Source organism: Bos grunniens, chromosome 7 (assembly GCF_055505025.1).
Source record: "Bos grunniens cultivar Pamir isolate PY7600 chromosome 7, Bosgru_T2T1.0, whole genome shotgun sequence".
NCBI classification, from domain to species: Eukaryota; Metazoa; Chordata; class Mammalia; order Artiodactyla; family Bovidae; genus Bos; species Bos grunniens.
Window position 1 is genome coordinate 40094972 of NC_141171.1, and position 144179 is coordinate 40239150.

Sequence of the window (144179 nt, forward strand, 5' to 3'; positions counted from 1 at the left end):
GAAAAATGGGGTAAGGGTGGGATAGTCATTGTTTCTCCTCTTTTTGAGCTTTGCTCCATTAGAGGAGTCCCAGCACAACACCCTGCTGCATTTCCAAGTTGTATGTGAACAGCTATTGCAGGTTTTACTCATGGCCAAGTTCCAAGATTATTTTTCTTACTGTCCTTAACCCTGTGGAGGTAAGAGTTGAGCACCAGAGTTAAGAGTTGAGCACCAGACCTTTCCTAATCCTCAGTGGATATTCCTGTCCAGTCTCTATATGTTTTGCTATGATGGTGAAGAGAAAGGGGCAGGCATGGCCATCCTGCCTCCCTGGAACCCCAGAGATCCTGGGCAGCCAGCTGGAGCGTCTTCTCCCTGCTCTGAGCTTCTGTAGTTTGCAGTCCCTACAAAACTCCCAGATACCTTTACCCTACTTCTAAGACCTTAGTGGGGGCACTTTCCATGGAAATTCAATTCAGGCAGGATGTGACAGAGACTTCCTCGTTTTGTTCTATCTATCTTGGTTTTTATAACAAGGGGCTGAGCAAGCAGCATGTATCTTAATGTGGAAGGTGAGTGAATAATTCTGTCACAGAAGAGCTGGTCCCCTTCTATTGTGTCAGCTCGTGTCTACAGGACCTTAGCATCTGGAGCCAGAATACTTCGTGATTGTCTGCCTTGCAGGGAACTTGAGATCACCTGTCATTTTGGACCCTTTGCTGCTATCTGCCAGGTATGTGACTCAATCCTGTCTAAACCTCCACCTTTCAGAAATGGGACACAGAAAATGAGGGCTGAGGAGATAGCACAGCATGGGTTGGTACCATCTTATCAGCTGAACCTGGCTGCAGGATAAGGATGTCAGTGTGACCGAGGGGAGATGCCTGTTCTGGCAGTTCCACCTGAATAGGAAGGATTCAGACACATCCCATTTCCCCCTCAAGCCATATGAAACCTCATTGAAGATCTCTCCTTGGGGCGATTCATCTCCCTTAGAGACCAGGGGTGTAAATACTGTTGTGGACCTATTGAAATAAAACCAAAGCAAGCCAGGGAGCATTAACTAACAGTTTGCGGAGGGCAAAGCATTGCCGTGGGTGCTGAAAGAGGAGAGGGTGCAAATGTGCCAAAGTCCTACCCCTGGGGGCTTAAGGCTTAGGACACAGGGAATGAGAGAGGGGCAAAGCACACACAGCCCAAGCCTACAAAACAGCAAAAGCAAAGTAAAATAATATTCAAAGAGAAACTCAAGAGTTGAAGGACTGGAAATCAAGAAAACATAAATGTTGTTCAGGAGTTGGACATGCAGGAGGAGAAAACTGGAGTGAAGTTGGAGTGTGGCCAGGGAAAAAATGAGAAGGAACACAGAAAGAAGAGGAAAGATAAACTTGGGTGGAGGGTAGCAGCATTTCTTTGGCATTGGTGTGCACGACCCTTATATCTCCCTGTGTCTTCAAAGGCTCCCTGGAGAGCAGGGAGCATGTTCCCCACCAGCAGAGCTTAACTCTAACCTGGGACCCCCTTTTGGGCCATCCTTCCCCTCCCTGGGTCTTCCATCTTCCTCAAATCTGCAACGTGTCCAGTCTCTCACCTTTCCCCAGCAAAACCTCACCATCAGAAAAGGAAGCTAAAATCCATTTCCACTGTGATGTGAATAGCTGAGATCAGAAGGGGTTTCCTCTCAGAGGGGTAAGGATCAGAGTGTTTCAACTGCTGAGGGAGGTTGGAAAAGGCAAACTTCTGGCAGCAAATGGGGAGGAATATGCTCTTTAGAACAGGAAGGGAGCATTCAGTTCAGTTCAGTTCAGTCACTCAGTTGTATCCAACTCTTTGAGACCCCATGAATCTCAGCACGCCAGACCTCCCTGTCCATCACCAACTCCTGGAGTTCACCCAGACTCACGTCCATCGAATCAGTGATGCCATCCAGCCATCTCATCCTCTGTCATCCCCTTCTCCTCTTGCCCCCAGTCCCTCCCAGCATCAGAGTCTTTTCCAATGAGTCAACTCTTTGCATGAGGTGGCCAAAGTACTGGACTTTCAGCTTTAGCATCATTCCTTCCAAAGAAATCCCAGGGCTGATCTCCTTCAGAATGGACTGGTTGGATCTCCTTGCAGTCCAAGGGACTCTCAAGAGTCTTCTCCAACACCACAGTTCAAAAGCATCAATTCTTTGGCACTCAGCTTTCTTCACAGTCCAACTCACATCCATACATGACCACTGGAAAAGCTATAGCCTTGACTAGATGAACCTTTGTTGGCAAAGTAACGTCTCTGCTTTTCAATATGCTATCTCAGCCCCTCTATTTTCCCTTCAAGAATTCACCAGACGGCTTCCCTCCAATTAAAGGCTTTAAAATCAGCTCCTTCGTGTTGGAAGCAAAAGTACTATGGAGCATGACCTCCTGCTGGAGAAGATGCTGTTGACAAGGTCTGAGGGAAACACTCATTTTAAGCTGTTTTATCACAAGTGGATTTGTTTATATTCATTTATTGGTTGGTTAGTCTTGCGGCTGACATCTGGGGACTCAAGCCACTTCTTCAATTGCCGTGACATGCTGTCAGGGCGAGTGCTGCAGTCTGTGACGAGGTGGTCCCTAACAGGGGTCGTGAATTGGGGGACAGGAGAACTGAGGTGCCCTTGACACGACACTGCTGGTGAGGAAGCTGTGTCCAGAGAAGTGCAGAGCTTGGGAGGAACTCCCCCAACTCCACCACCTTCCAGCCATGTGTGCAGGGCAAGTCACTTAGCCTCTCTCTGCTTCAGTTTCCTTGTCTGTACCTTGGTCCTATAATAATAGTAATAATACTTCTGATATAGGAAAGTTCTGGGTAGATAGTAAGCACTCAATTCATATTAGTTTTTATTATTGTGGACATATGCATGTATGTATGTGTGTTTATGACCTCTTCCACCTGCAGCCTCAGTGACTGAAATCGCAAGAGTGTATCACAACAGAGAACTGCAGTCCTGATAGTAATTCCGGGGTCTTGAACACACAGACTGACTGATAGATGGCAGCTTCCTCCTTCCCCAGGAATATGGGACCTTGAATACTGATCCTGCTGTGAGGTGCCCCTTCCCCCAGCTGCAGGCCCATCTAATGCCCTGTTGCTGCCTTGGGAACACTTAAGTTGTTCCTAGCACAAGTCTTGACTAATTCCTCACAGTCTGGCCAGTCCATATGGATCCATAAACACCCTCTGAGCTCCTCTTGTTTTGGAAGGCCTTAGCTGGTGCTGATGTATCCTTAGAGCTTCACACTCATAGGGCTCTGTGTCCTTTGCTCCCAGTTGGTGGGCCTGTCGCAGACACATTCCTGCTGTCAGCCAAAAGGGTGAAAGGCTAGACTGCCCAGCCTGAGCCTGGGCTCTGGCCCAGGGCCTCTGTTCTGCTGGTTATTGTGTGATCATATTCTAATAGCTGCTGGCTATCAAAACAGCCAGGCCCCCTTGAAAGGGGACTCCAGTCTCCTTCCTTAGGGGCCCCTTTTGATGCATGAATGAAGCCTCCCCAACTTAGCCTCTGCTTTCCATGAGGCAAGGCCCCTGACCCACTGACTCAAAGGCCATTGCCCCTCCCTCTGGCAGTGGTCCTGTCAGCCCAGGTCCTTCCAGCACAGAGGTCATTCATGTTGCCTGCCTTCCATCAACTTACCTACACACTTCCTCAGACCATCTTTTGCTACATGACCAACAGTTTTAAAGTCTTTCACATACTGTTAGCTTTTTTTTTCATTGTCAACTATTTTATTCTAAGGATTTTGACAGTTTAGGTAAATTAATCAATTGAAAGAGGAGGAAAAAAAAATATGACTACCTGAATAGTTGCAGAAAAATAATTTACTAAAAGCTAATACATTTTTCTCTCAGCTTTATGAAGTATGATTGACAAATAAAAATGGTATGTATTATTTATTTTTTTAAACATATTTATTTACTTGGCTGTGTTGGGTCTTAGTTGCGGCATACAGGATCTCTAGTTGTGGCATACAGGATCTCTAGTTGTGGCACGTGAACTCTTAGTGGCAGCGTGTGGGCTCTAGTCCCCTGACCAGGGATTGAACCTGGGCCCCCTGCATTGGCAGTGGGAAATCCTATATATAGGATCACCAGGGAAGCCCCCCAAATTGTATATATTTGTACCACATGATATCTTGATAAACACATTCATTGTGAAATAATAATCACAACCAAACTAATTAACATATCTACCATCTCACATAGTTATCTTTTTTGTTTGTTGTGAGAACACTAAAACTTTAATCTTAGCAAAATTTAAGTATACAATACAGTATTATTAACTATGATCCCATTCTATACGTTAGATCTTCAGAACTTATGCATCTTGTAACTGAAAGCTTGTACCGTTTGACCAACATGTACCACATTCCCCCATCCTCTTCCCCTGCTAACTGTCATTCAACTCTTGCAATTCAACTTTTTTTACTGTAAGCTTTCATATGTAGGATGGATACACAAAGTCTTACTGTATAGCATAGAGAACTATATTCAATATCCTATGATAAACCATAATGAAAATATTTTTAAAAAAGAAAGTGGATCGAACTTGGGTCTCCTGCATTTCAGGCAGATTCTTTACCGTCTGAGCCACCAGGGAAGTCTCTATAACCCAAACTGTGTGTGTGTTAGTCACTCAGTTGTGTCCGACTCTGTGATCTCAGGGACTGTAGCCCACGAGGTTTCTCTGTCCTTGGAATTCTCCAGGCAAGAATACTGGTGTGGGTAGCCATTCCTTTCTCCAGGGGATCTTCCCAACCCAGGGATCAAACCCAGGTCTCCTACATTGCAGGCAGATTCTTTACCATTTGAACAACCAGGGAAGCCCAACACAAACCATAATGGAAATAAATATTAAAAAAAAGAATAAATCACTTTACTGTACAGCAGTAATTAAGACATTGTAAATCAACCACACAATAAAAAAAGAACTAAAGTCCTTCATGTAAACCCTGCTGGTGATATTACTGATGGTGTGGCTGGGGCTCTGTAGCCACAGGACCCCAGGAACAGGTGCCATCTCGCAGGTCTGTGGGAAAAGGCAAACCAAATAGTAGAGTGGGGTGGCAGACAGAGGGAGAGGGGAGACTGGGGAAGCTGGAGAGTAGAAACTGCCATGGGCCTTTCTGCTCTGGGATGCTATGATGGAGTGAAAGGAGAGGGATGTAGCCTCTAGAAGAAGATGGGGAGAAGAAAGCAGTTGGAGGCAGAGGGAGGAGCTGATTTTTCTTTAAAGAGCATCCATCTCACTTTGAAGGCTTAACAACCCTCTGAGCTGGATTGGTTTCTTCTATTGTTCAAGTGAAAAAATTAATGTTCAACAAGTTACATAGTCTGCATAAAGTCCCACAACTAAATAGAGGAGAAATGTGGGGAGGCTTGTATATTTCCCAAGATGAATTGGCTGCCCAGGCTCACTGATTCTCATATTACATTACCACAGCTCCTCAAGGGGCATCAGGAGTGAAGAGGGAACAGCCCTTGCTTGCACTGGGGCTGGGTCTCTGGGGCCACAGATGGGTTTGGGGAGGGATCGATGAGACAGCCCCATCACTGTGGTCTTAAAGATGTTATTAACTCAGTGACAGTCATCAACTGACCTCCTGGGAACTCCACCTGAGGTCTCAGGGCTGGAAAAAGGTGTCCTAGGTGTGGCTGGAGTTAAAAGGCAGCCAGGCGTGCATGCCACTTAGGAAAGTGCACTGTGTTTGTTCCTCTGTTTTGTGGACCTGATGTTCCAGGTCAAAGGGAATCAGGAACAGGTTTGGGCAGAGAAAAGGAAAACGCATCTGGGAGTTCTTATAGATTTCCCTTTGTTTGGGCCAAGTCACTGAAACCTAACTCAGCTCCCACACAATGCATGGCTCTATTCCTGGCCCTAAACAATGTGAAGCTCAGAAGCTGCTTCCTCTGGGACCCTTTGGCCCTGTCCTGTTAAAGGACTGTGAGTCCAAGCAAGGGTCAACCCCACCACAAGCAATGCTGCCTGTTAAAATTAGAAGCAACTCTCACATCTGGCTATGACTGAAAGAAGCCAGGCCCTGGAGCTTGCAAGTCCCCCCCAAAAAAAGACTTGAGGCAATAACAGATGTCAGGCCTGATACATGGAGTTCTAACTCTACTGCATCACTCCAGTATGTCTTTATCCCTCTGCAGGTGGCCCCCACTTCTGTGGAAAAGTGATGGATTTTTCAGTCTTCCTGAACTCCTACCAGCGAGGACGTCTGCCCAGCAGTCTCTTCTTCCTCACTCACCTGCTCCTTCTCCTCCAGCCCAGGGTGCTGTGCTCAGGTAACATGTCTAAACTATATCCCAGACAGCCAGGACCTCAGCGAGCACATCAGCTTCTGCCCACCCCTTCTGCAGGTTATTCCAGGACTGAGATCTTGCAGCCTTTTACTAGGCTGTCTCAGGGGCTACAAAATAAGCCCTCCATCCCAGTTATTAAAGAGTCACTGACCCTGAGCACCATCCAGCCCCACAGTGCTTCTCCACCATCCCTTCAGGGCCCCCCTATCCCCAACAACTCCACAGCTCACAAACATGGCAGAAGGCATAGTGGGAGGGTGCCAGGAAAGTCTTATTGATCTATACTTAGGCTGAACCAGTTGGAAAATATTTTTAACTCCTCTGCTGCGATATAAGCCATAGCTTTTGAAGAACACAAAGGATCCTGGTCATACCATCTCTCATGAAAGAAGCAACTAACAGAGAATGTAAACTAATTATGCAAATAGAATTCCCCAACTCCCTGAGCTGGAAACCAGGGATGCTGAAGTGATTGACAAAGAACAGCCCAAATCCTCAGTCTGTTCAAGGACGGTGAACAGACATGATATACATGACTGTCCAGCTGTGTGACCAGAGCTGCAAGAGAAATGTACCCAAAGACCTGGGATCACAGCTAAGAGACCAATTTGTTTTTTCCAGAAAGCCAAGAAGGGCCATGACAGGAGGTACTGTATGAGTAGAACCTTGCAAGAGACAGTCTGAGGCAGGGTACGCCCAGGAAAAGAGCCAGGCATCAGGCATGGGAGCAGTGACAGCTGGAGAGAACCTGAAGAGGGAAGCTGGTAGGAGCACTGTCAAGGCAATAGGCAACAAGGGGTCTCATATGGAGAGAAGAAAGGTGCTCCCATGCTATATGGGCCAAGTGAAGGATGGGAGGAATTCATAAAGGAAGAATTGGGGGTGGGATTAAGCCGAGATTTGAAAGAAGGAAAGGAGGAACACAGAAGCCAGAAAAAAATGAATGAAGGCATGCAGGGTGGAAAGGCACTGCAGAAGGAACAGCGACTCTCATGGAAATTGCAGAAAACAGGGAGTAAAGCAGCCAGTGGAGACATCACTGCAGAGGACAATCAAATGAAAGATCCAGATGAATAAAAATCTCAACAGCAGGATTTGATTTTAGATAGGAAAACCCATGAGGCAAGAAGCACCCCTCCCAGATTATTTTAATATTCTTTGGTATTATAGAAGCTGTGCGTGTACATTATAAAATATTAGAAAATCAAAAAAGCAAAATAGGAAAACAAAAGCAAAAATAAGAAAACATCTATTCACACCATGCAGAAATGATCACCATCAGTAATTTGGTCTTTCTTCTTTCAGATCTTTTATTCTGCACATTTATGCAAATATGTCAATTTTTATTCACGTAAGAGGATAGTGTACTTTTTTTTTTTTTTTTTGCCAAAGATTCCATTTAATTTAATGCCCTGGCCATATTGACACAACCATCCCCTGAATAATATTGGCAGCTGATTGGTTCAAACCAGCTACCAGTACCCCACCACACATTTGTATCTGGTGGAGAGTAAAAAAGTTGGCTTAAAGCTCAACATTCAGAAAACGAAGATCATGGCATCCGGTCCCATCACTTCATGGGAAATAGATGGGGAAACAGTGTCAGACTTTATTTTTGGGGGCTCCAAAATCACTGCAGATGGTGACTGCGGCCATGAAATTAAAAGACGCTTATTCCTTGGAAAGAAAGTTATGACCAACCTAGATAGCATATTCAAAAGCAGAGACATTACTTTGCCAACAAAGGTTCGTGTAGTCAAGGCTATGGTTTTTCCTGTGGTCATGTATGGATGTGAGAGTTGGACTGTGAAGAAGGCTGAGCGCCGAAGAATTGATGCTTTTGAACTGTGGTGTTGGAGAAGACTCTTGAGAGTCTCTTGGACTGCAAGGAGATCCAACCAGTTCATTCTGAAAGAGGTCAGCCCTGGGATTTTTTTGGAAGGAATGATGCTAAAGCTGAAACTCCAGTACTTTGGCCACCTCATGCGAAGAGTTGACTCATTGGAAAAGACTGATGCTGGGAGGGATTGGGGGCAGGAGGAGAAGGGGATGACAGAGGATGAGATGGCTGGATGGCATCACTGACTCAATGGACGTGAGTCTGGGTGAACTCCGGGAGTTGGTGATGGACAGGGAGGCCTGGTGTGCTGCGATTCATGGAGTCTCAAAGAGTCGGACACGACTGAGTGACTGAACTGAACTGAACTGAACTGTAATGTGTCTTGTGTAGTTTTTAACATGGCGCATCCAGCGATTTCATGACAATTACTTGTTCAAGAAACAGGATTGGTTGTACTGTAGAGTGTTTCACCTTTGTCATTTGAATAGTTCACTGTGGATTTCTGAGCTGTAAAAAACAAACAAACAAACAAATAAACATTTTTGAGGCATTAAATTACATGGAATCTTTGGCAAAAAAAAAACCAACCCACAAAACATATGTACACTATCTTATTTGAGGAAAGTTAATCTGGGCCATTGTCTGGGATCTTGTCCTAGAGGAGATCAGGGTGGTAGGCCATGAGGAACCCATTCTGGCACATGTCGGGGATGAAGTGGAATTCTCCTGCCACCTGTCACCATACCGGGACGCCCAGCACATGGAGATCCTCTGGTTCTGGAGCCAGGCCTCGAACGTGGTGCACCTGTACCGGGAGCAGCAGGAGTTCTATGGCTGGCAGATGAAGCAGTTCCAGAACAGGACCCAACTCATCAGGGATGATATCATAGATGGCAGTGTGACTCTGCGGCTCCACCGCATGGTCCCCGCCGATCAGGGTCTGTATGGGTGCCGCTTCCTCTCCAGCGACTTCACTGGGGAGGCGACCTGGGAGCTGGAGGTAGCAGGTGAGTGATCTGGTCAATCCCCAACACAGAGGGAAGAAGGATCCATTTGGAAAGAGCTCAAGAGAAGATAGATTGAAAAGCACAGAGAAAGGGAAAATTCCTCTAATTAAAAAAAAAAAAAAAGAATATTAAAAAAATTCATTAGGAAATGAACCCCCAAAATGCACACAAAATGGCCCTTGAACAAAGGAAAAGACAATTATTTTACTCACAGTGAGAAGAAGGCAAATTAAAACTACAGAGAGGTAATTTTTTCCTATCAGACTGACAAACATTCAATAGTTGGACTACACACTCTTGTTGGAGGAAGCAGGACCCTTCTTACTGTGCAGGTGGAATTCAAAGTCCTGAGCTTCAGGGTAGGGGGATTTGGCAATAGCTAACTGGACTTCCTTTGTATCTGCCTTTGAACAGCAATTCCACCTCTGGGAGTTGACCCTGGATATATACCTCCCACAACTCCAACTGAAAGAAAGGCGTTTGTATAAATTTACATTGTTCAGCAGTGTTGCTGCTGTTCAGTCCCTAAAGTCATGTCTAACTCTTTGCGAACACATGGCCTACAGCACATCAGGCTCCTCTGTCCTCAAATTCATGTCCATTGATTCACTGATGCCATCTAACCATCTCATCCTGTACCACCCCCTTCTCCTCCTGCCTTCAATCTTTCCTGGCATCAGGGTCTTTTCCAATAAGTCGGCTCCTTACATCAGGTGGCCAAAGTATTGGAGCTTTAGCTTCAGCTTCAGTCCTTCCAATGAGTACTTAGGGTTGATGGAAACTCCCTAAATGTCCAAGCATAGGTGCTGAGTAAGGTCTATATCAAGCTATGTAGCTTAAAAAAAAAAAAAAAAAGAGGAAGAAATTGAGGACAAGTGCTAAGCTGATGTGGAGTGATTTCTAGGGTGTTTTTAAGAGAAAAAAGCAAGATGCAAAAGAAGCTCTATAGCATATTAATTTTTGTGTAAGAAAGAAGAAACATGGCACAAAAGAAGCACAGGAAGCTAATGAAATTGGTTACTTAAAGGAGAGGGAGCAGTGAGATGCAAAGGATGGAGAAAAGCCTGGGGCTTTTTTGATCTACCTTTTTTTATAGTATTGATGTTTAAACCATATTAATGTTTTGCATATTCAAAATATAAAGCTAGTTTACTTGGGTAGAGAGATTTTTAAAAGTATGCATAACAAAGATATTTTAGTTCTGGTGGGATTCAAGAGATAGAGAAGACAATCTATTGAAATTTTGGATGGGATTACTCTTCAACCAAGGGGATGGTCCCTTGCATTATATGGCTAAATACCAGCAGCCTTTCCCTATTTAAAAATGCCCTTCAGAGGTAGTGCTGTCCCCACATGCCATCTACAGTTTAGCCTGTCATTTATAATCCATGGTGGGCTGCAAGCCCACATATGTTGAGTAGTCACAGTCACCATGCCTTATGGTGACTGCAAATGGTGAATGGTGACATGAACTTCATGTACATCTGGGAAGGAGCCTGATCTTTCCTACTCTTCCTGCCTCTCCCAGGACTGGGCTCAGACCCTCATATCTCCATTGAGGGCTTCAAGGAGGGAGGCATTCAGCTAAGGTGCCACTCCAATGGTTGGTACCCCAAGCCACAGGCTCAGTGGAGAGACCATCATGGACGATGCCTGCCCCCGGAGACTGAAAACATCACTGAGGATGTCCAAGGCCTATTCAGTCTGGAAACGTCTGTGGTCGTCCAAGAGGGGGCCCACAGCAACGTGTCCTGCTCCATCCAGAACCACCTCCTAGGCCAAAAGAAAGAGTTTGTGGTCCACATAGCAGGTCAGTGGGTGCCAGCTCACCCTCATCTTCTTAGCCTTTAAGTTCTCCATGTCCATTATCCCTATGTGTGTGTGTGCTCAGTCACTTCAATCGCGTTTGACTCTTTACAACCCCATGGACTATAGCCTGCCAGGCTCTTCTGTCCCTGGGATTCTCCAGCAAGAATACTGGAGTGGGTTGCCATGTCCTCCTCCAGGCCATTATCCCCAAAACCATCTATTAGGACACAAGGGCTCTGGAGCTTGGTTGTGTACAGGGCAGGCTGAACTTGACACCTGAAGCCATAATATTTAAAACCTACTAAGAGTACAGTAATTGGGGGAGGTTCCAGAAAGCCAATATTATTAGACAGCATCATAAGAACCCACGTGTTCCTAATTTTATCCCTCAAACAATATTTATTGAGCACTCACAATGTTCCCCAAACCCCTGCCCTCAGGTGCACATTCCATGGGGGAAACAGATACACAAAAGAGTAAATTATAGCACATGTTCGAAGGTATTAGGTGATACAGAGAAACATGAAGCAGGGAATAGTGCTAAGTATGGTGGGTTGTATATATATACATGGATTTTAAAGTGGTGAATCAGGAAAGAAGACTGTTAGGCAATGAGTTGAAAGTGAGGCCATTATCTAGCATCAAAGTTTTGTTATGAGGCCCCCACTGATGGGTTTAATGTTCATAGGGATATATATGTGTGTGATACATAGTTCACCCAAAATTCACCTGGTAATTGGGTAACTTGTAACATCTGTGTTAGCTAATTGCTTTTATGCAAAGGAGAAAGATATCTCTTATCTCAATGACAAGCATGTAGCTACAACTTGGAGCCAGGTGCCTAAGGGAACCTCCCAGGAGGCCTGGAGATAGGAGTGCTTTCTTCTTGATGTTTCCATTTCAAAGAAATGGCTCTGAGCTCCTTAAGAAAATCATTCCTCCATTGTAAAGCTGGAAGGTCCTTATATAACTTTCAGAAACATTTATATACATCTTGAAGGAATGTGCATGCTAAGTCACTTCAGTCGTGTCCAATTCCTTTTGACCCCATGAACTGTAGTCTGCTGGGCTTCTCTGTCCATGGATTTTCCAAGCGAGAATACTGGAATGGGTTGCCATTTCCTCCTCCAGGAGATCTTCTTGACCCAGGGACTGAAGCCAGGTCTCTTGCATCTCCCGCACTGGCAGTCAGGTTCTTTTTTTTTTTAACCAGTTGTTTTTTTTTTCCTTTTTAAAAATTATTTATTTATTTTAATTGGGGGATAATCACTTTACAATATTGTGATGTTTTTGCCACACATCAACATGAATCAGCCACAGGTATACGTGTCCGCCCCATCCTGAACCCCCCTCCCACCTCCCTCCCACCCTATCCCTCTGGTTGTCCCAGAGCACCAGCATTGGATGCCCTGCTTCATGCATTGAACTTGTACTGGTCATCTATTTTACATATGGTAATGTGCATGTTTCGGTGCTATTCTCTCAAATTCCACCCTTGCCTTTTCCCACTGAGTCCAAAAGTTTGTTCTTTACATCTGTGTCTCCTGCATGTAGGATCACCAGTACCATCTTTGTAAATTTCATATGTATGCATTGATATACAGTATTTGTTTTTTGACTTAACTTCACTCTGTATAATAGGCTCCAGGTTCATCCACCTCATTAGAACCAACTCAAATGCATTCCTTTTTATAGCTGAGTAATGTGCGTTTGAGTGAACTCTGGGAGTTGGTGATGGACAGGGAGGCCTGGTGTGCTGCAATTCATGGGGTCGCAAAGAGTCAGACACGATTGAGCGACTGAACTGAACTGAACTAAACTGAATATTCCATTGTGTACATGTACCACAACTTCTATATGCATTCATTTACTGATGGACATCTAGGTTGCTTCCATGTCCTAGCTATTGTAAACAATGCTGCAGTGAACGCGTGCAGGGTACATGTGTCTCTTTCAATTCTGGTTTCCTCAGGGTGTATGCCCAGTAGTGGGATTGCTGGGTCATATGGCAGTTCTATTCCCGTTTTTTTTTTAAGGAATCTTCACACTGTTCTCCATAGTGACGGTACCAGTTTGCATTCCCACCAACAGTGCAAGAGGGTTCCCTTTTCTCCACACCCTCTCCAGCATATATTGCTTGCAGACTTTTTGATGATGGCCATTCTGACTGGTGTGAGATGATACCTCATCGTGGTTTTGATTTGGGTTTCTCTAACAATGAGTGATGTTGAGCATCTTTTCATGTGTTTATTAGTTATTGGTATGTCTTTGGAGAAATGTCTGTTTAGGTCTTTTGCCCACTTTTTGATTGGGTTGTTCGTTTTTCTGGTATTGAGATGCATGAGCTGCTTGTATAGTTTGGAGATTAATTATTTGTCAGTTATTTCATTTGTTATTATTTTCTCCCATTCTGAGGGTTATCTTTTCACCTTGCTTATAGTTTCCTTCTTTGTGCAAAAGCTTTTAGGTTTAATTAGGTCCCGTTTGTTTATTTTTGTTTTTATTTCCATTACTGTGGGAGATGGGTCATAGAGGATCTTGCTGTGATTTATGTCAGAGAGCGTTAGCAGTTGAGTTCTTTGCCACTAGTGCCACCTGAGAAGCACTTGAAGGGACAGAGAAATAATTTATAAATTTTCTAAAGGAAACAGTCTAAGAGAAGGGGAAGGGGAATCTCGCTCGCTTTTTTGCACAAACCTTTAAATTTGTGTTTAACCTTGACAAAGGGTGTTGGTCACATGGATTTCTGCAAGGAGACCATTTAGGTAGAGGGAACAGCAAGTGCAAAGGTCCTGAGGTGGAAATGTGCATAGCTATTGGAGGAGCTGGAAAGATGCAGGAAAGGCTGGAACAGAGAGCCAGATGTAGATCACAGGTCATCAAAGCATAGGACTCTGAGCTCTCAAAAACCATCTGTGGAGAAGGACCGGTCCTTTGTGGCTCAATACTTTTACCAAATAATAAAAACACACTGCTAAAAAAAGAAAATTAAAAACCAACCAAAACTACACATTATGTTAAGTGAAATAAAGACAAACACAAAAGGACAAATATTGTATGATTCTATTTATATGAGGTACCCAGCATCATCAATTCATAGAGAGGAAAAGCAGAATAGAAGTTACCAGAGGCTGGGGTGGGAAGATTGGGGAGTTAGTGTTTAATGGGTACAGACTCTCAGTTTGGGACAATTAAAAAAAGTTCTGCTGGTGTTGGTTGCACAATCATGTTGGTGTACTTTTTTTTTTTTTTTTTTTTAATCTTTTTGGCCATGCCACAATGGCTTGCAGGATCTTGGTTCCTCAACCAGGGATTGAACTCAGTGGACTGCCAGGGAATTTCCAGTGTTAATGTACTTATGCTACTGAGCTATAAACTTAAAATGGTTAAGATAGTAAATTTTGTGTTGTTTATTTTACTACAATAAAAAAGAAAAAATTAAAGACCATTGAGATAAAAGCACCAATTTCATTATCTTCAACAGACATAAAATTATTCTATCAAATTTCCACAAGAGTTTCTAGAGGATTGCTCTGTTTTGCATGTATTTCTTTACTGTCTGGCCACTGTCTCTATAAGCTCTGCACCACACTCTGCTTCTGGGCAGATCCTCCTTAGGATGTCTGGAGTGGGAAGAGGGGAACTGTCAGTCAGCCCTACATGGCTTTGCTAACAATTCTTGCAAAGGTGTGATGAGAAGTAGAAGCCAGGTGTTTGCACGAAGGGCAATATGACACATGGATTCATCAGAGCAATCAGTTCAGTTCAGTTTAGTCACTCAGTCGTGTCCAACTTTTTTTGACCCCATGGACTGCAGTATGCCAGGCTTCCCTGTCCATCACCAACTCCCAGAGCTTACTCAGACTCATGTCCACCAAGTCAGGGATGCCTTCCAACCATATCATCCTCTGTTGTCCCCTTCTGCTCCCTTCAATCTTTCCCAGCATCAGGGTCTTTTCCAGTGAGTCAGTTCTTTGCATCAGATGGCCAAAGTATTGGAGTTTCAACTTCAGCATCAGTCCTTCCAATGAATATTCAAGTCTGATTTCCCTTAGGATGGACTGGTTGGATCTCTTTGCAGTCCAAGGGACTCTCAAGAGTCTTCTTCAACACAACAGTTGAAGCATCAATTCTTCAGTGCTCAGCTTTCTTTATAGTCCAACTCTCACATTCATAATGACTACTGGAAAAACCATAGCCTTGACTAGATGGACCTTTGTTAGCAAAGTAATGTCTCTGCTTTTTAATATGCTATCTAGGTTGGTCATAACTTTTCTTCCAAGGAGCAAGTGTCTTTTAATTTCATGGCTGCAGTCACCATCTGCAGTGACTTTGGAGTCCAAAATGATAAAGTCTTTCACTGTTTCCATTGTTTCCCCATCCATTTGCCATGAAATGATGGGACTAGATGCCATGATCTTCGTTTTCTGAATGTTGAGTTTTAAGCCACCTGTTTCACTCTCCTCTTTCACTTTCATCAAGAGGTTCTTCAGTTCCTCTTCGCTTTCTGCCATAAGGGTGATGTCATCTGCATATCTGAGGTTATTGATATTTCTCCCGGCAATCTTGATTCCAGCCTGTGCTTCTTCCAGCCCGGCGTTTCTCATGATGTACTCTGCATATAAGTTAAATAAGCAGGGTGACAATATACAGCTTTGACATACTCCTTTCCCAATTTGGAACCAGTCTGTTCCATGTCCAGTTCTAACTGTTGCTTCTTGACCTGCATACAGATTTCTGAAGAGGCAGGTCAGGTGGTCTGGTATTCCCATCTCTTGAAGAATTTTCCATAATTTGTCAGAGCAATAGGTAGCAATTATTCACTGGGTTTCAGATATAAACACCTTGATTTCTAATTTTCTTAGATGTAAAGCAAGAGTGAGAAGAAGTAGAGGGAGGTCAGGGCTGTGGTCACATAAGTTCTAAGATGAAGGACTGGGCAGAGCCCATCAGCTCCTTCCTTTTACATCCCTCAGTTTGCAGTATTTTCCCCTCTGTGCTGAGCAAGTTCAAGTTTCTGCTCTTCCTCAGATGCTACTTCTCCTGAGCACCATGCAATAGCTTTCATGCCCATTTTACAGATGGCTGTGGTGGGGCCTGGGCTTCCCAGGTGGCTCAGTGGGAAAAGAATCTGCCTGCAATGCAGGAGACACATGAAATGTGGGTTCAATCGCTAGATACAAAGATCCCCTGGAGGAGGGCATGGCAACCCACTCCAATATTCTTGCCTGGAGAATCCCATGGACAGAAGAGCCTGGTGGGCTACAGGTGATGGGGTTACAAAGAGTTGAACACATGACTGAAGCAACTAAGCATGCACACACACACGGTAGGGCCCAGAAAGGGCCAACCAGTTGCTAGAAAGATTTTCTGGCATACAGTGTCTGGACCAGTCTTCTCACTTAGTGTTTAGTGATGAGTGGTTGTTTTCCAGATGTGTTTTTACCTGGAACCTCTCCCTGGAAGAGAGCTTTCCTTGGGACTCTGGTGGGTCTGCCGCTCCTTCTGGCTCTCCTCATGATGCTCGTGCTGTATTTCTTTCGGAAGCAACGGAAGTCCCAAGGTACCAGGCAGTCAGGGGGCTGCCCTCCTGGAATTGGCTTTGCCCAGGAGAAAAGTGGTGGAGGCGGCCGTGGTGGTGGGGTGGGGAAGGCCATTGCTGAAGGGCTATCTTGCCAGGCGGCAAGGCGGGAATGGGACCCAGAAAACAGGCAGAGGAGTGCACGCACTGACCTCTGCTCCCCTTTTTTCTTCCTTTCAGAAAAGCTGAAGAAGCAGGCAGAGAGAGACAAAGGTAAGCGGGAGGAAAGACGGGCTTTTCACTCACATCTCTGAGTAACAGAAGTCTGGGCACTGGGTCAAGAAGACAAGTAGGGCACATGGGGTTAGGGGAGTTTGGGAGGGGGCAGAGAGGGATTGCGGCAGACGTTTACTTTCACTTCTCTCGCCTTGGAGCCTGTTCCTCCCCCATGTCCAGCTCAAACTGGCTCTCCAGAGCATGTGGGTTCCAAGTCTGTGCACTTTGGAGAAGCAAGCCCTCAGTGATGGATGGAAATTTTTCTCTATTCTTTGTTTTTTTCTCCAGGGAAACTCACAGTGGAGCTGGGTAAGTTCTGGGTGCCATGCTCATTGTGCTGGCTGTGGGCTAGGGGGGTAACCCATGGCAGAAGCAAGGGTTCAGTGATTTTAGGCCCCCTTTGGAGAGCACTGAATCACAGTGATCTAATTCTATATCCAGCCTGCTGCACATCCTGCCTTTCCCCTCCCAAATGGACGTGTGCACACCTGCCAAGGAAGTATGACTTAAGATTTTCTGGATAGATTTTGCCAGGCCCTCTCCTGCAAATTATATGATTCAGTTACAGTTCCACGGTTAAAGGTCTCCTCCTTCTGGTTCATCTTCCTAGGATAGCCTTCTTTTTTTAAAGCAAATGTCACCGAGAAAGAAGGTATCTGTAATTTGCACCAAAGTGAAAGTAATTTATCAAATCCACTTTTCTCCCCAGGGAGATTCAGCACCTTGAAACCATGTTGGGGGAGGAGGAAAGAGTGAATTCAAAGGATGAGGGGATGGAGGAGAAGGCCACAATGGGTAGGGGAAGACCTTGAGAACCACTTTGTCTGCTCCAGAAAAACACCAGACAAAATAGTGAAGTAGAAGCTTGTCTTGCAGTCTACCTAGTCATGCAGGGAAAATAAACAAAAGGCAGTTGACCAAACAACAGCAAAACAGCACGATAAATCATTAACACCATAGTCTGAACTAGTGTATATTATTGCCTTTCCTACTCTTAACTTTTAAAAGATGGCATAGAGAACTCAGAAGAATGCATTTCTAGTGGCAAAATATCAGTCTTGGTATCTGGCCAGGGGAAATAATTGAGTGTGATATCCACCTGGTTTTTAAAATAATGTAACCAGTAAGTGACCTTGAGGTTCGTGCAGGATGTGCCCAGTGCCTGGACTTACCCAGGACTTCCTCCCTAGGAAGAGCTTGCAGTTTCAGGGCAAAGGTTTTCCCTTCCCAGCCCTGTGCAGATTTCTGCCGTAGAGCAAAGAATAGGATGAGGAGTAAGAAGCTTGCAGATGGGTGATGCAGCACCTAAAACAGGATTGGAATGAGTAATAGTTTAAGACTATGAAACGTCTCAGCGACCTAACTGCCTTGCAAAGGTGGTTTCACTCATCCAAAGGCTGATATTTTCTCTGTGGGTTCTGCTTACAGGGAAGCTTCAAGTAGAGCTGGGTAAGTGACTCTCCCCCACCCAGAACTATCTCTTCTTGTCTACCTTGTAGCACCTGGTTATCTGTAAATGTTCTTCTGATCTCCCAAGCAGGTATGATAGCCAGATTGGAACCCTGCTGGCTGTGTGGGTGGCAGGAGAAAGGGGAGTGGAGCAGGGGTGGGTGCAAAATTTGATGTGTGAACAAGAAGGCTGAAGGGACTTTGTTCTAATTCTGCTTTTCCTTGGCTACTTCAGACTGGAGAAGGGCCGAAGGCCAGGCTGGTGAGTGAATCCCATGTTTCTCCCACTGTCCACTTTATGCCTCAGCATCCTAGTCACCTGCTCTAACCAACTATGCTTCATTCTGATTTATTCCATTGCTGCACATACGTATTAATCTATGTCACTCAGTATAGGTTATGTTTGACTTTGACTTTTATATTTATGTTTACATTGTCCTGAGGTGGAGAAGGCAATGGCACCCCACTCCAGTACTCTTGCCTGGAAAGTCCCATGGATGGAGGAGCCTGGTGGGCTGCAGTCTATGGGGTTGCCAGGAGTCGGATATGACTGAGCAACTTCACTTTCACTTTTCACTTTCATGCATTGGAAAAAGAAATGGCAACCCACTCCAGTGTTCTTGCCTGGAAATCCCAGGGATGGGGGAGCCTGGTGGGCTGCCGTCTATGGGGTCACACAGAGTCGGACACGACTGAAGTGACTTAGCAGCAGCAGCAGAGGTGTAAGCATACAGTAAATCATTGGTGCCAATCCTGGTTGCACATCAGAATCACCTAGATTCCTCGTGCCTGCCCTCAAAAACTCTCACCTGTGGTTCTGGAATGGGCATGTTACCTTACATGTAAATATTTGTCCCTGTACCTTCTTCGATTTCCCCAGTAATGTGTATCTTTATTTTGTATGTATTCTTGAAAGAGGTGAAATTTCTGTTTTGTGCGCATACACTGTAGTTACTGTAAAGATATTTACAGTCTCATGCTGTTCCTTGCTTTTCTCACTCATCACTGTGCTTTAACATCCATCCCTGCTGCCACATGTAAATCTAGTCTGTATCCTCTTGCTGCAGAGCACTCCATTTGAGTCAGCCATCCTCCTGGAGTAGACATCCAGCCTTCTAACTCCATATCACTACAGACCACTAGTGCTGAATAAATTGTTTTCTAGCCCTGTGTGGAGATTTCTCTAAGAGGAGAAGTGCTGGCCCACTAGGGATAAAGGGATTCCTGAAAGTAGCACCATCATCCCATGCCAGCAGTGCATGGAAGCTCCATGAGCCCACATCCCGTGTGAGCCAGCTTTCTAAGCTTGCCAGTCAGTGGAGATGAGTAATTATTCTTTGGGTTTGCACTCATCTGAGCATCTCTTTACATGCTAGCTGGCTTTTGGGCTTCCTCTTCTGAAAATTGCCAGTTCATGTCCTTTGCCTATTTTCCATATGTTGTTGCTATCTTTTTCTTGTTGATTCACAGGACAGGGCTGGTGTCAGTGCTGGGGAATGGAGCCTTTGGGCTTGAAGGCATCCTTCATGCAATATTATTATTATATAATATATATGATAATAATCTCTCATTGTTATTACACATTGTGAATTCCTTCTTCTCTTCTGTCATCTGCTATTAGCTTTGTCCAATGGTGCCCCTTATTGAAAAGAATTAGTTCTGATAAAATATAATCTATCACACTTTTACTTTATGGTTTGTGTCTTTTAACTTTTGTTGAAGATCTTCTTCACATTTAGGTCACAAATATAGTCTCCTACGTTTTCTTCTATTCACTTTATATGTTATGTGTAAGTCTTTTTATCCATCTAAAATTCACCTTTTTATGTGGTGTTAGACAAGAATGCAGTGATTTTTCTCATATAAAGAGTTAGCTTTCCCAGTGCTACTTACTACACACGATCTGTGACTTACCCATCGATGTGGACATCACCTTTAGTGCATACTCAGTTGCCATGTCTTGATGGGTCTGCCTCTTGGTCACCTATCACCTTGGCTTTTAAAGTACCTGAAAGTACAAGTTCTCCTCCATTTCCCCTTCCTTTTTAAAGTTTGTGGACCTTTTTAAAATATAAATTTTAGGATAAATTTATGAAGTTCCCCCAAAACATCCAAAAGTAGTTTTAGCTGGGATTGGTTTGAATTTACAGCTAAATTTAGGGAGGATTGACCCAACCAGTCCATTCTGAAGGAGATCAGCCCTGAGATTTCTTTGGAAGGAATGATGCTAAAGCTGAAACTCCAGTACTTTGGCCACCTCATGCGAAGAGTTGACTCTTTGGAAAAGACTCTGATGCTGGGAGGGATTGGGGGCAAGAGGAGAAGGGGACAACAGAGGATGAGATGGCTGGATGGCATCACTGACTCGATGGACGTGATTCTCAGTGAACTCCGGGAGTTGGTGATGGACAGGGAGGCCTGGCGTGCTGCGATTCGTGGGGTCGCAAAGAGTCGGACACGACTGAGTGACTGATCTGATCTGATCTGACATCTGTATAGATTTGAGTTATTCTATGCAACAGCTGTAGATTTGTGAAGTTCTACTGGTTATTCTGATGCAAAATCATGGTTGAAAGGCCCTGCTATAAATTTATGGAGCTCTGAAGACATCTTCTACTGCTTCTGCATTTTGTGACTTTGGTGCTCTCTTCTATAATATAGGAAGAGATAAAACAAAACAGAAATCCACACAGTAAGAAAGAGAGCAAGTCAGGGTGTCCAGAGGATGTCTTAGGACAGGAGCCAAGCTCAGCTGGGCCTCCTGGGGACTAAGCCAGTCAGAAATAGAGGCTTTGTTTCCATCCTTCAAGGCATCCCAACTGCCTATATTGGTTCTCTTTGCTCACATACTCTAGCATCCCACTATCCAGCACCACCTCAGCCTGTACAAGCTTTGGCATAAGCCAGCACTGGTACCAGCCTCCCTGCCCAATCCCAAATTCCTGGGAAGATGCCATGGTGGACCCAGGCTAGTCTGGGTCCAAATAAGTTATCATGGTGGAAATGAGATTATTCAGTTTACAGGCATCCTTCATGCATCTTGAGGCTCCCTCAAGGTTCTGGAGTTACTGACTCAGATCTCTGAGTCCCTTTTTCTTCTCTGTTTGGTTTCAGAGTGGAGAGCAGCTCAACGACATGCAGGTAACTGAAGCCAAGGAACTGTATCTTGTGAATTAAGTTGGCTGGATCTTAATCAGAAGGGAGGTATCCAGAACTGAGATTAGAAGAAGGATCTGTCCAGCAGCCATGGATGGAGCCTGCATACAAACTCATAAGCTCACTTGCACACACATGCAGTATGACACATATGCCTGCACACATACATGCTCATATGCACAAATGTGATTGCACTTACACATGCACACATTTGTGTGCACTCTGACGCTCCCACATGCATATAACTTTCTGGGTTTTACTAGATTTGTATCCATCTGGCAGAACTTCCCACATTATCTGACAGAGGGATCCTTGGGGTCCCTGTCCATCAAATGAGTGTGATTTGGGGGGTGGTGGGAATGGCTTGCTGGAGTGCAGGATACTGGACTAGATGATCTCTGGGGTCCCCTTCAGTTTTAAAATCCTAACATTGCTGTACAACAGAGGCCCAGAGCTCACTGGTGATCTCAAGGTCACACTGAGTGATGAGAGCAGCCAGGAAGAACCAGTCCTAAGCTCCTTCCTATTGACTGTGCGTGTGTGCTAAGTCACTTCGTGTAGGACTCTTTGCCACCCTATAGGCTGTAGCTGGTCAGACTCCTCTGTCCATGGGATTCTCCAGGCAAGAATACTGGAGTGGATTGCCACGCCCTCCTCCAGGGGATCTTCCCGACCCAGGGATCAACCCCTCTCGCTTATGTCTCGGGCATTGGCAGACGGGTTCTTTACCACCATCGTTACCTGGGGAGCCCTCTTGCAGCCCAGGTCTTGGGGAAAGTGAGCCCGCCTCCATCCCCACAAACCTCCCTCATTTGCTATCTGTGCTCTGTATGGCATCATGGAATTCAAGAGTCTTCCGGTTAAGGAAGGAAATGAATTCCTCTTATCACTTTCAAAAGCTAGGGAGTGACTTCCATGCCTCTTCAGTCCCAGGGTGGTGGTAGGAGGGGCTTCAGGAGAGGGGTAACTATTCCACCGATTGCTCCATCTGGAGAACTAGAGGTTTGCCTATCAGGGGAGGGGACAGGGATGTCGGTGGGGGCAGAACCGTCCCTGGCGGGCACTGACCCTGTGCCTTTGCGCAGTGGATGTGACCCTGGATCCTGGCTCCGCCCACCCCAGCCTGGAGGTTTCCGAGGATGGCAAAAGCGTGTCCTCACTCAGGACTGCGCCGGGGTCAGAGAACCCTCAGTGGTTGTCTGAGCAGACGTGCGTCCTGAGCCGGGAGCGCTTCTCCACTGGCCGCCACTACTGGGAGGTGCACGTGGGCCGCCGCAGCCGCTGGTTCCTCGGTGTGTGTCTGGCAGCGGTGCCTAGGGCAGGGCATGCTCGCATGAGCCCGGCGACTGGCTACTGGGTGATGGGGCTGTGGAACAGCTGTGAGTACTTCGTCCTAGACCAGCACCGCGTCCCGCTCAGCGTGCGCGTGCCACCGCGCTGCGTGGGCATCTTTCTGGATATTGAGGCTGGAAAGCTGTCCTTCTTCAACGTATCCGACGGCTCCCACATTTTCACCTTCACCGACACCTTCCCGGGGATGCTCTGCGCATATTTCAGGCCTAGAGCCCACGATGGCAGCGAACACCCAGATCCGCTCACCATCTGCCCATTACCAGTTGGTGAGAAACACGTCCTCGAAGAGGAGGACAGTGACGCCTGGTTACAACCCTATGAGTCCTCAAACACTGACCTGGGCCTGTAGTGAAGTGCTTTCGTGGCCACTGGACTGGGTCCTGGGCGGCTTCCTGAATACCCAGCTGGCGCTATGCTCTCCTGCTTCCTGTAAAGCCAACAGATACACTAACCCCACTGTCTGCCACAGAATGCCGGCAAAGGCTAAAAGGCTCAGTGTAGCAGAAAGGGGGCAAAGAGAGACCTTTGCCTATGTAGATGTGAACGTGTACATGTATGAATATGATTTTTTCCTTCTTTTTTTTTTTTTTAAAGAAAGACAATTCCAAAGCTTATCTGTGTGTGTTGTAGGATTGAGCAGATGAATAAACATATGTTCATGTTGCTAGGAGTCACAGTGTTCACTGTGAAGACATGAAAGAAACTGGAATGGGGGAAAAACGAGGAGAAAATTTATCAGATAAGATTAGGAGTATCAGTTAACTTCTGTATTTTAATATTTTTGCATGTATTTTCTAGCTCTACAAAGGTCTGGAAACAATGACACTTCATAAGCAATAAGTTCACCTAAGGCTCAGATGCTAGTTTTCACTGCCAATTAGTACCAAAATGAACTTGGAGAAGTGGTGAAAGTAGAGAACATCTTTTGCTTTTATGTACAAGAATGCTCAAAAACGGATGGGAACATAGCAAAAAGACACTGGAACTAGGTGAAAGGGGCTCCATTGAGTCCAATTATAGGACAATTTGAACATTAAAATGAATAATGACAAGAATTGCCCAACAAGAGGTCAATTCACTAAGTGTGCTGAGAGGTTTCTTTAGCCAGAAACAAGAGATACAAAAAGAAAAAGAAAAGCTCACAAAACAAACAAAATATAAAAACATAAAACAAGACATAAGGGAAAGGAGAGAATGAAAGAATAATTGTAAACTCAAGGTTTTTACTATGAAATAGATGCATATTGTTGATAGACAGATGTGATATAGCTCCTAGCTCTGTCTACACTGAGGGCTTAGAAACAACAAAACCCCTGTACCAATGAGCACATCTAGCACTGAGATCTTAGTTTTTAGTTACTATTTACTACCGAAAGGAACCGAGGCTCCTTGGAGAAATGATGCACTTCAGGGCTGGGGCAGGGAAAATACATGGTGAGGTTCTGATCTACACTAGGAAATATTTATTTGGTTTCTGACATAGATTTTAGAACAAAGCTCTTAAACCCTTGAAATTTTCTAAAATATAAGAGTCGTAAGGATGTCTTTGGATATTCATAACAAGCCCTTTTAACCACACCTGAGTTTATATTACTGAGGTAATTTTTAGAAAGCCAGTAAGGATGGGGCTGGTTGCCATGGGAACCACATGTGTGACCAGAGGGTAGGGGTAGCCCTACCCTACCCACCTACCTCAAAGAGGGAAAAGTGGCTGGAGATTGAGTTCAACCACCAAGGGCCAATGATTTAACCAGTCATGCCTATGTGATGAAACCTTTCCATAAAACCCCGAAAGGACTTGGTTCAGAGAGCTTTCAGGTTGGTGAACACTGGAGATGAAGGGAGAGGTGCTCAGAGAGATCAAGGAAGAAGCTCTGTACCCCTCCCACATACCTTTTTCTATGCATCTATTCTACTTGGTTCCTGAGCTATATCACTTTATAATAAATCTGTAATCTAGTTAGTAAACTCTTCCTGACTTCTGTGAGCTGCTCTGGTAAATTAATGGAACTCAAGGTAGGGGTCTTGGGAATCTCCAATTTATAGTGAGTGGGTCAGAAGCACAGGCAACCTGGATTTGTAATTGGTATTGAAAGAGAGAGGGAAGTCTTGCAGGACTGAGCCCTTAACCTGTGGGATCTGACCCTATCTCTCGGGCTTCCCAGGTGCTGCTAGTGATAAAGAACCAGTCTGCCAATGCAGGAGATGTTAGAGATGCGGATTCAATCCCTGGGTCAGGAAGATTGCCTGGAGGAGGGCATGGCAGTCCACTCCAATATTCTTGCCTGGAGAATCCCATGGACAGAGGAGCCTGGTGGGCTACAGTCTATAGGGTCACAAAGAGTTGGACATGACTGAAGCGACTTAGCATGCACACTCTAGGTGGATAGTGCCAGAACTGAGTTAATAGATTGGGAGTGTTGAAATAAACATGTAGCAGAATGTGGAGAAGGTGATGGCACCCCACTCCAGTACTCTTGCCTGGAAAATCCCATGGATGGAGGAGCCTGATAGGCTGCAGTCCATGGGGTCGCTAGGAGTCGGACACGACTGAGCAACTTCACTTTCACTTTTCACTTTCATGCATTGGAGAAGGAAATGGCAACCCACTCCAGTGTTCTTGCCTGGAGAATCCCAGGGACGGGGGAGCCTGGTGGGCTGCCGTCTATGGGGTCACGCAGAGTCAGACACAACTGAAGCGACTTAGCAGCAGCAGCAGCAGCAGCAGCAGCAGCAGCAGCAGCAGCAGAATGAGTCTATCTTTTACCAGAATGCAAGAAGTCCTCAAACAATAGAGGTGGAAATGTCAACTGGGCAGAAAAGCCAGTTTGGAGGGACTCCCATTAGCCAAATTTGAACATCAAAGTAATTAACAGGAGTTATAGATTGAGAAAAAAGGAATCCAAGAATATGTGTATCTTTACTGATATACATAAATAAATGAACAAATAAATGGGGGAGAAGGGAAAGTTTTACCAATCACCCCCACCTCCTTCCAGTCTATGCCCAGTGACCCTCTGTCAAGTTTCTAAAACTAGGACCTGGTACATTCAGTTCTCCCCACTGTTCACATTTTCCATGCAGCTATTCCTCAAACCTGGGAAAGGATGAAAACAACACCTATGTATGGGTCCCAATCCAGTGTACAAAGCACACCTGTGATGTGAGGCTTACCCTACCTGAGGTGGCCTCTGTGGTTAACTCACAGAGACTGGCAGAGCTGAGCGCACCTAGACTTTGATGGCAACACACAAGTCATCCTTGTCTCCACAGGAATCTTTTGTGGAAAGACAAAGATTCCCATGGATTGGGCACATTTTTGGTGGGCTTATATATTGGTACAGCTACTTTGAGGTCAACTTTGATAACATCAACCCATGTGGAGGACACCACACCTCTGTCCCCCACACCATTCACATCTCCTCTGAGCCAGGCCACAGTGATGCAGGAGGCAGGACCAGGAGCTCTGTGTGGCTTTGGGCAAGCAGTGAATCTGCCTGGAACTCAGTTTTCCCAACTGTAAAATGGGGCCAGTCATCATGCTCTGCTGTCCCTATAGGACTGGTGAGAGGCTCTGAGGGGGCCAGTGTAAATCCCTGTAGAGGAGAGAGGTGCTGGGAGGTGGTGTCACAGTTTACCTCCCACACAAGACTCAGCAGCCCTCGCTGAGCCCCCTTGCCTGAGCTGGCCCCACCTGAACTTCCATATTCATTAAACATGGTCTCATTACATGAAAAAAATTTTTCTAAACATGAACATCCTCTGACAAGCAATTCCACATCCAGGAATCTGTTCTACAGAAATATTTACACCTAATGATGCAAGAGGATGCTCACTGCAGCAGTGAAAACAGAGGTTTGGAGCCATGTACTTGCTACTAGGAGAACAGATAAATATGGCTTATTCATACTGTGGGGTACCACGGTGCTATAAATTTTTATGGTGCACATATATATTTACAGGGAACATATATTGCTTCTGTAATTTAAAAAAAAGTTGATGAGTCTTTTCCTTCTGCCTCATCTCAATCAGAAAAAAGTCACAAGAAAATATTTTTTTGTTTTTTTTTTGTTTTTTGAAAATATTTTTTAAATGTATAATTGAATCCATCTGGTTGAAGAGTCAACACCATGGGGTAGTAACGTGACATGTTGTCATGTCTGTTACAGTTTTCAAATCACTGCCTTTGACTTCCTCTATGAAATCCTTCCTTATTGTTCCTCAGTAGCATCTTGAACAGAGCCCATCCTATTCATACAGCTTTACTTATACTGTTTAGTTTGCAAACTCTGACCTTGTATCCAATTCTGACCCCAGCAGGTTGGGGGCCTAATGTGGGGAGGGGGTCATTCTGCCTCTGAAAACTTCCTGTTGCTCCACTCTCACAGGCTCTTGCCTCAGTGCTGAGGCAAGAAGAGGAGACAAGAGAAATGGTGCAGCCACAACCTCTCTGAATCCTCCCTATTCCTCAGTTCCTCCAGCTTTGGCTGAGTCCTAATCTCTGCTCCATCCTGTTTATGCCAGGACAGCCCAATACTCCTTTGATTCTGGATCCCTTCACTTGGCAGACAGCATGCTTAGGAAGGATGCAGTAAAGTGATTTAATTTTGGGTAGCTTCCCAGATGTTCTTTTGACCCATAGTAAATTCATATGTGTGTGCATATTGAGTGCAGACTGGGCATGCTGTTTTCAGGGACCACATCTCCCTGTTTCCTCTTCCTCTGGGTGGATCAAACAAGATGCTATCCTCTCAAACAAGATGCTAAGCTCTTCCTGCAGTCATCACCGAAAATTGCATGATTCTTTGAGGGTTGGATTAGGGGAGTGGCAAGTATTCCACCAGAGAGGGTTATTGCCTCTCACTATATGCATTCAAACACCCAAAACCTTGGTGACTCCCTCCCCAGTTTCCTTCCCATCCTCTATCCCCCAAAGGAAATGATCCTTTTAAAGCTATAAATAAATAAATACCTTATTTCATACATTTCTTTTATTTACAGTTTATTGTCAACATGCATTTGTTACATGAAGTGAGAACTTATGAATAATCAAAGTATAATTATGCAGATTCAAAATAGATATTCAACACAAAAAATACAACCATAAAAACAGGTTAACTCATGCACACATAGCAGCATAGATACAGCAGGTATTTCAAAGGACAGCAAGTGCTTGCTTTTTCATTTGAAGATGGCGGCCATATCATACACTCAAATGCCTCAGTTTATCAGTGCCTGAGAGCCAAAATTCACTTGTAAAAATGTTTTTCACATTGACACTGTTGTAAAAGATATGTTTTCCAGAATTAAGCCTCCTCTCAGGCTTCTTGCCAGTTTCTAACACCTAAAAACTGATACAGAAAGTATTATAAACGTAACTACACTGATTCTTAAAGGTTAAAAAAGTATCTCTCAAAATAATTTAAAAGAATTGCAAACAGTAATGCCGGTGCTCTCCCAGATTTACTCCAGCATGAGCGTCTCTCTCTGGTTCTACTTCTGCAGCCTTCACCACACTGCCATCACTCTGCTTGCTTCCTTCCCTGGTTCTTCTACTGGTAGCTCCACCCTGGCTCCAGGCAGCTTTGTATCTTCTAACCATGCCTGCTCCCAAAGTCTTGGTCTGAAGCTCAGTCCCACATGGGCCAAGACTCAGGACACTCCCAACACTGATGAGGCTTGGGGGGCTCCTCCTCCAGCCAACAGACCCCTCTATACTGGTTGCCACAGTTCACATCAGGGTGAGCAACTCTTACCATCACCTTCTTTCCCAGGAACAATTTGGAGAAGATTTTGTAGACAAAGTTCCAAAACCACATTATTGCTGGCATTCCTGTGTATGTCACTGCTGCTGTGTCCCTGGATGTTCTCTAGACGTTCCCTGGAGGGGGCCTTTGGAAAAGAGCAGTCAGCAAGAGACCTGGGAGAACCCTAGGACTGAGAAACAGAGATGCAGCTGGTGAGCTGGGCAGCACGGGGTACTGGCTGGAGTCTTTGTGGGTCCTGAATCTGGATGTAGGACATAAACCCCACACAAGATGGGGCCCGCCTGTAATCTGTCTTCTACTAATCTGGAAGCCCACAACCTTATTGGAAGGCCAGGTACAGACCACCATTCTAGCTGTCACCTGTTGCTCTCAGTAGGTCAAAAGTAAGTGTAAGTAAGTGTTAGTCGCTCAATCGTGCCCGACTCTTTGAGACCCCATGGAATGTAACCCACCAGGATACTCTGTCCATGGAATTCTCCAGGCAAGAATGCCTGGAATGGGTTGCCATGTCCTTCTCCAGGGGATCTTTCCAACCCAGGGATCGAACCCGGGTCTCCCGCACTGCAGGCAGATTCTTTACTGACTGAGCTACACGGGCAAGGGAGCATTAAAAAAAAAAAAAAAAAAAATCAGTGAAAGGAAATGAGTCATTTAAATGGAATTAGGTCCCTCTGTTGGCAGCCAGGGTAGGGAACCTCAGACACAGTAACCTAGACTTCAGATTTCTTCTCTGCAATATAAAAAGCTTAGAAGCATGATTCTCATTCTTACAATAAGAATAACTGAAAACACTGAAAAAATATCTCAGATCTGTCAGAGTATTGAAGTCACAAGGCAAACTGTTACCCTGAAAACTAGAGAGATAGGCAGATACAGAAAATCACAGCTTCTAGGTAAAACTGCACAACTCAGAGGAGATTCACACCTAACCAAAACTGTTTTTTAGATAAGACCGCTCATCTGGTATCAGTTTACTCAAGCTCAGGTTCTTTACATCTCAATGCAGAAGTAATTCAGTGAGATAAAATGATAGGTAAGTAGATTTATTTAGAGACACACACATTACATAGACAGAATGCAGTCCATCTCAAAAGATGAGAGTGGCCCAGAAAAAAGAGGTGGTTAGTTTTTATGAATTGGGTAATTTCATAGGCTAATAAATGGGAGGATTATTCCAACTGTCTTGGAGAAGGGGTGGAGATTTCCAGAAATTGGGCCTTTCTGACCTTTTATGGTCTGCCTCAGAATTGTCATGGTTCCTATAAGTGTATCTTTTAGTATATGCTAATGTACTACAATAAGTGTATAATGAGGCTTGAGGTCTACTGGAAGTCTAAGCTTCTACCATCTTAGATCTAGTTAGTTCTAAACAGTTAATGTATCCTCAACAGTTCTGTCATTCTTTAAGGTCTGTGCCCTGATCCCTTCCCTCTTGTTTCACAGGGAGTCCAAGTGGAGAGTATAGGAACACAAACTGTAATTAACCAACTGCTAAAGACAGAGGAGGAGGGCATGGTAACCCACTCCAGTAGATAGAGACAGAAGTGGAATAGTTTGAGAGTTTAAAACTCAAGGGGACAGCAGTTTTAGTTACTCCATCCACTTTCTTGGGGCTTCCCTGGTGGCTCAGAGGTTAAAGCGTCTGCCTTCAATGTGGGAGACCCAGGTTCGATCTCTGGGTCGGGAAGATCCCCTGGAGAAGGAAATGGTAACCCACTCCAGTATTCTTGCCTGGAGAATCCCATGGACGGAGAAGCGTGGTAGGCTACAGTCCACGGGGTCGCTAAGAGTCGGACACGACTGAGCGACTTCACCTTCACCTTCATCCACTTTCTTGAGTTTTACCTTCAGGATCCCCACTAAGTTCTCACTGTGAGGACTGGAGGAAAATTCTCTCACGCTTCCAGCAGGAACAGTGTAAAAGCAACCATTTTGAAATCTTCCAGGGCACTCAGTTCTTCTTCCAATTCTATGTAACAAAGGCCAGGTTTTAAGGAAAACTACTTTTTCTGACCTGGGGAAGGGCAATTAGCCACTCCAGCCCCCTCTAGCCTTCCTATCATATAGAAGTAAGGAAGGGGGAAGCTGAGAAGTACTTGTGAAGATTATATTCCTGGGGCCCAGACCCATAGGAATACTGAGACATAATCATAACACTACAGAATGTTCTGTCTTCCCAACACCTTCTTCCAACACAGCCACAGAATCCCTGCATAATGACAGAGATTAAAGTTGGAAAGAAAATGAAAGGCTCATACTCTTAATAAAGGACTTTGCTAGGAGAAAACAAAAACAAGGACACTAGAGGAAACTGATATCTTGGACAGCTACAGCTAAACCAAACAGCAAACCCAGTGTAACTCCCAGCCTGGTCAACATATACCATCACACTAAAGCCAGTTTACCTAGTTCCTGTTACCTAATATATCACGTTGAGTTTAAGAAAATTTACAAAGCTAAAAACAAGAAAAAAATAGTCTGAAAAGAAATAGAAAATAACAGAACCAAATTCAGATATGGAAATTATTTTGGAATGATTGGACTAGGAATTTAAAATAACTATGATTGCTATGCTAAAGATTCTAATGGAAAATGTGGACCACATTGCAAATACAATTGATAATGCATATAGGGAGACTGAAACTCTGAGAAGGAATCAAAAAGAATTGCTAGCAATCTAAAACAGTATTACAGAATTCAGAATGCCGCCTATTGAATACAAGAAATATTTGCAAATCATGTATCTGGTAAGGAGTTTTAATCCAAAAAAATAGAAAGAATCCATACAACTCAGTAACAAAAAACTAAACAATACAATTTTAAAGTGCAAAAAGGATCTGAATATACATTTTCCAAAGAATACATGCAAATAGGTAACAGATATATGAAAAGATGTTTGACATCAATAATAAGGAAATGCCAATCAAAACCACAATGAGATATCACCTCATACCTGTCAGAATGGCTATAATCAAAAATATAAAAAATAACAAATATTGGTAAAGATGTGACGAAAAGGGAGTCCCTGTGCCTTGTTAGTGGAAATGTAAATTGGTGCAACCACTATGGAAAACAATCTGGTGGGTCCTCAAAAAATTAAAAATAGAGCTACCATATGATTCAGCAATTCCACTTCTGGTGTATTTATCCAAAGGAAATGAGAAGACTAACTCAAAAATATCTTTACAACCCCATCCCTATTCACTGCACTATTATTTACAATAGCCAAGATATGAAAACAACCTGTCCATTGATGAATGAATGAATTAAAAAAGTGCTATATCTACACAATAGAATATTATCCAGTCATAAAAAAATAAGGTAATCCTGCCATTTGTGACACCATGTATGGACTTTGAGTGCATTAAGCTAAGTAAAATAAGTCAGAGAGAGGAATACTGTATGATCTCACTTATATGTGAAATATATTTTTTTAAAAGGTAAAAGAAAGGAAAAGGTAGCCTAGATTTGGGGAAAGTAGGTTTCCAGAAAGGAGAGCTAGGACCTGTGGCCCCACACTCATGAAGTTATTAGCTCCAGAACCATGAAGGGAGAGAGTCACAGTAGAATTCCTAGAGAAATATGTCAGTGATCCTAATTGACAAGAGAAGGAATGAAGAACACTAGAGACCCATGTGGCAGGCCAAAGACCTCTGCAAAATCATGTAGGATAAACAGGCATGGAGTGCCACTGGCCATGCACAAGACCTCAGAGACAGGCACAGATGGACCAGGACTCAGGCCACTGTCGTCCTACTTTCAGAAAACTGGAAGCTTCACCTGCAGCAGGTGCCTGGTGAATCTATCCATCGATAGATCTGACTGTGGAGCTCAAAGCTCAGAGGATGTCAGGCCCTATGCTGAAGGGTTGAGGATCCAATGTGGGTCTTGTGGCCTAGCAGGAAGTGAAGGCATTGACCACTTATATGCAGCAGAACCATGTGCACTAGGAACTGGGAAACTGAGAAGCCAAGTGAGTGCATGATGGATTCTACCTGAGCAGGGGTAGGGGTGGGGACAAGGATGATCTCTGAAAGGAAGAGAGGCCTGAAAGATGTCTCATCAAGGCCTAGGAGAAAAGGCTAGGGTGGGTTGTCATTTCCTTCTCCAGGGGATCTTCCTGACCCCAGGGATCAAACCCGCGTCTCCTGAGTCTCCTGCATTAACAGATAGATTCTTTTACCACTGCACCACCTGGGAAGCCCAGGAGAAAAGGCTAGAGAGAAGGAAATGTCCAGTCCATGCCACTGAACCAAGGGAGCCCCCAAGAACCTGAAGATTACAGCAGAGTTGGAGTAAGATAAGTGACTGGAAGAGATGTAGGGGCAGGATGGAGAGGCCTTCAGTTCAGTTCACTCAGTCATGTCCAAGTCTTTGCAACCCCATGAACCACAGCATGCCATGCCTCCCTGTCCTCACCAACTCCCGAAGTCCACCCAAACCCATGTCCACTGTTTCGGCGACACCATCCAACCATCTCAGCCTCTGTCATCCCCTTCTCCTGCCCTCAATCTTTCCCAGCATCGGGGTCTTTTCAAATGAGTCAGCTCTCCGCATCAGGTGGCCAAAGTATTAGATTTCAGCTTCAACATCAGTCCCTCCAATGATCACCCAAGGATTGATTTCCTTCAGGATGGACTGGTTGTATCTCCTTGCAGTCCAAGGGACTCTCAAGTGTCTTCCCCAACACCACAGTTCAAAAGCATCAATTCTTTGGCACTCAGCTTTCTTTATAGTACAACTCTCACATCCAGACATGACTACTGGAAAAACCATAGCCTTGACTAGACAAACCTTTGTTGGCAAAGTAATGTCTCTGCTTTTTAATATGCTGTCTAGGTTGGTCATAACTTTCCTTCCAAGGAGTAAGTGTCTTTTAATTTCATGGCTGCAACCACCATCTGCAGTGATTTTGGAGCCCAGAAAAATAAAGTCAGCCACTGTTTTCCCATATATTTGCCATGAAGTGATGGGACCAGATACTGTGATCTTAGTTTTCTGAATGTTGAGTTTTAAGCCAATTTTTTCACTCTCCCCTCTTTCACTTTCATCAAGAAGCTCTTTAGTTCTTCTTCACTTTCTGCCATAAGAGTTGTATCATCTGCATATCTGAGGTTATTGATATTTCTCCTTGATTCCAGCTTGTGCTTCATCCAGCCCAGCATTTCTCATGATATACTCTGTATATAAGTTAAACAAGCAGGATGACAATATACAGCCTTGACGTACTCCTTTTCCTATTTGGAACCAGTCTGTTGTTCCATGTCCAGTTCTAACTGTTGCTTCCATACCTGCATACAGGTTTCTCAAGAGGCAGGTCAGGTGGTCTGGTATTCCCATCTCTTTCAGAACTTCCCACAGTTTATTGTGATCTACACAGTCAAAGGCTTTGGCATAGTCAATAAAGCAAAAGTAGATGTTTTTCTGGAACGCTCTTGCTTTTTCAATGATCCAGTGGATGTTGGCAATTTGATCTCCGGTTCCTCTGCCTTTTCTGAATCCAGGTTGAACATCTGGAAGTTCACAGTTCACATATAGCTGAAGCCTGGCTTGGAGAATTTTGAGCATTACTTTACTAGCATGTGAGATGAGTGCAATCGTGCAGTAGTTTGAGTATTCTTTGGCATTGCCTTTCTTTGGGATTGGCATGAAAACTGACCTTTTCCAGTCCTGTGGCCACTGCTGAGTTTTCCAAATTTGCTGGCATATTGAGTGCAGCACTTTCACAACATTATCTTTTAGGATTTGAAATAGCTCAACTGGAATTCCATCACCTCCACTAGCATTGTTCATAGTGATGCCTCTTAAGGCCCACTTGACTTCACATTCCAGGATGTCTGGCTCTAGGTGAGAGTGAGTGATCACACTTTTGTGATTATCTGGGTCATGAAGATCTTTTTTGTACAGTTCTTCTGTGTATTCTTGCCACCACTTTTTAATATCTTCTGCTCCTGTTAGGTCCATCCCATTTCTGTCCTTTATTGAGCCCATCTTTGTATGAAATGTTCCCTTAGCATCTCTAATTTCCTTGAAGAGATCTCTAGTCTTTCCCATTCTATTGTTTTCCTCTATTTCTTTGCACTGATCGCTGAGGAAGGCTTTCTTATCTCTCCTTGCTATTCTTTGGGACTCTGCATTCAAATGTCTATATCTTTCCTTTTCTCCTTTGCCTTTCGACTCTCTTCTTTTCACAGCTATGGACGGAGGTTGTGACATTGTACAGGAGAGGCCTTGGGGACACAAGAAGATAGCTAGGTGTTCCCCAAGAGGTAATAGAAGACCATGGCAGATAGGTCACACCCACAATGAAAATCAGATTGTCACTTTTAAGTATTCTTTCCAGGTTCAGAAGCTAGAAAATGAAAAGTGAGAGTAGGTCACAGAGATAAAAAACAAACTTATGGTTATCAAAGGGGAAAGGTGGGAGGGATAAATTAAAAGTTTGGGATTAACATATACACACTACTATATATAACACAGGTAACTAATAAGGACCTACTGTATAGCACAAGGAACTATATCCAAAATTTTGTAATAACCTATAAGGGAAAGGAATCTGAAAAAGAATATCAATACATGTGTATAACTGAATCACTGTGCTGCATAACTGAAAATAACACAGCATTGTAAATTAACTATACCTCAGAAAAATTTTTTTAAAGTCAGGGTAGGCTCTTGCACTGTTGGAGGGAATATAAATGATAGAGCCACCATGGAAGACAGTATGGAGTTTCCCTTAAAGACTAGGAATAAAACTACCATGTGTGTGTGCTAAGTTGCTTCAGTCCTATCTGGTTCTTTGTGACCCTTTGGACTGTAGCCCACCAGGCTCCTCTGTCCATGAGATTCTGGGAAGAATTCTGGAGTGGGTTGCCATGCCCTCCTCTAGGGATCTTCCCAACCCAGGAATAAAACCCATTTCTCTTATATCTCCTTAACTGGCAGGTGGGTTCTTCACCACCAGCATCGGTTCTAATGAGGTGGATGAACCTAGAGCCTATTAAACAGAGGGAAGTAAGTCAGAAAGAGAAATATAAATATTGTATATTAACACATATATATGGAATCTAGAAAGATGGTACTTATGAATTAATTTTCAGGGCAGCAATGGAGAAACTGTGGAAAATTCTTAAAGAGATGGGAATACCAGACCACCTGACCTACCTCCTGAGAAATCTGTATGCAGGTGAAGAAGCAACAGTTAGAACTGGACATGGAACAACAGACTGGTTCCAAATAGGAAAAGGAGTACGTCAAGGCTGTATATTGTCACCCTGCTTATTTAACTTCTATGCAGAGTACATCATGAGAAATGCTGGCCTGGATGAAGCACAAGCTGGAATCAAGATTGCCGGGAGAAATATCAATAACCTCAGATATGCAGATGATACCACCCTTATGGCAGAAAGTGAAGAACTAAAGAGCTTCTTGATGAAAGTGAAAGAGGAGAGTGAAAAAGTTGGCTTAAAGCTCAACATTCAGAAAACGAAGATCATGGCATCCAGTCCCATCACTTCATGGCAAATAGATGGGGAAACAATGGAAACAGCGACAAACTTTATCTTTTGGGGCTCCAAAATCACTGCAGATGGTGACTGCAGCCATGAAATTAAAAGATGCTTGCTCCTTGGGAGAAAAGTTATGACCAACCTAGACAGCATATTAAAAAGCAGAGACATCAATTTGCCAACAAAGATCTGTCTAGTCAAAGCTATGGTTTTTCCAGTAGTCATGTATGGATGTGAGAGTTGGACTACAAAGAAAGCTGAGCACTGAAGAACTGATGCTTTTGAACTGTGGTGTTGGAGAAGACTCTTGAGTCTCTTGGACTGCAAGGAGATCCAGCCAGTCCATCCCAAAGGAAATCAGTCCTGAATATTCATTGGAAGGACTGATGCTGAAGCTGAAGCTCCAATACTTTGGCTACCTGATGCAAAGAGTTGACTCATTGGAAAAGACCCTGATGCTGGGAAAGATTGAAGGCGGGAGGAGAAGGGGTAGACAGAGGATGAGCTGGTTGGATGGCATCACCGACTAAATGGACATGAATTTGAGTAAACTCCGGGAATTGGTGGTCGACAGGGAGACCTGGTGGGCTGCAGTCCATGGGGTCACAAAGAGTCAGACACGACTGAGCAACTGAGCGATTGGACTGAACTGCATGGAGAAACAGACACAGAGAACAGAATTATGGACATGGGGAAGGGAGAAGGGAAAGGGTGAGGTGTGTGGAGAGAGTAACATGGAAACTTATGTTACCATGTGTAAACTAGATAGCCAATGGGAATTTGCTGTATGACTCAGGGAACTCAAACAGGGGCTCTTTGACAATCTAGAGTGGTGGGATGGGGAGGGAGATTTGGGAGAGAGGGGACATGGGTGTACCTGTGGCTGATTCTTGTTGATATATGACAGAAAACAATAAAACTATGTAAAGCAATAATCCTTCAGTTAAAAAATAAACAAATTTTTAAAATATATATTAATAAGTTAAAAACAAGTGATGCATTTGAGTCAGTTCTAATGAGGTGGATAAACCTAGAGTCTATATTATAGAGTGAAGTCAGTCAGAAAGAGAAAAACAAATATCGTATATTAACACATATATATGGGATCTAGAAAGATGGTACTGATGAGCCTATCTGCAGGGAAGCAATGGGGACACAGACATAGAGAGCAGACTTATGGACATAGGCAGTGGGGAGGAAGGCTCTAGGGTGGGATGAATGGAGAGAGTAGCATGGAAACACATACACTACCATATGTAAAATAGAGAGCCAAAGGAATTTGTTATATGACTCAGGGAATCCTGATGGCTCGGATGGTAAAGAATCTGCCTGCAACATAAGTGGCTCGGGTTCCATCCCTGGGTTTGGAAGATCCCCTGGAGAAGGACATGGCAACCCACTCCAGCATTCTTGCCTGGAGAATTCCATGGACAGAGTATCCTGGTGGGTTACATTCCATGGAGTCACAAAGAGTTGGACATGACTGAGCAACTAACACATTTCACTTTTCAGAAAACTCAAACTGGAGCTCTGTAACAACCTATAAGGGTGGGATGGGGTGGGAAGTGAGAGGGAGATTCAAGAAGGAAAGGGCATAAGTATACCTATGGCTGATTCATGTTGATGTATGGCAGAAACAAACACAGTGTGTGCTTAGTCACTCAGTCATGTCTGACTCTTTGCGACCCCATGGACTGTAGCCTGCCAGGCTCCTCTGTCCATAGGGATTCTCCAGGCAAGAATACTGGAGTGGGTTGCCATGCCCTCCTCCAGGGGATCTTCCCAACCCAGGCCTTGAACCCAGGTCTTCTGCATTTCAGGTGTATTCTTTATAATCTGAGCCACCAGGGAGGCCCAACAAAGTATTGTAAAACAATTATCATTCAATTAAGAATAAATAAACTAAAAAAATGAAGGTAGGAGGACAGGGCAGGAGATGAGTTCTCAGGTATAGGCAAAAGGGAGTGGTGGCTTGGAAGAATGGTGAGACTAACCAGGACATCTAAGAAGCACTTCAAACATAACCTGAGGACAAATGAGCTTTTGATGTCCCACCCTCTCCCAACCAGCTTGCTCCTTGCCCTTGCATCTCATGCATGCTCATTCACTCAGTGGTGTCTGACTCTTTTCAACTCCATGGACTGTAACCCACCAGGCTCCTCTGTCCATGGAATTTTCCAGGCAAGAATGCTGGAGTGAGTTACCACTTCCAACTCCAGGGGATCCTCCCTACCCAAGGATCGAATCTGCATCTCTTGCATCCCTTGCATTAGCAGGTGGATTCTTTATCACTGCACTATCTGGGAAGCCCTCCCTGCCCTTGCTAACTCACTTCACTTCTTCCCGTTGCTCAAGATCTTGGTGCCATCTATAACTCTTATTTGTCATATTTCAGCCTAGCCTGCCCACAAATTCTATCAGCTTTACTGGCCCAATAACCCCAGAATTGCACTACTTCTTATCATGTGGTCTGAGACATCTTCATTGGCACCTGGAATGTGGCAGTAGCTCCCCTTAGCCTCCCGGTTTGCCTTAGGACTTATCTGTTTTGACAAGCTATCCCCTCTCAGGCTGCTGAAATACAGTGCTGAGCCCACTGTCTGACCCTCCCCTGCAGCCTCTAGAATAAAGTAGGATCACCATCACTTCCTTCCAAAACCATCCAGAATGTGCTCTGGCTAGAGCAGCCAGACTTACATTGAGGAGCTTTCTGTTTTGTTTGGGGAACAGTGAGGCCTGTCACCTAGCTCAAGTAGAGACTGTATATCAAAGCTTACCCTGGCCACTGTTTTGCCATCTTCCAACCACCCTGGAGATTTCAGGTGCTTTTTGGCTGTGTGGACCCTTGGACTGAATCCTATCACATCCTATCTCCAACTTGAACCATTTTCACAAGGAATTCTGCTTCTGCTCTTGAGAGAAGCATCCTGCCCCATCCTAGTTGTGGCCACTCACATTTTACTTGAGGCTCAGCAGCTCCTCCAGACTGTGGAAGTGGATGGGGCTTCTGGAAATTTTGATCCAGAGGGACCCTGAGCCACTGTGGATCAACCAGTTACAAATATAGCAGCCTGTGCTTCTCCAGCAGCCCTCTCTCCCTGCATCTTCTACAAGACTCCGTGAGAGACTATGTAGGGAGACAGCAATTGGCCAGGTGGTGGTGGTAAAACTCTTTTGCCCCACTCCACTCGTGTCCTACAGCTGGGATCATTTGTAGTGCTGAGCATGCACATCGTGGTGTGATATATATAAGCAGTACCTGAAACACTCTTGGAGAGGTGAGTCAAGGTGGTGTCATTGTTTGTGTCAGCCGTTAGAGTAAAGCATGTCTGCCTTGCTGCTGTGAGTAATGTTTGCAGTTCCTACTGCTCCTCGCACCTTCTTTCAGCTTCCCAGCTGGAGTCTTGCCTACCCTGGGTTCAGCAAACAATGAGATACAGCAAGATAAACCATATCAGGTGTTTGCTGTTGGTGTGGGTGTAAAGAGGAGCCCAGATCAGAGCTCACTAAGGGCCAGGCACTGCAGACCAAAGATTAATATTGCTCTCAAGAAGGCCAGGCTACAAAGAGACAGCTGGAAAGTCACAAATCAGTAGGCAAGGCCCCAAGACAGATGAAATGAGGAACAGTCAGGATGGGCAAATCCTCAGAAGCCCCATTAGCATGCAGTGCTGGAACTAGTCTTTACCATTTAGGGTGCTTCAAAACTTCCCTGGGGCTTTCATAAATACAGATCCATGAGTCCCAGCCCGAAATACTCTTATTCAGGAGTCAGGAGAACTCACAGGTTTAATGGGTTCAGGGTGATTCTGACTTAGGTGGATCTATTTTAGAAGCCTGGAGACTCAGACTGCTGTGGGGAGGGGAGCAATGGGCTGATGGTCATCAGCCAGGGAAGGTTACCAGGGAAGGTTTGGAGCCCCAGTATATTTCCTAGCAGTTCTGGTGGGTCTGGATATGCAGTGTACAAGTAGTATAGATGGGGAAGGAAAAGTGAGGCTAAAAGGCAGTTGTGCTCAACAGATGTCCCAAGATGCATGTAAAAGGAAAACACTATCCTAAGTGTTCTCTAGGAGTGAAGGTCCTGGTACCTTCCAGAGGAGACTCAGTGACACCTGATCTTTCAATCACTTCTCCAGAACAGATTAATTCTCCCTTCATGCCCCTCCTTCTTGGAATCTAACAGTCCAGTGCTCAGCTTTCATCAACTCCGCATTGGCACCATCTTCCCAACTGCAGCACAAACATGAGGCTCGCTGTCTTCCAAATTCAATCCTGCCTCACCCTTAGAACCACCAGCTGCTGCTCTTTGAGCTACAAGAAAGACTCACACAGGATATGAATCTTGGAGATATTAATTTTTTTTAAACTGCATGGAGAGTTTCAGAACAAGGAATAGAAAAATCTCACCCAGACCAGGTGAGGTCAAAACATGCTGGTGGTTAAGACCCCACATTTCCATTGCAGGGGCCACAGGTTCAATGCCTGCTCTGGGAACTAAGATCCCACATGCCCCATGGTGCAGCCAAAATAAAACAATAACTTGCTGGACGTCAGACTCCAAGGATGGTACCTTACTCCTCTCATCCCCACCTCCACTACTCTATTGATGATTTTTCTTCTAGATGGGGACAAAGTGGAAACAGTGACAGATTTTATTTTCTTGGGCTCCAAAATCACCACAGACCATGACTGTGGCTGTGAAATTAAAAGATGCTTGCTTCTTGGAAGAAAAGCTATGACAAACCTAGACAGCATGTTAAAACTCAGAGATATTACTTTGCCAACAAAGGTCTGTATAGTCAAAGCTATGGTTTTTCCAGCAGTCATGTACAGACATGAGAGCTGGACCATAAATAAGGCTGAGCACTGAAGAACTGATGCTTTTGAATTGTGGTGTTGGAGAAGACTCAAGAGTTCCTTGGACAGCAAGTTGATCAAATCAGTTAATCCTAAAGGAAATCAACCCTGAATATTTATTGGAGGGATTGATGTGGAAGCTGAAGCTCCAGTACCTTGGCCACCTGATGTGAAGAGCCATTTCATTGGAAAAGACCCTGATGCTGGGAAAGATTAAGGGCAGGAGGAGAAGGGGGCAGCAGAAGATGAGATAGTTGGATGGATTCACTGACTCATGTTCATTGAGCATGAGTCTGAGCAAGCCCCGGAAGATAGTGAAGGACGGGGAAGCCTGGTATGCTGTTGTCCATGGGGTCACAAAGAGTTGGACATGACTTAGCAACTGAACAAAAACAAAGAAACAGTTGGGAAGATGTCCACTGCTTCTGCTAGATTGCAGGCAGAACATGGAGCCACAAAGTAGAAAGTAAGATTAAAGGGTGGAGGAAACTGAGGTCACTGACAGTCCAAATTGCTAATGGACTGGAAATGCAAGATGAAAGACAAGTGCTAGTTACATGGATGCCAGGAGAGAGCAGAACACAGGTACTTACTTAGGGAAGAAAGTAGAATGGCGGGCACTGAGTGCAGGGCTGGAGGAGATGGGAGGAGCTGGAGGCAAAGACTGGTCCGGAGAGCTAGGGAGAGGACAGAAGGTGGATGAACTTAGTCTTGTACCTTCCTTAGCATTTACTAGAAGTAAGGGGACTTCCCTGGTAATGCATTGGTTAAGACCCTGTGCACCCAATGCAGAGAATGTGGGTTTGATTCCTGGTCAGGGAACTAAGATCCCACATGCTGTACAGCAACTAACCTTGCAAGTTCTGAAGCCTGGGTGCCACAACTAGAGAATCCGTGCACCACAATAAAAGATCCCGCTTGACGCAATGAAGATCTCATGTGCTGCAACTAAGACCTGAGGAAGCAGAGTAAAAAAAAAAAAAAAAAAGAATGAAAGTTAAGCTTACTCTGCCAGCTAAAGAACAGTGACCAGCTGAGGTGCTTGCTGAAGCAAAGGGAATACAGGATGGGTAGTAGAAAGTAGTGATAAATGCCAGCTACAACCACACAATTGGTCACAGAAATGAGGACTAAAATTGTTACAAGTATTTCCTTATTTTGTTATACATGTTTGTGTTATATATACATAAATTAGCAAATATCTTTTATTTCCTTTCTTCTTTTCTTCTTCTCTTATCTTAACCCTCTTAAGATAAGCCATATTGACTTTGTGTCAGTACTTCAGTATTTCTAGGGCTTCCCAGGTGGCACTAGTAATAAAGAACCTGCCTGCCAATGCAGGAAAGATTTAAGAGATGTGGGTTCAATCCCTGGGTCGGGAAGATCCCCTGGAGGAGGGCATGGCAACCCACTGCAGTATTCTTGCCTGCAGAATCCCATGGACCGAGGATCCTGGAGGGCAATGGTTCATAATGTGGCAAAGAGTTGGACATGATTGAAGCAACTTCAGTTCAGTTCAGTCGCTCAGTCGTGTCCGACTCTTTGCGACCCCATGAATTGCAGCACGCCAGGCCTCCCTGTCCATCACCATCTCCCGGAGTTCACTCGAACTCGCATCCATCGGGTCAGTGATGCCATCCAGCCATCTCATCCTCTGTCGTCCCCTTTTCCTCCTGCCCCCAATCCCTCCCAGCATCAGAGTCTTTTCCAATGAGTCAACTCTTCGCATCCTGCTGGGTCCTTCAAGGATTTCCAATAACATTTCTGTCATTTGGAGCCTCCCTAAAATCCAAAATGCATTTGCTTCTTTAAGAATTTAGCAATGATTAATTAAACCATATGAAACTTTAAGGGCCATATCATCTGACCAACTTTCATTCCCATGAAATTCTGTATTTAAGGTTTGTTTCCTAAGACTACCCTTTGTTCCTTCTCATAAGTTTTAGTAACCAACTGGTTTTGCTTTGATAGTTTATAGTCTAAACTTATTTGACCAGTGTAAAAGGAAGGATACGCAGATTATAGCTATAACTCACACACAGATTTCAATCTATAAAAAGTTTAAAAATGTAACCAGACTTTTAAAAATTTTAGTACAAGATATTCAATGGCTATTATATCTCCCAAATAATGATCTGGCTCAGTCAAGAAATGACATTCTTGAGGGAAAAAAAATAGTGTACTTAGTTTATGTGTACTCTTTTTTTTTCTTTAGGGAGAGTACTCATGTTTTCCTAGGCTTTTTTATTTGTTTGCTTGTTTTGAATGTTATTCAGTCTCTAAGCTCTTGTTTTCTCAGTCAACAATCTGATTAGAGCCAGGCAATGTCTGTCCCAGAAAGATAAGAAATCTGCCTAGCAGAAAATTAAGGAATCTTAGTTCCAAGTGAGGCTGTTTTACTCACTGACGTAGTGAATTAGAGGAAATAAATTGGAAGTGAGAGGACAAATGGAGATTTCTAAATGTGTTTTCCCATCATTATGGCTATTAATAGAATGCTTGCTTTTTCCAAAAAATTACTGGGTAATATTTGTGCTGTGATACATATCCATAATGACTAAAGGCATTGTAGAGGTAGAAAAACAGAAGCTTATAATAATCGGAAAAAATCATAATAAAAACATTTATCAAAGAAGTCATTGAAAGATATCTTTCTTCAATGTTCTAAACAAAGAAAAACATTTTGCAGATAAAAGAAAGTTAAGTCACTCAGTCGTGTCTGACTGTTTGCGACCCCATGGACCGTAACTTACCAGGCTCCTCTCTCAATGGGATTTTCCAGGCAAGAGTACTGGAGCTGGTTGCCATTTCCTTCTCCAGGGGATCTTCCCAACCCAGCGAACGAACTGGGTCTCCCGCATTTCAGGCAGACGTTTCACCATCTGAGCCACAAGGGAAGCCAAAATAAGTATGCTAGAATAAGTATTCTAGAAGCTAGAATAAGTATGCTAAACATCCTCTACTGCTTCTCCTAGCTAAAAATACTAGTGAGACCAGAAGTTACACTATTTTGATGGAATAAATAGCATAGTTGTTCTATAATCTCTTCCCTAATTTCTTTGGGAATGAAAGCCTATGGAGAAAACAGAGCTGGTACTACCTAGTCATTGGTAAACTTTTCTAAAGAAAGGGTAAGCCTTTTGTAAGCTCCTTTGTCTTCCCTGGTGGCTCAGATGGTGAAGAGTCTGTCTGCAATGCAGGAGACCCGGGTTTGATTCCTGGGTTGGGAAGATCCCCTGGAGAAGGAAATGGCAGCCCACTCCAGTATTCTTGCCTGGAAAATCCCATGGACGGCGGAGCCTGGTAGGCTACTGTCCATGGGGTCTCAAAAGTAAACTTTTGAAGCAACTTAGCACAAGCAAAAAAATGTAAGGGGTGGTGAATGGGGTTTTTCCCTTGGGATTTAGTACTTTTCCTTTCTCCAGACATCCCACACCCTAAGGCAGCAGAAAGCTAGTGAGAGACAACTGAGACAGCATGGCCATGGGAGGCACTCAACTTCTAAGTGAAGAGTGAAAGGGGCTTACTGAGTAGAAGGCACTGGGGCAGGCTTTGCATGGGGGCTGAACCAAGCACTTCTGAAGCAGTGCTTCTCTAAACATGAGTGTCTCACCTGCACTACCACCTCCCTGCAGGTTTTTGGACAAATGACTTCCTGATCCTACACTTGATGTACTCAGAATCTCTGAAGGTAGACCTCCAAATCTGCTCCATCAGCAAGCAACCTGGGTGACTTTTAAACAGTCAACTTGAAAAGATCCATTGATTGAGATTTCCCAGGCAGTCCAGTGGTTAAGAATCTGTGCTTCCACTGCAGGTTCTATCCCTGGTGGGGAAACTAAGATCCCACATGCTGTGCAGTGTGGCCAAACCACCCCCCACAAAACAAAAAACCAATTAAAGAAAAAAATTAAAAAATTAAACCCCAAAAAACAAAAAGATTTCTCTAGTCTGTTTACAGTGTGTTCTGGGAAGAGAGCTTCCCTGGTGGCTCAGATGGTAAAGTGTCTGCCTGCAATGCAGGAGACCAGGGTTCGATTCCTGGTCAGGAAAATCCCCTGGAGAAGGAAATGGCAACCCACTCCAGTACCCTTGCCTGGAAAATCCCATGGACGGAGGAGCCTCATAGGCTACAGTCCATGGGGTTGCAAAGAGTCTGACACGACTGAGCGACTTCACTTCACTTCTGGGCAGAGAGGTCTACACTGTACTCTGCTGCTATCTTAGTTGATTTAGTGAGTCATTTCAGTTTGCTCACCCTGCTGTGGGATTTGAAGGGGATGGGGAAGAGGTCATTGCAAGCAATGGTTCCAAACTTTAGCTGTGTGTCAGAATCACATGGATATCTTTTATTTATTTTGTATTGAACTGAAGATTTACAATACTGGATCAGTTTGAGGTGTACAGCTTTGGACTCTTCTGCATTATAGGTTATTACAAGATACTGACTTATGATATATAGTTCTGTGTGCTATACAGTAAACCCTTGTTATTTATTTTATATATAGTAGTGTGTATCTATTAATCCCATAATCCTAATTTATCCCTCCCCTTTCCCTTTTGGAAACTATGAGTTTGCTTTCTATTTCTGTGAGTCTGTTGTTTTGTAAAATAAGTTGACTTGTATTATATTTTTTAGCTTCCACATATAAGTGATGTGATATATATTTGTCTTTCTCTTCCTGACTTACTTCACTAAGTATGATAATTTCTAGGCCCATCCCTATTGCTGCAAATGGCAATATTTTCATTCTGTTTTTTGACTGAGTAATATCCCATTGTATGTATATATACCACATCTTCTTTATCCATCACATGAATGACATAAATATCTTTTACAAGTTGCTTTGGCCATAACCCAGAGCAATTAAAGTCAAAAGTTCCCATTTGAGATCCAGATATCCCTGATAGCTCAGTTGGTGAGGAATCCACCTGCAATGCAAAAGATTTCAGTTCAATTCCTGAGTCAGGAAGATCCCCTGGAGAAAGGAAAGGCTACCTTCTCCAGTATTCTGGCCAGAGAATTCCATGGACTGTATAGTCCATGGGGTCACAAAGAGTCAGACACAACTGAAAGACTTCACTAAAAGCATTGAGAAGGAAATGGCAACCCACTCCAATGTTTTTGCCTGGAGAATCCCAGGGACGGGGGAGCCTGGTGGGCTGGTGGGCTGCCGTCTATGGGGTTGCACAGAGTCGGACACAACTGAATCGACTTAGCAGCAGCAGCAGTGACTGTAATGGGCAACCAAATAGGAGCACCATTGCACAGAAAGAAGGGACCTTAACCCTTTTTCTACCACGTATGCCCTCTCAAAATGTTTGAGATACATTGAAAATACATAGTATTGGGACTTCCCTGGTAGTTCAATAGTTAAGACTCTGTACTCCCAATGCAATGGGCATAAGACTGATCCCTGATTAAGGAACTAAGATCCTGCATGCCACATGATACACCCTCCGTATACAAAGGAAAGCTATTATACTAATGCATGGTTATCAAAAATTAAAACAGATTTTATTTAGGTGGGCCATTTTTGAATGTCAAAATGGTCTTAAACCCGTTAGTAATTCCATGTGATTCAGCCAAATAGTAACACATACTTGTTGTTTAGTTGCTAAGCCATGTCTGATTCTTTTGCGACCCCATGGACTGTAGCCCTCCAAGCTCCTCTGTCAATGGGATTTCCCAGGCAGGCAAGAATACTGGAGTGGGTTTCCATTTCTTCTCCAGGAGATTTTCCCAACCAAGGGATTAAGCCCACATCTCTTGCATTGGCAGGCAGATTCTTTACCATTGAGTCACCAGGGAAGCCCAATATGCACTTACTAGATAGTAAATTAATAGTAGATATAATAGTAAGCATAATAAATGACATAATTTCAAAGAAGTAACAAACACTATTTCAAGGTGTCTGCAACAATTGCAAGTAATCTGTAAATGGCTGTGATTTCTGTTGGTGATTTGAATACTACTATGATTCATAATTTCCAGAGAGCAGAGGCATCTGCTGGGAGCTTATTACGAACACAAACCCCGGATGGGCTGTATCTCTGGGGTCCATCAGAGCAGCAGCCAGCTCCATTCCCTCTTCATCTCCAGGTAAAAGAATTAGTTCTTCAACCAGAAATAATTTGATAAGTGGAAAGATATCTCAAATTAAAAATAATAATCAATAAAGATTCTAGTTTTTCATCTTTTGGGGCCATTTCTATTTCTCCCATGAATTTCTGTCCACATTCCTGTCAAAATGTTATGTCTCTCTTTAGTAGCTCTTTATATATTAGAGATGTTAATTGATCTTTCTTTTGGTCAAAAATTAACAAAATTTACCAATTTGTCATTTATCTGTTTGCTTTATACATGGGTGTCTTTGATAAACAGATATTATATTCAAAGATCAATCTTTGCAATTTCTTTAGAAAGACCTTTACCTTGTCAGTTCAAGGTGAACATATACCTTGGTTTACATGCTTACTTTCAACTCCTTACTCTTTATTTTGAAATAGAAGTAAAGAGGTTTGTTTATTTTCTAAATAGTAAACAAATTATTTTAATATTCACTATGGTGAGAAGAAATGCAAAAAAAGCAAAATGGCTGTCTGGGGAGGCCTTACAAATAGCTGTGAAAAGAGAAGCGAAAGGCAAAGGAGAAAAGGAAAGATATAAGCATCTGAATGCAGAGTTCCAAAGAATAGCAAGAAGAGATAAGAAAGCCTTCCTCAGCGATCAATGCAAAGAAATAGAGGAAAACAACAGAATGGGAAAGACTAGAGATCTCTTCAAGAAAATTAGAGATACCAAGGGAACATTTCATGCAAAGATGGGCACAATACAGGACAGAAATGGTATGGACCTAACAGAAGCAGAAGATATTAAGAAGAGGTGGCAAGAATACACAGAGGAACTGTACAAAAAAGATCTTCATGACCCAGATAATTACGATGGTGTGATCATTCACCTAGAGCCAGACATCCTGGAATGTGAAGTCAAGTGGGCCTTAGCAAGCATCACTACGAACAAAGCTAGTGGAGGTGATGGAATTCCAGTTGAGCTATTTCAAATCCTGAAAGATGATGCTGTGAAAGTGCTGCACTTAATATGTCAGCAAATTTGGAGAACTCAGTAGTGGCCACAGGACTGGAAAAGGTCAGTTTTTATTCCAATCCCAGAGAATGGCAATGCCAAAGAATGCTCAAACTACCGCACAATTGCACTCATCTTACATGCTAGTAAAGTAGTGCTCAAAATTCTCCAAGCCAGGCTTCAGCAGTACGTGAACCGTGAACTTCCAGATGCTCAAGCTGGTTTTAGAAAAAGAAGAGGAACCAGAGACCAAATTGGCAACATCTGCTGGATCACTGAAAAAGCAAGAGACTTCTAGAAAAACATCTATTTCTGCTTTATTGACTATGCCAAAGCCTTTGACTGTGTGGATCACAATGAACTGTGGAAAATTCTGAAAGAGATGGGAATACCAGACCACCTGACCTGCCTCTTGAGAAATTTGTATGCAGGTCAGGAAGCAACAGTTAGAACTGGACATGGAAGAACAGACTGGTTCCAAATAGGAAAAGGAGTTCGTCAAGGCTGTATATTGTCACCCTGCTTATTTAACTTCTATGCAGAGTACATCATGTGAAACGCTGGGCTGGAAGAAGCACAAGCTGGAATCCAGATTGTGGGAAGAAATATCTATAACCTCAGATATGACCACCCTTATGGCAGAAAGTAAAGAGGAATTAAAAAGCCTCTTGATGAAGGTGAAAGAGGAGAGTGAAAAAATTGGCTTAAAACTCAACATTCAGAAAATGAAGATCATGGCATCTGGTCCCATCACTTCATGTGAAACAGATGGGGAAACAGTGGAAACAGTGTCAGACTTTATTTTGGGGGGCTCCAAAATCACTGCAGATGGTGATTGCAGCCATGAAATTAAAAGACGCTTACTTCTTGGAAGAAAAGTTATGACCAACCTAGACAGCATTTTGAAAAGCAGAGACATTACTTTGCCAAAGAAGGTCTGTCTAGTCAAGGCTATGGTTTTTCCAGTGGTCATGTATGGATGTGAGAGTTGGACTGTGAAGAAAGCTGAGCGCCGAAGAATTGATGCGTTTGAACTGTGGTGTTGGAGAAGACTCTTGAGAGTCCTTTGGACTGCAAGGAGATCCAACCAGTCCATTCTGAAGGAGATCAGCCCTGGGATTTCTTTGGAAGGAATGATGCTAAAGCTGAAACTCCAGTACTTTGGCCACCTCATGCGAAGAGTTGACTCATTGGAAAAGACTCTGATGCTGGGAGGGATTGGGGGCAGGAGGAGAAGGGGATGACAGAGGATGAGATGGCTGGATGGCATCACTGACTCAATGGACGTGAGTCTGGGTGAACTCCGGGAGTTGGTGATGGACAGGGAGGCCTGGCGTGCTGCGATTCATGGGGTCGCAAAGAGTCGGACACGACTGAGCAACTGAACTGAACTGAACTGATGGTGAGAAATACCAGGAAAGATAAAAGCAGCCTCTGACAACTTGAAACTGACCTGACACCATCAGTCAACTTAGGACTAGACCTTGATGTTCTTCTGTTGAACATAAACACAGAACATGTAAACACAGAACATCAACATCAGACAAAGCCATCTGATACTGAAATAAAGGAAGAAAAAAGCAAGATACTTATACCGACCTTCTAGGACACCCATCCCTCCAACCTCCCACCCCAACCCAAACACACACACACACACACACACACACACACTTCAACACTTGTGCTGACAAAATCTGTTACAGCAAGCCTAGAGGAAGCAGGGTCCACTTGTTGTTCTGTCTGTCCCAGGACCCTGCTCACCTTACTCTCAGGGCCTCTGGAAGTTCAACCTTTGGTACTGATGTCTTACCTTGACCAGAGAGAATGGGGCTGTACTTCAAGCTTCCAATCCAGCATGTAAGGGTCTTAGAAGTCATCACTCCATCCCAACAAATGAAAAAGCAGAACAAACTGAAAAATCAACAATTCTTCTTAGATCTATCAGAGAAGTGAGGTTGTTACTGAAAGCTCAGCATCTCTGTACTCTGGTGATGAATCAAATCCCAGGGAAAGAGTTTTGGGTGAAGCAGAAAAGGATAGCTTTATTGCTTTGCCAGGCTTAGAGAGACACACTGAGCTTCTGCATTGAAAAACTACATGTCTCAACTCCAGAGAACTTGATGAAGATTTTATAATAGTAGGTCAGAGGTGGGGTCTCTGACAAGATTAGGGCGTGAGCAGGGCTTTCACTACTTAGTCTCATCTCAGGTCTCCTAATCTTGATGAGCTTCTCTAGTCCCTTTAATCTTGTTTCAGGTGATTTCTTGACTCAGTCACTCAGTCTGACTCTTTGCGACCCCATGAACTGCAGCCAGGCTTCCCTGTCCATCACCAACACCCAGAGCCTACCCAAACTCATGTCCATTGAGTCGGTGAGGCCATCCAACCGCCTCATCCTCTGTCATCCCCTTCTCCTCCTGCCCTCAATCTTACCCAGCATCAGAGTCTTTTCAAATGAGTGAGCTCTTCGCATCAGGTGGCCAAAGAACTGGAGTTTCAGCTTCAACATCAGTCCTTCCAAAGATTACCCAGAGTCTTCTCCAACACCACAATTCAAAAGCATCAATTCTTTGGTGCTCAGCTTTCTTTATAGTTCAACTCTCACATCCATACATGACTACTGGAAAAACTGTAGCCTTGATTAGATGGATATTTGTTGGCAAAGTAATGTCTTCGTTTTTCAATATGCTGTCTGGGTTGGTCATAACTTTCCTTTCAAAAAGTAAGTGTCTTTTAATTTCATGGCTGCAATCACCATCTGCAGTGATTTTGGAGCCCAGAAAAATAAAGTCAGCCACTGTTTTCACTGTTTCCCCATCTATTTCCCATGAAGGGATGGGACCAGATGCCATGATCTTAGTTTTCTGAATGTATAGCTTTAAGCCAACTTTTTCACTCTCCTTTTTCACTTTCATCAAGAAGCTCTTTAGTTCTTCTTCCTTTCTGCCATAAGGGTGGTATCATCTGCATATCTGAGGTTATCGATATTTCTCCCAGTAATCTTGATTCCAGCTTGTGCTTCCTCCAGCCCAGCATTTCTCATGATGTACTCTGCATAGAAGTTAAATAAGCAGGGTGACAATATACAGCCTTTATGTACTCCTTTTCCTATTTGGAACTAGTCTGTTGTTCCATGTCCAGTTCTAACTGTTGCTTCCATACCTGCATACAGGTTTCTCAAGAGGCAGGTCAGGTGGTCTGGCATTCCCATCTCTTTCAGAATTTTCCACGGTTTATTGTGATCCACACAGTCAAAGGCTTTGGCATAGTCAATAAAGCAGAAACAGATGTTTTTCTGGAACTCTCTTGCTTTTTTGATGATCCAGTGGAAGTTAGCAATTTGATCTCTGGTTCCTCTGCCTTTTCTAAAACCAGCGTGAACATCTGAAAGATAATGGTTCGTGTATTGCTAAAGCCTGGCTTGGAGAATTTTGAGCATTACTTTACTGGTGTGTGAGATGAGTGCAATTGTGTGGTAGTTTGGGTATTCTTTGGCATTGCCTTTCTTTGGGATTGGAATGAAAAGTGACCTTTTCCAGTCCTGTGTACAGTGCTGAGTTCTCCAAATTTGCTGACATATTGAGTGTAGCACTTTCACAGTATCATCTTTTAGGATTTGAAATAGCTCAACTGGGATTCCATCACCTCCACCAGCTTTGTTCATAGTGATACTTGCTAAGGCCCACTTGACGTCACATTCCAGGATGTCTGGCTCTAGGTCAGTGATCACACCATCGTGATTAACTGGGTCATGAAGATCTTTTTTGTACAGTTCTTCTGTGTATTCTTGCCACCTCTTCTTAATATCTTCTGTTTCTGTCAAGTCCATACCATTTTTGTCCTTTATTGAGCTCATCTTTGCCTGAAATTTTCCCTTGGTATCTCTATTTTTCTTGAAGAGATCTCTAATCTTTCCCATTCTATTGTTTTCCTCTATTTCTTTGCACTGATCGCTGAGGAAGGCTTTCTTATCTCTCCTTGCTATTCTTTGGGACTTTGCATTCAAATGGCTATATCTTTCCTTCTCTTCTTTTCACAGCTATTTGTAAGGCCTCCTCAGACAGCCATTTTTCTTTTTTGCATTTCTAGAGGGCCTGATGAACTATGGACAGAGGTTCGTGACATTGTACAGGAGACAGGGATCAAGACCATCTCCAAGAAAAAGAAATGCAAAAAAGAAAAATGGCTGTCTGAGGAGGCCTTACAAATAGCTGTGAAAAGAAGAGAAGTGAAAAGCAAAGGAGAAAAGGAAAGATATAGCCATTTGAATGCAGAGTTCCAAAGAATAGCAAGGAGAGATAAGAAAGCCTTCCTCTGTGATCAGTGCAAAGAAATAGAAATCTGAATTTGGCAATAAGGAGTTCATTATCTGAGCCACAGTCAGCTCCTGGTCTAGTTTTTGCTGACCGTATAGAGCTTCTCCATCTTTGGCTGCAAAGAATATAATCAATCTGATTTCTAGAGGGCCTGATGAACTATGGACAGAGGTTCGTGACATTGTACAGGAGACAGGGATCAAGACCTAGAAATCAGATTGATTATATTCAGATTTAAATTGAAGAAAGTGGGGAGAATCACTAAACCATTCAGGTATGACCTAAATCAAATCCCTTATGACTGTACAGTGGAAGTGAGAAATAGATTTAAGGGACTAGATTTCTTTATAGCTCTTCCCTTATTAGCAACAATTTGAATCCCTTTGGAACTCAGGGAAGGTTATAATGGCTGGAGTCTTGCCTACAAGAAATGGAGGACAGAAAGGCTTCCATTTCTGGGAGCCCCATAGGTCCCTGCTCGGCTTCAAAGTCCCAGGGCAAACCACTGCCCCTCCTCCCCCCACAACTGGAGAGACAGGCAGATTCAGAGAATTACAACTTAAGTTGAAAACCTCCTCACAGATAGAAACCTTCTTAGGCACTAGTGGTAGGGCAGGAAATCCTGAGCTGTAATTGACAAATTGCTGGGGGCTCAGTGTCATCAATCAAGTCTGGAAATTAAAAACTCCAGGGGCTCTAGTCATTGGTGGTCCCCACACTTGTGTGAGTTTTATCCTTAGGAGCTCTACCAGATTCTCACATTGAAAATCCAAGAAAAAGTAGTTAGACTGAAATACACTGTAGCAGTCTGTTGTTCACAAGGCTCCTCTGTGATAGCTTATGGTTAACGATGTTGGATTCAAGATTTCCGAAGAAGATTTAGCTTCTGGACCAGGAATCAGGCTTGATCACTCAAGAGCTTTTGTATAGCAGAGTTTTATTAAAGTAAGGGACAGAGAACGCTTCTGATATAGACATCAAAAGGGGGACAGAGAGTGTACCACTTGCTAATCTTAGCAAGGGAGCTATATACTTTTTAAATTGGCTATTACAATAAATCAAAAGAATGTCTCAAAGTTGTAAAGATCTTACTAGACCCACTCTGCATTTACATTTTAAGATGACAGGATTAGAACTAACAATAGATCTTACCAGACCCACTCCCATAATATACATTTTAAGATGACAGGATTAGTCTGAAGGTTCTCAAGAAGGAGAAACATGTCCTCAAGCAGGATACATTGTTGTTATATACAGAGTTTAAGAAAAAACATATCCTTGAGCAAGATGAGATGTTTTGTTGTGCAATCATCAGCTCTGGGCTTAAAGAAAAAAGTTTGTCCTTTTCTCCCCCTTGAGAACTCCAGACCCTTATCTCCTCTTCGAGAGCCCCAGACCCCTCTCTCCTTCTCGGGGACCCCAGACTTCTTATCAGCCTACTTAGGAATTGACTCTCTCACCTGAAGAAAAACTTTACCACAGCCTCACCAACCTAGGAGAAGGGAACTACCCAATCCTATCCCTCTGGCCATCCAGTTTCATCTAAGTGTGGGAAAAGCACTGAGAAGCACTAGTAAAATACACAGCCCAAGGGCACAGGCTCTCTAAAATACTAGGACTTAATCATAGGATTATAAAATGCTTCTCCTCCCCAACTCTTTAACAGCAGTTCCTTTTACCCAGTATATCATGTGTGACTTTCAACAAAAATTTTCAAGGTGTACCAAAATGTAAAATAGACAGTTTGAAGAGAGACAGCAAGGACCAGAACCAGACTCAGATATGGCAGGGACATTGGAATTTTCAGAGCAATTTGAAGCAGCTATGATCAAAATGCTATGACTTCCCTGGTGGTCTGGTGATTAAGACTCTACACTGCCAATGCAGGGAGCCCAGATTGGATCCCTGATCAGGGAACTATATCCCACAAGCCACAACTAAGACCTGGAGTAGCTAAATAAATATATAAATAAAGTATGCTAAGGACTCTAATGGAAAAAGTAGACATGTGAGAGCAAGCAGATGAGTAATGTGTGAGCAGAGAGATGGAAATTCTAAGAATTAAAAACAAATACCAGAGTTCAAAAATGCTAGCAGAAAGGAAGAATGCCTTTGATCTGCTGCTGCTGCTAAGTTGCTTCAGTCGTGTGCGACTCTGTGCGACCCCATAGACGGCAGCCCACCAGGCTCCCCCATCCCTGGGATTCTCCAGGCTTTGATCAGCAGTCCCCAGCTTTTTGGTACTAGGGATGGTTACATGGAGGACAGTTTTCCCATGCACAATGGGAGAGGGATGGTTTAAAAGCACACATCTAGATTCCTTGCATGCACAGTTCATAGTGTGATCACACTCCTATTGAAGGAGGAAAAAGACAGAGCTGGACTCCATCTTAGGCCAGGCTGTGAACATTAGGCTACATGCATGGTCACCTTCCCAATGGACTCTGAACTTTGTGCCCGGTATCTATAGAAACGGCATACCAATGGAAAACCAGAACCCCTGGAGCCTCAGGACTTGTACTTGGACTCTCCGTCTAAAAGAATATGCTAATTATCTCTGTAACAGAACAAAGTCATAAATTCCATTATGTTTATCGGGATATGACCACAGGCCTATTGATAAATGTCCACTGTTTAACTATCTAGGCTTATGACGCGTGAATCATGGGTTAACTTTGATCATATCTCTCTTTTACCTTGTCCAGACTAGTTTCAAGGAATTTGGGGAGATGGGTTTGAGCAAGTACACTTGGGGTATATAAGGTTGTCACAAAAACTTGTCGGGGTCCTTGGCTAAGAGGAGACCCTACCTTGGGCCCGCTGGTGTAATAAACTGCACTCCACTATCTGCATTGTCCTTCTGAGTGAGTTTGGTTCCTGGAACGCATGGCTACAACACTATGAGAATCTAATACTGCCACTGATCTGACAGGAGGCAGAGCTCAGGTGGTAGTGGGAGAGATAGGGAGTGGCTGCAAATACAGATGAAGCTTTACTTGCTTACCCACTGCTTACCTCCTACTATGCAACCCAGTTCCTAACAGGCTATGGACCGGTACTGGTACATGGCCCTAGGGGTGGGGACCCCTGACTTTGATGGTCTCATTACTAGACTACATACAGCTGAGGAAAGAATCTCTGCTCTTCAGGATATGACAATATTACTGAGTCCAGGCTCACTCTGCTTGCCACACAAGTCAATAGATCAGAGGTGAGGAGTTGAGGCAAGGAATATGACTTTATTTGGAAAGCTGGATCACCAAGATGGCAGACTAATGTCTCAAAATAGCTATCTTATAAGGGTCTGGATTCCAGTTTCTTTCACAGAACAGAGAGAGGGGAGGTGAGAAGTAAAGTAAAAAGGCCATTTACCTTGCTAAATAGGAGGGGATATATTAATTTCTATTCTGCCACCTTTCACAGGTTGGCTTGGTCAGATTCTCTCCAACAAAGGCACTTCAGTTGAACAGTCAGGTAGAGGGGCAGGGTTCCCTGAGGCAGGCCATTATGTATGATTATAATAACAAAAAGCAATGAAAAACAAAGATTAAAGCCAAAGAAACAGATCCAACATGGAGCCAGAGTTGGCTCTTCCCTGCAAAAACAATAGAAACAACTGAAAAGTAAACAAAAAAGAGAGATTAAAAAGAAAACAGACTATCTAAGAATTGTGAGATAATGAAAGAAGGTGTAACATACTCATAATGGAAACACAAAGAGAAGAAACACAAGAAACAATTGAAGCAATTAAGGCCAAGAATTTCCCCAAATTAAAAGCTCTGTATAGTCAAAGCAATGGTTTTTCCAGTAATCATGTATAAATGTGAGAGTTGGACCATAAAAAAGACTGAACACCAAAGAACTGATGCTTTCAAACTGCAGTGTTGGAGAAGACTCTTGAGAGTCATTTGGATTACAAGGAGATCAAACCAGTTAATCCTAAAGGAAATCAACCCTGAATAGTCATTTGAAGGACTATTGCTGAAGCTCTAATACTTTGGTCACCTGATTCAAAGAGTCGACAAAATGGAAAAGACCCTGATGCTGGAAAAGACTGAAGACAAAAGGTGAATGGGGTGGCAGAGGAGGAGATGGTTAGATAGCAACATCAACTCCATGGACATGCATTTGACCAAACTCTAGGAGATAGTGAGGGACAGAGCAGCCTGTTGTGCTGTAGTCCATGGGGTCACAAAGTGTCAGAAATGACTTAGCAACTGAACAACAATCAAAACAGGCAGAGATCAAGGAAGTTAAGGGAATACCAAGCAGGTGTCAACTACAAATTGGTGCTTGTCAAGAGTTTGCCATCTGCCTCTACAGAGATTGAATCCTGTGCTGTTGCAGCTATTGACCTTCGACATGCCCTCAAGGCAGTTCAGGATGGTGAATGAGGCATTCTGTGCTCCAAGGAATGTGTGAAACAGGTCTTTAGATATAAGTTTTCAGGAACTGACTTCAAGATCTCAATCCTTGCATTCCCTAATATCTAGAAAAGCACTAAATCCCTTCATGGTGACATCAGCTCCTCCTGACTAGCAGAAAACCTTTTGCAAAATGAGTGCTTGATGGCATTGTACTCACTCTTCACCAAAATCTATTTTTTTTATTGACCTTCCCCTATTACCTGTTTGGAGCAGTCTCTCAGAGCTATCTGAGGCGCTGTCTTCCAGGCTGAAGTCCTCATTTTGGCCCAAATAAAATTTAACTTACAACTCTCACATTGTGCATCTTTTTAGTCAATACAGGGAAAACGCTTCCAAACCCACACATATGGATACCACATTCAACTGCAAAAAGAAATAAATAAACAAACAAATGAATAACTTTTTAAAAATCAAAGAGATAATGGGACCCAGTATTCTACTTGGAAAACATGAAGGAAATAAGATGAGGGATGTGTAGAAACCAAATTCTTACCGCTGTACTGTCTTGTCAGTTCTCTACAGTTAAGACTGAGGTGAAACCAGACAACAAGTATTAAGAAGTTTCCCCCTGATCCCTGGTACCTGGAAACCACCCGATACTTTAATCTCCACATAATCACCCATAAATAAACACCTAAGACTCTTTGTCCAAAAGAATATCACCCTTCAGTGAAGCTGCAGTCTCAGTTCCAGTAGAGGTCAGCAGAGGTGGAAGAGGTGGAAGCGCCCAGGCACTCACACATGGACAAAGCTCAGGGCCCCAGGGAGGAGGAGGCAGGGACCCCAACCTGGGTCTCCACCCCCATCTCTGCCTTCCAGACTGAGTCAGAGGGCACCTCCTGCTGGAGAATTGCCCAGCCTGCCCTACGCCTGGCCCTGGTAGATGGAGATGTGTTTACTTGCTTTAGTATGGCTGCCTGCCCAGGGAACCAACTGGTCTGCCAGGTACACTGCATCTTTAGCCCCAGACAGGGGTCACAGCCTTGTCATAGCAAAGGCACTTGTATAACTCAATGAAGCTATGAGTCATGCCATGTAAGGCCACCCAAAATGGATGGATCACAGTAAACAATTCTCTGGCAAATCATGGTCCACTGGAGGAGGGAGTGGCAAACTACTCCAATATTCTTGGCTGGATAGCCCCGTGGACAGTATGAAAACGCAAAAATATATGATGCTGGAAGATGAGCCCCCCAGGTCAGAAGGTGTCCACTATGCTACCGGGGAAGAGCAGAGGGCAATTACTAATAGCTCCAGAGAGAATGAAGCAGCTGGGCCAAAGCAGAAAAGATGCTCAGTTGTGGATGTGTCTGGTGGTGAAAGTAAAGTCTGATGCTGTAAAGAACAATATTACATAGGAAACTGGAATATTAGGTCCATGAATCAAGATAAACTGGATGTGGTGAAATAGCAGATGGCAAGATTGAACATTGACATCTTATAGGAATCAGTGAAATAAAAAGGACAGGAATGGGAGAATTTAATTCAGATGACTGTTAAATCTACTACTGTGGACAAGAATCCCTTAGAAGAAATGGAGTAGCCCTTACAGACAATGAAGTCTAAAATGCAGTGCTTGGGTGCAGTCTGAAAAACAATAGAATGATCTTTGTTTCCAAGGCAAACCCTTCAACATCACATTAATCGAACTATTCCCCAACCACTGATGCCAAAGAAGCTGAAGTTGACTGGTTCTATGAAGAAAAAGATGTCCTTTTCATCATAGGAGATTGAAAGGTAAAGTAGGAAGTCAAGAGATATCTGGAATAACAGGCAAGTTTGGCCTTGGAGTGAAGAATGAAGCAGGGCAAAGACTAAAAGAGTTCTGTTTAAAGAACACACTGGTTATAGCAAACACTCTTTTTCAACAACTCAAGAGACAACTCTACACATGGACATCAGCAAATGGTCAATATCAAAATCAGATTGATTATATTCTTTACAGCCAGAGATGGAGAAATTCTATACAGTCAGTAAAAACAAAACCTGGAGCTGACTGTGGCTTAGATCACGAGCTCCTTATTGCAAAATTCAGACTCAAATTGAAGAAAGTAGAGAAAACCACCAGGCCATTCAGGTGTGACCTGAATCAGATCTCTTATGATTATACAGTAGAAGTGATGAATAGATTCAAGAGATTAGATCTGGTAGACAGAGTGCCTGAAGAACTATGGGCAGAGATTCATAACATTATACAGTAGGTGGTGACCAAAACTATCTCCAAGAAAAAGAAATGCAAAAAGGTAAAATGGTTGTCTGAGGAGGCCTCACAAATAGCTGAGGAAAGAAGAGAAGTGAAAGACAAGGGAGAAAGGGAAAGATATATCCAACTGAATACGGAGTTCCAGAGAATAGCAAGGGGAGATATGAAGGCCTTCTTAAATGAACAATGCAAAGAAATAGAGGAAAACAATAGGATGGGAAAGACTAGAGATCTCTTCAGGAAAATTGGAAATATCAAGGTAATATTCCATGCAAGGATGGGCATGATAAAGGACAGAAATGGTAGGGACTTAATAGAAGCAGAAGACATTAAGAAAAGATAGCAAGAATACCCAGAAGAACTATACAAAAAAGGTCTTAATGACCTGGAAAACCATGATGGTGTGGTCACTCACCTAAAGCCAGACATCCTGGAGTGTGAAGTCAAGTGGACCTTAGGAAGAATTACTTTGAACAAAGCTAGTGGAGGTGATGGAATCCCAGCTGAGGTTTTTAAAATCCTGAAACATGATGCTGTTAAAGTGCTTCATTTGATATGTCAGCAAATTTGGAAAAACAGCAATGGCCACAGAACTAAAACAGCAATGGCCACAGAACTGGAAAGATCTGTTTTCATTCCAATCCCAAAGAAGGGCAATGACAAAGAATGTTCAAACTACTGAGCAGTTGAGTTCATTTCACATGCTAGCAAGGTTATGCTCAAAATCCTAGGCTTTAGCAATGCCTGAATGGAGAACTTCCAGATGTATAAGCTGAGTTTCAAAGAGGCAGAGCAGCCAGAGATCAAATTGCCATTTGTTGGATCATGAAAAAAGCAAGGGAGTTCCAGGAAAACATCAACTTCTGCTTCATTGATGACACTAAAGCCTTTGACTGTGTGGATCACAACAAACTGTGGAAAATTCTTAAAGAGTTGGGAATACCAGACCACCTGACCTGTCTCCTGAGAAATCTGTATGTGGGTTAAGAAGCATCAGTTATAACATTACATGGAACAAATGACTGGTTCCAAATTGGGAAATGAGTACAACACAGTATATTGTCACCCTGCTTATTTAACTTCTATGCGAAATCCTGGCCTGGATAAAGCACAAGCTGGAGTCAAGATTGTCAGGAGAAATATCAACAACCTCAGATATGCAAATGATACCACTTTAATGGCTGAAACTGAAGAGGAACTAAAGAGTGTTTTGATGAGGGTGAAAGAGAAGAGTGAAAAAGCTGGCTTAAAGCTCAACATTCAAAAAACTAAGATCATGGTACCCAGTCTCATCACTTAATGGCAAATAGGAGGGGAAAAAGTGGAAGCAGTGACAAATTTTATTTTATTGGGCTCCAAAGTCATTGCAGATGGTGACTGCAGCCATGAAATTAAAAGACATTTCCTCCTTGGAAGAAAAGCTATGACAAAACTAGACAGCATACTAAAATGTAGAGACATTACTTAGCCAACAAAGGTCTGTATAGTCAAAGCTATGGTTTTTCCAGTAGTCATGTAAGAATGTGAGAGTTGGATCATAGAGAAAGTTGAGTGCTGAAAAGTTTGTGCAATTGAACTGTGGTGCTGGAGAAGACTCTTGAGAGTCCCTTGGACAGCAAGGAGATTCAACCAGTGGATCCTAAAGGAAATCAACCCTGAATAATCATTAGAAGGACTGTTGCTAGAGCCATAATACTTTGGTCAGTAGATCCCCAAATAACCTGACTGCAAGGAACCTTTGTGTCTTTTTTTCGTCTGCAGTGTTATACTGACAGACAGACTATAAAAATGTTCTGGCTGTTTTTGATATTTGATACTTTGGCATATTTAATGTACAATTTCAAGAAGGCACAAAACTCTTTACATTGCCTACTAACATAAGATAGACTGAAATGGAGTTTGTATTATAATAAGTAACTAGTAGTTAGTGCCAGAAAACATTGGACTTTACAGGTAACTATGATGTTACAGATAATAAGAAATAACATTGTCCAGGTTGCTCAGCTCCTACCTGTCAGACTCTACCTCTAACCTATGTACCACATTTCAGTGGACAGTGAGTTCTAAATTGGTTCTCACTCCTTGCTCACTTTTAGCATGCAGATCAGAAGAAAGACTGTCCCTGGCAATTCTGGGGAAAAGGTAAAAATGTATTTATGAGACTTCACTGCATGGAAACAGGAGTGTTCATGGAGGAAAGACTCATTGTGAAACAGATAACTACCATGTTTCCTTGACATCTTCCATCCAAACGCTTTCAGATTACTCAGCTCGTAGCTTCACCCCAACCAGACTGAAGGGGCTGATGAGTACAGAGGAGGATGTGCCACAAGAGAGTCTGAGCTTGCAGAAGGAGCAGAACAAGAGAGGAAGCCTCAGAAGGGTGGGCATGTCTACACTCTCCATGTCCCCAGGACCTTCTTAAAGGCCCTCATTACCTCCCTGTTCCTCAGGCTGTAAATGAGTGGGTTGAGCATTGGAGCAACGATGGTGTAGAAGGTGGAGATGGCTCTGTCTTCTGCTGGCGTCCTAGCAGAAGCTTTCTGCATGTAGTTAAATAGGCCACCCCCGTAGTAAAGACCCACCACAGTCAGGTGCGAGGAGCAAGTAGTCAGAGCCTTCTGTTTCCCCTCAGTGGAGGGCATGTTAATCACAGCCATGAGGATCCGGGCATAGGAAGCCACAACGACCCCCAGGGGCAGCAGCATCATGACTACACAGCAAGCATAGATGAGGTCCTGAAAAAGCGAGGTGTCTGCACAGGAGAGCCGCAACAGGGTGGGGACCTCACAGAAGAAGTGGTCCACCTGGAGAGAGCCACAGTAGGGGAAGCTGAAGACCATGCCCACATAAATTACACTGTCAGTCACTCCAACCATCCAGGATGCAAAGGCCATCAGGCAGCAGGCCTTCCAGTTCATGAGCACAGGGTACCGCAGGGGGTGACACACGGCCACATACCTGTCATAGGCCATGACTGCCAGGAGGGAGCACTCAGCACTTCCTACCATGACCACTAAGAAGACCTGAGTGGCACAGCCACCCCGAGAGATGAACTTACTTCCTGAGAGGAAGTTGGCTGCCATCTTGGGCACCACTGTGCCCATCATGGTGAGGTCCATGATGGAGACCTGACTAAGAAAAAAGTACATGGGAGTGTGCAGGTGCCTGTCAGCTTGTATGAGCAGGAGGAAGAGGATGTTGCCAGTCAGAGAAGCAGCAGAGGCCAGAAGGACAAGGGAAAATAGGAAGAAGTCATATGGTGAGTAGCTGAACAGACCCAAAAGGATGAAATCTGACAGGGAGGTATGGTTCCATACATCCATGGCCTTGAGCCTAAGAAAAAAATAAATGAGCAAACATAAGAACAAAATGACTAACCTGGCATCTCCATTGTACAAGGAAAATAACCTCCTCTGGTTTCTTTTAAAGGACAGTGCTCAACCCTCTGGCTTAACCCCATCCTTTCCTCCTACAGTGAAAATCTATCTCCTCCCCAGGATTTGAGCTTATTTCTCTTGATAGACTAGGAAGCAGGCCCCCAGAGGGGGAAGGTCAGAGAATGCAAGGGAGACAGAGAAGGACTTTTAATTAGCAAGTGAATACCTAAAGATTTAGGGAAAGAGAATATAGATTTACGAAGATATAGGGGAATAAAATTTGTCCCAAAATGTCACTTTGGCATTTAGATTATATCAAGCTGAAAACAATCAAGACCTAAAAGACTAAAGAAGAAGCTTTAACCTTCCCCCTAAGTTCCTAAAAGACTCGTCCCAGAATAGATCTATCATCAGATAGATCTGCAAAGAACATGGACTTAGAGTATATGTGTGGGGGAAACTATGGGCAGAGTTTACTCTGTCCCAGCATGGCCCAGCAAACATTTATTTACCAAATTTTGGTTTTTCATCCCCATGTCCGTTGCCTTCTTCCCCTTTGAAGTCCCAAACTATTACCCTCAACATCCTACTTTGTCTTGAAAGCTGAAGATGGTATTTAAAATGAGGGTTTTAGCCCTTTTGGTGAGTTACTCAGGTTTCCTGAGTCTCTCTCAGGTATGCATGTACTTAAACCTTTATTTGATTTTCTCCTGTGGATCTGTCTCATGTCAATTTAGTTCCTAGACCAGGCAACACTAGACAGGTGGAAGAAAATTTCTTCTTCTCTGATTTGGAGAAGTGAGTACTGGGGATAGAAGAAAGAGAGAAGGGTGTGGGAAAGGGGTGACAGCTATAAATATAATTTATATTTATAAACTGAAAATAAAGGGATAGATTCCTATCCTCACTTTACTTAGCAATTACTTAGAAAATGTATACTTGTAACTTCCTCATCTCTCTGAAATGTATGTAAACATTTTAAAAGTAGAATAAGAATGTTTTCCCAAGAACCTAGAACCCATTTCTTGGAAACATAATTGTCAAAAAAGATAGAGTCCTTACCTCCCAGGCTCTGCAGGCAGGCAGGATGCTAACTTCAGCAGGCACCTTACTCCAAGCTGCAGAACTCTCTCTTGTCATAACATGTGAGAACTTGGTATTTCCTTTGGATGAAGACAAGTGACAAACACAGAGAGTCACACCAATTACCAGGTGAATCTAGAATGAACTCCATGTGACAAATGGTGCTGTCAATTCCTCTTCCTTGAGGACTATTGTTTATCTTGAGAGCATGCAAGTAATGAGTAGTCACTGCCTGGCTGTACAAAGGGTTCATATTCCTCTGTCTTTGCAAGCTCTTAGCTGATTACCTGTAACACACAGCAAATTCTGATTTAATGTTTATTCAAAAATAAAACTGCTTTCTGGGCTTCCCTGATGGCTCAGTGGTAAAGAATCTTCCATCCCTAGCCTGGGAAGATCCCACATATTGCGGAGCAACTAAGTCCTTGTGTCACAACTATAGAGCCTGGGAACCACAACTACTGAATCCCACATGCCCGTTGTGGAGTATGCTCCACAACAAAAGCACCCACATGCCCTAGGGACCATGCTCCACAACAAAAGCAGCCATTTCTGTAAGAAGTCTGAGCACCTCAATGATAGATTGTCCCCCACTCGCCACAACTGCAACAAAGCCTGAGCAGCAACAAAGATCCAGCACAGCCAAAAAAAAAAAAAACAAAACAAACTGTTTTCTTTCTCTTCTACCTTTGTGGATAGGTTTTAAGAATGGGGAAGAGACTGACTTGGCTTTTAATTATATTTTCCCAACACAGCAGGCACTGCAACAGAGTCGTGACACAACAGTGTCATGTCAAGTACACAAGAGAACCTCAGAAATGCCTCTCTGGAAGTATGCCAAGCCTTCGCCCTACTCCATTACTTGAACTGTGGGGTGTGTGCAGGCAGGGACTTAGACATGACTATCTCTCAGTTGTCCATCAGTCTCCTTAGTGCCTAAACTCAGTTGACTCTAAACTGGTTAGAACAAATAGCTGTTCTAAGAGTCAGTGACACTCACTGAATTTACCAAGGAAGAAACAGTCAGTGCTCAAACCACAAGGGGTGGGTCTCCAGGGCTGCCTTTCTGGAGTGTGCTGCTTCTGTCCTGTTTGATGTCACAATTGCAATTCAAGCATTCCCTCTAATAAAATCTGGAAAGACTGTCAAAGAGAGACAAAGACTGTCAAAACAGTTTCCATGAGGAAGATAATTATGAATAGAAAAGATAGGAAGAATGAGATTCCTGGAGTCCGGCGGTCATGACTTGGGTCATGCTTATGTCTGTCTCTAAGACATTAAAGAGAATGTTTTCAAAAATGTGCACATCTTGGTTCTACTGCAGGGATTATAGGTCCTGGGTCTGGATAGGGTCTCATCATATGATTTTTTTGAAAGATCCCCAGGTAATTCTAATGAAATATACGTTTACACGCTGGTATAGGTCAATGTGCCTGCGCAATGCCATTTTCATCTTAGCAGAGATGAGATAAATGTCTAGAATCAGGAGATTACGGCAGGAGACAAGGAAATCCTATGACATAGTGAGTTACAGAGATATACCAGCCAAGAGAGCCAGAGAATAGCTCAAGGAGGTAGATTCCTGATGAGCACAAGCAGGAATGAAGCATAGCCATGGACACCAGCCTGATGGGGGCACACTTGGGGCAATGACACAACAGGTCTGTCTTCCTACTTTGGAACTGAGTCCAGAGACTGGAGAACAGTAAGCAATGATAGCAATTTTGCTCAAGAAGACTAAGAATACCATCTTTCAAGTCTCTGACTTTGGCAACAAGGAAGTATCTTGGTATCCAGCCTGACACTCTATAGACTGAATCCAGAAGTCAGATCCACTTCTTCCCCTTCCCAGTCCCCTTTAGTCCCTCATCTATTTGGTCTTCCCTCACCCCCTTCAGCACTTACCAGACCCATTCAGTTCCCCAGAGTTCACCTTCTACTCCACCCAGTGGAGTATAGCAGAGATGGGTCAGACCTAAGAAGTATGCAAAGATCTCAGAACAATGCATGAACAAGTTGTCATCTGAGAAAGACTCTTACACAGAGTCTCCTCCAACTCCACAGCTCTAACTAAAAATTTTACAATTAACCATCTAAGATATTCTTCTCCTTCTTACAAAATTGATGAGCTCACATCCCAGGTTTATACCTTTAGTTGGAGAGCAGATATCTTGAGAGACCCAATTCAGTACATAATGACCCCAGGGAATGGACAGAAACTACCTCAAGGAAGAAGCCAGAATTAATGAAATGGCTATAGGACAAAATTTATTCCCCATAACCCTGGATCAGAAAATACCCCAGAGTCCCACCTAAACAAAGGGAGGAGGCACACATGAGACATCCCTTGACACATCCACCTATGCTTCCCTCGGGGTTCTTCACCCTCATATCACCCATAGGGGCTGGGAGACAATGTGATCACCAAAGAATATCAGAGCAAATGTCCAGCTCCATTCTGAGAATTTAATCATGAATGATGAGAAGTAGAGCTTAGTTAGTTCTGCAAATCTTGTATTCAACTGATGTCCTATAATTTTTCTACTCAATTATTTGTTGTTCATTCAACAAATAATTATTGAGCATTGTGGATTTAAATAAGGACCAGCCAAACAAGAAAAGTAAAAGCTACTTATTCAGAGTTCGGTACAGCAAGGAAATCAGTCCTGATCACTTGCATTTTGGCAGACTCTATGGAAGGCACTCTACCTTTCTGAGTTCTTCACTGACTTTTGTAATAAAAGACCAAGAGAAAAAGAAACAGACAAGAAAAAAAATTATTACCATGAATGTATGCAGATCTTCCCAGGTGGTGCAGTGGTAAAGAACCTGCCTGCTAATGTAGGAGTGGCAGGAGACGGGTTCAGTCCCAGGGTTGGGAAGATCCCCTGGAGGAGGGCATGGTAACCCACTTCAATATTCTTGCCTGAGAATTCCATGGACAGAGGAGCCTGGAGAGCTACAGTCCATGCGGTCACAGTCGGACATGACTAAGCATGACATGTATGACTAAGCATACATGTATGCATAACTAATGGATACACAGGAGATAACCCAGGAAGGTGCATAACTCTGAGATGACTTAGCATTCAGGTTTAAACACCATCTTAATTGCAAAAGGGGAGAGAGGATATAGGCCAATTAAGGGAAAATACATGATTTTTAGGAAAGATAAATGGGACTTAGAAGGGTAGACAGGAGATATGATAGTTTCTGAGAAAGTTCATCTGGATGTGGTGTCACTTCTAGTGTCTTTTCCCATGATGAGAGTCAATTTTTCATTTGTGTTAAAAACTCCTGGGGAAGGGATTAATGACAACTACACTTGTTTTGGAGGATATGTTTACAGACTCATAACAGGAGTTTGGAGAAGGCTTCTTCCTACCTTCACTGTGTTTCAAGTTCCTTTCACTCAAAATAATCATTACAGAAAAGTGGAATATTTGGGAGTATTGTATTATCTTCCCCTCCAAGACAAATAGTAGACAGATAAATAATTAACAGAAGAAAGAAAGATCTTCCTGGATTGTCACCTCCCAGCATGGAATTCTCCAGGCAAGAATATGAACGGTCTCCATATTCATAAATTTGGACTATGAACCGAAGTTCAGCAATAGTATTGCAGCAATATTAAATTTCCTGCTAATTGGCAGAAAGGATGGAGCCAGAAAACAGAGTGCTCTCAATCATGGGTTAGCCAGTGTTTTGATAGAGAAAATTGTAAATTTGTTATATTACACCTGAATTGATACATCATTAAATCAGATAGTAAACTGTGGAAGATGCATATTGTAAATATTACAACAGCCACTTAAAACTAAAAATGAAAGAAAGTGGTATACCTAAAAGGTGAGGGGGGAAAATGGAATGCCAATTTTGATTAATCCAAAAGAATGTCAATAGAAGAAATCATTTTTGTAAATGAATAACAGGTGATAGAAGTGGAAAACAAGGAGAAGCATGTTAGATTTCAATTCAACCAGAGCAATAACTACAATAAATATAAATGAACTAAACATTTCAATGGAAATGAATATTTAGCCAGAGATTTAAAAAATAAAAAGAGCCTATGATATGGTACTTTTTATAAGCAACTCACTTTAAAACTAAAGAATAAATAAGAAAGTGAAAGAATAGAGAAAGATATACCTTACAAACAATAATCATGAGAAACCTGGTGAAATTATATTAACATCATGAAGGCACAAGAAAAGGAAATCAGCAGTAACAAAAATATTCATCTCATAATTATATACAATTAATTGTAATTACAGATGTCAATCAAAAAGACTTGCATAATTTACTCCCACCACAACACCTAGGTGTCAATAGAGGCTGTGGAGAAACTGTATTTCCATACCCACCTGTCACTAATGAGGTGGTAACCCCACTTTTATCCAGTGGAACAGTCTTAGAGGAGACCTACAAAAATTAAAGCCTGAAAACCACAGCCTTCTGCTAAGCTGCTGCTAAGTCACTTCAGTCATGTCCAACTCTGTGTGACCCCATAGATGGCAGCCCACCAGGCTCCCCCGTCCCTGGGATTCTCCAGGCAAGAACACTGGAGTGGGTTGCCATTGCCTTCTCCAATGCATGAAAGTGAAAGTGAAATCACTCAGTCATGCCCAACTGTTAGCAACCCCATGGACTGCAGCCCACCAGGCTCCTCCATCCATGGGATTTGCCAGGCAAGAGTACTGGAATGGGGTGCCATTGCCTTCTCTGGAAAACCACAGCCTTAAAATATCCCAAATGTCCAAGTTATGATCAAATATCATTGATGATATCAAAAATCCAGGAAAAACTCTATGAAAAGGCAACAGATGCCAAAATTGAAATGATGGATATGTCAAAATGCATGAAAGATCTTAAAGCAACTATTACAAAAATGCCTTCATAGGCAACTAAAATACATTCAAGACAAATAAAAAAGAGACGATCTCAACAAAGAAATAGAAGATAAAATGAAAAACAAATGAAAAATTTTAGAACTCAGAGTAAAATATCTGAAATTTAAAACCCAATGGTTGTACTAAAGAACAAAAAGGAGAAGACAAAGAAAAGAATCAGTGAATTTGAAGATAATACAAGAGGGAGTACCTAATGTGAACAATATAAAGAAGATTGACTAAGAAAAGACAAACAGAGCCTCAGGACATGTCCGAACTGTAGCAAAAGATCTAGCAATCATGTGATCAAAGTTCCAGAAAGTAGATGAAAGAGGGTGGAGCTGAAAAAGTATGCAAATGAAATAATGGCTGAAAACTCACTCTATGTGGCAAAGAAATAAATGAATAACCTAGAGCTTTAAGAAGTTGCAAAAACCTCTAACAAGATAAACCCAAAGCAATCCAAGTAATGACATCATAGCCAGACTTCTGAAAATTAAACAGAATGAAAATTAATTAATGTAGTGAGTGAGAAAGGACATATTACATACAGTGGAACAAATCTTTTGACAGCAGATTTCTTATAGGAAACAGTAATGGACAGAAGGAAGAGACACAACAGTATTTAAGTCCTAAAAGAAAATAATTGTCATTTGATATCTTTTGAAAATATATTTTAGTAAAGAAAAAGAAAATGAAATAATTTAAGAAAACTAAGAGAATCTGTTGGGAGAAAATCTACTCTAAAAAAATGACTTAAAGAATTTTTCTAAACAGAATACAAATGATAAAGTAAGGATTCTTGGAAAAAAATAAAGAACAAAAATATGAGAAATATTTTAGTTTTCTAAATTATGTTTGAAGGATGAAGAAAATATTACATTGTCTAATGTGGTTCTCAATAAATATAGAAAATACTTTAGAAAATTAAATTAAAAATGCATTGGATAAAGGGACATAAAGGGAAATAAATTTTCTAACTTACTCATATGAATAAAATGTTAATATTGGTAGATTTTGAAAAGCTATGTGTATGGTTCAATATCTAGAGGAGTTGCTAAAAAAAACAGTTACACAGAGATACAATAAAAAACACTTAAGGTAAATAAGGATGAAATACTGTAAGAAAAGACTCATCAATATGCTGCTTATAAGAGACTAACTTCCGAAGTAAGAGCACACAGACTGAAATTTAAGTGATGGAAAAGAATAGTCTATGCAAACCAAAACAAATAAAGAAGCTATGTAGCTACTTGCTGCTTCTGCTGCTGCTGCTGCTGCTGCTGCTGCTGCTGCAAAGTCGCTTCAGTCATGTCCGACTCTGTGCGACCCCACAGACGGCAGCCCACCAGGCTCCCCCGTCCCTGGGATTCTCCAGGAAAGAACACTGGAGTGGGTTGCCATTTCCTTTTCCAATGCATGAAAGTGAAAAGTGAAAGGGAAGTCGCTCAGTCGTGTCTGACTCTCAGCGACCCCATGGACTGCAGTCCACCAGGCTCCTCCATCCGTGGCAGTTTCCAGGCAAGAATACTGAGGTGGGGTGCCATTGCCTTCTCCCATGAACCGGTTTAGTACCCAGTTAATAGGAGCCACAGTGCTGCCGAAAGCCCGCAGCAATGAAAACCTGGACAGAATTGATATGTCTTAGGACGGTATCATCAAACTGAATCGAAAGGAAGGAAAGAGGCAGAATTTCCTGAGATTAAATAGAAGACTTCAGCAAAGTGGTGCCAGGCAATTCAGAATGAGAGTAAGATGGGCTATTCAATAGAATTCTGGTTTTGGTAAGAATAGTCTGAGCCGTAGAAGAAGAGTGACGCCTGGAAATAGACGTCCTTATGGAGTTATCACTGGCCTTGCATCTAGGAAACCAACTGGAATTCGAAAGGGAATTAGTCCTATGAATCGACCACCTTTAAGTGGCAAGAATACAGAATGATATTTTCCAACATTAAAAAGGAAGGCAAATCTGAGACTAAATGAATACTGCAGGCATAACCAGTTGCAGCTCTCAAGAGACCTAACCAGTTAAATAGAAAAAATTACATTCCAGCCGGTTTTACCAGGAGTGGAAATAAATTAAGTCATCAGAAAGACACGAATCAGGGAGCTTTTCTTTTCAGAAGAGGCCTGAAGGTTCAGGCCCAGTTGAACTCAGAACAACTGCTAGACGATGTAGTAGCAAAGAGAACTCATCAACAGAGAACTTCTACCACAAACGGAGGAATTTTGACTGTATCCATTGATAATCCAGGAGCAGCTCAGTGCCCAGTAACTCAGAAACCACGATCCACTCGTATTGCTGTGCCTTCATTCTTGACAAAACGGGATCAATCTGATGTAAAGAAAGTTCCTAAAGGTGTCACCCTACAATTTGAAATAAACAGTGTTGGAAAAAGACGGGGATGACTTTGAATGAGTGATTTGGGATCCTGAAGGAACAGAGAGCCATTTTCAACAAAGGAGGTAGCCGCTTTGTAACTGTGGGATAGATCCCATGTCAAAGGAACTTTTGAATGATGACTCTTAAAAATTTAATTCCTTGAAGAGTTCACAGAAATTCAAGAAACTTTATTTCAAAATATTCACAAGGCTAAATAACTCATTTTTATTTTTGAAGTATTTTCTAAACATGTATAAATAATGCCCTGAAAGAATAACAGGGAATATACCTATATGTTCTTAAAGATTTCATAGTTGGTCCAGACAGAACAAATCTCTGTTTGACTTTTTTGATTCCTCATGTAGCAGAAAGAAGGTGGAAAGACAGAAATTGATTATTTTATGATAGTGGTATTTAGGATCTCATCACCTTTGCCCATTTTTTACACCTTGCCATGGCAAATCTTGGTCTTCAAGATTTGAAGTAGGTCCCTTTGTTGCTGTCACTTATACTTTAAAGCTGTTCGTGTAATAACTGCAGTTGTCTTTTCTTCATTAGGGATATAAAAATTATTAGAATTTCAGTTTGGTGGTTTAAGAGTTATGGGGATATTTGGAACTTAGTTCATTTTTCAAATAACATTAGGTTACTCCTCCAGAGTTGTAAATCTTTAATGCTGAACTTTTTAAAACAAGAAATGTGACTTCAGGCATTAGTCTCAGTTTAAAATGTGATGTTTGCAACAACCCAAAGCCTATGGGACACTGTAAAAGCAGTGCTAAGGGGAAGGTTCATAGCAATACAGGCTTACCTCAAGAAACAAGAAAAAAGTCAAATAAATAACCTAACTCTATACCTAAGTGAAGTGAAGTGAAGTTGCTCAGTCGTGTCTGACTCTTTGCGACCCCATGGACTGCAGCCCACCAGGCTCCTCCGTCCATGGGATTTTCCAGGCAAGAGTACTGGAGTGGGGTGCCATTGCCTTCTCCAGGGGACCTTCCTGACCCAGGGATTGAACCCAGGTCTCCCACATTGTAGCCAGATGCTTTTACTGTCTGAGCCACCAGGGAAGTCCGCTCTACACCTAAAGCGACTAGTAAAGGAAGAAGTGAAGAACACCAGGGCTAGTAGAAGGAAGGAAATTATTAAAAAATTAGGGCAGAAATAAAGCAAAAGAAACAAAAGAGACCATAGCAAAAATCAACAAAGCTAAAAGCTGGTTCTTTGAGAAGATAAAAAAAATTGACAAACCATTAGCCAGACTCATCAAGAAACAAAAAATCAAATCAACAAATTTAGAAATGAAAATGAAGAAATCACAACAGACAACACAGAAATACAAAGGATCAAAAGAGACTACTATCAGCAACTATATGCCAATAAAATGGACAACTTGGAAGAAATGGACAATTCTTAGAAAAGTATAACTTTCCAAAACTGAACCAGGAAGAAATAGAAAATCTTAACAGACACATCACAAGCACAGAAATTGAAACTGTAATCAGAAATCTTCCAGCAAACAAAAGCCCAGGACCAAACAGCTTCACAGCTGAATTCTACCAAAAATTTAGAGAAGAACTAACACCTATCCTACTCAAACTCTTCTGGAAAATTGTAGAGGAAGGTAAACTTCCAAACTCATTCTATGAGGCCACCATCACCCTAATACCAAAACCAGACAAAGATGCCACACACAAAAAAGAAAACTACAGGCCAGTATCACTGATGAACATAGACGCAAAAATCCTTAACAAAATACTAGCAAACAGAATCCAACAACATATTAAAAAGATCATACATCATGACCAAGTGGGCTTTATCCCAGGGATGCAAGGATTCTTTAATACCCACAAATCAATTAAGGTAATATACAACATTAACAAATTGAAAGATAAAACCCATATGATTATCTAAATAGATGCAGAGAAAGCTTTGACAAAATTCAACATCCATTTATGATAAAAACCCTCCAGAAAACAGGAATAGAAGGAACATACCTCAACATAATAAAAGCTATATATGGCAAACCCACAGCAAACATTATCCTCAATGGTGAAAAACTGAAAGCATTTCCCCTAAAGTCAGGAACAAGACAAGGGTGCCCACTCACCACTATTATTCAACATAGTTTTGGAAGTTTTAGCCACAGCAATCAGAGAATAAAAATAAATAAAAGGAATCCATATTGGAAAAGAAGAAGTAAAACTCTCACTGTTTGTAGATGACATGATCCTTTATGTAGAACCCCTAAAGACTCCACCAGAAAATTACTAGAGCTAATCAATGGATATAGTAAAGTTGCAGAATATAAAATTAACACACAGACATTCCAATACACAAACAATGAGAAAACAGAAACAGAAATTAAGGAAACAATCCCATTCACCATTGCAACGAAAAGAATAAAATACAAATAAATTGGTTTTTCCTGTGGTCATGTATGGATGTGAGAGTTGGACTGTGAAAAAGGCTGAGCGCTGAAGAATTGATGCTTTTGAACTGTGGTGTTGGAGAAGGCTCTTGAGAGTCCCTTGGACTGCAAGGAGATCCAACCATTCTGAAGGAGATCAGCCCTGGGATTTCTTTGGAAGGAATGATGCTAAAGCTGAAACTCCAGTACTTTGGCCACCTCACGCGAAGAGTTGACTCATTGGAAAAGACTCTGATGCTGGGAGGATTGGGGGCAGGATGAGAAGGGGACGACAGAGGATGAGATGGCTGGATGGCATCACTGACTCGATGGACGTGAGTCTGAGTGAACTCCGGGAGTTGGTGATGGACAGGGAGGCCTGGCGTGCTGTGATTCATGGGGTCGCAAAGAGTCGGACACGACTGAGCGACTGAACTGAACTGAAAGAAACAAAAGCCTATATATAGAAAGCTATAAAACAGTGATGAAAGAAATCAAAGAGGACACAAATAAATGGAGAAATATACCATGTTCATGGATTGGAAAAATCAATATAATGAAAATGCATATACTACCTAAAGCAATCTATAGATTCAATGCAATTCCTATAAAACTACCAATGGTATTTTTCACAGAACTAGAACAAATAATTTCACAATTTGTGTGGAAATACAAAAAAACCTCTAAACGCCAAAGCAATCTTGAGGAAGAAGAATGGACCTGGAGGAATCAACCTGCCTGACTTCAGGCTATACTACAAAGCTTTAGTCATCAAGACAGTATGGTACTGGCATAAAGACAGAAATATAGATCAATGGAACAAAATAGAAATCCCAGAGATAAATCCACACACCTATGGACACCTTATCTTTAACAAAGGAGGCAAGAATATACAATGGAGAAAAGACAATGTCTGTAACAAGTGGTGCTGGGAAAACTGGTCAACCACTTGTAAAAGAATGAAACTAGAACACTTTCTAACACCATACACAAAAATAAACTCAAAATGGATTAAAGATCTAAACATAAGACCAGAAACTATAAAACTCCTAAAGGAGAACATAGGCAAAACACTCCCTGACATAAATCACAGCAGGATCCTCTATGAACCACCTCCTGGAGTGGAAATAAAAGCAAAAATAAACAAATGGGGCCTAATTAAACTTAAAAGCTTCTGCACAATGAAGGAAACTATAAGCAATGTGAAAAGACAGCCTTCAGAATGGGAGAAAATAATAGTAAACTAAGCAACTGACAAAGAATTAATCTCAAAAATACACAAGCAACTCTTGCAGTTCAATTCCAGAAAAATAAATGACCCAATCAAAAAATGGGCCAAAGAACTAAACAGATATTTCTCCAAAGAAGACGTACAGATGGCTAACAAACACATGAAAAATTGCTCAACATCACTCATTATCAGAGAAATGCAAATCAAAGCCACAACGAGGTACCATCTCATGCCGGTCAGAATGGCTGCTATCCAAAAGTCTACAAACAATAAATGCTGGAGAGGGTGTGGAGAAATTAAGGAAACCCTCTTACACTGTTGGTGGTGATGCAAACTAGTACAGCCACTATGGAGAACAGTGTGGAGATCCCTTAAAAAACTGGAAATAGAACTGCCTTATGATCCAGCAATCCCACTGCTGGGTATACACACTGAGGAAACCAGAATTGAAAGAGACACGTGTACCCCAATGTTCACCGCTGCACTGTTTATAATAGCCAGGTCATGGAAGCAACCTAGATGTCCATCGACAGATGAATGGATAAGAAAGCAGTGGTACATATACACAATGGAGTATTACTCAGCCATTAAAAAGAATCCATTTGAATCAGTTCTAATGAGGTGCATGAAACTGGAGCCTATTATACAGAGTGAAGTAAGTCAGAACGAAAAACACCAATACAGTATACTAACGCATATATATTGAATTTAGAAAGATGGTAACGATGACCTTATATGCAAGACAGCAAAAGAAATACAGATGTATAGAACAGTCTTTTGCACTCTGTGGGACAAGGCGAGGGTGGGATGATTTGAGAGAATAGCACTGAAACATGTATATTATCATATGTGAAACAGATTGCCAGTCCAGGTTCAATGCATGAGACAAGTTGCTCAGGGCTGGTGCACTGGGATGACCCTGAGGGATAGGACGAGGAGGGAGGTGGGAGGGGGGGTTCAGGATGGGGAACACATGTACACCTGTGGCAGATTCATGTCAACGTATGCCACAACCCACTACAATATTGTAAAGTAATTTAGCCTCCAATTAAAATAAATTAATTAAAAATAAAATAAAATGTGGTGTTTGAAGGCTATAAATGGGTGTTTACAAAGTTATCTGATAGAGCCTAATTGGAGGAAAGTCCAGAGTAAAAATCTGGTCATTTGTGTGGAGAGAAAATAGCAGGTGGAAGATGGTAGCTGAGGTGAAGACTTTAACACTTAGGTCCTAGGTGTACTGTTTGAATTTAGTGTAGTTTTGAGTCTAGTGTGGCCAAAGAAGTCTTCAGATGATACTTAGAATAATTATAATTAAAATGGATTGAGTCCCTTAGGTGTTTTGATGGGAAAATTAGCCCTAACGTCCTAGACTTCTTATTTGAAAAAATTAAATTTTAAGTTTACTAAATTAAACAGTATGCTGCTGCTGCTAAGTCGCTTCAGTCGTGTCCGACTCTGTGCGACCCCACAGATGGCAGCCCACCAGGCTCCTCTGTCCCTGGGATTCTCCAGGAAAGACCACTGGAGTGGGTTGCCATTTCCTTCTCCAATGCATGAAAGGGAAAAGGGAAAGTGACATGACTCTTAGCGACCCCATGGCCTGCAACCTACTAGACTCCTCCGTCCATGGGATTTTCCAGGCAAACGTACTGGAGTGGGGTGCCAGTGCCTTGTCTAATTAAACAGTATACAACTCTAAAATATGTATATGTCACAAGGTAAAAAGTGCAAAATGATAATAGTTAACATTATTATAACCTTGTTTTGTACCTTTGCTTCTTATTTCTTGTGTAAAGTTCAGGCATTTATGGTGAGAAAAGAGTTCTCCACGCTCACACTCTGGAGGGCTAGGAGGAGTTAATTTGTTGTGCCAAGCTAGTGCTAAAAGTCCTCAGATAGTTTTAAATTTTAAGTTATGGTATAAAGGCAGCAAAATGCAACAAAATGCAGCAAAATATTCAAACTACACTTTACGAGTTTGGTCATTTTGAAGCTTAATTTTTGTAGGTGTTAATTTTCTTGCAGTGTGTTGTGCTGATTTTCCCTGTTAAAACACAAAATATTGTTATGGCTCCCGCCTGCATTGCAGGGTATACTAGACTTCATTGTTGTCTCTCATGGTCCTTCAGTTACTTGGTTTATGCTAGGCACGGAAAGCTATCAATAACGGTTTCATGCTTATACCAAAGAATTAAATCTGATCCTTAATATCTGGTATTTTGCTTGTAAGTCTACTGATAAGGGATTATTGGAAGCCAGTCATACAATTTGAAAGTAAACTCTAGTCTCTCTGTAGGTCAAGGACTCACTGCAAAACATTTTTGCAAGTATGAATGCTTAGATTTGATTCATGAACAATACATTTTAGACTGGTTTAGAATTATTTATAACTTATTTTAAAGCAAAGGAAAAACAACTGAGCATGAGTTTTCTATCTTTAGAGCAGTTTGTGAAAATATGGTAAAAAGATGTTTTCATTTTCTTGTTCTTTTATTTTTTATTTTGTTTGGTTTGTTTTTCTTTATTGGAGTTTAACACTTCATTTTTTATAGTTTGAGTTATAGTTGAGATATAATTCAACTATAGTTTATAGTTGAGGCGTAACTGACATAGAATAATTTGATGAGGCCTTGACATACATAGACTCCTGTAAAACCATCACCACAGGTAATAGTGAACAAGTTCATTATCCCCCAAATGCTGTTTCCTCTTGAGTCTTTATTGTCCTTCATTCCAGTCCTTCATGCCCCTATCCAATTGTTTCAGCATCATTTGTTAAAAAGATTATTCTTTTCCCTAATGCATTGCTTGGGCATCCTTGGAGAGATAGAGAAGGAGAGAGAGACTATTTATTTCTGGGCTGTATTGTGTATCAATGATAATTTGTCTGTCTTTATGCCAATAGTACACTTCTTGTTCGCTGTAGCTTTATTAAAAATTTTGAAATCAGGTAATATAAGTCACCCAGCTTTGTTCTTTTCCAGAGTTGTTCAGGTGTGATAATAATTCCTTTGCCTTTCCATGTAAATTTAAAATGAAGTTTATCATTTCTACCCAAAATGCTGGGTGAAACTTTGATTGGATTGCCCTGAAGCTACAGATTAGTCTGGGGTATCTGCTATCTTCATAATATTGAGTCCTCCAATCAGGGAGCACAATATGCTTATTTTTCAAGTCTTTCTTAATTCCCGTCAGCAACATTTTGTAGTTGTCAGTGTACAAGTCTTGCATGTTTTCTGTCAAATTATCTGCTATTATATCACATTCTATGCTGTAATAAATGGTGCTTTTTAGTTCAAGTTTTGTATGTTCCTAGTATATGGAAATCCAGTTGATTTTTGTGTATTGATCTTTTGTCTTGCAATGTTGCTAAACTCATGTTAGAGTAGCTTTTTTTGTAAATTCCATAGGTTTTCTACATAGATGGTGATGTCATCTGGGACTAAAGTGTTTGCCCTTTCTTTTTCATTCTTTTTATGTTGTGTTTCTTCATATTGCCTGGTTGCACTGCCCAGAATCACAGATGTAATGTTGAATACAAGTGGTGAAAGTGAACATTCTTGGCTTATTCCTGATCTTGGAGGAAGCTGTCAGATTTTCCCCATTAACTATGATATGTTAGCTATAGGTTTTTCATAAATGTCCTTAATCAGGAGGAAGTTGCTTTCTGTTTCTAGTTTGCTAAGTTTTTATCAAGCACACATGCTTGAATTTTGTCAAATGCATTTTCTGCATCTACTGAGATGATTATTTGTTTTTACTTTGTTTTGTTTTTATTTTTTTAAATTTTATTTTATTTTTAAACTTTACAATATTGTATTAGTTTTGCCAAATATCGAAATGAATCTGCCACAGGTATACCTGTGTTCCCCATCCTGAACCCTCCTCCCTCCTCCCTCCCCATACCCTCCCTCTGGGTCGTCCCAGTGCACCAGCCCCAAGCATCCAGTATCGTGCATCGAACCTGGACTGGCGACTCATTTCATACATGATATTATACATGTTTCAATGCTATTCTCCCAAATCTCCCCACCCTCTCCCTCTCCCACAGAGTCCATAAGACTGATCTATACATCAGTGTCTCTTTTGCTGTCTCATATACAGGGTTATTGTTACCATCTTTCTAAATTCCATATATATGCGTTAGTATACTGTATTGGTGTTTTTCTTTCTGGCTTACTTCACTCTGTATAATAGGTTCCAGTTTCATCCATCTCATTAGAACTGATTCAAATGTATTCTTTTTAATGGCTGAGTAATACTCCATTGTGTATATGTACCACAGCTTTCTTATCCATTCATTTTCTTCCATGTCCTGGCTATTATAAACAGTGCTGCGATGAACAATGGGGTACACGTGTCTCTTTCAATTCTGGTTTCCTCAGTGTGTATACCCAGCAGTGGGATTGCTGGATCATAAGGCAGTTCTATTTTCAGTTTTTTAAGGAATCTCCACACTGTTCTCCATAGTAGCTGTACTAGTTTGCATTCCCACCAACAGTGTAAGAGAGTTCCCTTTTCTCCACAGCAACTCCAGCATTTATTGCTTGTAGACTTTTGGATCACAGCCATTCTGACTGGCGTGAAATGGTACCTCATAGTGGTTTTGATTTGCATTTCTCTGATAATGAGTGATGTTGAGCATCTTTTCATGTGTTTGTTAGCCATCTGTATGTCTTCTTTGGAGAAATGTCTATTTAGTTCTTTGGCCCATTTTTTGATTGGGTCATTTATTTTTCTGGAGTTGAGCTGTAGGAGTTGCTTGTATATTTTTGAGATTAGTTGTTTGTCAGTTGCTTCATTTGCTATTATTTTCTCCCATTCTGAAGGCTGCCTTTTCACCTTGCTAATAGTTTCCTTTGTTGTGCAGAAGCTTTTAAGTTTAATTAGGTCCCATTTGTTTATTTTTGCTTTTATTTCCAATATTCTGGGAGATGGGTCATAGAGGATCCTGCTGTGATGTATGTCAGAGAGTGTTTTGCCTATGTTCTCCTCTAGGAGTTTTATAGTTTCTGGTCTTACATTGAGATCTTTAATCCATTTTGAGTTTATTTTGTGTATGGTGTTAGAAAATGTTCTAGTTTCATTCTTTTACAAGTGGTTGACCAGATTTCCCAGCACCACTTGTTAAAGAGATTGTCTTTAATCCATTGGATATTCTTGCCTCCTTTGTCAAAGATAAGGTGTCCATATGTGCGTGGGTTTATCTCTGGGCTTTCTATTTTGTTCCATTGATCAATATTTCTGTCTTTGTGCCAGTACCATACTGTCTTGATAACTATGGCTTTGTAATAGAGCCTGAAGTCAGGTAGGTTGATTCCTCCAGTTCCATTCTTCTTTCTCAAGATAGCTTTGGCTATTCGAGGTTTTTTGTATTTCCATACAAATTGTGAAATTATTTGTTCTAGCTCTGTGAAGAATACTGTTGGTAGCTTGATAGGGATTGCATTGAATCTATAAATTGCTTTGGGTAGTATACTCATTTTCACTATATTGATTCTTCCAATCCATGAACATGGTATATTTCTCCATCTATTAGTGTCCTCTTTGATTTCTTTCACCAGTGTTTTATAGTTTTCTATGTATAGGTCTTTAGTTTCTTTAGGTAGATATATTCCTAAGTATTTTATTCTTTCCGTTGCAATGGTGAATGGAATTGTTTCCTTAATTTTTCTTTCTGTTTTCTCATTATTAGTGTATAGGAATGCAAGGGATTTCTGTGTGTTGATTTTATATCCTGCAACTTTACTATAGTCATTGATTAGTTCTAGTAATTTTCTGGTGGAGTCTTTAGGGTTTTCTATGTAGAGGATCATGTCATCTGCAAATAGTGAGAGTTTTACTTCTCCTTTTGGATTCCTTTTCAATTTGGATTCCTTTTATTTCTTTTTCTGCTCTGATTGCTGTGGTCAAAACCTCCAAAACTATGTTGAATAGTAATGGTGAAGGTGGGCACCCTTGTCTTGTTCCTGACTTCAGAGGAAATGCTTTCAGTTTTTCACCATTGAGGGTAATGTTTGCTGTGGGTTTGTCATATATAGCTTTTATTATGTTGAGGTATGTTCCTTCTATTCCTACTTTCTGGAGAGTTTTTATCATAAATGGATGTTGAATTTTGTCAAAGGCTTTCTCTGCATCTATTGAGATAATCATATGGTTTTTATTTTTCAATTTGTTAATGTGGTGTATTACATTGATTGATTTGCGGATATTGAAGAATCCTTGCATCCCTGGGATAAAGCCCACTTGGTCATGGTGTATGATCTTTTTAATGTGTTGTTGGATTCTGATTGCTAGAATTTTGTTAAGGATTTTTGCATCCATGTTCATCAGTGATATTGGCCTGTAGTTTTCTTTTTCTGGGGCATCTTTGTCTGGTTTTGGTATTAGGCTGATGGTGGCCTCATAGAATGAGTTTGGAAGTTTACCTTCCTCTGCAATTTTCTGGAAGAGTTTGAGCAGGATAGGTATTAGCTCTTCTCTAAATTTTTGGTAGAATTCAGCTGTGAAGCCATCTGGACCTGGGCTTTTGTTTGCCGGAAGATTTTTGATTACAGTTTCAATTTCTGTGCTTGTGATGTGTCTGTTAAGATTTTCTATTTCTTCCTGGTCCAGTTTTGGAAAATTGTACTTTTCTAAGAATTTGTCCATTTCTTCCACGTTGTCCATTTTATTGGCATATAATTGTTGATAGTAGTCTCTTATGATCCTTTGTATTTCTGTGTTGTCTCTTGTGATCTCTCCATTTTCATTTCTAATTTTATTGATTTGATTTTTCTTCCTTTGTTTCTTGATGAGTCTGGCTAATGGTGTGTCAATTTTATTTATCCTTTCAAAGAACCAGCTTTTAGCTTTGTTGATTTTTGCTATGGTCTCTTTTGTTTCTTTTGCATTTATTTCTGCCCTAATTTTTAGTATTTCTTTCCTTCTACTAACCCTGGGGTTCTTCATTTCTGCCTTTTCTAGTTGTTTTAGGTGTAGGGTTAGGTTATTTATTTGATTTTTTTCTTGTTTCTTGAGGTATGCCTGTATTGCTATGAACTTTCCCCTTAGGACTGCTTTTAAAGTGTCCCACAGGTTTTGGGTTGTTGTGTTTTCATTTTCATTAGTTTCTATGCAAATTTTGATTTCTTTTTTGATTTGTTCTGTGATTTGTTGGTTATTCAGCAGTGTGTTGTTCAGCCTCCATATGTTGGAATTTTTAATAGTTTTTCTCCTGTAATTGAGATCTAATCTTACTGCATTGTGGTCAGAAAAGATGCTTGGAATGATTTCTATTTTTTTGAATTTTCCAGGGCTAGATTTATGGCCCAGGATGTGATCTATCCTAGAGAAGGTTCCATGTGCGCTTGAGAAAAAGGTGAAATTCATTGATTTGAGATGAAATGTCCTATAGATATCAATTAGGTCTAACTGGTCTATTGTATCGTTTAAAGTTTGTGTTTCCTTGTTAATTTTCTGTTTAGTTGATCTATCCATAGGTGTGAGTGGGGTATTAAAGTCTCCCACTATTATTGTGTTATTGTTAATTTCTCCTTTCATACTTGTTAGCATTTGTCTTACATATTGTGGTGCTCCCGTGTTGGGTGCATATATATTTATAATTGTTGTATCTTCTTCTTGGATTGATCCTTTGATCATTATGTAGTGACCATCTTTGTCTCTTTTCACAGCCCAAAGTCTATTTTATCTGATATAAGTATTGCTACTCCTGCTTTCTTTTGGTCCCTATTTGCATGGAAAATCTTTTTCCAGCCCTTCACTTTCAGTCTGTATGTGTGCCCTGTTTTGAGGTGGGTCTCTTGTAGACAATATATGTAGGGGTCTTGTTTTTGTATCCATTCAGCCAGTCTTTGTCTTTTGGTTGGGGCATTCAACCCATTTACGTTTAAGGTAATTACTGATAAGTATGATCCCATTGCCATTTACTTTATTGTTTTGGGTTCGAGTTTATACACCGTTTTTGTGTTTCTTGTCTAGAGAATATCCTTTAGTATTTGTTGGAGAGCTGGTTTGGTGGTGCTGAATTCTCTCAGCTTTTGCTTGTCTGAGAAGCTTTTGATTTCTCCTTCATATTTGAATGAGATCCTTTCTAGGTACAATAATCTGGGCTGTAGGTTATTTTCTTTCATCACTTTAAGTATGTCTTGCCATTCCCTCCTGGCTTGAAGAGTTTCTATTGAAAGATCAGCTGTTATCCTTATGGGAATTCCCTTGTGTGTTATTTGTTGTTTTTCCCTTGCTGCTTTTAATATTTGTTCTTTGTATTTGATCTTTGTTAATTTGATTAATATGTGCCTTGGGGTGTTTTGCCTTGGGTTTATCCTGTTTGGGACTCTCTGGGTTTCTTGGACTTGGGTGATTATTTCCTTCCCCATTTTAGGGAAGTTTTCAACTATTATCTCTTCAAGTACTTTCTCATGGTCTTTCTTTTTGTCTTCTTCTTCTGGGACCCCTATGATTCGAATGTTGTAGCGTTTAATATTGTCCTGGAGGTCTCTGAGATTGTCCTCATTTCTTTTAATTCGTTTTTCTTTTATCCTCTCTGATTCATTTATTTCTACCATTCTATCTTCTAATTCACTAATCCTATCTTCTGCCTCTGTTATTCTACTATTTGTTGCCTCCAGAGTGTTTTTAATTTCATTTATTGCATTATTCATTATATATTGACTCTCTTTTATTTCTTTTAGGTCCTTATTAAACCTTTCTTGCATCTTCTCAATCTTTGTCTCCAAGCTATTTATCTGTGATTCCATTTTGATTTCAAGATTTTGGATCAATTTCACTCTCATTATTCGGAATTCTTTATCAGGTAGATTCCCTATCTCTTCCTCTTTTGTTTGGTTTGGTGTGCATTTATCCTGTTCCTTTATCTGCTGGGTATTCCTCTGTCTCTTCATCTTGTTTAAATTGCTGAGTTTGGGGTGTCCTTTTTGTATTCTGGCAGTTTGTGGAGTTCTCTTTATTGTGGCTTTTTCTCGCTCTGTGTGGGTTTGTACAGGAGGCTTGTCAAGGTTTCTTGGTTAGGGAAGCTTGTGTCGGTGTTCTGGTGGGTGGAGCTGTATTTCTTCTCTCTGGAGTGCAATGAAATGTCCAGTAATGAGTTATGGGATGTCTATGGTTTTGGGGTGACTTTGGGCTGCCTGTTTCTTGGAGTTCAGGGCTGTGTTCCTTGCTGCTGGAGAATTTGCTTGGTATGTCTTGCCCTGAAACTTGTTTCACCCAGAGAGGTTTACAGCATTATATGGAGAAGAGAAGAGTGAGGAGGGAGTTAGAGGCGACCCGAATGAGATGAGGTGGAATCAACAGAGGAGAGAGTGGGCTATTCAGTAATCTCTTCCTTATGTGCACTCCACAACTGGCCCGCTCAGAGTTGTTCAGAGTTATACAGAGAAGAGAAGAAGGAGGAAGGTGACAGAGGTGGCCAGGAGGATAAATGGGGGGAATGAAAAGGAGGGAGACAGATCCAGCCAGTAATCAGTTCCCTAAGTGTTCTCCACCGTCTGGAACACACAGAAATTCACAGAGTTGGGTAGAGTAGAGAGGGATTAGGGAGGAGACACAGGCGACCTGGTGGAGAAAAAGGAGTCCAAAGGAAGAGAGAGCAGTTAAGCCAGTAATCTCGCTCCCTAGTGAAAAATGGGTACTGATATTGGGTTCTTAAAGGTACAAAATTGGTAACAAATACATAAAAGCAAAAATTAAAAATCTAGAGTAGAGTTTGGAATTACAAAAATACGATGTTAAAGAAAAGAAGAAGGAAAAGAAAGAGAAAAAATGAACAAACAAAAACAAACAAGGTCGTGAAAATTATAAAGAAAATATAGGTACAAACTTGATAATACCAAAAAGCAAAAGGTAAAAATCTAGAGTTTGGAATTTCAAAAATACAATGTTAAAAAAAGAAGAAGAAAAAGAAAGAGAGAGAAAAAAAAAAAAAAAAACAAGAACAAACAAAGTCATATAAATTATAAAAAAAAAAAAAATACAGGTACAAAATTGATAACAAATACCAAAAAGCATAAATTAAAAATCTAGAGTAGAGTTTGGAATTTCAGATATACAATGTTATTTAAAAGAAGAAGAGAAAGAAACAGAGAAAAAGAAAAAGAAAAACAAAAAGGTCACAGAAATTATAAAACAAAACAAAATAAAACTATAGGTACAAAATTGATAACAAATACCAAAAAGCTAAAATTAAAAATCTAGAGTAGAGTTTGGAATTTCAAAAATACAATGTTAAAGAAAAGAAGGAAAAAAAAAAGTCAAAAAAATTATAAAATATATATATATATGAAGTTTGCTTTAAAAAAAATAGGGTCTTTTTTTTTTTTTTGCAAAGTAATCGGTTATAAAAGTGGAAATTAAAGAAATAATAGAGGACTTAAAAATTTTTTTTTAATTAAAAAAAATTAAAAAATAAAAAAAGAAAGAAAGAAAGAATGATCGTACAAATAGTAAAAATATATCTAGGACTTTCTCCAGTTTTGTTGTGAGTATTTTGGGTTCAGTTCACTTTTGGCTAGTTCCTTGGTCCGACTTATATTTCTCAAGATCTATAGGCTCCTTCCTGTGTAGTTGGTAGTAACCACAGGGTTTTAATCTATTGCCTGTAGCTTCCAAGGCGGTTCCCTCTGTTATAGCTTCTTCTGTTTGCTGGTCTCTGCCCTGACACAAAAGGGACGGTGGAGGACACTTTTTTTTTTTTTTGTTCACTTGTTCAGTTGCGCTGAGGGGAGGTAGGGAGGGATGCTGCAAACAAATAACACTGGCGTGTGTTCGCAGTGCCTCAGCCACACTGGGTCTGCCCCCAGTTCACGGTGCGTGTAGCCTCTCTGCCCACACTGCTCAGGCTCTAGGTTGCTCCGCCGGGAACCATCCATGGCCGGCCCTGGGCTGCCTGTACTTCCCAGGTCCAAGCCGCTCAGGTTCAGGCACTCAGGTAGTCCTCAGAGACGCAGACTCTCGGTTGGGCCTACGTTTTGTGCCCTTCCCAGATCCGAGCAGCTCAGGTGATGAGGTGTTTGGCGCGCGCGATTGCTGTGACTTATCACTTCCCCGCAGCTCGGTTATCTAGGTGTCCACCGGCACACCTTCTCAGGCAGATGTTGACCGTCCAGCCCCCAAGAAGTTTTAGTTAGCAAAGAAGCCTGCTTACAGTTTTATAGATAATGTCTCTCTGGGGCTGTGATTGTCCCCTTCCGGCCCTGGCTGCCTATCACCAGAGGGGGATGGTCTGCCGCCGGCTATCTCTGTTCAGTCCTTTGTTCCGTGCGTGGGCCTGGCGGTGTCATAGGTTATGGCTGGCTTTTTGCATGGTAGATATCCCACAGTCTGGTTTGCTAGCCCAAATTATTTCACTCAGATAGCGCTCGGGGTATTCAGGCCAGATTCTTGCGATGCAGCCCGCGCCGTGCCTCCCTGCCCAGCCCCCGCTTGCTAATGGCAGATGCAGGCGTCTGTGCTGCTTCTCCGCTGGGGGAGTTACCGTAGGGCTTGCAATGTGTGGGTTTTAATTGTTTGTTTATTTTTCCTCCCTGTTATGTCGCCCTCTGTGCTTCCAAGGCTCGGCACAGATTCGGCAGTGAGAAGGTTTCCTGGTGTTTGGAAACTTCTCTCTTTTTAAGACTCCCTTCCCAGGACGGAACTCTGTCCCTCCCTCTTTTGTCCCTTTTTTTTGTCTTTTATATTTTTTCCTACCTCCTTTCGAAGACTTGGGTTGCTTTTCTGGGTGCCTGATGTCCTCTGCCAGCATTCAGAAGTTGTTTTGTGGAATTTACTTGGTGTTTAAATGTTCTTTTGATGAATTCGTGGGGGAGAAAGTGTTCTCCCCGTCCTACTCCTCTGCCATCTTAGCTCCTCCTCTCTTGTTTTGTTTTTAAAATCTATAAAAATGGTGAGTTGCATGTATTGGGTTTTGACCATTATACTAACTTTAATTCCTGGGAAAATCTTGACATGGTCATGATGCATTTGACTATGTATTGCCAGATTCAAACTGCTAACATTTTTTTTAATTGGAGGCTAATTACTTTACAATATTGTATTGGTTTTGCCATACATCAACATGAATCTGCCACGGGTGTACACGTGTTCCCCATCCTGAACCCCCCTCCCACCTCCCTCCCCATACCATCCCTCTGGGTCATCCCAGTGCACCAGCCCCAAGCATCCTGTATCCTGTATTGAATCTGGACGGGCGATTCGTTTCTTATATGATAATATACATGTTTCAATGCCATTCTCCCAAATCATTCCCGCCCCCCAACAGAGTCCAAAAGACTGTTCTGCACATCTGTGTCTCTTTTGCTGTCTCGCATTCAAGGTTATCATTACCATCTTTCTAAATTCTATATATATGCATTAGTATACTGTATTGGTGTTTTTCTTTCTGGCTTACTTCTTTTAAATATTATTGTACAGAGCTATTATTAATGCCTTATTTTTAAATCTTAAAAATCCCTTCAAATATTGATATTAAGTGCATCAAACAAAATGTCTTTGGTATTTTAAATTTTTGCTCTTCATGCATCTGTAATTTCATTTCCTTTTTAAATATAAAATCTGGCCTTTGTTACAAAAAAAAAAAAAAAAAAAAAAAAAACCTCTGAGCAAACAAAAGTCCAAAACCAAAATTCAAAGAATTAATATCAAAGTTCTCAAACTCTTACAAAAAACAGAAGAGAAGGGGATGCTTTCAACTTATTTTACAAAGTCAGCCTTACCTTGATACAAAACCCGACAAAGATGGCGAAAGGAAAGAAAATGAAACATCAATACCACCAGTGCACTTAGATGTAAAAATTCTCAATAAAATATTGGTGAACCAAATTTAACAATACATGACAAGGATCATACACCATGATGAATTGGGATTTATTCCAGGGATGCAAGGTGGCTCCACATTCAGAAGTAAATCGAGGCAATATACCACATTAACAAAATTAAGCGTGAAAATCACATGGTTACCTCCGTGGATACAGAAAGAGCATTTGACAAAATTCAACATCTATTTATGATTAAAAAAAAACAACTTTCAACAGTGAGTATAGATGTCATGTAACTCAATGTAATAGAGACCATATACAGCAAGCTTACAGGGAATATCATACTCAACTGTGAAAAAATAAGAGCTTTTCCTCTAAGATCAGGAACAAGACAAGAATGCCCACTCTTGCCACTTTTATACTACATAGAATTGGAAATCCTAGCTAAAGCACTTAGGCAAGAAAAAGAAATAAATGTAATCCAAATGGAAAAGAAGAAAAATGATCACTATTTGCAAATAACATATATTAGATTAAAAAACTCTCCAGATTTTGTTCACCAAAAATATCTATTAACTAACCAACAAATTCAGTAAAGTTGCAGGATACAAAATCAATATATGAAAATCTGTTGCATACACAAGTAATGAACTATCACATATTAAGAAAACTGTTTCATTTACAAATGCCTCAAAAATAATAAAAATAGTCTAGGAATAAATTTAATCAAATATATAAAAGACCTATACAATGAAGAGTATAAGATGTTGATGAGAGACATTGAACCAGACACAAATAAATAGAAACATATTCCCTGCTCATATATGAGTAAAATTAAAATTGTTTAAATGTCCATACTGCTAAAAGCAATCTTCAAATTCAGTGAAAACTCTATCAAAATTCCAATGGCATTTTCACAGAAATAGAACAATCTTAAAATTTGTAAATAATCACAAAAAATCCCAAGTAACCAAAGCAATCTTGAGAAGAAACAACAAACCTGGAGGCATCACACTCCCTTATTTCACACTATATTAGCAAGCTATAAAACCAAAACACTATGGTACTGGCATAAAAACAGACATATGATAAAAGGGAATAAAACTGACCAGAAATAAATCCATGAATACATGGTCAGTTAAGTTTTGATCCAATTAAACTTCAAACCAAATATTTACTGAATAATATTTTGAGCCAAAAAACACAAAGGGGAAAAGTTCCTCAATATAGGCTGTTGGAAAAGTTGAACAATCACATGCAATAGAATAAAACTGAGCCATTATCATATATCATACACAAAAATTACCTGAAAATGAATTAAAGAGTTGAATGTGAGACCTGATATACTAAACCTCCTAGAATAAAGCATTTAGAAGCTCCTTGAAATTGTCTTAGCAATCTTTTTTTTTTTTTTTTTTGCATCTGACACTAAAAACAAAGGCAACAATAGCAAAAATAAACAAGTGGGACTCCACAAACTAAAAAGCTCTTGCACAATAAAAGACAGTATCAACAAAATGAAAGGACAACCTACTGAAAGGGAAGAATATCTGAAAATCGCGTACTGGATAAGGGATTAATATCCAAATTATATAAAGAATTCACACAACTCAATAGTAATAACACCCAAATAGACCAATTAAAATATAGGCGAAAAGATATGAAGAGATTGTATTCCAAAGAAGATACAGAGGTGGAAACCAGCACATGAAAAGATTCTTAATATCCCTAATCATCAAGGAACTGCAAGTCAAAATCAACTCACACCTGTCGATATGGCTGTTAAAACAGAAAAAATAAGTGTTGGCAAGGATGTAGAGAAAAGGAAACACTTGTGCACTGTTAGTGGAAATGTAAATTGATGTAGCCACTATGAAAAACAGTATGGAGATTCCTCAAAAAATTTAAAGTAGAGCTACTTTATGATCCAGCAACTCTATGTTTAGGTATTTATCCAAAGAAACTGAAAACACTAACGCAAAAAGATATCTAAACCCCCTGTTCATTGCAACATTACTTGTAACAGCCAAGATGTGAAAACAACCTAATAGCTCATTATTGGATAAATGGATAAAGAAAATGTGAAATGTGTACACACACATACACACACACAATTGAATATTATTCTGCTATAAAAAAGAGAAAATCTTGCCATGTGTGAGAACATGGATGGACCTTGAGGACATTATGATAAATGAAATGAGTCAGACAGTGAATGACAAGTACTTTATTATCTCATTTATATGTGGAATCTAAAAAAGAGCAAAATCAAATTCACAGATACAGTGTATAGATTGGTGGTTGCCAGAAGTGAAAGTTGAAGGGCTGGAAAAATGGATGAAGAGGGTCAAAACATACAGTCTTTCAACTATAAAATAAATCTGTCTTGGGATGTAAGGTACAGCGTGGTTAACATTGAATATAGTTAATTATATTACCATATTGCATATTTGAAAGTTGTTAAGAGAGTAGATCTTAAAGTTCTTACCAGGGGGAAAAAGTTTTGTAATTACATGGTGTCCTATGTTAGCTATGATTATTGTAGTGATTATTTTGCAATAAACACATATATCAGATCACTATGTTGTACACCTGAAAATAATATAATGTGGTAATGCCATTTATATCTCTAAACAATGAATATGAAAAACACTTTCCAAAACAAAAAAACTCTGAATTTTAAGTATATCATATTCAAATTGCAAACAATCAAAGATAAAGAGATAATGGGGTTCTGACTTCTACTTGAAAAAAAAGAAGGAAATAGAACGGGGAAAGGAAAGCACCAAAATTCATACCACTCCTATTGTTCTGATCATCAGTTATCTTCCACAAAGACAGAAATCACATCAGGCCATTCTTACAGTTCTACTGTAAGCTATAAAGTTCTCTTGGTTTGACCTTCAAAATGTACCCAGACTAACTATACTCAATATGCTGTAACAACCTATAATGGAAAAGTGTCTGAAAAAGAATGTATATGTATATAGATAGATAGATAGATAGATATAGATATAGATATAGATAGATAGATATACTTCTCTGAGTCACTTTGCTGTATACATGAAAGTAACACAACATTGTAACTTAACTATACTTCAATTTTCTTAAAAAAAAATGAAAAAAAGTACCCAGAACCTGCTCACTTCTGCTACAGTCTGCATTTTTTTCCATCATGATCCAAGTGTCATCATTTCTCATTTGAATTACTATAGGATTTTTGGGTGGATCATACAGAGAGCCAGGTTGGTTTTCTTTTTTCTAACAGAGGGTGCAGATCATAACTCCTCGTTACTCAAAACCCTATTTCTTCACATAGCCTACCAAACCTTATGAGATGTGGGCCCTGTTTTCTAGCCAGCTCTCCCTCAGCCTATCCCTGGCTCGCTTTGCTCTAGAACACTGGCCTCAGCCATTGCTCAGTCATCCCTTCTGCCTAGAACATTTTGTATCAGTAGCCAGACCCTAAACTCTCCCAGGGCCGGGCTATGCTCTTTCCTTCACCACTGTGTGTGCACTCCACCCACCCCCATAGGTTGCCAAAACCCCACAGACTCTAAGGATATGAGTGCAAGTCTCTTGGAAGCAGTATGATTGAAAAGAGATTTTTGGTCCAGTGTGTCCAGGGAGCTATTTGTAGAAGACATGACTCAAGAGATTATTTCCCAAATCCCTCCAGAGCTCTTGAACTAAAAACCGGATAGAAGCCAGTTTCTGCCAGGGTTTTATCCTCACACCTCATTTCTCTCCCAACTGAGTTAGCAGATAGATGGGCCCAGGGGTTGAGCTGTGGGAGTTTGTCAAACTGAAATTTTATTTTTCTTAGACACTCCAAGCACAACGTTAATGTCGGGATCTGAACTGTGCTGGAGTAAAGAGATAAGAGGACCACATCTCTCATTCCTGAGGTCAAGGAAGTCTTCTCAGCTACACATGTGCAAAAAGACTCCCAAGGAGGGAGGCATCATCCCATAATATGTGTTGTCCTACTCCTTTTAGCCTTTGCACTGGAATCCAGCTTAGCAAAAAGATGCACCTGAATATCAGGGAGGGTCCTAAGGAAGTTCAGATGTGGAAAAAAGAAGTGAGATATTTGGCCAGAGGAGAACAAAGACCCAGAAGGTCTGTTTCTAGATAAATGACTAGCCACCTCTTTACTGTGCTCCTCCTCATTAGGGAAGATGCCCATTCCCTTTCTCTCCAGGTGTGTATTTCTGCCTTGCCTCTGTCTTAAATAAATAAACTGCTTCTCTCTGTACTCTCCCAACTGTTGTGTTGTGCTAGTAATAATATACTTTGTACTTGTTTTTACAGTTTTACCTCCATGAAATATTCTTGCTTTCAAATGGGGCAAGATCCAGAGCAACTTTGCTTCTAGCCTCGCTACCCTGGTGGACTAGCATCTAGGATTTCTGGTTTTCATCTAGACTACTTAGGTTCAATTCCTGGGCAGGGAACTAAGGTCCTTCTTCAGAATTGCTAATTGCCATCTCTCTGAGATCATAACCTTGGTGTTGATGAGAAAGAATCAACCTGACCTCCCCCGCTCTTGAAAAGGAATGATACACTTGTAATCTCTTTACCATTCATGGTGTTATTCTTAGAGGAAGACTATGAAGAAGTTCTAGTCTTTACACACTGATTCTTGTATTTAATGTCGAATTTCAAGAAAGCACGAGTCTCTTTCCATTGTTTAATAACAAAAGAAACATGTCAGACTTACTTTATTGGTGCAGATGATAATGTGAAGCCCAGAGAATGGAATATCCTTGTCCAAGATCACACAGTTCCTACAAGTAAGACTCCATCTCTGACCTTTACATCACATTTCAGTGAGCGATGAATTCTGAATTGGTTCTCCTTCCGTACTTTTAACATGAGTTCAGAAGAAAGACTGTCCTTAGCAATTCTGTGGAAATGGTAAGTAATATATATCTATGGGTCTTCATAAGATGAAAATAGAGGTGCTCATGAGGGAAGATTCATTGTGAAACTAATTACGTATATCTGTTTCCTTGACATCTTCTATTCAATGCTTTCAGATTGCTCAGCTCATAGCTTCATCCCGGCCAGGCAGAGGGTTCAATTTGTTCAAAGGAGGAAAATGAGCCACAAAAGAATCTGAGCTTATAGAGGAAAGAGAAGAACAAGAGAGGAAGCCCCAGAAGGGTGGGCATGTCTACACTCTCTATTTCCCCTGCATCTTCCACATCTTCTTGAAGGCCCTCATTATCTCCTTGTTTCTCAGGCTGTAAATGAGTGGGTTGAGCATTGGGGTGAGGATGGTATAGAAGATGGAGGTGGCTCGGTCCCCCACTGGAGTCCTAGTGGAGGCTCTCTGCATGTAGCTAAATATGGCTCCCCCATAGTAAAGACCCACCACAGCGAGGTGGGAGGAGCACGTGGACAGAGCCTTCTGTTTCCCCTCAGTGGACGTCATGCTAATAACAGCCATGAGGATCCGGGCATAGGAAGCCACAACGACCCCCAGGGGCAGCAGCAGCATGATCACGCAGCAAGCATAGATGAGGTCCTCAAAGAGGGATGTGTCTGCACAAGAGAGACGCAGCACGGCAGGGACCTCACAGAAGAAGTGGTCCACCTGGAGAGAGCCACAGTAGGGGAAGCTGAAGACCATCCCTACATCAATCACACTGTCAGCCACTCCACCCATCCAGGATGCCAAGGACATCAGACAGCAGGCCTTCCAGTTCATGAGCACAGGGTACCACAGAGGGTGACACACGGCCACATACCTGTCATAGGCCATGACTGCCAGGAGGAAGCACTCAGCACTTCCTACCATGACCACTAAGAAGACCTGAGTGGCACAGCCACCCTGAGAGATGAACTTACTTCCCGAGAGGAAGTTCGCTGCCATCTTGGGCAACACTGCACCCATTATGGTCAGGTCCATGATGGAGAGCTGGCTGAGAAAAAAGTACATGGGAGTGTGCAGGCGCCTGTCAGCCTGGGTGAGCAGGAGGAAGAGGATGTTGCCAGCCAGGGCTGTAGCAGAGGCCAGAAGGACAAGGGAAAATAGGAAGAAGTTATATAGTGAGTAGCTGAACAGACCCAAAAGGATAAAGTCTGATAGCGAGGTGTGGTTCCAGATGTCCATGGCCTTAACCCTGAGGGAAAAATAAATGAGTAAACATCAAAACGAAACAACTTACCTGGCATCTCCATCATATATGTAAACTGTCTCCTGTATCTTCTAGAGGTCAGTAGCCAGCTCTCTGTCTTATCCCTGTCCTTTCCCTCTGCAATGAAATCCTTTTCCTCTCATTTGTCCTCGATGGTTACCAAACAAGATTTGATTCTTATTTGTCTAGAAAACTAGTCAGTACGCCCCCAGAGAAAGGGGCCTAAATAATGCAAAGGGAGAGAGAGAAGGGGTTTTAGGATAAATAGCTATAGGTTTAGGAAAAGTGGATACAGATGTAAGACTATGAGAGTATTGGAGTTTTCAATAGAGAGTAGGAGGAGGAGAAGTGTATAACAGATGTAAGAATAAATGTTATTAAAAGTATAAGGCTTTAATTTTCCCTTCCCCCATTTTCTTAGAGCATTTACTTTAGAGAAATTTGTAAGTTATTTGACTCTGAAATGTACACAGTTTAAAAGTGAAATAACCTTCTAGCCAGCTTTGAGACTGAGTGTGTCTTTCTCAAAAACTTGAGCCTCCAATTAAAATAAATTAATTAATTAAAAAAAACCTTGAGATCCATATCTTTTCATTCCAATCATCCAGGAAGATAGAGCCCCTACTTCCCCAGCTCTGAAGGAGGGCAGGACCCTAACTTCAGCAGGCACCTTGCTCCAAGTGGCAGAATTCTCTCTTGTCGTAGAATGAGAGAAGTTTGTTTTCCTTTGAATAAAGCCACTTAACCAACACAGTCACTCCAATTACCAGGTGAATCTAGAATGAACTCTGTGTGCCAAATGGTGCTGTCAAGTCTCTTATTTGAGAACTGGTTACTGTTTATCCTGAGAGCATGTATATAATGGATTATCCTTGCCTGGATGTAGAAAAGAGTGATATTCTTCTGTCTTTGCATTCACTTAGCAGATCACCAATAATGCACATCACATCCTGATTTAATGTTAATTCAAAAATAAAGCTGTTTTCTTTCTCTTATACCTTTTTGGAGAGGTTTTCAGGGTAGGAAGGAGATTTAGTTTTTGTTATATTTCTAGAGTCAGAAAATTGTGGCAGTGGGAGAGAAATCCCAGGACATAGTGAATTACACAAACTTGCTAGCCCCTGGTGGCTCACATGGTAAAGAATTTGCCTGCAATGCAGGAGACTTGGGTTTGAACCCTGGGTCAGGAAGATCTCCTGGATGAGTGCCTGACAACCCACTCCAGTATTCTGCCTGGAGAATCCCTATGGACAGAGAAGCCTGGCAGGCTACAGTCCATGGGGTCACAAAGAGTGGGAGATGACTGTGCAACTAAGCACAGCCAGCCAAGGGAGCCAGTGTAAGCTCGGGTAGGTAGATTCCTTGATCAGCACAGGCAGGGACACTGCGGTGATGCAGACACATGTGTGGCAGAGGCACAACAGATCTGTCTGCCCACTTTGTCTCAGTTCAGAGGCTGGAGAACAGATGATCAATGATAAAAATTTTCCTCTAGAAAACTAGGATTATCATATTTTGGTCTCTGATGCTGATAACATTTGTCACTTGACAGCAAGGAAGTATCTCTATGTCCAGACTGACACTATAATCTGAAGCCTGAAGTGAAACTAACTTCACATTTCTCAGTCACTTTGAGTCCCTTATCTGTCAGGTTTTCCCTCACCTGCTTCAGAACCTACTACCCCTATTCCTTTCCCCACAGTTCATCTTTTACTCTACCTATAAATCTCAACAGAAACAGGTTAAACCCAAGCAATATGCAAAGATTTAGTCCTCAGGGCAATGCATGAGCTAGTGGTGACCTGAGAAATCCCCTCACAGACTCTCCTCCAACTCTATGGCTCCAAATAAAAATTTGTAGAACTAACCATCCAAGATGTTCTTCTGCTTCTTACAAAATCGATAAGCTCATGTCCCAGGTTTCTATCTCTAGTTGCAGAGCAGATATCCTGGGAGACCCAACTGAGCTCATAATGACCCCAGGGAATAGATAGAATCTCCACCTCAAAGAAGAAGCCAAAATTAATGACATGGCCTCAGGATAAAGTTAATTCCCCATAGCCCTGGCTCTGAAAAGCACCCCAGACTCCCTTCTAAGCAAAGGAAGGACCCATCCCTTGACACATCCACCTACGCTTCCCTCAGGACCATTAACCCTCACTTCACCCATGGGAGCTAGGAGAGAATGTGATCACCACTAAGTATCAGAGTGAATGTCTAGCTGCATTCCGGAAGTTTGGTCATGGATGATGAAGGTGGTCCCTGGTCAGTTAACCTATGAAACTTGTACTCAAGTGATGTCCTATACCTTTATGGACTTGATTGTTGGTTTTTGGTTTCCATTCCAGAAGCTATATTTGTGCACTATGCAATGAAACAAAGAGCAGCCCATGAGGGAAGCAAAGGGTCTTTCTTCAGAGCTTTCGATAGCAAAAGGGTCAGCCACTGTTACTTGCATTTTGGCAGAGACACAAAGGCAGGCAGAGGAGTGGGAAAGCTTTAGAAAAAGAGAAGCTCCACATATGCCCTGATCAGAGAATATCGGTGTGGTGAATCTGTTGGCAGACTCATCAAGAGCACCATTATTGGTAGGGTACATATTTGGCTTTTTTTGGTTGGCCTTAACTTGGAAGTGGGGTAAAAAATTAGGGAAGTTGTCAGTTATTAATCGAGCCTTAGACATTTGGGGCCTATTGTTACAGAAGCGATTGTTAAGCTTCCTATATTGTTACCCAAGTGAACACTCTATCTTCTACAAGACTGACTTGTAAAAGACTGCCTTTCTGGCTGGACTGTTTATGATTGACAAGAGGGTTGATTTCCTTGGCAAGTTCTTGCAGTTTGTGGTTCAGAATTCTTTTTTTAAATATGGTCCATTGTCTGTATATTCAATCTCTCGGCAGCTCTAAATGTGAATATCACATTGCTGCATTGTAATATGAAAACTGCTAAGAGAGAGTTCTAAGAGTTCTCATCAGAAGGAAAAAAAATTTGTAATTATATGAGATGATAACTAAAGTTAATTAAATTTTGTGATAATCTCATAGTATATTTACATCAAATCCTTATGCTGTACACTTGAAACTTATACAGTGCTATATGTCAGTTATATCTCACTAAAACTGGGAGGAAAAAAGAACACTCACCCTAAAGAAGGTTCTAACAATGCTTAAAGAAAAGGGAGAAAAGAAAAGAAAAAGTGTGGGTATATACAATGGGTTACAATTCATCCATTAAAAAATATGGACATACTGCCATGTGCAACAATACAGATGAAACTTGAAAGCATTCTGCTAAGTGAAATAAATCAGACAGAGAAAGACAAATACTCCATGATCTCACTTATATGTAGAATCTAAAAACAAAAACAAAACCCCTCATAGAAACAGTTTCTACTGATTGCCAGAGGCTGGGAGGTGGTGGGTAGGGGACATGGTGGGAGAATTGGGTGAAGGAAGTCAAAAGGCACAAATTTCCCATTATAAGATAAATAAGTTCTTGAGATGTAAGGTACAGCGTAGTAACTACAGCTAACAGTACTGTAGTGTACATTTGAAAGTTGTTAAGAGAGTAGATCTTAAAATTATCAACACAAGGAAAAGACTTTGTAACTATGTGAGGTGATCACTCGCTCACTCAGCTGCTTCAGTTGTGTCCAACTCAGGAAGTAAGGATTCTATCTTTCTTGATGATTACATTTCAAAGAGATGGATTTTATAATAGCCAGGTCATGGAAACAACCTAGATGTCCATCGACAGACGAATGGATAAGAGAGCTGTGGTACATATACACAATGGAATATTACTCAGCCATTAAAAAGAACCCATTTGAATCATTTCTAATGAGGTGCATGAAACTGGAGCCTATTATACAGAGTGAAGTAAGTCAGAACCAAAAATACCAATACAGTATAGTAACGCATATATATTGAATTTAGAAAGATGGTAACGATGACCTTATATGCAAGACAGCAAAAGAAATACAGATGTATAGAACAGTCTTTTGCACTCTGTGGGACAAGGCGAGGGTGGGATGATTTGAGAGACTAGCATTGAAACATGTATATTACCATATGTGAAACAGATTGCCAGTCCAGGTTCGATGCATGAGACAAGGTCCTCAGGGCTGGTGCACTGGGATGACCCTGAAGGATATGATGAGAAGGAAGGTGGAAGGGGGGGTTCAGGATGGGGAACACATGTACACCTGTGGCAGATTCATGTCAACGTATCCCACAACCCACTACAATATTGTAAAGTAATTTAGCCTCCAATTAAAATAAATTAATTAAAAATAAAATAAAACGTGGTGTTTGAAGGCTATACATGGGTGTTTACAAAGTTATCTGATAGAGCCTAATTGGAGGAAAGTCCAGAGTAAAAATCTGGTCATTTGTGTGGAGAGAAAATAGCAGGTGGAAGATGGTAGCTGAGGTGAAGACTTTAACACCTAGGTCATAGGTGTACTGTTTGAATTTAGTGTAGTTTTGATTCTAGTGTGGCCAAAGAATTCTTCAGATGATACTTAGAATAATTATAATTAAAATGGATTGAGTCCCTTAGGTGTTTTGATGGGAAAATTAGCCATAAAGTCCTAGACTTCTTATTTGAAAAAGTTAAATTTTAAGTTTACTAAATTAAACAGTATACAACACTAAAATATGTATAAGTCACAAGGTAAAAAGTGCAAAATGATAATAGTTAACATTATTATAACCTTGTTCTGTACCTTTGCTTCTGATTTCTTGTGTAAAGTTCAGGCATTTATGGTGAGAAAAGGGTTTTCCACCCTCACACTCTGGAGGGCTAGGAGGAGTTAATTTGTTGTGCCAAGCTAGTGCTAAAAGTCCTCAGATGGTTGTAAATTTTAAGTTATGGTATAAATGCAGCAAAATGCAACAAAATTCAGCAAAATATTCAAACTACATTTTACAAGTTTGGTCATTTTGAAGCTTAGTTTTTGATATGCTGTAATGTTAAAACCTCTAAGTAGGTGTTCGTTTTCCTGCAGTGTGTTGTGCTGATTTTCCCTGTTAAAACACAAAACATTGTTATGGCTCCCGCCTGCATTGCAGGATATACTAGACTTCATTGTTGTCTCTCATGGTCCTTCAGTTACTTGGTTTATGCTAGCCATGGAAAGCTATCAATAACCGTTTCATGCTTATACCAAAGAATTAAATCTGATCCTTAATATCTGGTATTTTGCTTGTAAGTCTACTGATAAGGGATTATTGGAAGCCTGTCATGCAATTTGAAAGTAAACTCTAGTCTCTCTGTAGGTCGAGGACTCACTGCAAAACATTTTTGCAAGTATGAATGCTTAGATTTGATTCATGAACAATACATTTTAGACTGGTTTAGAATTATTGATAACTTATTTTAAAGCAAAGGAAAAACAACTGAGCACGAGTTTTCTATCTTTAGAGCAGTTTGTGAAAATATGGTAAAAAGATGTTTTCATTTTCTTGTTCTTATAAATATTATTGTACAGAGCTATTATTAATGCCTTATTTTTAAATCTTAAAAATCCCTCCAAATATTGATATTAAGTGCACCAAACAAAATGTCGTTGGTATTTTAAACTTTTGCTCTTCATGCATCTGTAATTTCATTTCCTTTTTAAATATAAAATATTGCCTTTGTTACAAAAAAAAAAAAAACCTCTGAGCAAACAAAAGTCCAAAACCAAATTTCAAAGAAGAATTAATATCAAAATTCTCAAACTCTTCCAAACAACAGAAAAGAAGGGGATGCTTTCAACTTATTTTACAAAGTCAGCCTTGATACAAAACCAGACAAAGATGGCGAAAGGAAAGAAAATGACACATCAATACCACCAGTGCACTTAGATGTAAAAATTCTCGACAAAATATTGGTGAACCGAATTTAACAATACATGACAAGGATCATACACCATTATCAATTGGGATTTATTCCAGGGATGCAAGGGTGGCTCCACATTCAGAAGTAAATCAAGGCAATATACCAACCACATTAACCAAATTAAGCATAAAAATCACATGGTTACCTCAGTGGACACAGAAAGAGCATTTGACAAAATTCAACATCTATTTATGATAAAAAAAAAAGAAACTTTCAACGAGTATAGACGTCATGTAACTCAATGTAATAGAGACCATATACAGCAAGCTTACAGTGAATATCATACTCAACAGTGAAAAACTAAGAGCTTTTCCTCTAAGATCAGGAACAAGACAAGAATGTTCACTCTTGCCACTTTTATTCTACATAGCATTGGAAATCCTAGCTACAGCACTTACTCAAGAAAAAGAAATAAATGTAATCCAAACAGAAAAGAAGAAAAATGATCACTATTTGCAGATAACATATATTACATTAAAAAAACCTCCAGATTTTTTAAACCAAAAATATCTATTAACTAACAAACAAATTCAGTAAAGTTTCAGGATACAAATCCATATATGAAAATCTGTTGCATACACAAATAATGAACTATCAAAAATTAAAAAATTTTTTTCATTTACAAATGCCTCAAAAATAATAAAAATAGTCTAGGAATAAATTTAATCAAATATATAAAAGACCTATACAATGAAGAGTATAAGACGTTGATGAGAGAAGTTGAACAAGACACAAATAAATAGAAAAATATTTCCTGCTCATAGATGAGTAAAATTAAAATTGTTTAAATGTCCATACTGCTAAAAGCAATCTTCAAATTCAGCGAAAACTCTATCAAATTTCCAATGGCATTATCACAGAAATAGAACAATCTTAAAATTTGTGAAGAATCACAAAAGATCCCAAGTAACCAAAGCAATCTTGAGAAGAAAGAGCAAACCTGGAGACATCACACTCCCTTATTTCACACTATATTAGCAAGATATAAAATAACCAAAACACTATGGTACTGGCATAAAAACAGACACATGATAAAAGGGAATAAAACTGACCAGAAATAAATCCATGAATACATGGTCAGTTAAGTTTTGATCCAATTAAACGTCAAACCAAATATTTACTGAATAATATTTTGAGCAAAAAAACACAAAGGGGAAAAAGTCCTTCAGTATAGGCTGTTGGAAAAATTCAACAATCACCTGCAATATAATGAAACTGAGACATTATCATAGACCATACACAAAAATTACCTCAAAATGAATTAAAGAGTTGAATGTGAGACCTGATATACTAAAACTCCTAGAATAAAGCATTTAGAAGCTCCTTGAAATTGTCTTAGCAATCATTTTTTTTTTTGCATCTGTCACTAAAAACAAAGGCAACAATAGCAAAAATAAACAAGTGGGACTCCACAAACTAAAAAGCTCTTGCACAATAAAAGACATTATCAACAAAATGAAAGGACAACCTACTGAAAGGGAAGAATATCTGAAAATCGCGTACTGGATAAGGGATTAATATCCAAATTATATAAAGAATTCACACAACTCAATAGTAATAACACCCAAATAGACCAATTAAAATATAGGCAAAAAGATATGAAGAGATATTATTCCAAAGAAGATACACAGATGGCAACCAGCACATGAAAAGATTCTTAATATAACTAATCATCAGGGAAATGCAAATCAAAATCAACCCACACCTGTCGATATGGCTGTTAAAAAAGGAAAAATAAGTGTTGGCAAGGATGTAGAGAAAAGGAAACACTTGTGCACTGTTAGTGGAAATGTAAATTGATGTAGCCACTATGAAAAACAGTATGGAGATTCCTCAAAAAATTTAAAGTAGAGGTGCTTCATGATCCAGCAACTCTATGTTTAGGTATTTATCCAAAGAAAATGAAAACACTAACTCAAAAAGATATCTAAACCCCCTGCTCATTGCAACATTACTTGTAACAGCCAAGATGTGAAAACAACCTAATAGCTCATTATTGGATAAATGGATAAAGAAAATGTGAAATGTGTACACACACACACACACACACACACACACACACGCACGCACACACACAATTGAATGTTATTCTGCTATAAAAAAGAGAAAATCTTGTCATGTATGAGAACATGGATGGACCTTGAGGACATTATGATAAATGAAATGAGTCAGACAGTGAATGACAAATACTTTATTATCTCATTTATATGTGGAATCTAAAAAAGAGCAAAATCAAATTCATAGATACAGTGTATAGATTGGTGGTTGTCAGAGGTGAAAGTTGAAGGGCTGGAAAAATGGATGAAGAGGGTCAAAACGTAGTCTTTCAACTATACAATAAATATGTCTTGGGATGTAAGGTACAGCATGGCTAACATTGACTATAGTTAATTATATTATACCATATTGCATATTTGAAAGTTGTTAAGAAAGTATATCTTAAAGTTCTTATCAGGGGGAAAAATTTTTGTGATTACATGGTGTCCTATGTTAGCTATGATTATTGTGGTGATTATTTTGCAATAAACACAAATATCAGATCACTATGTTGTACGCCTGAAAATAATGTACTGTGCTAATGACATTTATATCTCTAAAAAATGAAATATGAAAAACACTTTCCAAAACAAAAAAACCCTCTAAATTTTAAGTATATCATATTCGAATTGCAAACAATCAAAGATAAAGAGATAATGGGGTTCTGACTTCTACTTGAAAAAGATAAAGGAAATAAAATGGGGAAAGGAAAGCACCAAAATTCATACAACTCTTACTGTTCTGATCATTAGTTCTCTTCCACAAAGACAGAAATCACATCAGACCATTCTTATGGTTCTACTGTAAGCTAGAAAGTTCTCTTGGCTTGACCTTCAAAATGTACCCAGACTAACTATACTCAATATGCTGTAATAACCTATAATGGAAAAGTGTCTGAAAAAGAATGTATATATATATACATATATATAGAGAGAGAGAGATACTTTTCTGGGTCACGTTGCTGTATACATGAAACTAACACAACATTGTAAATTAACTATACTTCAATTTTTTTTAAAAGATGAAAAAAAATTACCAGAACCTGCTCACTTCCGCTACAGTCTGCATTTTTTTCCATCGTGATCCAAGTGTCATCATTTCTCACTTGAATTACTATAGGATTTTTGGGTGGATCACACAGAGAGCGAGGTTGGTTTTCTTTTTTCTAACAGAGGGCGCAGATCATAACTCCTCGTTACTCAAAACCCTATTTCTTCACATAGCCTACCAAACCTTATGAGATGTGGGCCCTGTTTTCTAGCCAGCTCTCCCTCAGCCTATCCCTGGCTCGCTTTGCTCTAGAACACTGGCCTCAGCCATTGCTCAGTCATCCCTTCTGCCTAGAACATTTTGCATCAGTAGCCAGACCCTAAACTCTCCCAGGGCCGGGCTATGCTCTTTCCTTCACCACTGTGTGTGCACTCCACCCACCCCCATAGGTTGCCAAAACCCCACAGACTCTAAGGATATGAGTGCAAGTCTCTTGGAAGCAGTGTGTTTGAAAAGAGATTTTTGGTCCAGTGTGTTCAGGGAGATATTTGTAGAAGACATGACTCAAGAGATTATTTCCCAAATCCCTCCAGAGCTCTTGAACTAAAAACCGGATAGAAGCCAGTTTCTGCCAGGGTTTTATCCTCACACCTCATTTCTCTCCCAACTGAGTTAGCAGATAGATGGGCCCAGGGGTTGAGCTGTGGGAGTTTGTCAAACTGAAATTTTATTTTTCTTAGACACTCCAAGCACAACGTTAATGTCGGGATCTGAACTGTGCTGGAGTAAAGAGATAAGAGGACCACATCTCTCATTCCTGGGGTCAAGGAAGTCTCCTCAGCTACACATGTGCAAAAAGACTCCCAAGGAGGGAGGCATCATCCCATAATATGTGTTGTCATACTCTTTTTACCTTTGCACTGGAATCCAGCTTAGCAAAAAGATGCACCTGAATATCAGGGAGGGTCCTAAGGAAGTTCAGATGTGGAAAAAAGAAGTGAGATGTTTGGCCAGAGGAGAACAAAGACCCAGAAGGTCTGTTTCTAGATAAATGACTAGCCACCTCTTTACTGTGCTCCTCCTCATTAGGGAAGATGCCCATTCCCTTTCTCTCCAGGTGTGTATTTCTGCCTTGCCTCTGTCGTAAATAAATAAACTGCTTCTCTCTGTGCTCTCCCACCTGTTGTGTTGTGCTAATAATACTACACTTTGTACTTGTTTTTACAGTTTTTACCTCCGTGATATATTCTTGCTTTCAAATGGGGCAAGATCCAGAGCAACTTTGCTTCTAGCCTCTTTACCCCGGTGGATTAGCATCTAGGATTTCTGGTTTTCATCTAGACTACTTAGGTTCAATTCCTGGGCAGGGAACTAAGGTCCTGCTTCAGAATTGCTAATTGCCATCTCTCTGAGATCATAACCTTGGTGTTGATGAGAAAGAATCAACCTGACCCTCTCCTCCCCAAAAGAAATGACTTTACCTTTCATGGTGTTATTCTTAGAGGAAGACTACAAAGAAGTTCTAGTCTTTACACACGGATTCTTGTATTTAATGTACAATTTCAAGAAGGCACAAGTCTCTTTCCATTGTTTAATAACAAAAGAAACATGATTCAGTGTGAAATTAATTGCTACTGTCTGTTTCCTTGACATCTTCCATTCAGTGCTTTCAGATTGCTCAGATCATAGCTTCATCCCGGCCAGGCAGAGGGTTCAATTTGTTCAGAGCCACAAAAGAATCTGAGCTTATAGAGGAAGGAGAAGAACAAGAGAGGAATCCTCAGAAGGGTGGGCATGTCTACACTCTCTATCTCCCCTGCATCTTCCACATCTTCTTCAAGGCCCTCATTATCTCCTTGTTCCTCAGGCTGTAAATGAGTGGGTTGAGCATGGGGGTGAGGATGGTATAGAAGATGGAGATGGCTCGGTCTCCCGCTAGTGTCCTAGCAGAGGCTCTCTGCATGTAGGTAAATATGGCTCCCCCATAGTAAAGACCCACCACAGCCAGGTGGGAGGAGCACGTGGACAGAGCCTTCTGTTTCCCCTCAGTGGAGGTCATGCTAATTACAGCCGTGAGGATCCGGGCATAGGAAGCCACAATGACCCCCAGGGGCAGCAGCAGCATGATCACACAGCAAGCATAGATGAGGTCCTCAAAGAGGGATGTGTCTGCACAAGAGAGACGCAGCAGAACGGGGACCTCACAGAAGAACTGGTCCACCTGGAGAGAGCCACAGTAGGGGAAGCTGAAGACCATCCCTACATCAATCACACTGTCAGCCACTCCACCCATCCAGGATGCCAAGGACATCAGACAGCAGGCCTTCCAGTTCATGAGCACAGGGTACCGCAGGGGGTGACACACGGCCACATACCTGTCATAGGCCATGACTGCCAGGAGGAAGCACTCAGCTCCTCCTACCATGACCACTAAGAAGACCTGAGTGGCACAGCCACCCCGAGAGATGAACTTACTTCCCGAGAGGAAGTTCGCTGCCATCTTGGGCACGACTGCACCCATTATGGTCAGGTCCATGATGGAGACCTGACTAAGAAAAAAGTACATGGGAGTGTGCAGGCGCCTGTCAGCCTGGGTGAGCAGGAGGAAGAGGATGTTGCCGGCCAGGGCTGCAGCAGAGGCCAGAAGGACAAGGGAAAATAGGAAGAAGTCATATGGTGAATAGCTGAACAGACCCAAAAGGATGAAGTCTGATAGCGAGGTGTGGTTCCAGATGTCCATGGCCTTGACCCTGAGGGAAAAATAAATGAGTAAACATCAAAACGAAACAACTTACCTGGCATCTCCATCATATACGTATACTGTCTCCTGTATCTTCTAGAGGACAGTAGCCAGCTCTCGGTCTTATCCCTGTCCTTTCCCTCTGCAATGAAATACTTTTCCTCTCATTTGTCCTTGATGGTTATCAAACAAGATTTGATCCTTATTTGTCTAGAAAACTAGTCAGTACGCCCCCAGAGAAAGGGGCCTAAATAATGCAAAGGGAGAGAGAGAAGGGGTTTTAGGATAAATAGCTATAGGTTTAGGAAAAGTGGATACAGATTTAAGACTATGAGAGTATTGGAGTTTTCAATAAAGAGTAGGAGGAGGAAAAGTGTATAACAGATGTAAGAATGAATGCAATTAAAAATATAAGCCTTTAATTTTCCCTTCCCCCATTTTCTTAAAGCATTTACTTTAGAGAAATGTGTAAGTTATTTGACTCTGAAATGTACACAGTTTAAAAGTGAAATAACCGTCTAGCCAGCTTTCAGACCCAGTAGTGTCTTTCTCAAAAACTTGAGCCTCCAATTAAAATAATTAATTAAAAAAATTGAGATCCATATCTTTTCATTGCAATCATCCAGGAAGATAGAGCCCCTACTCCCCCAGCTCTGTAGGAGGGTAGGACCCTAACTTCAGCAGGCACCTTGCTCCAAGTGGCAGAATTCTCTCTTGTCGTAGAATGAGAAAAGTTTATTTTCCTTTGAATAAAGCCATTTAACCAACACAGTCACTCCAATTACCAGGTGAATCTAGAATGAACTCTGTGTGCCAAATGGTGCTGTCAAGTCTCTTATTTGAGAACTGGTTACTGTTTATCCTGAGAGCACAAATATAATGGATTATCCTTGCCTGGATGTAGAAAAGAATGATATCCTTCTGTCTCTGCATTCACTTAGCAGATCACCAATAATGCACATCATATTCTGGTTTAATGTTTATTCAAAACTAAAGCTGTTTTCTTTCTCTTATACCTTTTTGGAGAGGTTTTCAGGGTAGGAAGGAGATTTAGTTTTTGTTATATTTCTAGAGTCAGAAAATTGTGGCAGTGGGGAGAAAAGTCCCAGGACATAGTGAATTGCACAATCATGCCAGCCCCTGGTGGCTCACATGATAAAGAATTTGCCTGCAATGCAGGAGACTTGGGTTTGAACCCTGGGTCAGGAAGATCTCCTGGATGAGTGCCTGACAACCCACTCCAGTATTCTTACCTGGAGAATCCCTATGCACAGAGAAGCCTGGCAGGCTGCAGTCCATGGGGTCACAAAGAGTGGGAGATGACTGTGCAACTAAGCACAGCCAGCCAAGGGAGCCAGTGTAAGCTCGGGTAGGTAGATTCCGTGATCAGCACAGGCAGGAACACTGCAGTGACGCAGACACATGTGTGGCAGAGGCACAACAGATCTGTCTGCCCACTTTGTCTCAGTTCAGAGGCTGGAGAACAGATGATCAATGATAAAATTTTTCCTCTAGAAAACTAGGATTATCATATTTTGGTCTCTGATGCTGATAACATTTGTCACTTGACAGCAAGGAAGTATCTCTATGTCCAGACTGACACTATAATCTGAAGCCTGAAGTGAAACTAACTTCACATTTCTCAGTCACTTTGAGTCCCTTATCTGTCAGGTCTTCCCTCACCTGCTTCAGAACCTACCACCTCTATTCCCTTCCCAAGAGTTCATCTTTCACTTTGAACTATGAATCTCAACAGAAATGGGTTAAACCCAAGCAATATGCAAAGATTTAGTCCTCAGGGCAATGCAGGAGCAAGTGGTGACCTGAGAAATCCCCTCACAGACTCTCCTCCAACTCTATGGCTCCAAATAAAAATTTGTAGAACTAACCATTCAATATGTTCTTCTGCTGCTTACAAAATTGATGAGCTCATGTCCCAGGTTTCTATCTCTAGTTGCAGAGCAGATATCCTGGGAGACCCAACTGAGCTCATAATGACCCCAGGGAATAGATAGAGCCTCCACCCCAAAGAAGAAGCCAAAATTAATGACATGGCCTCAGGATAAAGTTCATTCCCCATAGCCCTGGCTCTGAAAAGCACCCCAGACTCCCTTCTAAGCAAAGGAAGGACCCATCCCTTGACACGTCCACCTACACTCTCCTCAGGACTCTTAACCCTCACTTTACCCATGGGAGCTAGGAGAGAATGTGATCACCACTGAGTATCAGAGTGAATATCTAGCTGCATTCCAGAAGTTTGGTCATGGATGATGAAGTGGTCCCTGGTCAGTTAACCTATGAAACTTGTACTCAAGTGATGTCCTATACCTTTATGGACTTGATTGTTGGTTTTGGTTTCCATTCAAGAAGCTATATTTGTGCACTATGCAATGAAACAAAGAGCAGCCACATGAGGGAAGCAAAGGGTCTTTCTTCAGAGCTTTCGATAGCAAAAGGGTCAGCCACCGTTACTTGCATTTTGGCAGAGACACAAAGGCAGGCAGAAGAGTGGGAAAGCTTTAGAAAAAGAGAAGCTCCACATGTGCCCTGATTGGAGAATATCGGTGTGGTGAATCTGTTGGCAGACTCATCAAGAGCACCATTATTGGTAGGGTACATATTTGGCTTTTTTTGGTTGGCCTTAACTTGGAAGTGGGGCAAAAAATTAGGGAAGTTGTCAGTTATTAATCGAGCCTTAGACATTTGGGGCCTATTTTTACAGAAGTGATTGTTAAGCTTCCTATATTGTTACCCAAGTGAACACTCTATCTTCTATAAGACTGACTTATAAAAGACTGCCTTAGTGGCTGGACTGTTTATGATTGACAAGAGGGTTGATTTCCTTGGCAAGTTCTTGCAGTTTGTGGGTCAGAGTTCTTTTTTTATATATGGTCCATTGTCTGTGTATTCAATCTCTCGGCAGCTATAAATGTGAATATCACATTGCTGCATTGTAATATGAAAACTGCTAAGAGAGAGTTCTAAGTTTTCATCACAATGAAAAAATTTTGTAATTATATGAGATGATAACTAAAGTTAATTAAATTTTGTGATAATCTCATAGTATATTTACATCAAATCCTTATGCTGTACACTTGAAACTTATACAGTGCTATATGTCAGTTATATCTCACTCAAACTGGGAAGAAAAAAGAACACTCACCATAAAGAATTTTCTAACAATACTTAAAGAAAAGGAAGAAAAGAAAAGAAAAAGTGTGGGTATATACCATGGGTTACAGTTCATCCATTAAAAAATAAGGAAATCCTGCCATGTGCAACAATACAGACTAATCTTGAAAGCATTCTGCTAAGTGAAATAAATCAGACAGAGAAAGACAAATACTCCATGATCTCACTTACATGTAGAATCTAAAAACAAAAACAAAACCCCTCATAGAAACAGTTTCTACTGATTGCCAGAGGCTGGGAGGTGGTGGGTAGGGGACATGGTGGGAGAATTGGGTGAAGGAAGTCAAAAGGCACAAATTTCCCGTTATAAGATAAATAAGTTCTTGAGATGTAAGGTACAGCATAGTAACTACAGCTAACAGTACTGTAGTGTATATTCTAAAGTTGTTAAGAGAGCAGATCTTAAAATTCTCAACACAAGGAAAAAACTTTATAACTACGTGAGGTGACCGCTCGCTCGCTCAGTTGCTTCAGTCATTTCTGACTCTTTGCAGTCCTATGGGCTGTAGCCTTCAGTGGTGTATCAGATTCTTTCTGTTGCTGTAATAAATGACCACAAACTTGGTGGCTTAAAACAATTTCTTTTCTCTTACAGGTCTAGAAGTCAGAAGTATAGTATTAGTTTCATTGGTTTAAAGTCAGAAAGCTGGTTGCTTCTGAGGTCTCTGAGGAAAAATTCTTACTTTGTTCAGATTCTAGTGGCCTCCTGTATTTTTTTATTTCTGACCCTTTTCTCTGTCTTCAAAGTCAGTAGCATAGCATCTTCAAATCCTTCAAATAGCTTCCATTGTCTTATCTCTTCCTTTTACAGTCAAATCTTTATATCCCTCTCTTTTGTGATTCAATTTAGGGCCAGATAACCCAAGGCAGGGGCTCCTTGGTGGTTCAGTGGTAAAGAAACTGCCTGCCAATGCAGGAGATGCAGGTCCAAGCCGTGCATCGGAAAGATCCACTGGAGAAAGAAATGGCAACCCACTCCAGTATTCTTTCTTGGGAAACCCCATGAACAGAGGAGTCTGGTGGGCTATAGTCCATGGGGTCACAAAGAATTGGACGCAATAGCGACTAAACCACAAACTCAGGGCAAACTCTCCATCTAAAAATCATCATCTTAACAAATTCAAAGTCCTTTTTACCATTTGTATTCATTTCCTGGGACTGCTGGAACAAAGTAGCATACACTGGGTGGCTTAAATGACAAACATTTATTATCTCACTTCTGGAACCAGAAATCTGAAATCAAGGTGCCTGAAGGACATGAAGAATTGGTTCTGTGCTTCTCTCCTTGTTTCTGCTAGCATCAGGCATTCCTTGGCTTTATAACGGCATTCTCCTTGTGTCCCTTCACATCATCTTCTGTGTATGCCCATCTGTCTCTATGTCCACATTTCCCTTTTTGATAAGGACATCACTCATGTTGTATTTGAGTCCACTCTAAAGACCTCATCTTCACTTGGTCACCTACAAAAGACCTTACTTCCCAATAAGGTCACATTCACAAGTAGTGGGAACTTCAAATCTTCATGATTATCATTTATAAAAACACATGTATAAAAAGGTACAATAATCATAAGTAAAATAGATACATAAAATGCCTAGTGAATAAAACAGTGTTAATGATGGATTTGTTCATAAGCATGAAATCAAAAAGGACCCAGTGTTACTGAAAGCTTGGTCTATCTTTGCACCAGTGCTGAATCAAATCCCAGAGACAGAGTTTTGGATAAAGTAAAAAGCTTTATTGCTTTACCAAACACTGGACTTCTGCCCCAAAAAACTATGTGTCTCCATCCCAGAGAACCTGATGAGGGGTTTTATAACAGTAGGTTAAAGGTGGAGTCTCTGACAAGATTAGGGTGTGAACAGGGCTTGGATTCCCTTAATCTCATCTCAGATGGTCAGTCTCCTAATCTTGATGAGTTTCTCTGGTCTGTTTAATCTTGTATCAGGTGGTTTCTTGGCTGTTCCTCCCTTGATTAGCAACCGTTTGAATCCACCCTTTGGAACTCAGGGAAGGTCATAATGACTGGAGCCTTGCTGACAAGAGATGGGTGACAGAAAGACCTCTGTGCTTGGGAGCCCCAGAGGGCCCCACTAGGTTTCACCTGCAAGGCTTCCTCAAGGGTAGGTCCCCCATGTCCCCTATCTCTTATTTTTAGAAAAACTTTAGGCTCCAGACCCACATATGCTGTGTGGAGTTGAAACACTTTATTTTTCACCAAGCATTGATAAATATTTAAGTGAAAGAGAAGAAAATAAATAATAGATTAACATTCATAACATTAAACAAAGCAAATTTTGTTGTATTTAACTTTTAATGAATTCCATTTGAATTATGAGTCTTTCAAGAAAGAAACCTATTTGGGAATTTCTTTCACATTCCAAGCACTCTTGAAGTTACCCACTTCTCCTCACCCACCTAGGCTGCCCCACCCATCTCAGTCACCATCAAGGGTGACTCTAACTACAAAATAAATTTCCAGAAGTGGAATTCCAGGGCCTAGGAATATATCTTACATTTGGGGAGATATTGCTACATTGTCCAAAATGTATGAGAGTCCTTGTTTCTCCAGTAGAAGCACCCTCTTGCTCAGTCCAAATGGTCAACATGGACCCAGGGCAGGGATGTAGTTCTGCTGGGGTCAGAGCTCCACACAGCATATATAGGTCTGGGGGCTTGGACTTTTGCTAACTGTTGCTAATCCTGAGGCTGCAGCTTCACTAAAGGGTGATAATCCCAAAGACTGAGAGGTTTATGTATTTATTTATGAGAGATTAGGTGGAGATTGGACTTCCCTGGTGGCTCAGATGGTAAAGAATCTGCCAGGTGGTGCTAGTGGTAATGAACCCACCTGCCAATGCAGGAGACACCAGAGAGGCAGGTTTGGTCCCTGGTTGGGGAAGGCCAGGGCAACCCACTCCAATATTCTTGCCTGGAAAATTCCATGGACAGAAGAGCCTGGCCGGCTACAGTCCATAGGGTCACACAGAGTCAGACACGACTGAAGCGACTTAGCACTGACCCACACACACAGGTGGAGATTAATGTAGTGGCTTCCAGGCAACAGCACCATGACAAACTCCCTAAATTCCTTGTCTGATGTCTGTCCCCTCTGTCTGATGATCTAGACAGAGGAACTGTAAGAATTTGGTGTGTTCAACTCATCCCTTTTGTTTCCTCTTTGTTTTCCATTCTAGAAGCCACTCCCTCCAATCATGGCAAGAGAGTATCAGAAGTGTCCAGAAAAGTTCTTAACTTTCACAGGCTTTGGGTTGTGGACAGACCTGTGTGTACAAAGTATGTATGTGTGCATGGGAGTAGGGAGGAAGTGGGACTCAGGAGTGGGGGAAGGAGAGTTCTTTATATTGCTTTTATAATTTTTAAAAAAATAACGCAGGACTATGTTTCTATGTTTATTTCTTCATTACACTCACAATCTTATTGGTATTTGTTGTCATCAGGGCAACAGCAGAGGGATGGAAGTCAACTCATCTTGGGGACTCAGGGATTTCTTTCTTAATTATATTAATTCTAATATCTAAAAGGTGGATCCCAATCCTGTTTCTAATCACAGAGAACTCTGAAAATAGACTAATTTATCTGATGCAAAATCAGCACCTAAATAGACAGATCTTTAAACGAGGGAAACAATATGGCAATAAAATAGATAACCTGGAAGAAATGGACAGATTCTTAGAAAAGTTCAATCTTCCAAGACTGAACCAGGAAGAAATAGAAATTATGAACAACCCAATTACAAGCACTGAAACTTAAGCTGTGATTAAAAAAAAAAAAAATCTCCCCCAAAACAAAAGCCCAGGACCACATGGCTTCACAGGAGAATTCTATCAAACATCTAGAGAAGAGCTAATGCCTGTCCTTCTAAAGCTCTTTCAAATAATTGTAGAGAAAGGATCACTTCCAAATTCATTCTACGAGGCCACCATCATCCTGAAAGCAAAACCAGACAAAGATAACACAAAAAAGAAAACTACAGGCCAATATCACTGATGAACATAAAATCGTCAACAAAATTTTAGCAAACAGAATCCAGCAACACATCAAAAAGCTCAAACAGCATGATCAAGTTGGGTTTATTCTAGGAATTCAAGGACTCATCAATATATGCAAATCAATCAATGTGATACACCATATTAACAAATTGAAAGATAAAAACCATATGATCATCTTGTCACACGAGTGTATGTTCCTTGGTTCTTTGTCTCATCACAACAAAGATTTGAAGCGACAGACATTAAGCCCTTGGCGCGTCACAGCTCTCGGGTCTTGGACAAACCGTGTTATAGCTCTTAGGCAAATCAGTGTTATAGCTCTATTTTATTTATAAATAGCAGGAAATCCATCCTCGAAGTGTGAGGGCATGCCAACCCAAAGACTTGAAGAGAAGAGAGTGGAGGAGCACGCGGGGGAGGGAGAGAGAGAGAGAGAAAGAGCACTTTGGCTCCTCCTTTTATATGTTTTTTCCTCCACCTGGGCCTGCCCTATGCAAATTGGGCTTAGCCAGGAGTGCTGTTTGTTCTACCTGAAGTCTTCACTGTGGTCCGTGGACCTTCCTTTGACCTTCCTTTGTTCTACTTTTGTGGGCTTTCCCCTTCCTTGTCTTTTAGCCACCACCATTTAGGACTCCTTTTCCCTATTCTACCTACCTAACAATCTCAACAGATGCGGAAAAAGCCTTTGACAAAATTCAGTACCCATTTATGACTAAAACTCTTCAAAAAATTGCCATAGAATGGCAGCCCACTTCAGTATTCTTGCCTGGAAAATCCCATGGACGGTGGAGCCTGGTAGGCTACTGTCCATGGGGTCTCAAAGAGTCGGACACAACAGAGTGAAAGGAAGGAAAAAGACTTCAACATAGTAAAGGCCATATATGATGAGCCTACAGCAAACATCATTCTCACTGGTGAAAAACTGAAAGCAATCCCCCTAAAATCAGGAACAAGACAAGGGTGTCCACTTTCATCACTATTATTAAACATAGTTCTGGAAGTCCTCGCTACAGCAATCAGAGAAGAAGAAATAAAAGGAATCCAGATCAGAAAAGAAGAAGTAAAGCTCTCACTGTTTGCAGATGATGTGATACTGTAGAAAGAAAACCCTAAAGATTGTATCAGAACATCACTAAAGCTAATCAGTGAATTTAGCAGTTTCAATATACAAAATCAAGACACAGAAATCACTTGCATTTCTATACACTAACAATGAAAGATCAGAAACAAAAATTAAGGAATCAATTTCATTCACCATTGTAGCAAAGAATTAAACATTTAAGAATAAAGTTACCGAAGGACTAGAATGCAAAAGTAGGAAGTCAAGAAACACCTGGAGTAACAGGAAAATTTGGCCGTGGAATATGGAATGAAGCAGAGCAAAGACTAACAGAGTTTTGCCCAGAAAATGCACTGGTCATAGCAAACACCCTCTTCCAACAACACAAGAGAAGACTCTACACATGGACATCAGCAGATTGTCAACACCGAAATCAGATTGACTATATTCTTTGCAGCCACAGATGGAGAAGCTCTATACAGTCAACAAAAACAAGACCAGGAGCTGACTGTTGCTCAGATCATGAACTCCTTATTGCCAAATTCAGACTAAAATTGAAGAAAGTAAGGAAAACCACTAGACCATTCACATATTGACTTAAATCAAGTCCCTTATGATTAAACAGTGGAAGTGAGAAATAGATTTAAGGGACTGGATCTGATAGATAGAGTACCTGATGAACTATGGACTGAGATTCTTGACATTGTACAGGAGACAGGGATCAAGACCATCCCCAAGGAAAAGAAATGCAAAAAAGAAAATGGCTGTCTGGGGAGGCCTTACAAATAGCTGTGAAAAGAAGAGAAGTGAAAAGCAAAGGAGAAAAGGAAAGATATAAGCATCTGGAGGCAGCGTTCCAAAGAACATCAAGAAGAGATAAGAAAGCCTTCCTCAGCAATCAATGCAAAGAAATAGAGGAAAACAACAGAATGGGAAAGACTAGAGATCCCTTCAAGAAAATTAGAGATACAAAGGGAACATTTCATGCAAAGATGGGCTCCATAAAGGACAGAAATGGTATGGACCTAACAGAAGCAGAAGATCTTAAGAAGAGGTGGCTAGACTACACAGAAGAACAGCACAAAAAAGATCTTCACAACCCAGATAATCACGATGGTGTGATCACTTACCTAGAGCCAGACTTCCTGGAATGTGAAGTCAAGTGGGCGTTAGAAAGCATCACTATGAACAAAGCTAGTGGAGGTGATGGAATTCCAGTTGAGCTATTTCAAATCCTGAAAGATGATGCTGTGAAAGTGCTGCACTCAATATGCCAGCAAATTTGGAAAACTCAGCAGTGGCCACAGGACTGGAAAAGGTCAGTTTTCATTCCAATCCCAAAGAAAGGCAATGCCAAAGAATGCTCAAACTACTGCACAATTGCACTCATCTCACACGCTAGTAAGTCAGTCAGTTCAGTTCAGTCTCTCAGTCGTGTCTGACTCTTTGCGACCCCATGAATTGCAGCACGCCAGGCCTCCCTGTCCATCACCAAGTCCCAGAGTTCACTCAGACTGACGTCCATCGAGTCAGGGATGCCATCCAGCCATCTCATCCTCTGTCGTCCCTTTCTCCTCTTGCCTCCAATCCCTCCCAGCATCAGAGTCTTTCCAATGAGTCAACTCTTCACATGAGGAGACAAAAGTACTGGAGTTTCAGCTTTAGCATCATTCCTTCCAAAGAAAATCCAGGGCTGATCTCCTTCAGAATGGACTGGTTGGATCTCCTTGCAGTCCAAGGGACTCTCAAGAGTCTTCTCCAACACCACAGTTCAAAAAGCATCAATTCTTCGACGCTCAGCCTTCTTCACAGTCCAACTCTCACATCCATACATGACCACAGGAAAAATCATAGCCTTGACTAGACAGACCTTCTTTGGCAAAGTAATGTCTCTGCTTTTGAATATGCTATCTAGGTTGGTCATAACTTTCCTTCTAAGGAGTAAGCGTCTTTTAATTTCATGGCTGCAGTCACCATCTGCAGTGATTTTGGAGCCCCCAAAAATAAAGTCTGACACTGTTTCCACTGTTTCCCTGTCTATTTGCATGAAGAGATGGGACCGAATGCCATGATCTTCGTTTTCTGAATGTTGAGCTTTAAGCCAACTTTTTCACTCTCCACTTTCACTTTCATCAAGAGGCTTTTTAGTTCCTCTTCACTTTCTGCCATAAGGGTGGTGTCATCTGCATATCTGAGGTTATTGATATTTCTCCCGGCAATCTTGATTCCAGCTTGTGTTTCTTCCGGTCCAGCGTTTCTCATAATGTACTCTGCATAGAAGTTAAATAAGCAGGGTGACAATATACAGCCTTGATGTAGTCCTTTTCCTATTTGGAACCACTCTGTTGTTCCATGTCCAGTTCTAACTGTTGCTTCCTGACCTGCATACAGGTTTCTCAAGAGGCAGGTCAGGTGGTCTGGTATTCCCATTGCTTTCAGAATTTTCCACAGTTTATTGTGATCCACACAGTCAAAGGCTTTGGCATAGTCAATAAAGCAGAAATAGATGTTTTTCTGGAACTCTCTTGCTTTTTCCATCATCCAGCGGATGTTGGCAATTTGATCTCTGGTTCCTCTGCCTTTTCTGATTTACATATATTGCTGAAGCCTGGCTTGGAGAATTTTGAGCATTACTTTCCTAGTGTGTGAGATGAGTGCAATTGTGCAGTAGTTTGAGCATTCTTTGGAATTGCCTTTCTTTGGGATTGGAATGAAAACTGACTTTTCCAGTCCTGTGGCCACTGCTGAGTTTTCCAAATTTGCTGGCATAGTAAAGTAATGCTCAAAATTCTCCAAGCCAGGCTTCAGCAATACGTGAACCGTGAACTTCCAGATGTTCAAGTTGGTTTTATAAAAGGCAGAGGATCCAGAGACCAAATTGCCAAAGTCTGCTGGATCATGGAAAAAGCAAGAGAGTTACAAAGTTATCTGATAGAGCCTAATTGGAGGAAAGTCCAGAATAAAAATCTGGGCATTTGTGTGGAGAGAAAACAGCAGGTGGAAGATGGTAGCTGAGGTGAAGACTTTAACACCTAGGTCATAGGTGTATTGTTTGAATTTAGTGTAGTTTTGAGTCTAGTGTGGCCAAAGAATTCTTCGGATGATACTTAGGATATTTATAATTAAAATGGATTGAGTCCCTTAGGTGTTTTGATGGGAAAATTAGCCATAAAGCCCTAGACTTCTTATTTGAAAGTTAAATTTTAAGTTTACTAAATTAAACAGTGTACAACTCTAAAATATGTATATGTCACAAGGTAAAAAGTGCAAAATTATAATAGTTAACATTATTATAATGTTGTTCTGTACCTTTGCTTCTGATTTCTTGGGTAAAGTTCAGGCATTTATGGTGAGAAAAGGGTTTTCCACCCTCACACTCTGGAGGGCTAGAAGTTAATTTGTTGTGCCAAGCTAGTGCTAAAAGTACACGTTTGGTCATTTTGAAGCTTAATTTTTGATATGCTGTAATGTTAAAACCTCTAAGTAGGTGTTCGTTTTCCTGCAGTGTGTTGTGCTGATTTTCCCTGTTAAAACACAAAACACTGTTATGGCTCCTGCCTGCTTTGCAGGGTATACCAGACTTCATTGTTGTCTCTCATGGTCCTTAAGTTACTTGGTTTATGCTAGCCACAGCAAGCTATCAATAACCGTTTCATGCTTATACCAAAGAATTAAATCTGATCCTTAATATCTGGTATTTTGCTTGTAAGTCTACTGATAAGGGATTATTGGAAGCCAGTCATACTATTTGAAAGTAAACTCTAGTCTCTCTGTAGGTCGAGGACTCATTGCAAAACATTTTTGCAAGTATGAATGCTTAGATTTGATTCATGAACAATACATTTTAGACTGGTTTAGAAGTATTGATAACTTATTTTAAAGCAAAGGAAAAACAACTGAGCATGAATTTTCTATCTTTAGAGAAGTTGGTGAAAGTACGGTAAAAAGATGTTTTCATTTTCTTGTTCTTTTAAATATTATTGTACAGAGCTGTTATTAATGCCTTATTTTTAAATCTTAAAAATCCCTCCAAATATTGATATTAAGTGCACCAAACAAAATGTCTTTGGTATTTTAAACTTTTGCTCTTCATGCATCTGTAATTTCATTTCCTTTTTAAATATAAAATCTTGCCTTTGTTACAAAAAAAAAAAAACAAACCTCTGAGCAAACAAAAGTCCAAACTGAAATTCAAGGAAGAATTAATATCAAAATTCTCAAACTCTTTCAAAAAACAGAAGAGAAGGGGATGCTTTCAACTTATTTTACAAGGTCAGCCTTACCTTGATACAAAACCAGACAAACATGGCGAAAGGAAAGAAAATGAAACATCAGTACCACCAGTGTACTTAGAAGTAAAAATTCTCAACAAAATATTGGTGAACCAAATTTAACAATACATGACAAGGATCATAAACCATGATCAATAGGGATTTATTCCAGGGATGCAAGGGTGGCTCCACATTCAGAAGTAAATCGAGGCAATATACCACATTAACCAAATTAAGCATAAAAATCACATGGTTACCTCAGTGGACACAGAAAGAGCATTTGACAAAATTCAACATCTATTTATGATTAAAAAAACTTTCAACAGTGAGTATAGACGTCATGTAACTCAATGCAATAGAGACTGTATACAGTAAGCTTACAGTGAATATCATACTCAACAGTGAAAAAATAAGAGCTTTTCCTCTAAGATCAGGAACAAGATAAGAATGCTCACTCTTGCCACTTTTATTCTACATAGCATTGGAAATCCTAGCTACAGCACTTAGGCAAGAAAAAGAAATAAATGTAATCCAAACGGAAAAGAAGCAAAATGATCACTATTTGCAGATAGCATATATTATATTAAAAACACTCCAGATTTTTTTCACCAAAAATATCTATTAACTAACCAACAAATTCAGTAAAGTTGCAGGATACAAAATCCATATACGAAAATCTGTTGCATGCACAAGTAATGAACTATCAAAAATTAAGAAAACTCTTTCATTTACAAATGTCTCAAAAATAATAAAAATAGTCTAGGAATAAATTTAATCGAATATATAAAAGATCTATACAATGAAGAGTATAACACATTGATGAGAGAAATTGAACAAGGCACAAATAAATGGAAAAATATTCCCTGCTCATAGATGAGTAAAATTAAAATTGTTTAAATGTCCATACTGTTAAAAGCAATCTTCAAATTCAATGAAAACTCTATCAAAATTCCAATGGCATTTTTACAGAAATAGAACAATCTTAAAATTTGTGAAGAATCACAAAAGATCCCAAATAACCAGGTTGGTTTTCTTTTTGCTAACAGAGGGCGCAGATCATAACTCCTCATTACTCAAAACCCTATCTCTTCACATAGCCTATCAAACCTTATGAGGTGTGGGCCCTGTTTTCTAGCCAGCTCTCCCTCAGCCTATCCCTGGCTCGCTTTGCTCTAGAACACTGGCCTCAGCCATTGCTCAGTCATCCCTTCTGCCTAGAACATTTTGTATCAGTAGCCAGACCCTAAACTCTCCCAGGGCCGGGCTATGCTCTTTCCTTCACCACTGTGTGTGCATTCCACCCACTTGGTTGCCAAAACCCCATAGGCTCTAAGGATATGAGTGCAAGTCTCTTGGAAGCAGTGTGTTTGAAAAGAGATTTTTGGTCCAGTGTGTCCAGGGAGCTATTTGTAGAAGACATGACTCAAGAGATTATTTCCCCAATCCCTCCAGAGCTCTTGAACTAAAAACCGGATAGAAGCCAGTTTCTGCCAGGGTTTTATCCTCACACCTCATTTCTCTCCCAACTGAGTTAGCAGATAGATGGGCCCAGGGGTTGAGCTGTGGGAGTTTGTCAAACTGAAATTTTATTTTTCTTAGACACTCCAAGCACAACGTTAATGTCGGGATCTGAACTGTGCTGGAGTAAAGAGATAAGAGGACCACATCTCTCATTCCTGAGGTCAAGGAAGTCTCCTCAGCTACACATGTGCAAAAAGACTCCCAAGGAGGGAGGTATCTTCTCATAATATGTGTTGTCATACTCCTTTTAGCCTTTGCACAGAAATCCAGCTTAGCAAAAAGATGCACCTGAATATCAGGGAGGGTCCTAAGGAAGTTCAGATGTGGAAAAAAGAAGTGAGATGTTTGGCCAGAGGAGAAGAAAGACCCAGAAGGTCTGTTCCTAGATAAATGACTAGCCACCTCTTTACTGTGCTCCTCCTCATTAAGGAAGATGCCCTTACCCTTTCTCTCCAGGTGTGTATTTCTGCCTTGCCTCTGTCGTAAATAAATAAACTGCTTCTCTCTGTGCTCTCCCACCTGTTGTGTTGTGCTAATAATACTACACTTTGTACTTGTTTTTACAGTTTTTACCTCCATGAAATATTCTTGCTTTCAAATGGGGCAAGATCCAGAGCAACTTTGCTTCTAGCCTCTTTACCCTGGTGGATTAGCATCTAGGATTTCTGGTTTTCATCTAGACTACTTAGGTTCAATTCCTGGGCAGGGAACTAAGGTCCTGCTTCAGAATTGCTAATTGCCACCTCTCTGAGATCAGAACCTTGGTGTTGATGAGAAATAATCAACATGCCCCCCCTCCCCAAATGGAATGACACACTTGTAATCTCTTTACCATTCATGGTGTTATTCTTAGAGGAAGACTATGAAGAAGTTCTAGTCTTTACATACCAATTCTTATATATAATGTGCAATTTCAAGAAGGCACAAGTCTCTTTCCATTGTTTAATAAAAGAAACATGTCAGACTTACTTTATTGGTGCAGATGATAATGTGAAGCCCAGAGAATGGAGTAACCTTGTCCAAGATCACACAGTTCCTACAAGTAAGACTCCATCTCTGACCTTTACATCACATTTCAGTGAGCGATGACTTCTGAATTGGTTCTCCTTCTGCACTTTTAACATGAGTTCAGAAGAAAGACTGTCCCTAGCAATTCTGGGGAAATGGTAAGTAATATATATCTATGGGTCTTCATAAGATGAAAATAGAGGTGCTCGTGGAGGAAAGATTCATTGTGAAACTAATGACTACTCTGTTTTCTTGACATCTTCCATTCAATGCTTTCAGGTTGCTCAACTCATAGCTTCATCCTAGCAAGGCAGAGGGTTCAATTTGTTCAAAGGAGGAAAACAAGCCACAAAAGAATCTGAGCTTATAGAGGAAGGAGAAGAACAAGAGAGGAAGCCCCAGAAGGGTGGGCATGTCTATATTCCCTATCTCTATCTCTCTCTATCTCCCCTGCATCTTCCACATCTTCTTGAAGGCCCTCATTACCTCCTTGTTCCTCAGGCTGTAAATGAGTGGGTTGAGCATTGGGGTGAGGATGGTATAGAAGATGGAGGTGGCTCGGTCCCCCACTGGAGTCCTAGTGGAGGCTGTCTGCATGTAGCTAAATATGGCTCCCCCATAGTAAAGACCCACCACAGCCAGGTGGGAGGAGCACGTGGACAGAGCCTTCTGTTTCCCCTCAGTGGAGGTCATGCTAATAACAGCCATGAGGATCCGGGCATAGGAAGCCACAACGACCCCCAGGGGCAGCAGCAGCATGATCACGCAGCAAGCATAGATGAGGTCCTCAAAGAGGGATGTGTCTGCACAAGAGAGATGCAGCACGGCCGGGACCTCACAGAAGAACTGGTCCACCTGGAGAGAGCCACAGTAGGGGAAGCTGAAGACCATCCCTACATCAATCACACTGTCAGCCACTCCACCCATCCAGGATGCCAAGGACATCAGACAGCAGGCCTTCCAGTTCATGAGCACAGGGTACCGCAGGGGGTGACACACGGCCACATACCTGTCATAGGCCATGACTGCCAGGAGGAAGCACTCAGCTCCTCCTACCATGACCACTAAGAAGACCTGAGTGGCACAGCCACCCCGAGAGATGATCTTACTTCCCGAGAGGAAGTTGGCTGCCATCTTGGGCACCACTGCGCCCATTATGGTCAGGTCCATGATGGAGACCTGACTAAGAAAAAAGTACATGGGAGTGTGCAGGCGCCTGTCAGCCTGGGTGAGCAGGAGGAAGAGGATGTTGCCAGCCAGGGCTGTAGCAGAGGCCAGAAGGACAAGGGAAAATAGGAAGAAGTCATATGGTGAATAGCTGAACAGACCCAAAAGGATGAAGTCTGATAGCGAGGTGTGGTTCCAGATGTCCATGGCCTTGACCCTGAGGGAAAAATAAATGAGTAAACATCAAAACGAAACAACTTACCTGGCATCTCCATCATATACGTATACTGTCTCCTGTATCTTCTAGAGGACAGTAGCCAGCTCTCGGTCTTATCCCTGTCCTTTCCCTCTGCAATGAAATCCTTTTCCTCTCGTTTGTCCTCGATGGTTACCAAACAAGATTTGATCCTTATTTGTCTAGAAAACTAGTCAGTACGCCCCCAGAGAAAGGGGCCTAAATAATGCAAAGGGAGAGAGAGAGGGGGTTTTAGGATAAATAGCTATAGGTTTAGGAAAAGTGGATACAGATTTAAGAGTATGAGAGCATTGTAGTTTTCAATAGAGAGTAGGAGGAGGAAAAGTGTATAACAGATGTAAGAATAAATGCTATTAAAAACCTAAGGCTTTATTTTTCCCTTCCCCCATTTTCTTAGAGCATTTACTTTAGAGAAATTTGTAAGTTATTTGAGTCTGGAATGTACACAAACAGTTTAAAAGTGAAATAACCTTCTAGCCAGCATTCAGACCCAGTAGTGTCTTTCTCAAAAACTTGAGCCTCCAATTAAAATAAATTAATTAATTTAAAAAAACCTTGAGATCCATATCTTTTCATTCCAATCATCCAGGAAGATAGAGCCCCTACTTCCCCAGCTCTGTAGGAGGGCAGGATCCTAACTTCAGCAGGCACCTTGCTCCAAGTGGCAGAATTCTCTCTTGTCGTAGAATGAGAGAAGTTTGTTTTCCTTTGAATAAAGCCACTTAACCAACACAGTCACTCCAATTACCAGGTGAATCTAGAATGAACTCTGTGTGCCAAATGGTGCTGTCAAGTCTCTTATTTGAGAACTGGCTACTGTTTATCCTGAGAGCATGAATATAATGGATTATCCTTGCCTGGATGTAGAAAAGAGTGATATTCTTCTGTCTTTGCATTCACTTAGCAGATCACCAATAATGCACATCATATTCTGGTTTAATGTTTATTCAAAACTAAAGCTGTTTTCTTTCTCTTATACCTTTTTGGAGAGGTTTTCAGGGTAGGGAGGAGATTTAGTTTTTGTTATATTTCTAGAGTCAGAAAATTGTGGCAGTGGGGAGAGAAATCCCAGGACATAGTGAATTGCACAATCATGCCAGCCCCTGGTGGCTCACATGATAAAGAATTTGCATGCAATGCAGGAGACTTGGGTTTGAACCCTGGGTCAGGAAGATCTCCTGGATGAGTGCCTGACAACCCACTCCAGTATTCTTACCTGGAGAATCCCTATGCACAGAGAAGCCTGGCAGGCTGCAGTCCATGGGGTCACAAAGAGTGGGAGATGACTGTGCAACTAAGCACAGCCAGCCAAGGGAGCCAGTGTAAGCTCGGGTAGGTAGATTCCGTGATCAGCACAGGCAGGGACACTGCGGTGATGCAGACACATGTGTGGCAGAGGCACAACAGATCTGTCTGCCCACTTTGTCTCAGTTCAGAGGCTGGAGAACAGATGATCAATGATAAAAATTTTCCCCAAGAAAACTAGGATTATCATATTTTGGTCTCTGATGCTGATAACACTTGTCACTTGACAGCAAGGAAGTATCTCTGTGTCCAGCCTGACACTATAATCTGAAGCCTGAAGTGAAACTACACATTTCTCAGTCACTTTCTGTCCTTATCTGTCAGGCGTTCCCTCACCTGCTTCAGCACCTACCACCCCTATTCCTTTCCCCACAGTTCATCTTTTACTCTACCTATAAATCTCAACAGAAACAAGTTAAACCCAAGCAATATGCAAAGATTTAGTCCTCAGGGCAATGCATGAGCAAGTGGTGATCTGAGAAATCCCCTCACAGACTCTCCTCCAACTCTATAGCTCCAAATAAAAATATGTAGAACTAACCATTCAAGATGTTCTTCTGCTGCTTACAAAATCGATGAGCTCATGTTCCAGGTTTCTATCTCTAGTTGCAGAGCAGATATCCTGGGAGACCCAACTGAGCTCATAATGACCCCAGGGAATAGATAGAATCTCCACCTCAAAGAAGAAGCCAAAATTAATGACATGGCCTCAGGATAAAGTTCATTCCCCATAGCCCTGGCTCTGAAAAGCACCCCAGACTCCCTTCTAAGCAAAGGAAGGACCCATCCCTTGACATGTCCACCTACACTTCCCTCAGGACTCTTAACCCTCACTTCACCCATGGGAGCTAGGAGAGAATGTGATCACCACTGAGTATCAGAGGGATTATCTAGCTGCATTCTGGAAGTTTGGTCATGGATGATGAAGTGGTCCCTGGTCAGTTAACCTATGAAACTTGTACTCAAGTGACGTCCTATACCTTTATGGACTTGATTGTTGGTTTTTGGTTTCCATTCAAGAAGCTATATTTGTGCACTATGCAATGAAACAAAGAGCAGCCCATGAGGGAAGCAAAGGGTCTTTCTTCAGAGCTTTCGATAGCAAAAGGGTCAGCCACTGTTACTTGCATTTTGGCAGAGACACAAAGGCAGGCAGAGGAGTGGGAAAGCTTTGGAAAAAGAGAAGCTCCACATGTGCCCTGAGTGGAGAATATCGGTGTGGTGAATCTGTTGGCAGTCTCATCAACAGCACCGATATTGGTAGGGTACATATTTGGCTTTTTTTGGTTGGCCTTAACTTGGAAGTGGGGCAAAAAATTAGGGAAGTTGTCAGTTATTAAACGAGCCTTAGACATTTGGGGCCTATTTTTACAGAAGTGATTGTTAAGCTTCCTATATTGTTACCCAAGTGAACACTCTATCTTCTACAAGACTCTCTTCCTGGCTGGACTGTTTATGATTGACAAGAGGGTTGAGTTCCTTGGCAAGTTCTTGCAGTTTGTGGCTCAGAGTTCTTTTTTTATATATGGTCCATTGTCTGTGTGTTCAATCTCTCAGCAGCTATAAATGTGAATATCACATTGCTGCATTGTAATATGAAAACTGTTAAGAGAGAGTTCTAAGAGTTCTCATACAAGGAAAAAAAATTTGTATTTATATGAGATGATAACTAAAGTTAATTAAATTTTGTGATAATCTCATAATGTATTTACATCAAATCATTATGCTGTACACTTGAAACTTATACAGTGCTACATGTCAGTTATATCTCACTAAAACTGGGAGGAAAAAAGAACACTCACCATAAAGAAGGTTCTAAAAATGCTGGAAAAAAAGGAAGAAAAAAAAAGAAAAAGTATGGGTATATACAATGGGTTACAATTCATCCATTAAAAAATAAGAAATCCTGCCATGTGCAACAATACAGATGAATTTTGAAAGCATTCTGCTAAGTGAGATAAAACAGACAGAGAAAGACAAATACTCCATGATCTCACTTATATGTAGAATCTAAAAACAAAAACAAAACCCCTCATAGAAACAGTTTCTAGCTGGGAGGTGGTGGGTAGGGGACATGATGAATCATCATTCAGATCACAGTCATCTGCATATCTGAGGTTATTGATATTTCTCCCGGCAATTCATTCAGCTGCTTCAGTTGTGTCCAACTCAGGAAGTAAGGATTCTATCTTCCTTGATGATTACATTTCAAAGAGATGGATTTTAGATCCCTGAAAAGACATTCCTGATTCAGAAGTTTGGTTAGAGATTATTTTACTTTAAAAAGATTGATCAGATCAGATCAGATCAGATCAGTCGCTCAGTCGTGTCCGACTCTTTGTGACCCCATGAATCGCAGCACACCAGGCCTCCCTGTCCATCACCAACTCCTGGAGTTCACTCAAACTCACGTCCATTGAGTCAGTGATGCCATCCAGCCATCTCATCCTCTGTCGTCCCCTTCTCATCCTGCCCCCAATCCCTCCCAGCATCAGAGTCTTTTCCAATGAGTCAACTCTTCGCATGAGGTGGCCAAAGTACTGGAGTTTCAGCTTTAGCATCATTCCCTCCAAAGAAATCCCAGGGCTGATCTCCTTCAGAATGGACTGGTTGGATCTCCTTGCAGTCCAAGGGACTCTCAAGAGTCTTCTCCAACACCACAGTTCAAAAGCATCAGTTCTTTGGCGCTCAGCCTTCTTCACAGTCCAACTCTCACATCCATACATGACCACTGGAAAAACCATAGCCTTGACTACAAGAACCTTTGTTGGCAAAGTAATGTCTCTGCTTTTAAATATGCTATCTAGGTTGGTCATAACTTTCCTTCCAAGGAGTAAGCGTCTTTTAATTTCGTGGCTGCCGTCACCATCTGCAGTGATTTTGGAGCCCCCCAAAATAAAGTCTGACACTGTTTCCACTGTTTCCCCATTTATTTCCCATGAAGTGGTGGGACCGAATGCCATGATCTTCGTTTTCTGAATGTTGAGCTTTAAGCCAACTTTTTCACTCTCCACTTTCACTTTTGTCAAGAGGCTTTTTAGTTCCTCTCCCCTTTCTGCCATAAGGGTGGTGTCATCTGCATATCTGAGGTTATTGATATTTCTCCCGGCAATCTTGATTCCAGTTTGTGTTTCTTCCAGTCCAGCGTTTCTCATGATGTGCTCTGCTAATAAGTTAAATAAACAGGGTGACAATATACAGCCTTGACGAACTCCTTTTCCTATTTGGAACCAGTCTGTTCTTCCATGTCCAGTTCTAACTGTTGCTTCCTGGCCTGCGTATAAATTTCTCAAGAGGCAGATCAGGTGGTCTGGTATTCCCATCTCTTTCAGAATTTTCCACAGTTTATTGTGATCCACACAGTCAAAGGCTTTGGCATAGTCAATAAAGCAGAAATAGATGTTTTTATGGAACTCTCTTGCTTTTTCTATGATCCAGTGGATGTTGGCAATTTGATCTCTGGTTCCTCTGCCTTTTCTAAAACCAGCTTGAACATCAGGAAGTTCACGGTTCACATATTGCTGAAGCCTGGCTTGGAGAATTTTGAGCATTACTTCACTAGTGTGTGAGATGAGTGCAATTGTGTGGTAGTTTGAGCATTCTTTGGCATTGCCTTTCTTTGGGATTGGAATGAAAACTGACTTTTACAGTCCTGTGGCCACTGCTGAGTTTTCCAAATTTGCTGGCATATTGAGTGCAGCACTTTCACAGCATCATCTTTCAGGATTTGGAATAGCTCAAGTGGAATTCCATCACCTCCACTAGCTTTGTTCGTAGTGATGCTTTCTAAGGCCCACTTGACTTCACATTCCACGATGTCTGGCTCTAGGTCAGTGATCACACCATCGTGATTATCTAGGTCGTGAAGATCTTTTTTGTACAGTTCTTCTGTGTATTCTTGCCACCTCTTCTTAATATCTTCTGCTTCTGTTAGGTCCATACCATTTCTGCCTTTATTGAGCTCATCTTTGCATGAAATGTTCCTTTGGTATCTCTGATTTTCTTGAAGAGATCCCTAGTCTTTCCCATTCTGTTGTTTTCCTCTATTTCTTTGCATTGATCGCTGAAGAAGGCTTTCTTATCTCTTCTTGCTATTCTTTGGAACTCTGCATTCAGATGTTTATATCTTTCCTTTTCTCCTTTGCTTTTCACTTCTCTTCTTTTCACAGCTATTTGTAAGCCCTCCCCAGACAGCCATTTTGCTTTTTTGCATTTCTTTTCTGCGGTAATGGTCTTGATCCCTGTCTCCTGTACAATATCACGAACCTCATTCCATAGTTCATCAGGCACTCTATCAGACCTAGTCCCTTAAATCTATTTCTCACTTCCACTGTATAATCATAAGGAATTTGATTTAGGTCATACCTGAATGGTTTAGTGGTTTTCCCTACTTTCTTCAATTTAAGTCTGAATTTGGCCATAAGGAGTTCATGGTCTGAGCCACAGTCAGCTCCTGGTCTTTTTTTGCTGACTGTATAGAGCTTCTCCATCTTTGGCTGCAAAGAATATAATCAATCTGATTTCGGTGTTGACCATCTGGTGATGTCATGTATAGAGTCTTCTCTTGTGTTGTTGGAAGAGGGTGTTTGTTATGATCAGTGCATTTTCTTGGCAAAACTGCCCTGCTTCATTCCGTATTCCAAGGCCAAATTTGCCTGTTACTCCAGGTGTTTCTTGACTTCCTACTTTTGCATTCCAGTCCCCTATAGTGAAAAGGACATCTTTTCTAAAAGGTCTTGTAGGTCTTCATAGAACCGTTCAACTTCAGCTTCTTCAGCGTTACTGGTTGGGGCATAGACTTGGATTACTGTGATATTGAATGGTTTGTCTTGGAAACAAACAGAGATGATTCTGTTGTTTTTGAGATTGCATCCAAGTACTGCATTTCAGACTCTTTTGTTGACCATGATGGCCACTCCATTTCTTCTGAGGAATTCCTGCCCGCAGTAGTAGATATAATGGTCATCTGAGTTAAATTCACCCATTCCAGTCCATTTCAGTTCGCTGATTCCTAGATTCACTCTTGGAATTCACTCCTAGATTCATTCCTGATTCACTCTTGCCATCTCTTGTTTGACCACTTCCAATTTGCCTTGATTCATGAACCTGACATTCCAGGTTCCTATGCAATATTGCTCTTTATAGCATCGGACCTTGCTTCTATCACCAGTCACATCCACAGCTGGGTATTGTTTTTGTTTTGGCTCCATCCCTTCATTCTTTCTGGAGTTATTTCTCCACTGATCTCCAGTAGCATATTGGGCACCTACTGACCTGGGAAGTTTCTCTTTCAGTATCCTATCATTTTGCCTTTTCATACTGTTCATGGGGTTCTCATGGCAAGAATACCAAAGTGGTTTGCCATTCCCTTCTCCAGTGGACCACATTCTGTCAAATCTCTATAGCTTATCAATCCCTGGGCTTCCCAGGTGGCACTAATGGTAAAGAACCCATCTGCCAATGCAGGTAGACGTAAGAGACACGGGTTCAGTCCTTTGTTCAGGAAGATCCCCCGGAGGAGGGCAGGATACCCCACTCCAGTATTCTTACCTGAAAAATCCCTTGTATAGAGGAACCTGGTGGGTTACAGTCCATAGGGTCGCAAAGAGGCACAACTAAAGCGACTTTGCACACATTCACTTACCTTATCAGAGACATAAGGAAGTTACAATTATACTTCTTCTAAGTAATTGCTAAGGAAAGAGGGAGGTAGGAGTCTTTTCCTTTGTTTTCAAGTTGGTTTGTCCTTACATCTATTCCCCCCTTTCCCACCTCCTCTCTCTTTCTCTCTCTTCACACCCAAGACTCACTGCTGCTGCTGCTGCTAAGTCGCTTCAGTCGTGTCCGACTCTGTGCGACCCCATAGATGGCAGCCTATCAGGCTCCACCATCCCTGGGATTCTCCAGGCAAGAACAGTGGAGCGGGTTGCCATTTCCTTCTCCAGTGCATGAAAGTGAAAGTGAAGTCGCTCAGTCATGTCCGACTCTTCGCGACCCCATGGACTGCAGTCTACCAGGCTCCTCCGTCCATGGGATTTTCCAGGCAAGAGTACTGGAGTGGGGTGCCATTGCCTTCTCCGCGAGACTCATTAGAGGAAGAAATTTTCCTCTACTTGTCTAGGTTTTCAGGATGGTCTAAGAATTAAATTCACCTGATAAACATTTACTGGAGAAAATCAAACACAGGTTTAATAACTTTCGTATGTGGGAGAGACCCAAGAAAAGTGATTAACTCACCAAAAGGACAAAAGTGAAAATGAAAGTCCCTCAGTCCGACTCTTTGCGACCCTGTGGAAAGGACCTCACCTTAAATACTCTCTTGGCTTTCAATACAAAAGAGGATGTTGGCGATCGTGGTTTGTGACTATTTACATGGTGATGAAAAAGCAAATGTTTGGTAAATAAATGTTTGCTGGGCTATGCAGCGACAATGGGAAACTGAGTGACCTCTGATGTCTAGGCCCTCCCTAGAGTCTGCTCTCACACACAGGTACACTGAGTCCATGTTCTTTGCAGATTTCTCTTTTGGTACTCTTTTAAATTCTTTTAGGTACTTGGGGTGAAAGTCAGTTTCTTCTTTAGTCTTTTGGGCCTTGATTATTTTCAGCTCTAAGTAAATCCATATGCTAAGGAGAAATTTGGGGGTGACAAATTTTATTTTCCATATCTTTTAAAATGTATATTCCCTTTGCCTAAATCTACAGCTATTCACCTGTTATTTAAAGCTCCTCTCTCTCCCTTTCATTCTCTGACTCTCCTCCTCTGAGGGCCTGCTTCTTAGTCTTTCAAGAGAAATAAGATCAAATCCTGCTTGATAATCACTGATGTCAACTGAGACGAAATGAATTTTCATGGCAGGAGGAAAGGATGGGGCTATATCAGAGATCTGAGGTAGAAATGGAAGATGGTTATTTTCCTTATGTGATGGAGTTGTCTGGTAAGTTATATTGTTTTTATGCTTGCTTTTTCTTCCCTCAGGGTCAATGCCATGAACATCTAGAATGACACCTCCCTATCAGAATTTATCCTTTTGGGTCTGTTCAGCTACTCACCATATGACTTCTTCCTTTCCCCCTTGTCCTTCTGGCCTCTGCTACTGCCCTGGCTGGCAACATCCTCTTCCTCCTGCTCACTCAGTCTGACAGGCCACTGCACACCCCCATGTACTTTTTTTTCAGCCAGCTCTCTATCATGGACCTGACCATGATGGGTACAGTGGTGCCCAAGATGGCAGCCAACTTTATCTCAGGAAGTAACTTCATGTCTCAGGGCGGCTGTGCTACTCAGGTCTTCTAAATGGTCAGTGCTTCTTCCTGGCAGTCATAGCCTATGACAGGTACATGGCTATGTGTCACACCCTGCGATAGGTACCCTGTGCCCATGAAATGGAAGATTTGCTATCTGATAGCCTGGCATCCTGGGTGAGTGGAGTAACTGATTAACGCGGGCATGGTCTTCAGCTTCCCCTACTGTGGCTCTCTCAGATGGACCACTTCTTCTGTGAGTTTTCCACCCTGCTGCATCTCTCTTGTGCAGACACATCCCTCTTTGAGGACCTCATCTATGCTTGCTGTGTGGTCATGCTGCTGCTGCCCCTGGGGGTCATTGTGGCTTCCTATGCCTGGGTCCTCACTGCTGTGATTAACATGACCTCCACTGAGGGGGAAACAGAAGGCTCTGACCACAGCTTCTTTCACCCAGCTCTGGTGCCCTTACCCTGGGGGAGCCATCTTTAGGTACATGCAGAAAGCCTCTGCTGGGACATCAGTGGGAGAATGAGCCACCTTCATCTTCTATACCATCTTTACCCCGATGCTCAACCCACTTATTTACAGACTGAGTAACATGGAGGTAATGAGAGCCCGGAAGAAAGTTCTAGGGATATGGAGAATGTAGTCATGTCCACCCTTCTGGGGTTTCCTCTCTTGATTTTGTCTTTCCTCTGCAATCTCAAGTCTTCTTGTGGCTCAGACTTCCTCCTCAGTACAAATTGGGCCCTTGTGCCTAGTTGGGGTGAGGCTATGAGCTGAGCAATCTGAAAATATTTGGATACAAGAGGTCAGTGTAACAGATGATAAGTGATCAGTATCACAATGAATCTTTCCTCCATTGAGCACCACTCTCCATGCAATAAAGGACTGTAGATATATTATTTACCTTTTCCCCAGGTTTGCTAGGGAAAGTCTGTCTTCTGAACTGCATGTTAAAAGTAAGCAAGGAGTAGATAGAGATTCAAAACTCATTGTTCACTGAAATGAGGTGCAAAGATCAGAGGTGGCCTGAGATGTAGAAACTGTGCAACTTGGACAAAGTTACTTCATTCTCTGGGCTTCACTTTATCATCTGCATCAACATTGTTGTCATTCATTTGCTCAGTTGCGTCTGACTCTGCAACCCCATAGTCCACAGCACGCCAGGTTTCCCTGTCCTACACTATCTCCCAGAGTTTGTTTAAACTCATGTCCATTGAGTCAATGTGCAATCCAACCATCTCATCCTCTGTCACCCCCTTTTCCTCCTTCTCTCTATCTTTCCCAGCTTCAGGGCACCATATATAGTGAAATCGCTCAGTCATGTCTGACTCTTTGTGATCCCATGGACTGTAGCCTATCAGGCTCCTCTGTCCATGGGATTTTCCAGGCAATAGTACTGGAGTAGATTGCCATTTCCTTCTCCAGGGAATCTTCCCAACCCAGGGGTTGAACCCAGGTCTCCCACATTGTAGACACATGCTTTACTGTCTGAGCCACCAGTACCATAGCTACTAGTAAAGTAAGTCCAATATTTCATGGCACTAACACTAATTGGGATTTCCCTGGTGGCTTAGATGTTAAAGAATATGCCTGCAATGTGGGAGACCGGGTTCGGTTCCTGGGTGGGGAAGATCCCCTGGAGAATGGAATGGCTACCTAATCCAGTATTCTTGCCTGGAGAAATCCATGGACAGAGGAGCTTAGTGTAACACAAACTCAAGTTCAATGTTTCTGATGGTGTTAAGCAATATGATGAGATTTGTCCTTTCTTGAAATTGTACTTTAAATATAAGTATCAATGTGTAAAATATCAAAGAAAAACAGCTATAACTTCTTTTTAGTCTTCTTACATGAAAAATACCTTGGGAAGTTCAGAGATTGCAAATTTGTCATTCCATGCTAGTAGGAATTTGAGGGAAGATTGATTCTTTATCACTGATACCATGTTTAGAAGGGAAATAAGGTATGAGGAGAAAACTTCAGCAAGAACTGGCTTCTATCATGTTTCTATCACAAGAACTCTGGAGAGATTTGTGAAATAATCTCTTAAGCCATGCCTTCTACAAACATGTCCCTGAATAGAGTCTACCAAAAAATCCCCCCTCAATCATTCCATTTTCACTACTCCCAAGAGACCTGCACTCATATCCTGAGAGCCTAGGGCTTTTGGGCACCAAGTTGGTGTGTACACACAGTAGTGAAGGAGGGGGCACAGTCCAGTCCTGGGAGAGTTTGGAGCCTAGATACTGATGCAAAGTGTTCCAGGCAGAGGGGACAGCTGAGCAAAGGCTGAGGACGGTGTTCTAAAGCAGAGAGCACCAGGGAGAGTCTGAGGGAGAGCTGGCCAGAAAGCACAGCCCACATCTCGTACAGCCTGATAGATATTTGGAAACGTAGAGCTTTGAGTAGAGAGGAGGTATGATCTGCCCCTTTTTTATAAAATTACCCTGTACCCTGTAGAGTCCACCACAAGGCTCCCATAGTCATTAAGATGAGATGGCATCTTGGCATCTTGGCAAGAGATCATGGCACTTCAACTGTGGTGGAAATTTAAGATAGCAGAAGTAGACAAGTTCTGGGTACTTGTCTTTGGTCTTTTTTAAAAAATTAAGTATAGTTAATTTATAAAGATGTGTTAGTTTCAAGTGTACAGCAAAATGATCCTATATATGCATTTGTGTGTTCATACATAGCATATATATATATATACCCTATGCTATACAGTATTCTGGGTACATTTAGAAGGTTAAGTCAGCTTATTAATTAATGTTTTTAGCTCATGGTTTTAGCAAGGATAAAATGAGTAACTTCATTTAACATACTGTGCACTATGAGCTCTTTGTTAGTTCTTTCTATTAAAAATGCATATATATTTTAATAATCAACAATTCCTTTAAAAGTGATGGGCAATTTTGTGCCATTTAAAGGAAGCAAGTTTTCAGGTGGTTCTTTATAATGTCAATGAGTTTTTGGGTAGATGTATTATAGACCAACATGTGTGCTGCCCAACATTTCATTCTGCAACCTCCCTAGTGTCCAAGGGGACTTGGTCCTGGTCACTCCTTCCTCCCACTTCTCACAGACACAAGTTTCTAGTTGTACTAGACCATCCCCACACCACATCTCCTCCCTCTCCCTTATGGGCTCCATTGGAAGCTATGAGTAGGTGGGCATCATCACACACCCCTAGCCCAGGATCAGACCTCCTGTGCACCTGCAGGGATGATGAACCAGGTGGACAGGCAGTGCTGATGACATGAGAGCTGTCTGCCTTGTTGAAGTCAAACAATCGTACCTTCACCACCAGCCCCAGGTGAAGGGACAGTTCTCCAGCAGAAGGACCCTCTTGCCTGGAGGGGTTGATCATTGCGGGGATCAGCCCTGGGGCTGATCATGACCACCTCCTCCATAAACCAGGGTTTCACCCAGTGTGTGGGGTTCTGGGGCCTTGACCTCTGCTGTCCTCAGCTTAAGTGAGGCTTACCTTAGCCAAAAGGTGCAAGTTCCACAGGTGAAGAGGTTTCTGTATAGATCTTCCTCTATTTACCATGCAGTTAAGTATGGATAAATATACTCTAGTTGAAAATAGTATAAATTGAAAATGCATTTAATACATCAGAACTACATGTCACTGCCCAGTACTGTAAGAGAGTTTTGTACCTTATATCACAAGCTAGATTCAAGATTGCCAGGAGAAATATCAATAACCTCAGGTATGCAGGTGACACCACCCTCATGGCAGAAAGTGAAGAAGAACTAAAGAGCCTCTTGATGAAAGTGAAAGAGGAGAGTGAAAAAGTTGGCTTAAAACTCAACATTCAGAAAACTAAGATGATGGCATTTGGTCCCATCACTTCATGGAAAATAGATGGGGAAGCAATGGAAACAGTGACAGATTTTATTTTGCAAAAATCACTGCAGATGATGAGTGCAGCCATGAAATTAAAAGACGCTTACTCCTTGGAAGGAAAGTTATGACCGACCTAGACAGCATATTAAAAAGCAGAAACATTACTTTGCCAACAACAGTCCATCTAGTCAAAGCTATGGTTTTTCCACTAGTCATGTATGGATGTGAGAGTTGGACTATAAGGAAAGCTGAGCGCTGGAGAACTGATGCTTTTGAACTGCTTTTGAACTGTTAGAGAAGACTCTTGAGAGTCCCTTGGACTGCAAGGAGGTCCAACCAGTCCATCCTAAAGGAAATCAGTCCTGAATATTCATTGGGAAGACTGATGCTGAAGCTGAAACTCCAATACTTGGGCCACCTGATGCGAAGAACTGACTCATTTGAAAAGTCCCTGATGCTGGGAAAGATTGAAGGCGGGAAGAGAAGGGGACAACAGGGGATGAGGTGGTGGGATGGCATCACCGACTCAATGGACATGAATTTGTGTAGACTCCAGGAGTTGGTGATGTACAGGGAGGGTTGCATGCTGCAGTCCATGGAGTTGCAAATAGTTGAACATGACTGAGAGACTGAACTGAACTGAACTGAACTGATCATTATCCTGGGAAAATTACAAAATTCAAAGTTTGAACAGTTTCTACTGAAGGCATATTACTTTCATACCATTGTAAAGTTGAACCATTTTAAATCTCACTACTGTAAGTTGGAAGGGCTTCCCTGGTGGCTCAGTGGTAAGGAACCCACCTGCCAATGCAGAAGTCATGGGTTGGATTCCTGGGTCAGGAAGATCCCCTGGAGAAGGAAATAGAAACCCACTCCAGGATTCTTGCCTGGGAAATCTCATGAACAGAAGAGCCTGGTGGCATCCATGGGGTCACAAAGAGTTGGACACGACTTGGCAACTAAACAACAATAAACTGTAAGTTGGGAACATCTTTGCTTATCTATAGACAACTAGATGGACATGAATGTATCAAGTGATTTCCAGGTGTCAAGTCCCACATGAAACTCCAAAATAGTACTACTCTGATGTCACTTATGTCTTTGTGGGAGAAAATTGATGATCAAAGCTGTAGGAATGGTATGAATATCGATGCCTCCATTTTCCTTTTTTCTTTTGCCTTTTTCTTCAATAATGAAGTCTCAATCTCATTATCTGTTTATCTTTGATTTTCTTTCAGTTTCTTTCAGTTTGAATATGATATGCCTAAAGTTTAGGACTTGTTTTGGTGTGTTTTGGGCATTCATTTTTTTATTGAGGCATAATTGACATATCACATTATATTAGTTTCAGATGTACAACATAATGATTTAATATTTGTGTTTATTGCAAAACAATCACCACAATAAGTATAGTTAACATGGATTACCATACATAATTTCAATTTTTCTCTTCTGATGTGAACTTTAAGATCTACTCTCTTAGAAATTTCAAATATGCCATAAAGTATTATTAACTATAGTCATTATTAACCATGCTGTACATTACATTCCCAAAGATATATTTATTTTATATGTTGTACCTTTTGATCCTCCTGAAACATTTTGCCAACCTTTCCAAATCGCCTCTGGCAACAACCAGTCTCTACACTTTATCTGTGACTATATTTTTTCTCTTTTTTTAGATTCCACATATAAATGAGATCATCAAGTATTTGTCATTCTCTGTCTGACTCATTTCACTTAGTGTAATGCCCTCAAGGTTCATCCATGTTGTCACAAATAACAAAATCTTCATCTTTCTTCTGGCTGAATAACATTCCGTGTTATTTACATATGTATAACATTCCGTTATATGTATATATGTGTAAATATTTAAATAACATGGAATGTTATTTACATATATATGTAATGATATTCAGCCAGTGTGGAATGACATTAATACCAATTTTATAACATCAGATCAGATCAGTCGCTCAGTCGTGTCCAACTCTTTGTGACACCATGAATCGCAGCACGCCAGGCCTCCCTGTCCATCACCAACTCCCGGAGTTCACTCAGACTCACGTCCATCGAGTCAGTGATGCCATCCAGCCATCTCATCCTCTGTCGTCCCCTTCTCCTCTTGCCCCCAATCCCTCCCAGCATCAGAGTCTTTTCCAATGAGTCAACTCTAAGCATGAGGTGGCCAAAGTACTGGAGTTTCAGCTTTAGCATCATTCCTTCCAAAGAAATCCCAGGGCTGATCTCCTTCATAATGGACTGGTTGGATCTCCTTGCAGTCCAAGGGACTCTCAAGAGTCTTCTCCAACACCACAGTTCAAAAGCATCAATTCTTCGGCGCTATATATATAAATAACATGTGTACATATATATGTATATATACATATCATATTTTCTTTATCCAGTCACCCATTGGTGAACTCAGGCTGTTTGCATATCTTGGCCATTATAAATAATGTTGCAGTGAAGAGGATGTGTAGATATCTTTTTGAGTTAGTGTTTTCATTTTCCTTGGATAAATACTCAGAAGTTGAGTTGGTGGATCATAATGTCATTCCACTTTTAATTTTTTGAGGAACTCCGTATTGTTTTCATAGTGGCTGCATCCTCTACATTTCCACCAACAGTACATGAGGGTTCCCTTTTCTCCACATCGTTGCCAACACTTGGTATTTCTTGCTTCCTTTTTAACAACCATACCAACGGGTGTGAGGTGATAGCTCATTGTGATTTCAATTTGCATCGTGATTTAATTTGGTGATTAGAAATATTGAGAACCTTTTCATGTGCTGGTTGCCATCTCTATGTCTTCTCTGGAAAAATATCTCTTCATATCCTTTTGCCCATATTTTAAATGGTCTCTTTGGGATTTACTGCTATTGAGTTATATGAATTCTTTATATAATTTGGGTATTAATCCCCTATCTAATATGTAATTTGAAGATATCCCTCCCATTCATTAGACTGTCTTTTCTATTTGTTTATAGTTTTTCTTGCTGTGCAAAATGTTTTTAGCTTGATGGAGTCCCACTTATTTATTCTTGCTATTCTTTGTTTTTAGTGTCACATTCAAAATGTGATTTCCAAGACTAATGTCAAGGATCTGCTTCGCCATGTTTTATTCTAGGAGTCTTGTGCTTTCACATCTCCCATTTAACTCTTTAATCTACTTTGAGGTAATTTTTGTGTATGCTGTAAGATAATGGTTCAGGTTCATACTATTACATGTGGTTTTCCAATTATTCCCACGGCATTTATTTTTTTTTTTACTTTTTGGTCATGCCGCATGGCACGTGGGATCTCAGTTCCCCAACAAGAGATGGAACCTGCACTCCTTTCATTTGAATAGGCGAGTATTAACCACTGGACTGCCAGGGAAGTCTCCCCAACAGTGTTTATTGAAGGGACTACCTTTTACATCTTTGTTTTCTTGGTTCAAAATATTATCTTATAAACAATTTTTTGAATCTATTAAGATAATCATTGATTTTATTCTTCATTTTATTAAGATGACATATTACCTTGATTTACTTGTAGATGTGGCACAATCTGTGCAACCCTAGAATAAATCTCAGTTGATCATTGCGTATGATCTTTTAAGTGTATTGTTCCATTCAATTTGAAATACTTTGTTAAGTATTTTTTTCATCTATATTTATTTATTAGGGCTATTGGCATGCCATTTTCTTTTCTTGTGGCATCTTTGCCTGGTTTTGGTAGCAGGGTGACACTGATCTTATAAGTAAATTGAAAGTGTCCCCTCCTCTTTTGTTTTTTGGAAGAGTTTGAGAAGGTTTGGTATTAATTCTTTTTTGAATGTTTGGTTCCAGACTGCTTTTGCTCAGAGATTTTGATTATAGTGATATTATATTGATTCAATCTCCTTACTAATAATGAGTCTATTCAGATTTTCTTTTTTTCATGTTTTAGCCTTGATTATATGTTTCTGGAAATTTATTCAGTTTCTCTGGGTTGTCAAATCAATTTGTTTATAATTGTTCACACTCTTCTGGTACTCCATATTTCTGTAGTGTCATAGTACTGTGTTTGTTTCCTTTCAGACTTTATTTGAGCATTCTGTTTTTACATTGGTGTGTCTAGGTAAAGGTTTTTCCATTTAGTTTGTCTATTTATAGAACCAGTTCTTGGTGTCATTGTTTTTCTATTGTCTTTTTAACTCTATATAATTTATTTCAGCTCTATTCATTATATTTTCTTCAGTATATTGTATTTTTGGCTCATTTGTTCTTTTTCTACTTACTTGAGTTATAAAGTGAGATTGTTTATATGTGATTTTTCCTGTTTTCTTTTAAATGTAGACATTTATTGCTATGAACTTTCCTCTTAGAATTCCTTTTGTTGCATTCCATAAATTTTGGTTGTTGTGTCTCTTTTTATTTTTCTTTCATGGTATTGTTGACGATTCTTTTGATTTTTTCAGGTGTTTTTTTTTTAATATAAATTTATTTATTTTAATTGGAGGCTAATTACTTTACAATATTGTATTGGTTTTGCCATACATCAACATGAATCTGCCACGGGTATACACGTGTTCCCCATCCTGAACCCCCCTCCCACATCCCTCCCCGTACCATCCCTCTGGGTCATCCCAGTGCATCAGCCCCAAGCATCCTGTATCATGCATTGAACCTGCAGTGGCGATTCGTTTCATATATGATATTATACATGTTTCAGTGCCATTCTCCCAAATCATCCCACCCTCGCCCTCTCCCACAGAGTCCAAAAGACTGTTCTATACATCTGTGTCTCTTTTGCTGTCTCGCATACAGGTTTATTGTTACCATCTTTCTAAATTCCATATATATGCATTAGTATACTGTATTGGTGTTTTTCTTTCTGACTTACTTCACTCTATATAATCGGCTCCAGTTTCATCCACCTCATTAGAACTGATTCAAATGTATTCTTTTTAATGGCTGAGTAATACTCCATTGTGTATATGTACCACAGCTTTCTTATCCATTCATCTGCTGATGGACATCTAGGTTGCTTCCATGTCCTGGCTATTATAAACAGAGCTGCGATGAACATTGGGGTACACGTGTCTCTTTCCCTTCTGGTTTCCTCAGTGTGTATGCCCAGTAGTGGGATTGCTGGGTCATAAGGCAGTTCTACTTCCAGTCTTTTAAGGAATCTCCACACTGTTCTCCATAGTGGCTGTACTAGTTTGCATTCCCTTCAACAGTGTAAGAGGGTTCCCTTTTCTCCACAGCCTCTCCAGCATTTATGGCTTGTAGACTTTTGGATAGCAGCCATTCTGACTGGCATGAAATGGTACCTCATTGTGGTTTTGATTTGCATTTCTCTGATAGCTTTCATCCTTCTTTATGGTCCTACTTTCTCATCTGTACGATTACTGGAAAAACCATAGCTTTAAATATATGGACTTTTGTCAGCAAAGTGATGTCTCTGATTTTTAATACACTGTCTAAGTTTGTCATAGCTTTTCTTCCAAGAAGCAAGTGACCTGTTTAGCAAACTCTAAGTTACTGTCATTGCTGAGTTTAAATGCATCACAAATCAAGTTTCCCAGAAGCAAAGTGAGATAGACTTTGCATGCAGAAACTTTATTGGAGAATCTTCTCAGTATGAAGACCTATAAAATGGAAAGTTAGCTAAGGAAGCAAAACTGGATACAGAGAGAAGTGGTCTATGATGCCTATGTGTAGTGCACTGGAGTTGGGGAACTCTGGGGAGCTCTGGAGTTGGATGGGCCATCAGAGTCAAGCTGAGGCAAGGTAGTCAAGCCTTTGTAATCCTCCATTGACCTCTCCAGGCATCCTCCACTATCCCAAGGAGAAGCAAGGCCTAGGGCAAGATGTCTCTTCTGAGCTATGGGCAATTGCTTGAGAAGAACACAGCTGAAAGCTTCCACCTGTCAACTCTTTCAACAACCATGGAATGAAGGATGTGTGTCTTCTATTCTTGTAACTCTGTCAGCCCAACTTTTTGTCCAAATTGTCACACTCACCATGGACATGATAGATTGAGCTCATGTCTAAATTTGACTAACCTTAATCAGAGAATGACTTTTATTTTTAGTATGGCACATTCATATCTCTTCCAATGAAACTACAGTTGGTTGGGTCAGATTTCCTGGCCCCAGAGCACATCTCCAGGTGCTAAAACCAACCTAGTTCTGCCCAACACCACAAGAACACCTCCCCAGAAGTTTCTTGAGAGCACCAGCCACTTCCTTGTTCCTCAGGCTGTAGATAAGTGGGTTGAGCATAGGGGTAATCATGGTATAGAAGGCAGAGACCGCCTTGTCCTGCTTGGAGGAATGATAGGCCTGAGGCCGCATGTAGGTGATCATGGCAGCCCCGTAGAAGAGAGACACAGCTGCCATGTGAGAGGAACAGGTAGCAAAGGCCTTCTGCCGACCTTCAGCAGAACGCATGTGGAGCACAGTTATCAGGATCCTCAGATATGAGGCAGAGATGACAGAGAAGGGCAGGAGCAGCATGAGGACACAGCACACATAGATCATAGTCTCATAGAGGGAGGTGTCAGCACAGGCCAACTTGAGCACAGCAGGGACCTCACAGAAGAAGTGGTCAATCTCTTGGGAGCCACAGTAAGGGAATCGTAGTGTAAAGACAGCCTGGATCAGCCCATCCACGAGGCCAAAGAGCCAAGACCCTGCCACCATGAGCCAGCAGACACGGCGGCTCATGACCACCGAGTACCTCAGTGGGTTGCTGATGGCCACATAGCGATCATAGGCCATGAAAGCCAGCAGGAAGCACTCATCCCCCAGGAGGGTGAGGAAGAAGAGGATCTGGAGCCCACAGCCTGTGAAGGAGATGGAACCATGGCCCAGGAGATAGTCGATGGCCATCCGTGGTACAATGGTGGAGATGAGCATGAGGTCCATGAGTGACAGCCAGCTGAGAAAGAAGTACATGGGGCTGTGGAGACGGGAGTCAGTGTTGATGAGGAGGATCATAAGCCCATTGCCAGAAAGGGCCACCAGAAACATGGCCATGATGATGGAGAAGAGGAAGAGGTGCAGTGGTGAGTGTGTGAAGAGGCCGAGGAGGATGAAGTGGGAGATGAGAGTCTGGTTTCCCAACAAAGCCATTGTTCCTTCAGAGGGACGTGCCATAGAGAGGACTGGGATCTGGAAGCAGGAGGTTTGTGTTCAGTGCCATAATATGAAATCATTGCAAATTTTTCCAATATGTTGCCCTCTTTATATGTTATTTGATTTAGAATAAAAGAAAAAATATCCTAACAGAAATGCAGGATACTTCTGTTGCCTTTACTTTTAAATCTTTCTGCACACAATTGAGAAGCCTGTCTTAACCATTATTATTAAAGTAAACACTGCTTCTACTTCTGCTAGGATTGGTCTGTACTCCAACCCACAGATGCTGCTTCTATAGAGTTCTGGGCAGGCCTCACTAAAGGATTTCTTTTTCTCCAGAAAAGACCTAAAGCAGCAAAGACATTAACAACTGTGTGAACTGAGCATTTTTATGACCTTTATGAATCTCAATTTTCTTATCTTAAATTGGGATAACAACTATCTTTGAAGTGATAGTAAAGGTTGAAGATGACAGCATAAGCAGTGTCTTGTAGCACAGAAATATTACTGATATTACTTGATCATTTCTCATGTGCCAAGCACCATGATGAGCACTCTATAATCATATGTAATCCTCATAACTACTAAAAATTATCATTTGCCCCATTTGTGAAATGGGGAAAGTGAACGAGTGGGGATTAAAAATTTTTATAATCAACATTAGATGAGATATAGGAAGGTAAACATGAAACATGAATAAGAATTTATAGGAAAAAAAGTATGTAGAAGATGGAACCTTAAAAAAACTTTTTAAATACACCTCAGACTACACAGTTCTACTTATAAGAATTCATCTTACAAAAACATTTACACATATATGAAATGTTGTGTTGACAACAGGATTTGGTGTAGATTTGTTTATAGTGGAAGAAAGATCACAAAAGATCTAAATTTCTATCAATAGAGGAAAAATTGAATAAACAATGGAATAATAAACTGTAAAAAAGAAGCAAAATGAGTTTGCTTTTTATGTGTTTATATAGAATTCTCCCCAAATAATATTGTTCTGTGAAAAAGGTACATGATAGAGCAGTTTATGAGCTATATTACATACTATATAATTACATGCCATAATTATATGTTATATATACCTATAGAAATTATGCCTTATGTTTTATAATCATATAATTATTCTATATTATACATCATATATCATGGAATACAACATAATATTACATTTTACTGATACGTATTAAAAAAGAAATAAGTATGTGTCTGTATATATTTATATCTATAAACTTAGTGTAAAATCTCTGGAATTAAACATAAGAGCTAGTAATGCTGCTTACCTCAGAGGAAAGAATCAGAAGAAGATTGCTGAGACCTAAGTTAGGGGCTTCCAAGGTGGCACTAGTGGTAAAGAACCTGCCTGCCAACGCAAGAGACTATAAGAGATGCAGGTTCAATCCCTGGGTTGGGAAGATCCCCTGGAAGCAGGCACAGCAAACCACTTCAGTATTCTTGCCTGGAGAATCCCATGGTTAGAGAAGCCTGGTGGGCTACAGTCCACAGGTTGTAGAGTCTGATGTGACTGAAGCAACTTGGCATGCCCACAAGTTAGGAAAAGAATCTTTATGGTATATGATTTTTACCTCTTAAATTTTACTCTTTGTGAGACAATATATACTTTTTAGGGAGAAGGAAAGGGCAATCCACTCCAGTATTCTTGCCTGGAGAATCCCAGGGACAGGGGAGCCTGGTGGGCTGCCATCTCTGGGGTCACACAGAGTCGAACACAACTGAAGCGACTTAGCAGCAGCAGCATATACTTTTTAAAATACATAAATATAATATTGAGATGATAACCAACAACATTTGTCATGGAAATCGATCAAGTGATAACCAACATTCATTCATAACATGTTGTAGATGCTTAATAGATCTGGACATCTTACTGGACGAAGAACCAAAAAATTTTCAAGAGTAAAGCAATGTTTTACAGACCAGAGTAAAAAGTGAAACTGGCTCTTTAATTATCAGAATATATAAAGTCTGATACTGGTGAAGTAACAGGACAATTGACAAAAGTAACAAAAAAGAAGTGCGGGATCAGGCACATATGTGTGAAAATTTTAAATTGGATTAAAATGCTATAGTTTAATTTCTGTGAGTAAAGAATATTCAATAAATGATTTAGGGCAATTTTTCACCTGTTTGAAAAATCTTTAAAAATTAGGTCCATAATTGTACCTCTCAGTAAAACAAATTCCTGGAAGCTTAAAGATTTAAAGTGAGAAATTTATAATATGATTGGAAGAAATATGGGAGAATGTGTCTGTGCCCTTGTGGTAGGATTGGTCTCATTAATTACAGCAAAAGGAATGAGCAAAATCTATAAACTATTATATATAATGATAAAAATCTATAATATAATATATTACCAAATACATATCCTTTTCATATTCAAACCATTTAAACAATACCCACAAGTCAATAAGAAAAACAATGAATATGATGAGCAGTAATTCTCAGCAAATAGACTGCAAATAGCATCAATAAAATGACTTTATTTCACAAGTAACTAGAGAAACTCAAATTAAAAGAGAGATACACTTTTACATATCAGGGTGGTATAAAGCTTGGTAATGCTAAGTGTGGGGAGACAAGAAAATGAGAAATAAGTACATGTAATGTGCTGAAGGACACAGAATATAACAGTGGTTACTTCTGGAGAAAGGATTAAGACTGGGTAAGGATGGTGGTCAAAGAAGACTCTAGTTAAACCTGTGATGTTTGAATTTTTAATAATAAGAACATGTTCTTATGAAACTATCTCAAAAAACTGCAGAGGAATGAACACTTCTGAATTCATTCTGTGAGGCCATCATCAGCCTGATACCAAAACTAGACAAACATATCACAAAAAGAAAAAAATTACAGGCCAATATCTCTGATGAATACAGATGCAAAAATCCTCAGTAAAACACTCACAAACCAAATGCAACAATGCATTAAAAGGCTCATACACCATCATCAAGTGGCTTTTACCCCATGGATGCAAGGATTTTTCAATATTTTCAAATCAATCAGTGCAACACACCACATTAACAAATTGAAGAATAAAAATCACATGATCATCTCAATAGATACAGAAAAAAATTTAGTTAAAATTCAGCATCCATTTATGATAAAACTCTTTGGAAAGTGGGCATAGAGGGAAAATATTTCAACATAATAAAGGCCATAAATGACAAACACAACTAACATCATAATCAACGGTGAAAAACTGAAAGAATTTCCTTTGATCTGGAACAAGACAAGGATGTCCACTCTCATCACTTTTACTTAACATAGTTTTGAATGCTCTACCATATCAACCAGAAGAGAA

The 144179-nt window shown here is 41.2% G+C and overlaps 6 protein-coding genes, 2 long non-coding RNA genes and 1 pseudogene across 28 annotated transcripts; 2 read left to right on the forward strand and 7 right to left on the reverse strand.

Annotated features, from left to right (window-relative positions):
* The first annotated feature begins 539 nt into the window (after window positions 1-539).
* On the forward strand, window positions 540-36341 carry BTNL9 (butyrophilin like 9). Of its 21 annotated transcripts, none has more exons than XR_015167277.1 (11): window positions 540-715; window positions 6160-6294; window positions 8812-9159; window positions 10688-10969; window positions 16403-16531; window positions 16730-16762; window positions 16924-17074; window positions 18194-18305; window positions 18450-18476; window positions 21329-21355; window positions 22456-23386. XR_015167277.1 is itself a non-coding variant. In XM_086411072.1 (11 exons), coding segments are annotated over exons 2-10 (1101 nt in total). In that variant the 5' UTR covers window positions 540-715; window positions 6160-6185; the 3' UTR covers window positions 21330-21355; window positions 35592-36207. The 21 variants fall into 21 exon arrangements, 18 of the variants coding, with proteins under 18 accessions (XP_086267198.1, XP_086267200.1, XP_086267193.1 ...); XR_015167278.1 differs by having other exon boundaries at window positions 17054-17074; window positions 18265-18305; XM_086411072.1 differs by lacking the exon at window positions 22456-23386 and adding an exon at window positions 35592-36207 and having other exon boundaries at window positions 18194-18214.
* On the reverse strand, window positions 27709-39094 carry LOC147369132 (uncharacterized). Its single transcript, XR_015167286.1, has 2 exons — window positions 38955-39094; window positions 27709-28660 (listed from the first exon to the last, which is right to left on the reverse strand). It is a non-coding gene; the product is annotated as an uncharacterized LOC147369132 (long non-coding RNA).
* A 182-nt stretch (window positions 39095-39276) lies between these two features.
* On the reverse strand, window positions 39277-49893 carry LOC147369133 (uncharacterized). Its single transcript, XR_015167295.1, has 4 exons — window positions 49757-49893; window positions 41713-41814; window positions 41453-41536; window positions 39277-39412 (listed from the first exon to the last, which is right to left on the reverse strand). It is a non-coding gene; the product is annotated as an uncharacterized LOC147369133 (long non-coding RNA).
* Window positions 49894-61154: 11261 nt separating this feature from the next.
* On the reverse strand, window positions 61155-62279 carry LOC147369134 (olfactory receptor 2M3-like). The gene has a single exon (XM_086411113.1). It carries the CDS (start codon window positions 62216-62218, stop codon window positions 61286-61288), a length of 933 nt encoding a protein of 310 aa, XP_086267239.1. The 5' UTR covers window positions 62219-62279; the 3' UTR covers window positions 61155-61285.
* A 7523-nt stretch (window positions 62280-69802) lies between these two features.
* Window positions 69803-70736, forward strand: LOC147369135 (UAP56-interacting factor pseudogene; annotated as a pseudogene).
* A 21434-nt stretch (window positions 70737-92170) lies between these two features.
* On the reverse strand, window positions 92171-93287 carry LOC147369136 (olfactory receptor 2M3-like). Its single transcript, XM_086411115.1, has one exon. It carries the CDS (start codon window positions 93160-93162, stop codon window positions 92230-92232), a length of 933 nt encoding a protein of 310 aa, XP_086267241.1. The 5' UTR covers window positions 93163-93287; the 3' UTR covers window positions 92171-92229.
* Window positions 93288-103815: 10528 nt separating this feature from the next.
* On the reverse strand, window positions 103816-104972 carry LOC147369137 (olfactory receptor 2M3-like). Its single transcript, XM_086411114.1, has one exon. The coding sequence runs from the start codon at window positions 104838-104840 to the stop codon at window positions 103908-103910; it is 933 nt and encodes a 310-aa protein (XP_086267240.1). The 5' UTR covers window positions 104841-104972; the 3' UTR covers window positions 103816-103907.
* A 15364-nt stretch (window positions 104973-120336) lies between these two features.
* Window positions 120337-121330, reverse strand: LOC147369138 (olfactory receptor 2M3-like). The gene has a single exon (XM_086411117.1). The coding sequence runs from the start codon at window positions 121278-121280 to the stop codon at window positions 120348-120350; it is 933 nt and encodes a 310-aa protein (XP_086267243.1). The 5' UTR covers window positions 121281-121330; the 3' UTR covers window positions 120337-120347.
* An 18564-nt stretch (window positions 121331-139894) lies between these two features.
* Window positions 139895-140966, reverse strand: LOC147369139 (olfactory receptor 2V1-like). Its single transcript, XM_086411103.1, has one exon. The coding sequence runs from the start codon at window positions 140867-140869 to the stop codon at window positions 139895-139897; it is 975 nt and encodes a 324-aa protein (XP_086267229.1). The 5' UTR covers window positions 140870-140966.
* Window positions 140967-144179: the final 3213 nt, after the last annotated feature.

Bases quoted from the DNA above. Each gene is read 5' to 3' on its own strand.
- BTNL9 (XM_086411057.1), top strand. From the start codon at position 6,186: ATGGATTTTTCAGTCTTCCTGAACTCCTACCAGCGAGGACGTCTGCCC. The intron at 10,970-16,402 runs GTCAGTGGGTGC...GTTGTTTTCCAG, and splicing joins GTTTGTGGTCCACATAGCAG to ATGTGTTTTTACCTGGAACC. The intron at 16,763-16,923 runs GTAAGCGGGAGG...CTCGCCTTGGAG, and splicing joins GCAGGCAGAGAGAGACAAAG to CCTGTTCCTCCCCCATGTCC.
- LOC147369134 (XM_086411113.1), bottom strand. From the start codon at position 62,218: ATGGATGTATGGAACCATACCTCCCTGTCAGATTTCATCCTTTTGGGT.
- LOC147369136 (XM_086411115.1), bottom strand. From the start codon at position 93,162: ATGGACATCTGGAACCACACCTCGCTATCAGACTTTATCCTTTTGGGT.
- LOC147369137 (XM_086411114.1), bottom strand. From the start codon at position 104,840: ATGGACATCTGGAACCACACCTCGCTATCAGACTTCATCCTTTTGGGT.
- LOC147369138 (XM_086411117.1), bottom strand. From the start codon at position 121,280: ATGGACATCTGGAACCACACCTCGCTATCAGACTTCATCCTTTTGGGT.
- LOC147369139 (XM_086411103.1), bottom strand. From the start codon at position 140,869: ATGGCACGTCCCTCTGAAGGAACAATGGCTTTGTTGGGAAACCAGACT.